At 47.8% G+C, this 142,929-nt stretch overlaps 3 protein-coding genes across 4 annotated transcripts; 2 read left to right on the forward strand and 1 right to left on the reverse strand.

Moving 5' to 3' along the window:
* Positions 1 to 415: 415 nt before the first annotated feature.
* On the forward strand, positions 416 to 76,964 carry PRR5L (proline rich 5 like). Of its 2 annotated transcripts, none has more exons than XM_070427806.1 (9): positions 416 to 550; positions 31,197 to 31,485; positions 32,902 to 32,982; positions 46,157 to 46,205; positions 57,524 to 57,581; positions 63,492 to 63,583; positions 66,841 to 66,981; positions 69,371 to 69,497; positions 75,154 to 76,964. In XM_070427806.1, the coding sequence occupies exons 2-9, from the start codon at positions 31,322 to 31,324 to the stop codon at positions 75,546 to 75,548; spliced, it is 1,107 nt and encodes a 368-aa protein (XP_070283907.1). In that variant the 5' UTR covers positions 416 to 550; positions 31,197 to 31,321; the 3' UTR covers positions 75,549 to 76,964. The 2 variants fall into 2 exon arrangements, with proteins under 2 accessions (XP_070283907.1, XP_070283906.1); XM_070427805.1 differs by lacking the exon at positions 416 to 550 and adding an exon at positions 10,023 to 10,199.
* A 16,537-nt stretch (positions 76,965 to 93,501) lies between these two features.
* On the reverse strand, positions 93,502 to 114,709 carry TRAF6 (TNF receptor associated factor 6). Its single transcript, XM_070427807.1, has 7 exons — positions 114,504 to 114,709; positions 107,401 to 107,718; positions 103,673 to 103,823; positions 102,438 to 102,596; positions 100,275 to 100,346; positions 98,250 to 98,327; positions 93,502 to 97,161 (listed from the first exon to the last, which is right to left on the reverse strand). The coding sequence occupies exons 2-7, from the start codon at positions 107,694 to 107,696 to the stop codon at positions 96,304 to 96,306; spliced, it is 1,614 nt and encodes a 537-aa protein (XP_070283908.1). The 5' UTR covers positions 107,697 to 107,718; positions 114,504 to 114,709; the 3' UTR covers positions 93,502 to 96,303.
* Positions 114,710 to 135,632: 20,923 nt separating this feature from the next.
* RAG1 (recombination activating 1) lies at positions 135,633 to 138,764 on the forward strand. Its single transcript, XM_070426481.1, has one exon. It carries the CDS (start codon positions 135,633 to 135,635, stop codon positions 138,762 to 138,764), a length of 3,132 nt encoding a protein of 1,043 aa, XP_070282582.1.
* Positions 138,765 to 142,929: the final 4,165 nt, after the last annotated feature.

Below are 142,929 nucleotides of genomic sequence, written 5' to 3' on the forward strand. Positions count from 1 at the left end.
CTTCCTGACCACATCCAAACTCACAGGGCTGGAGTAGTAATGAAAGGGTACAAAAGTTGAAGAGAGAGAGAGAGAGACAGACAGACAGACAGACAGACAGACACAGACTATTCTGCCAGCTCCTAAGCAGTGGGTAGACACCAGAGGTTCTGGTCTTGCCCAGAACGGGCACCAGCTGGAGCCTGGGGAGGGGAACTTTCTCCGAGTGACGCGTGTACGTGAGGGACAATGGGGTGGGCAGGGCAGGGCACAGTGGGAATGAAATGGCATGTTCTCATTCTCATGACTCTGACTCATTGAGATTGACATTTTTTAAAGCCACGGATCGCTCCCTTCCCTTTTAGGGGCCTCTTTCCTCTACTTCTAGCACCAAAGTGTTGACGTGCTTTCTCCCCACTTGCCCTTTGAAAGTCCATCTTGCGCGGGAATGCTGAGGTGTTTGCTGTTGATAGTTCAACGCATAACCCCTGGGAAAGAAACAAGGAGATCCTGGAGACCCTGTCTTTACTGCAAGGAACAGATCTCCCAAGGAGGAAATCTGAGACACTGGGTAAGCGAAGAAGGCATTTGGGTGGGTGGGTAGGAGCTTCCTAGAATTTTGCCAACTGTGCCTACTGTTCTAAAGGCGTAATTGATTATGCCTGACCTTCCTTCTCTGCATCTATCTTTCCCTCTCCGTCCCCACTTTTCCTCTTTTCTCCCATAAAATCTTTTACGGAGCCTCTGGTTATATCCCAGGCATTGCCTATATACCGTACTGGGGAGTCAGAGATCAATAACGCTGTGTTATTCATTTTGTAATTTGTGAGCGGAAACACAGGTGAGCTGATCACTGTGCCAGATGGAGGCAAAGAAAGGCTATAGGGGAAATGCAAGGGCGCCCCGCCTGGGATGGGGGGAAGGACACTCCTGGCCTCGTCCTGGAGGGGAAGCGGGTGTTTAGATGGGGAACGAGAGGACGAGGCGCTCCAGGCCCCAAGAGGGGAGGTCATGTGCCCAAGTCCATACCGGTGCGTTGCTGGACCAGCGCTGAAACCTGGTTCCATAGCCTATACCCTGGACCTAAACATAAACATAAACATAGCCTATACCCTGGCCCAGGGTGAGGAGGAAGAAAAGGAAGAGTGACCAGAATGAGTCAAACTTCACACAGCAGCAGCCCTGTCGTCACTCTGGTGAGCAGGTAGAGGGGCAGGCACGGATGGACCAGAGGCAAATAAAGCCCGCTTCTTGGAGGTGCTGGGAGCCTGTAGTCACATCACAAGCTGTCTGGCATCTATCCATTGAGCCCCTGCCCTGGGCCAGGACAGATATCACTCCCTCCCCTTCCGGGAGCTCTTGTCGTTCCCCAGTAGCTCCGGGCAGACACTGTGCTAAGCAGGACTCACTGTTCACGGCTCAACATCATTTCGGCAGATGCTGTGGTTGCCACTTCTCACCGCTTCCTCAGAAGACCTCCTGCCCCTCCTCCTAACAAAAACCCCCCCGACTCACGCCTTTTCTCTCTCCTTTCCTTCCTCCTGCTCCCCCGTCAGGGGTGCGGAAGAGTTGGGAGCTGACCCCAGGGCAGGTTTCCTGCGAAGAGGGGAGGCAGGGGCCCTGCGGAATAAGCCAGAGTTGGCCGATGCCCGCCAGCTCGCTTGATAACGCCATTTGGTCCCCTTTACCTGCCTGACGCCGGCTGAGAGCTTACTCTCCCAGAACCAGCGGGGCCCAGGGAGAATGGCCACCCCTCCCACAAGAATGCAAACAAACAATTGGCTCTTCATGTCAAGCAGCAAGGACAGGAACCCACCCAGCCAGGAAATCCAAATTGAAGAGGGATTAAGTCATTCAAGTCCCTGGCTGGGTTTAACCTCCAGGCTTCCAGGGCCGCAGATGGCTCCGCATTCCTCTTAGAGACGGTGGTTGTTTGTTTGTTTGTAGCCACAGGTCTTGGGAGAGGACTTCGCCTCTCAACGAGGGGCCTCCTTGTTCTTATCTGGCAGCTCTCTGGGTGGGCAAGCTTGAGGACAAGGGAGCCAGACTGCTTGGGCTTGAACCCTGCTCTGCCACTTGCTGTGGGACTTTGGGCAGATTCTTTAACTCCCCGTGCCTCAGTTTCCTCACCTGTGAAATGGAAATAATAATGCGGCCAGCCTCATACCGCTGTTTTGTGGTATGAGGAGAATGACATTAGTTGATATTGGTGATGTGTTTCGGACTATGTGAACGCTTTTAAGAGTTAAACTCACAAAATAAATACATGATGCAGCTGCGGGTGGTACTTACTAAGTCCTTCGCTCAGGATGTCAGTGATTGGACAGAAGGAGTGGATTTAGCAAAAAAGGCTTAAGGGCCAGGAACTTTGGGGTCAAACTGTCTCCATTTAAATCCTGACTCCACCACTTAATTAGCGGTTGTCAGAGAATCTCTCAGTTTCCTTGCCTATAAAATGGGGTTATGACTGTACCTATTTCTTAGGATGGTCATGGGGAATGAGCTGTGTCAAGTTCTCAGTAGAGTGCCTGGAAATAGGAAGCATGCACTAAGTTTTAGCTATTATTTTCAAGCATTCTGCAAAAAACAACAGTGCTGTATAAACACAGCAATTTTAATGGCATAAGTTACAATAAGGCCAAAGCTAACATACTGAGCACATGTGGCCAGAGCCCCAGCCAGCTCCTGGAAGCTGGCCGTGTGCAAGTTAATGAACAACTTGGCAGCTTGGCGAGGTGTGGACGAGCTCCACTGTCCTGCCTCTGACTCCTGGCTCTCCGGCTTGCTAGAGGCGCGATGTTGGGCAAGTTAACATCTCCAAACCTCAATGTGCTTCCTTCCGCCCACCCTTCCTTCCTTTAATAAAGATTTATTGAGTGTCGACTCAGTGGAGGCACCGTGCCAGGCCCTGGGTCTTCCCCTACGGGACAGGTCAGGGATGCAGCCCAGGCAGCTGTAAGGAGGAGAGGAGTCACTGTCTGCTGGGGGCCCAGCCTGGGACCGGGGATCCAGTGAGCCCTGCTCATGCGAAGCTCATGTCCTCAGCTCACATCTGTACTTGGGTTCATCATCCCTTCTCGTGGCTGGTTCTCCAGCCCCGACGAGGGGCTTGGACAGGTCAGGGGAAATCATTGTTCAAAGTTACTCGTTTTGTTTCTGTAGTGGCAAGTGAGCGGGGATAATTTTTCCCAGTAAATTTAGGATATTATTGGTAGATTAGTCATCCAAGAAATTAAAAAAGCAGAAAGCACAGGCTACCATTAGACTCAATTAAGATTTCCTCTTGATCTTATTTAGTCCTTGGCTCTTTTCAAAGCAAATTTGGCCAACATACAAGTCTTCTGTCTAGGACAGCATTTCCCTAATTATACTGTGGAACACTAGATCCTCAACTGTTAATAGTATTCCATGGGAAGAAATGAAATTATTGAATGTTTCTCCCCTGCAGACCACCACCAAGTTATTTTTTTGAAAAAATATTTTTATTTTTATTGATTTCAGAGAGGAAGGGAGAAGGAGAGAGAGATAGAAACATCCATGATGGGAGAGAATCATTGATCGGCTGCTTCCTACACACCCCACACTGGGGATTGAGCCTGAAACCTGGGCATGTGTCCTTGACCGGAATCGAATCTGAGACCCTTCAGTCCACAGGCCGACACTCTATCCACTGAACTAAACCAGCGAGGGCCAAGTTCTTAATATACTCATGCATATTACACTATTGTATGCAGTATTTCCAAACATTATTTGACTAAGGCAGCGGTTCTCAACCTGTGGGTTGCGACCCCTTTGGCGGTCGAATGACCCTTTCACAGGCGTCGCCTAAGACCATCCTGCCTATCAGATATTTACATTACGATTCATAACAGTAGCAACATTACAGTTATGAAGTAGCAACGAAAACAATTTTATGGTTGGGTCATAACATGAGGAACTGTATTTAAAGGGCCAGAAGGTTGAGAACCACTGGACTAAGGGATCTTTCTCCAGCAACACTGGGCACATCCTGTGGTATCACCCTTCCTCGGAGACCAATTTAAGAAATGTCCAGCTGGGAGACCTAAGACAGACTTCATTGACGAAAGCCAGGCCGAAACACCCAAACTCTGGTAACGTGAGTTTCATATTTATAAGGAGAAGTGAAACAGGTGTTGAGTGAGGGGCTGGTCTGTGTTCTTGTCAGGCCAGAACTGCCCCAGTTAATGCTGGAGAACGAACAGAGAGTCTTTGTGAGGGGCGGCCATCTACACGCTGGCTCGGCTTACCTTGACTGGGGCGGACACCAGGCCCTGCCAGGGACCGTTGTTCTAGCGGACAGGGCATCTTTGCCCCACCCACTTTCTACCACTGCAGAATCTTATTTCCCACATCCAGCAGGCAGGCAGCCTCCCGATAGTTGGTGGTTTGGATGAGAATATTTATCTTCCCCCAACAGCTCTGCAACTCCCTCTTCCTAAATTGGGAAAAAGTCGGGAAGAACTTACAATGGGAAAGAAAACCGTGTGCTTATGGTTATTTCTACCTCTGAAGAGCTGTGTGACCTTGGGAAAGGACTAAACCACTTATTTTAGTCTCAATTTCTTCATCTGTAAAATGGGGATAATAATAGCGTGCATGTCATAGTGTTGTCTGAAGAGAGAGAGTTGTAATGGTAACCACATTTGTGTGTGTGTGTGTGTGTGTGTGTGTGAGAAAGAGAGAGAGAGAGAGAGAGAGAGAGAGAGAGAGAGAGAGAGATTGTGTCTTTTCTCCTTTTAAAGGGGCCACTAATCCCATCATGAGGGCCCCATCTTCATGACCTCATCTAGCCCTCATAACGATGGAGAAACATCGATGTGAGGAAGACACATTGATTGGTTGCCTCCCACACGTGCACTGACTGGGGCTGGGGATCAATCCTGCAACCCTGGTACGTGCCCTTGATCGGGCTTGAACCCATGATCCTTTGGTGGGAGGGCCGATGCTCTGACCACTGACCTGCATGCTCTAACCTGGCATGCAGGCCAGGGCACAGGGGGGCAAGGGAAACAACTACTCTTTATCACAGTCCAGTGATACAGAGTGTTAGAGAGGAACCACCAAGAGAGAAGATTTTGGAGGGGAAGAGGGCCCTCCAGGGAAAGCCAGGGTTCAGTTAGAACAGTGATTCTCAAAGTGTGGTTTGGGAACCCAGGGAGTCTCTGAAAACTCTCAGAGGCTCACAAATCCAAAGCTGTTTTCATGGAGATACTAAGCGATTTTTTGCCGTTCATTCTCATTCTCTCAAAAATGTCCAGTGGAATTTTCCAGAGGCTACACGATGTGTGATAACACAACAGATTGCATGCAGAAGTGGTTGGGAACCCAGCTGTCTTCTATTATACCAGAAGTTAAAGAGATTCACAGAAATGTAAATCAGTGCCATTCTTCCCCTGACTTAGAGAAATACATAGTGATTTTTCATAAAATATGTGATAGTTTTATTACAGTTATCTTATAATAAATTAATTTTAATGTTTAATTTCAAATCCAGGAAGTATGGATAGATATAACCCACACAAACAAAAGCTCTTTGGGGTCCCCAATAATTTTTCAGAGTACCCTGAGACCGAAGGGTGTGAGAACCACTGAGTTAGGGCACCAAGGCTAACAAAATGTTTAGAAAAAAAGGTGAAGATATAGGAGATTCTGCTGATGATGGAATATGAGTTGCAGAACAATAATTAATCCCAATGGGTTAAATCTGAAAAGAAAACAACAACAATAGTATGCACACTGTTAAATGTGTAGACATTTTTTGGGGGGGAGGGCAACCTCTACAGTCAGAAGGAATTAAATACCAGCCCTTTAGAATGGATGACAGATATTTCCAAAGACAAAGAAGAGAGTAAAAAAACCAATATACCAGAAATACCCCATTGCTACCAAGAAAAGGAAGTGAAAACTGTTTTATTTGTATCATCCAAACTTCTTCCAAAAAAACAAACTTCAAGGCTCTCAGTTTTCTTCTGGAAGTTAAGGAGAGAGCAGAAGGAAGGAAAGCTATTCTTCATGTGCGCATTAAACTTTGCTGCTGGGCCAAAGGTCACTGATTTTACACCCTGGTGTTAGATCAGATGCTGAGCTTATTCTCCAATGGTCCCGTTTTTATGGGTGGTGCGATATTGCTGATGTATAGTGAGGGCTTATGCAAGTTCTATATCTAGATGAGTATTTCTCATGAGTAACTACATTAACTCATTTTATGACTGGAGCTCTGAGGACCTGAAAAACTGTGTATTTTAACACTGCCCAGGCCTGGGGGACCTACCTATACTCCTCACAAACTCTGTACTAGGCATCAGCAAAGGATCTTCCCGGGGCCTCCAATGTGTTCCATCTAAGTTATGGAAGGATATGAGGCTTTCCTTCACTGGCATAAATTTTTTGACATAGTATGAGGCGTTGAAGTATTATGGAAGGAAGTCCAACCTGGAGATCAGACCTTGAACACCTCAATTCAGGTTATTCCCTACCTGTTATAGATCAGATCCCAAGGCATTAAATGCCATGATTCTGTAAAAACGGAAGTGGGTTTCCCTAGTATTCTGGGATGGACGCCATCAGACCTGGAAGGAGTACAGTGTAGCTCAAGAGCACTGAATTGGGATCAGGGATCCCTGTCCTGTCCGTTCTTGTCTGTGTATAACTTTGGACGAACACCTAACCCCGAACTCAGTCTGGTAAGTCTTTGGGGATGGATGTGCGTCATGGGCATGGGGTGGGCAGGCACTGTTCTGGAAACAAAGGAAAAGTAGCAGAACAGGCCTCTGGATGAACAGGAAGTGGATGGTGCTTTTGATCCCAAGGCCCTAGGGGGGCCTCTGCTTCTTTGCCCTGTCTTGAGACGTGCCAGCTTCCCTTCTCTAGCTGCATTGCTGGCAGGGGAATGGGTGAGTAGGTTGGGAACAAGAGAAGGGGGGAGGGGGAGGAGGTGCCTGGGCTTGTGGCAAACTGGAAGCTGCATGCCCTGTCCAGGGGGAGTGGGGTGCCCCAGCTCTAGCTGACTGTGGCCGTGCGGGCCCGCAGCGTGGTCAACGCCAGGTCTTCCAGGGTGTTCAAGGCAAGCCGAAAAGCCGTATTTTTGCATGAAGTTTTCCGATTGTTACATGTGAGCAACTATTTTTTTAAATGTCGACACACTGGGGATCAAAAGATAAACACGGAATGTACATCTAACTGGTCCACGGGCAGCCCGTCTGCAGCTGCTAGAGGCTGGAGTTCAGATAGTCATGACCTCTTAGCTTTTGTTCTAGATTCCTGCTACAGTGCGTGTGCGCACACAGGTTCACATTCCAGTAAAGGAATCTGAAGGCTTCGTGCACCTTTTTCATGCCAGCGTTTGTCACAAAGTTTGGCTGCATTTGGGTCAAGAGCTTAAAAGGGGCTGCCTGAGGCCTACCTTGTCAGCAGGGACCTGGATTGGGCCAACTTTCATTTCAGAGGCTGGTGTGCCTAATAAAGATCTAGAATTTTCCTCTTCCATAAATGAGTGTTTAAATAGTGATCTGTATTGGTTTGTCCTAAAAAAAATTTTTTTTCTTTTTTTTTTTTTTTTTTAATAAGAAAAGGCAAGGTTCCAGTGACCTTTAGTTAGAATTTTGGTAAAAATTTGGGTGGTGACAAGTACAATATATTAATCATCCTTAGGGCAAAGTTATGGTTTACACCAAAATGTCAGCTACTTCTTATTTTAAGAAAATTCCGTTTACAGCCCAGCCAGTGTGGCTCCTTGGTTGAGCGTCGACCCATGAACCAAGAGGTCCTGGGTTCCATTCCCTGTCAGGGCACGTGCCTGGCTGCAGGCTCCATCCCCAGTAGTGGGTGTGCAGGAGGCGGCCGTTCTCATCCATGATTCTCTCTCTCCCTCTCCTTTCCTCTCTCTCTAAGAATCAATAAAAACATATTTTAAAAAATTAGCAACCTCTAGGATTAGAAGAGACTTTAACCTCTATAAATCTCCGTTCTAGTATCTGAATACTCTTTTATGGCATCTCCACAGAGCTGGCATCTCCTACATTGTGAATATTCCTCTTTACCAGGGAGTGTACTTCTCCCAGAGGGAGTTTCTTTTATCCTTGGCTGGGCCTGGTCAGTATGTTTTAGCTTTTTTGTTTTTTTAAAGTTAATTGCACAGTGCTCAACCCGCCATAAGCACTCAGTATAGAATAAATTTGCTAAATGAATCCACTTATCCCTTATCATCATTTACTGGGTGCAGGGGCTATGCCAGGCACTGTTCCAGAATTTGGGGCAATACCAGTGAACAGAACAAGCCCACGATCTTGTAGAGTTGAGTTGGCCTGCGAAGTAAGAGGTGGTGCAAGCCACTTTTTTTAAAGAACTAAATTATGTGATACGTTACAAGTCACAGATGCCATGGAAAAAGAAAAAATAGAGTTGAATGAAGGTGGGGGAGGGAGGGAGTTACCATTTTAAATAGACCCAGTAGGTTGGAGCTCATTGAACAAAGACTTCAAGGAGACGAGGGAGTTTGCAACATTTAATGAATGTTCCCGAGTCAGTCCTCCTGTAGCCTTGTAGAAATAGTTTCCTTTTCACCTCCCGGACCTGCGGGATAATTATAGTCCTAATAGCTTAATATCTGTTGCACCTCAGCAGAAACTCTAAGCACTTTCTCTGTATGAATTCACTGAATCCTCCTAACAACCCTAAGAGATAGCTACTCTGTTATACCCATTTTCCTGGTTGCAAACTGACACATAGCACAATTAAGTAACGTGGCTCGTACCCTGCAGCCAAGAGAAAGACGTCGCACACAAGCCTCCACCTTCCGGCTCCAGGCTTGGGCGCCTAAGCCCTTGGAACAGCTGCCTGGAAGACATAGCTCAAATTCCCTCCCAGCCCGCACTGCCCCCTCAAGCCTTTCTTTCTTTCTCAGGCACGTGGCTGGCGCCGCGTTCCTTTCACTGTGTGCGATTCTTGGGATAAGATTTAAAGCGCCTCCAACATGCCGGGGTTTGCACTGAGAATGCTTTAGCTTTCACTGATGTCACTGGACAAGTGGGGCACCCCCAGAGCTCCATCGGTTCCGCTCCCGGTTGGGCGCGCCCTGACCAGCCCCCGAGGTAGGCATTGTAAGGCCGCAGTGATAAAAATAAACACGATTCTCTCCCCTCCTCCCCCAGTTCTGACTTAAAAAGACATATCTTTTCTTCAGCAAATGTCACTGTGGTTTCAAAGCCTAAGTGTGATGTGTAAGTGGGCAGCATTTTTAAAGTATTTCCTGCTCAACCATAGGGTGAAATTATGCAAGGCAGTGAGTCCTGAAAAACAGCTGCATCTAATTCTTAACACCTGCAAAAGAAAAAAAAAGTTTTGAAAATAATTTTACGTTGTTTTTAATTTGGGGATTGGTTGGTTTTCTATTGTTTCAAGCTCCGAGGGAACCTTCCAATTCATGAAACGTTCAGCTGGAAAGAGACTTCGGGAGCTTTCAAAGAGATCTGCAGCTCTAAGGGCCAGGCTTCACTGAAAGGATACTTTCACAAATGCACCTCGAACAACTTCTGGAATGGGCCACGGGGCTGCTCCTTAAAACAACAGAAGCTCTAATTCTCTGGGGAGCCTTAGAATCACCCCTTGGCTTATCCGCACTGTTTCTAGTCCGGGGTGGGGGCTGGGGAGGGGTGATCCCGTCGTGGAGGGGGTGTGTGGTCTTGTGTGAGGGAAGCGCAGCACCGGCCTCCCAGACCTGTGGCATCCTCCCAGGCTTTTCAAGTTCAAGCGTTGGATTTCCTGAAATTGTTGAACTGGATGTAAGTGCAGGCGCCCCCTTCCCCCTTCGGCCCTCCTCCCCGGCAGCGCGGGAGTGGCTGCTGGGGAGGAGTGGGATGGAGGGAGGTGGGGACCCTCGGAGAAAAACTGAAGGGATGAACCCTGAACAGGAAAAGTGGGAGGAGGAGGGGGTGGAGAGGAGGAGGAGGAGGAGGAGGAGGAGGAGAAGGAGGAGGAGGAGGAGGCGGCGGCGGCGGCGGCTGTAAGATGAGAGAGGAGGGAAACGTGTCACCAGCCTGGCTGTGGGAGCTCCGCAGCCGCCTGGTTTGTTGACTCGCGCTGGAGAGGACTGGAGGCTGGACGGGACCCGGCGGAGGGCAGAGCTGGGAGGGGACGGAGGAAGGAGAGCTGGGCAGAGCGCGGCGGGGAGAGCCCCCCCCCAAATCCCTCATTTCTCTCGGGTGAGAAAACGTTCTCGGGAAGACAGGAAACTTTTTCCTAGGCGCGGCGCGCGGCGTCCGGGGAGGCGGCGAGCTGCGGGTGCGCGCGACTCGGAGTGACTCACTCCGGGGACCCCGAGAGCGTGCGTGGGGAAGTCTCCGGAGGGGCCGGAGTCCTCGGCTCGGCAGTGGCACGGGATTGAGAACAAAATTTCCGGGCACAATCGGGTGGGGCACGGGGAAAGGGGACTTGGGGAAAGCGTCACATTTGGGGTCAACCGGCTGGGGATCCTCCAATCAGACGCTGCCGGCGGGCGTAGAGGATCGGACTGGAGACCCCCCCACACCCCCACCTCGTGGGGCTGGGAGAAGGCGCGCCCCGCGTCCGCGATTGGGGTGGGCGAGGCACCCATGTGGGCGTGGGGTGGGGGATGCTGCCGATCGTGGGACCCGGGCTGAGCCCAGAGATCGAAAAAGAAAGTTCGCTGCTCTCTCTCACCCTCCGTAGGCCGGTGGGGCAGATCGCTGCCGTTCTCGGGCGCGGGCGACTCTGCGCCCCCAACAGCCCATCTTTTCCTGCCGCCCCCTTTTTCCGGAGGGAGGCGTGGGAGGGGAGGGCCGGGAGCGCCGCGCTTTGTCCCGCGCGCGGCTGGACCTGCGCGGACTGGGGGCCGGGCGCAGCCCGCGGGACGCCAGGCTGGGGCTGGCGGTTCTCGGCGCGGCGGGCGTCCCCTTTCGCTTCATCTTTCCCGCCCGCCCTCCATTCGGCTAGGCTTTCCCCTGCGCGCCTGCTGTGCGTGCGCCGTGTGCTCACTGCGCACAGGGGGCGCTCTGGAGCCCCCGCCCGAGCGCTCGGACCCTCCCTTCCCAGCCCTCTTCCCAGCCGCTGCTGCCCCGGATCCGATCCGGCTGTGTACTCGCCGACGGTGCTTCAGGAATCGGCTCTGGGGTGCCTCCCTGGTCGGCAGTAGGGTTTTCCCCTCTTCTACCCGGCCCCTGCCCTCGGTCACACGCCGCCGCCTCTGCCCCCGCGGTGGCGGGAACCCGCGTTCCGTGCGTCAGCAGAAAAGCGGTGTTTGTAGAGACCACGGCGGCCCCGCGGTGCGCACGGTTTCAATGACGGCGATGCACTCCGCTAGACCGACGGCTCGGCTCCCGCAGCACGTTGCTTGCAAGACCCGCACGGACAAAGCTCTAGGCCGGAGTCTCCAGGCGCCCTTGCTGGGGCGCAGTTCTGGGCCAGAGGAGACGGGCACATTCAGATGACCCGTGCAAAGGACCAAAGCAGTCAAGGACGCTAAAGGTCCAGTGACCTCCAACCTCTGCCCTCCACTCGCACCAAAGGTGCTCACTGATCAAGCTCGGGAGCCTGCCCCTTTTGCCCCCCGCCCCCCTTTGGTGACTCCGACCCCCCTGCTTTGCAGACTTGACATTTCATTGGCCTACATGCAGCAAAATGTCACCGTGCAGGGCTCTGGTACGCTGTTCTGGGCTGGGAAGCTCTGTTATTGACAACAGGCAGCGGCAAGTGAGTCAGGAGGGGAAACGGAGCTTGCAGAAACGAATTTAGCCACATTTTAAATTTAGCTCGCGGTGAGGTTCCTAGTGCGACGGAGAATGGGGCGGCTAGCCTGGCTGGCCTGCCTTCTCTGCTTGCAGGATTGAGCCCCAGAATCTGACCTGGGGTGCTGCGCAGAGCCTAGGAGGTATGCAGCAGATAAAGGAAACAATGTTTGGTCCATTCACAAGTTGTCGTCCGGTTTTCCAACCCCCACCACTGTCCTTTCAGTATTTCAGTGATGCTTCTAACAGCCAGAAGCATTAATGGTGTAAAAAAGAAAGGCATTCGAGAGAAGTTTGTCCAGTTGGCTTATTTCTCAAGGCCTCAGTTCAGACCAGCTTGTTTCTGAATGAGACCTCATTTCTTTCAGATCCAGAGGGTTATGGATGTATATCTCAATGGGTCAGATTTCGATAATAGTCTGTATTTAAACATTACAAAAATGTTCCCTATTTTAAAATGGTTCAATATCTCACACACACACACACACACACACACACACACGCGCACACACACGCACACACACATAAGGTGGAGTTGAGAATGGATTCGATTGGCTACTCCAGGCTTACAGTGCCAGCCTGTACTGGAGCTGTCTCTCCCCTCAGCTCCTCGGCTGTTGATTAGAGTATAGCTCCCTTTAGCTCCCTTTCTTCCTTCCCTCTTTCCCTCCCTCCCTCCCTCCCTCCCTCCCTCCCTCCCTCCCTCCCTCCCTCCCTCCCTCCCTCCCTCCCTTCCTTCCTTCCTTCCTTCCTTCCTTCCTTCCTTCCTTCCTTCCTTTCTGTCTCATAATACACAGAATGGGTCAATTATTGAAAGCAACAAAAATACACCCTGGTTGGTGTCCTCCCATGCCCTGAAAGGTTGCTGGTTTGATTTCTGGTCCGGGCACATGCCTGGGTTTCGGGGCTGGAGCCGTGGTGAGGGGTGTGCAGGAGGCACCTGGATGTTTTTCTCTCACATTGATGTTTCTCTCTCTCTCTCTCTCTCTCTCTCTCTCCCTCTCCCTCTCTCTCCCCCTCTCCCTCTCCCTTCCTCTCTCTAAAATCAATAAAAACATATTTAAAAAGAAAAAAAATCCTAATATTGTCTTTAGAACCCTGTTTCACTGCTATATGAAAACTCCATGCTGGCAATCCAGATCTATAGGTCATAATCTTTTTTGTTCATTGATGATATATATGCAATATTGAAACTATTTATCAATAGAAAGTTGAATTTAGTAAGGACGTAGTGGCTTTCTTAATTATTTCTCTACCCTAAGGGTTTGTATGCATGTATATATTTCCCTGTGTACTGCCCTTGTGCAAGGTAAAATGTACCAAAATCTTGATTGAGTTGCAGCCTTTTTTCTTTTAATCTTTTTGCAGAGCTAGATCAATACAGGATTGATTGGAGGAATAGAGTTCGAGTCCCTCTGAAAGTCCCCTACTGTGTTTAACATCCGTCATTAAAAGGTTGTTCCCTGCGTTGCCTCTACATGCAGAATGTAAATGCTTGTTAAAAGCAAAGCTTACAGAAACAACCAGTGTGAAGTAATATCTCAGTTGCTGAAATTTGGGAATCAAACATTTTGTGGGGTTTTATGGGGGGATGGGATTAGGAATTTGGCAACAGAGAGAATGGTGACCGGTTAAGCAGAAGGCACGGTTTTACAAGGGAAAATCCCACTTTGGTGCCTATAAGGAAGATGGGAGCATGGATGGTGCAAGGTGATGATGGGCCATTAGAGGCGAACTTGAGTCAATTTACGTGTTTGTTAAGGGCTGGGGATCTAAGGTTTGCTTTGATCCAGTTAAACGAGCTAACTTATGTATTGGGCAAATACTGTGAGCCAAGTACAGCCACGGTTATGTTATTTGAGCCACCCAACAACCTGAGCAGATAGATATTCTGTTCTCTGCGTTCAGAGGTGAAAACGGAGGTGTAAAGAGGTTCATAAGTTAATGTCACACAGCCGTTAACCTAAGCTCCTTGTTCTTCCCAGGACATTTTGACATCTAACCTGGACGGCCTTCCATGAAGAACCCAGGGTCCCAAGTACTCAGGAAGGGCCTAGTGGTTCACGTGGAAGTTTCTGGATCGGAAGTCAGGACCAGAGCAGTGCAGGAGCTCTGAAATGAGGGGACAGGAGGTGGGTGGACAGCGGGGGAACTGAAGGGACGGTCAGGATAATGCTGACAGTAGTTACTCCACGGAAGGAGAGAGGCCCTGTAGGAAGTGTGACTATGGAGTTACTAGCACTGATCTGGCAGGGGATGGCTGTCACGTTGCAGAGCAGGACCGGGCCACTGGCATGCCAGGCGAGGTGCCCAGAGGGGAAGACGGTGGTGGTGTGGGGGGAAGTCCCCTTGACCTCCTTTGGCATATAAATGAGGGAGCCCCATGAGACATGCTTTCATTTTCATTGGACTTGGCCCTTTAGCATTTGCCCAATCACTCTCTTTCAATATTCTTTTCTTATGCTTTGCGAGTTTATGGCCTTTGTAGGTCAATTCTTGCATTTTATTTAGAGGAGAGGGAGGGAGGGAGAGAGAGAGGGGAAAAAAGCAAAGATTACTGATTGCCAAAATTGGATTAAGTTCTGTCTGGCAGGGTTTAAAGAAATAGTGTTTACCCTCTAATTACCATCAACTAGGAATTTAAACGGTCTATTAAATTTGACTTATTTTTTTTAAAACTCTCGATTGTTCCAGCTCTAACGTGTTCTGGGATTTGGGAGGCTTTTGCTATTCTTCAAATGTATAGAGGAAATTCTCTGCCTCCCCCCCCCCCCCCCATACACACACACACCGCTTTTTAAACATATTATATATCTGTAGCAGGATAGCACATATTATATATACTGGCTTCATTAAAAAGCAGAAGCTTGCCCAGCCAGCATGGCTCAGTGGTGGAGCATCGACCTATGAACCAGGAGGTCACGGTTCAATTCCCGGTCAGGGCACATGCCCAGGTTGTGGCTTGATTCCCAGTGTGGGGTGTGCAGGAGGCAGCCGATCAATGATTCTCTCTCATCATTGATGTTTCTATCTCTCTCCCTTCCTCTCTGAAATCAATATGAATATATATTTTTTAAAAAGCAAGAAGCTCACAGCCAGGTGCAGCCGGCTCTGCCAGCCTCTGGAGAGCAAACTGTTCACCAAGTTCTTGGTCAGAAATTTAAGGACGCCTGAGTGATGCCTTTTGGATAGAGTGTGGCTTGTTCATCGCCCCCCCATCCTCCCCTCCCCCCGTAGTAAAAGGTTAGGCCTAGAATGAAAACCAACCACCTTTACTGTGTGTTTGAGCTTTGGAAAAAAGGTATGAGTATTCCTTATCAAAGTGGGTGGTGTGTGGGCATGGGACTTGGCTGAGGCAAGTTGAGGCATCAAGGGTGTAAGCCTGACCCTGTTCTCCAGGGCCTCATGTGCTCATGGGTCAACTGTGCCTTGAAGGGTTTGGGGAGCTACGAAACTCACCAAAAGATCTCTCTCCCTCTTTATTAAAGTAGGTTTTTATTGATTTTCAGAGAGAGAGGAAAGGAGATATGGAGTGAGAGAAACATCGATAAGAGAGAAACATCTATTGGCTGCCTCCTGTGCGCTCCCTGTTGAGCCCGAAACTGGGGTGTGTGCCCTGACCTGTAATTGGCAACCTCTTGGTGCATGGGATACACTCAACCAACTGAACCACAGCAGCCACGACTCTCTCTCCTGCTTTAAAAAAATGTGTTTATTGTCTTACTTATTTATGCGCTCACTGCTTGCTACTTGTGTGTGCCCTGACTGGGGAACAAACCCGCAACCTTGGTGTATCTGGACAACTATCTAACCAACTGAGCTCCCAGGACAGTTCTCTCTCTCTCTCTCTCTCTCTCTCTCTCTCTCTCTCTAACATGGCCTATGGGAAAACCTGGTCAACATCTACCCCGTTCCTGCCCAAACTGCCTAGCGTAATTATTTGTGCAGTTTATTTTGTGTAGAATCATAGGTTACATAAAAGCATCTGTTTACTTCTCCAGGCTTTCATCTCTTTCCCTCTCCTCAATTCTGAGGTGTAGATTTCTGTCTTGCACCCTCCAGCTTGTTGGTTCTTTTTGACACAGGTCGGGTTCTGTTATCCTTTTTTAATAGTTTATTTCTTTTTAGAGAGAGAAAAAGGGAAGAGGGAGAGAAAGAGAGAGAAAAACATCGATGTAAGAGTGTAGTGACATCCGTCAGCTGCCTTATGCATGCCCCCTACCAGGGATCGAGCCTGCAACCTGGGCATGTGCCCTGACTTGGAATCAATCCCACAACCTTTCAGTGCATGGGACTACACCCAACTGATGAGGTACACCGGCCAAGGCCAGATTCCGAGTTTTGTTGAAGGCCTCTGTGTCAGCAGTTCGATCTCAAGCAAAGACTAGGGTTAAGGGAGCACTTGGGCTCCCTGGCCATTCAGGAGCTAGACTAGGTATCCGCTTAAGCCGAGCCTGGGAGAATACCCGAGCGAACTTGTTTTTGTCTTTTTCCCAAGGACTGGGGCAGAAATCCAGCAAGGGCTGGGATGTGTGTCTGCATTATTCTGCACTAAGCTGCCTGCCACCCTGCCACAACCTGCTCATGACCTCAGCTGCGTAAATCCTCCGGGGAAAGCCTTTTACACTTGCTGCTTCATTCTGAACCCGGCTCTGGAACTGGTTTGGGACCGCTCCCCACTTGTTTCCGGGGGAGGCCACGTCAGCCGCTGCCGTCACTTTGGAGAACTCTGCTGCGGCCGGCCTGCTGGCCGCTGGCCGCTGGGGCCCACCGCCGTGGGAGCTGCGTGGCCACTTTCATTGTAAACGTCTGGGGTCAGAATTAGCGGGCAAACACGGTAATCCTTTGTGGTGTTCTGAGATAATGAAAAATATCATTGACTGACAGGACAAGCAGTTCCTTCTAAGTTTCCCAAAAGCTCTCAAACCCCCCAAATGTCCTTTCCAGTCCCCACGGGCCACACTCTCCCGCAGAACAGGGCGAGGCAATGGGGACCTCACCTTTTTCGGTTGACCTTGCCTTAGTTTTGCCTTGTAACTCGAGAAGAGGATGTCACCTTTCTGCCTCCGTCTTGTTTCAACTGCCCATCAATCACAGCCCTTGGTGTGTCCAGCCGCATGTATAACATGGCTTTGGAGTGTTTCCTGTGAGCCCCGGAGCCCCTGGGGCACGGGAGCCCATACTCCCTTCTCTTTTGCCCCAAACGGCTTCCTCTCCTCAGATCCTGGCACCCCATGGGCCTTCCATGCCTGGTGTTGAATGCACCGGAGTCGAACTCGTGACCTCCGGGCAACGATGGCTCTGAGAGCCCATTCGGCTTTTTGACCCGCCCCCCCCCCTCCATGTTCAAGGCTCTCAGGCCTGATGGTGTGACCCAGGAGAAGGTTCCTTCCCCTTCATCTCCTTGTCTTCTGAACAGGCGTTTCATCTGTCCGTGCGGCTGAGAGCGCTCAGCTAAGTCTTAATAAGTAGCACATGTCCGTCTAGAGCTCATTTCCCCGTCATTAAAACTCCCGCTGGCTGCCAGACAGTAGCGTTGGACTGCTCTGTCCCCCACCGAGGTTTTGTGTATGGTACGTGTCAGAAATGTAATTGCTCCCATAATGGCCAGTTAAGCTCCCACTGGCTGATGTCTAGACTTGGTTTATCATCTGCGCCAGGCACTGCAGAATCACCCTGGATGGCGTGTCCAGGCCACGCCCAAACGATTTGCACTCGGAGAAACGTGAGGTTTAGAGATGAGTAAATAAGATGTGTGGTTCTTCCCCACAGTTTTGCTTGACTGGTACCAAAGTGGGGGAGGGGGGTTTCTGGTGATTACACAGTGGCTTGCAGGCCAGGGGGATGGTGATGGGGGGATGAAATGATCATTGCTAGACGACGGGTCTCAGTTGTCAGTGCCCGGAGTCCTGTGGATGTTTAGCGAACGCTGTTAAGCAGACAGAGACACTCAAGCTTGCATCCTGTGTGCGCAGTGTTTACTGCCTCACACATTCGGACTTCCAGGCTCTTCTGTCTGCTCTTGGTTTCCAGTGAAGTGCTGAGAAACTTGTCTCATTCTTCCTGGGGAGCCTTTTCCGTAGTCCAAACGTGACCTTCACATTTTCTTCTTTGTAGAAGTGAGTGTCTGTCTCCGGCCGGCCTTTGTCTCCTAAGAGTTGGGAAGTTGGTCCTCGATCAAAACAAACAGGCTGCGCTATGCAGAAGGCGTGTGTCCTCTGCCAAGTTTGTATGCTCCACTAGCCAGCAAACAGACCCAGGGGCTACGTTCAATAATGCTTAGGTAGCCCACGTGGCTCAGTGGTTGAGCATCGACCTATGAACCAGGAGGTCCCGGTTCCATTCCCGGTCAGGGCACGTGCCCGGGTGGTGGGCTCGATCCCCAGTGGGGGGTGTACAGGAGGCAGCCGATCGATGATTCTCTCTCATCATTGATGTTTCTATCTCTCTCTCCCTCTCCCTCTCTGAAATCAATAAAATTATTTAAAACATAATAATGCTTAGGTGAACCTGAGTTCAGTCCATGGTGAAGGGGATGTTTCTGGTCCCTTGGAAATGGGAAGACTGTTCTCCCTGGTGGCTTGAAAGTCCACGTTTCATTCTGTCACTCAAGACTACTTACTGGGCACCTTTCCTGTGGCCAGCGCTGCGCTCACAGCAGGATGCTGCAGTGAACGAGCCGGGCAAGGGCTGTGACTTTGAGGAACTTGCATGCTCTCAGGGCTGGTCAGATGGTGAACAAGTAAACAAACACGGTGACTTCAGCTTGCTTCGCAAGTGCTGTGAAGAAACAGCCTCCCTCCTGTAAGGGCAGAGAGCGCGCGCTTGCTGCCTGGACAAGGTAAGAAGCTGTCGGCGACCTTTAAGAAGGAAGCCCTGGGTGGCGTTCAGCTCTCATCTCTTGCACTGGCAGACAGTGTTGCTTAACAGAGAGGGGTTAGGAGCTCAGGCCCTGGAGTCAGATAGCATTTGACTCCAGGTCCCTCTTACCAGTCTTCTGACCTTGGGCAACTGAATTCCCAAGTTTCTTCATTTACAAAATGAGAATATAAAACCTACCTCGCTGGTGTAGGGTGGAAATGAACTGAGATGTCAGATGCCAAGAGTCTTGGTGCCCTCTGACCATCATGACCAGCCTGTGATGGTAGAAACTATATTCTTATCAGCAGTAATTATAATACAATCGTCTATGATAGGCAATTGATTTGCAAAATGGTCTCACTGCTCTTGAAAACCTATTCTGATTTGGTTTCCATCCAGTGGGCAGGGCGTGGTGTGGAGTTCAGACCCAGTTTCTCAGGTTGGCTCGGTGGGTTCGCTGTGTGTTTCAGCCACAGCCCGGGTGCTGCTGGCTTGCCTGTTGGAACTGTGGATCTGTGGGTTCAACGCAAAGGGGAATTGGGGACTCGGTGGTGGGGTAAGAGTGAGATGAGACCAAGAGCTGGTCAGTTGAGAGGCTGGCCAACTAGATGCTGTGGTAGGTGGGAGTGAAGCCTCAGCAGAAGGTTCTGGGTTTGCGCTGTGCCACCTGCTCTCTCAGAAGTGACCAGGGCTCTCAGGCAGGGGCCGACTGTATACCTGGCGATGCTGAGAGATCATCATGGCCATTGATTAGGCTGAACTCTGAATTGATAAGTCAGAAGCCCCAGGGAAGGGAAGGGACTGGCCCAAGCCCACAGTGGCAGCGTAGGCCTTGGGTAAAAGGTGTGAGAAGGCTGGTGGCCATAGCTGGGATGGGATCAAATAAAGGTCACACACCTATAGGTCAGGCTCCTAAAGTGCCCGTCGGCTTGGTGAATTCATCGCCAACACGTACACAAAAATCGGGTGATTTTGCATTTCTAAAAATCTGGATTTCTTGAAAAAGTCAGACCTGGCAAAAATTGGGCTTCTATCCCGAGACGGTAAACACCCAGATTGGACCGAGTCGTGGCTGCCTCCCGTAAGCAGGTGGTGTTGGAGGAACTGAAGGCAGGCCAGGGAGCTGGCACGCTGTGGCGGGAGGGGAGGGTGTTGAGAGGACGGACTGTCAGAGCTGGCACGCTGTGGCGGGAGGGGAGGGTGTTGAGAGGACGGACTGTCATGGATAGAGCGCTGAGCTTGGGATCGGATCAGAAGCCAAGTTGGAAGCCTGACTCCCCCCGTGAGCTGAGCGACGTTGAACAAATCCTATAAGCTGTCCTTCTGTCTTTCTTTTTTAGGGGGGCAGGGCAGGGGGCCCATGGTTGTTCTCACTTACGTATTTGGGTAAGTCCTACATGTTCATGCTTCAAGATCCAAAGGCACAGGAAGGTTGATAGAGACAAGTCTTCCCCACTGTGTTCCTGCCACCCAGCTCCCTCCCCCGGGAAACCAGTGTTAGCGGTTTCCGGCGAGTCCTTTCAAAGGCGTCTTACTTACATTTGATGAACTATGTAAACGCTCTTCTCATCTTTCTTTTATGTCGATGGTGGTGTGATGTGTACACCCACGGTTCTGCGTTTAGCTTTTTAGCACCCTTGCATTCAGTGTGTCCCCTGGAGAGCAGATCAAGGCAGAGTTTTCACCCTTCCTTGAGCTGCATGAGGTTCCAGCGCAGGGGACACGCTGGGTCCCACAGCCAGCCCTCTGTTGGCCGGCATTGAGGTTCTTTCCCATCTGTTCCCGTCACAAAGAAGGCTGCAGTAAAATCCCTCGTTACGTGGGTCACTTGACACGCCTGGAGTAAAATTCCTGGAAGTAGAATTGCTGGGTCAGAGGCGGTAGCTTTTGTCATTTCGGTCGGTCTTGTCAAATTTCCCTCCATAGCAGCTGCCCCACACTGCTGCCCTAGCGGTGTGTGAGAGGGCCCGTTGCCCCAGACCCTGGCCCTGGGTCACCTTTTGGAGTCTGTGAGGGTTTAGTGGAAGAACACAGTGTTTTATAAAAATGTTAATGCTAGCTACAGTTTTTTGGGGACCCTGCCATGGGCCAGGCTACGATCTAAGCTGTCTTATTTAATCTTCACAACGTCGAGAGCAGTTTCACACTCATTTGACACACGAGGAAACAAGATTCAGAGTTTGAGTCATTTACCCCGGTCACGCAGCTCATACATTGTAGAGGCTGGATTTAAACCTAGAATGATCTAATTTCAAAACCAGGATATTTGCATCGGTAAAGCCCTAGTTTTGGGTGTTGGTGTTCTCAGGTGATACTTGCTTACAGTTCCTGTGTCCCTCCCAGCCACAGCTCGTCTCGCATGGCTGGTTCCTTTGCTCATTCATCAAATATCTGTGAATCTCTGCACTGCAGTAAGCCCTGGGGATGCATCTGAGAACAAGATAGACATAGTCCCTGCCCTTATGGACTGAACAAAAGCAATAAGAAATAGATCCATAGTCATTTATTGTGGTAGATTGTGACAGGACAAAAAAGGAGGTGAGGAGGGTGGTCTATGGGGTGATGTGATCTAATCAGGGGTAGAGGTGAAGAAGGGCCTCTGAACAGGTGATAAAATGTGTGCGGGTTTGAACCTGGAGAAGTGGGGGGAAAGTATTTCACACAGAGGGCACAGCATGTGCGAAGGTCCTGGGGTAGGGAAGAGCAGGTGGTGTTGGAGGAAATGAAGGAAGGCCAGTGAGCTGGCATGCAGTGGTGGGAGGTGAGGATAGGGTTTGGGGATTTATCCTGAGAGCTCGATGGAACCTTTGAAGGCATTGAAGCTGCAGGGCGATGTGAGTGTAGTGGGCTCTGGACTGTTGGGTCCTTGCCCCAGCACCTCCTGTCACAAGCCGTATGACCTTAGACAAGTTAATCACCTGGCACTTGCATTTCCTTCTCTGTAACATGGGGATGGTAATAGCATCCCGGAGGTTGTGAAGATCAGACGTGGGGGCTCTCACACATTTTGACTGCTACGTACAGTCTAAAGTATGTGATACATTCCCTGTGGGTTCACATGAGTACACATGTAACCTATATGTCTCCCCAACATGCGACTGATGCGCTCTGATGTTTTCGATTCTAACCTATTTCATTAACGATTGTTGGTCGAGACCCTCTCCATTCATTTTAAAAACACGGAAATGATACATGTGGAGTGCCTGTCCCACAGTTGGCCTCCTTAAAGGGTCCTGTTGCTCTCATCCTCGTCGTCATGATAAAGGTAATTCCAGCTGCAGTTCGAGTGGATGGGTCGAGGTCAATGACAGTATCTGAGTCCCGGTGGCTGAAGGACGCTGGTCTCCCTGCCCCTGTCCCGGGACGGGGAAGAGCCCCACGCTGGGCCTCCTGACTGCGGGAGCTCCCGAGGGGCGCCTGTGAAACGGGCTGGCTGGGTGGTTTTCTGGGAACTGGCTTTCCCTCCTTTTCAGGCCGCCACTTCAGGCTGTGCTGTTTTCTTTGACTTCTTTGTTACTTACGCGCAGAGTGGCTTTTTCCTGGAAGCCTCAGTCATTACAAGCCTCCCACTTCTTTATTTCAAGTTGTGCCATGATTCGACTTCCCTTTTCAGAGCCAAGGGTCGGTGCCTTAGTGGAATTCATTTGCATTTTCCACGAAGGGTGCCACCTTCTTCTGCCCGCTGGCCCTGCCTGCTGGCTGTGCCCGCTCCCTGTGCCCTACTCTAGGCAGCTGGGATGAGAAAGCAAGATCCCACCTTCTTTTTGTCCAGGAAACACATCCTGGATTCTGAGCGTGGAGGTTCTCAAGGTGAGCCTGGAGACCGAGGGGAGCGATCAGGCCCAGTCACCCCGTGACCGCCACAGTGTGTCACGAGCCCAGCACCCCAGCTTTCCAGGCAATGGAAGCGAACCCTTTAAGCACCAAAAACTTAACCTTGAAATCACTTTAGAAGCACATTTTCCTAAAAGTTAACCGCCTTGGTCCTTCAAAAGAGAACCCCTACCAAAAGACCGTGGTTTCTTTATTTTTATTTTTCCCCCAATATATTTTATTGATTTCAGAGAGGAAGGGAGAGAGAGAGAGATAGAAACATCAATGATGAGAGAGAACCATTGATCGGCTGCCTCCTGCACACCCTTTATTGGGAATCAAGTCTACAACCCGGGCATGTGCCCTTGACCAGAATTGAGCCTGGGACCTTTCAGTCCACAGGCTGACACTCTATCCACTGAGCCAAACCAGCTAGGGCAACACTTTGGTTTCTTTAACTCAGAGACATTAGATAAAGAACTTTTTGTGATGATGATGATGATGATGACGACGACGACGACGATGATGGTGGTAGTTGTGGTGGAATTGTGTTGTCCTAAAATTCCTATGTTGAAGAGCTAGCCTCCAGCACCGTAGAATGTGACTGCATTCGGAGATGGGGCCTTCAAAGGGGAGGGTAAGTTAAAATGAGGTCGTGAGAGTGGGCCCCCATCCAATCTCTCTGGTGTCCTCATAGGAAGAGATTTGGACACACAGGGAGACACGCCAGGGATGCTCACACACAGAGGAAAGGCCACGTGAGGACACAGTCAGATGGTGGCTGTTTGCAAGCCAAGGCGAGAGGCCCCAGAAGAAACCAAGCCGGCTGCCACCTTCATCCTGAGCGTCTAGCCTCCAGAACTGTGAGAAAATTAACATCTGCCGTTTAAGTCTCAGTCTGTGGTATTTGGTTACGGCAGCCCTAGATGGTGGTAACAAAAATAAACAATAGGTACCATTCACCAAGCACTTACCGCAGGCCAGGACTATTTTAAACCGTAGTTGAATCATCTCATCCAACCCCTTAGCAATCCCAGGTTACATGCCCGGGTCACACAGTAAGCCTGGCGCTGGCTGGCACCTTCGCTTGACCCTCCACTGCACCTGTGTCTTGCACCTGCATAGTTCCAGGATCCTGGCAGGCACTGCATAGGCAATCTTTCTCATCACCACAACGGCTCGCCAAGGTGGCTTCCTGCTCCCACGTTTCCAATGTACACACTGCAGTTCAGAGTGGTCCCACAGTGAGTGTGTCCCTTTCTTGTGGCTGCAGTAACAACTGTGGCTGCTTTAAACAATAGAAATTTATTCTCTCACAGTTCTGGAGGTCAAGAGACCAGAATCAGGGTGTCACAGGGCCATATTCCCTCAAGAGGCTCTAGGGGACAACACCCCCCCCCCCCACCCCTCCCCCGCCCAGCATATCATTTTCTAGCTGATACTAGGAAATCGGTTTCTTTTCTCTTCCAGCTTCCTTGGCTTGGGGCTGCATCCCTCCAGTCTCTGCCTCCATCTTCACATCACCTTCTCCTCTTTGTAACTCTGTGTTTTTGTTTTTGTTTTCCCTCTTCTGTTTCCAATGTCCTTCTGCATCCCTCTTACCAGGATACAGGTGATTATATTTATAGGCCCCCCTGGATAATCACATCTTGTGCCATCGAAGGTAATATTCAGAGGTTCTGGGGACTAAGAGGTGACTATACTTTGGGGTGCCAGCTTTTCTGCCCACCACAGTCAGTGAGTGGCAGAGTAATGGTTGATGCTGGGGGTTGTCTGATTCCAAAGCCTCTAGTGACTGCTCATGCTTTGGAGCTGCAGGCCTGGTGCCTCTCGGCTCCTTTCTGCAGGGGGCGGGTGTCGCTAGCTAAGAATTCCTGGGCGCTTTGACCCTGCAGTTCCACTTCTGGAATGCATCCACACAAAGGGTCATGCGGTTGCTAAGACTGGCAAAAATGCTCATTCTTGTGGTAACAAAAACTAGAAACTACTGAAAATCCACCTGTAGGGGACTGGTTAAATGAAATATGGTAACCCTTAAATGAAATAGTTAAGAAACTATATAATAAAAGGCTAGTATGCAAATCGACCGAACGGCGGAATGACGGGTCACTGTGATGCGCACTGACCACCAGGGGGCAGACGCTCAATGCAGGAGCTGCCCCCTGGTGGTCAGTACGCTCCCACAGGGGGGCACCACTCAGCCAGAAGCCAGGCTCACGACTGGCAAGCACAGTGGCGGTGTCGGGAGCCTCTCCCACCCCGCAGCAGCGCTAAGGATGTCATCAGTTGGACTTCTCCGAGGGCTCCCAGACTGTGAGAGGGCACAGGCTGGGCTGAGAGACCCCCCCTCCCCCGAGAGCATGAATTTCATGCACCAGGCCTCTAGTTAAAAATAATGAAGTAGGTAAATGTATAGCAAGTGATATGGGAAGACGTCCATGATGTATTATTAAAAGGAAAGAACAAATTACCCATTTTTATTAAAATATTATGTGTGCACTTGAGTATGGCTATCAAAAAGCAAATTAAAATTCAGTCCCTCAACCATGAAACCACATTTCAAGGGTTCAGTAGCCACATATGGCTCTTGGCTATCGGGTTAGACACACAGACGGAGAACGTTTCTGTCGTCTCAGGAAGTTCTGGCCAGAGCTTCCTACGTTATTACGTGGCCAGAGAGAGGCCTTTCTTTCTGTATGCGGTAGCCTTCTGTGAATGTTTACATTTTTTATAACAAATCAGCAGGTTTGCCATTATCAGAAAAATAGAAGTGCATTCTATTTCTAAGAAAACATTCTATTTCTTAAGTTGGTGGTAGTTTATTACCATTATTGGAGGTGTATGTGCTGGTGGGTGTATAACCCCCTTTTAAAGTATGTGTCATGAAAATATTTAAACATACACGGGGGGCGGGGGGGGGGGGGGGGAGAGGAGACTTGCCTGGTGGGGCACCAGTGGCAGGCCAGGCCTGAGGCTGGAGGACTTGCAGCCGAGTCTGGTTCCTGGACCCAGGACTTCCCAGCTTGGCCACGTCACTCAGCCAGTTTGAGCCTCAGTTTCCTAATTTGACAAAATTCTGCTCGACCTGCTTTATAGGGTTAGAGTAAATTTTAGAAGTGTGATGATCTGTGGAAAACTCCGAAACTGCTTGGCCTGCGTGGCTCAGTGGTTGAGCGTCTACCTATGAAGAACCAGGAGGTCACGGTTCGATTCCCTGTCAGGGCACATGCCCGGGTTGCAGGTTTGCAGGTTGATCCCCAGTAGGAGGCGTGAGGGAGGCAGCCAATCAGTGATTCTCTCTCATCCTTGATGTTTGTATTTCTCTCTCTCCCTCTCCCTCCCTCTCTGAAATCAATAAAAATATATTTTTTAAAAAACACACGAAAAGAAAAACTCTGAAACTGAGGAACATGCTACAGAGACTGGAGGAAGGGTCAGTAAACGACACGTGAGTTGCCAAAGGCCTGGGGAGGTGAGGTCCCAGTACAGCACTGTGACCACCACTGGGACCAGCGACCTTGCCTGCTCCCGGATATTTTCTAGGTCGCGCTGAGGTCGCCATGAGCAGGAGGAAGTGTTGCCATAGTCCCACTAATGACCTTGCTTAGAGATTTAGAAATAACCGTTTATTTTATTTATTGAAAAGCAGTGATGTGGCGTTTGCTGTTTGCCATGCACAGTTCTAGGTGTTTTACAAATACGTGCTCATTTTATCTGAATGCAACCCTGAGGTAGCCACTGTGAGCATGCTCATTTCATGCAGGAGGAAACAGAGGCTCAGAGAGGTCAAGTAACTTGCCCCAGGCCACACAGCTAGGGAGGAGTGGGTGTCCAACTTAGGCCGTCTCTGCTTTCTCCTTTCATCCTGCTCCTCTTGCCCCCATCAAATGTGGTCAGCGAGTCCCTTATGCCAGTTTCTCTATCTCAGGGGCATGAGGTTCAGATTTTGATATGAAATCTCGTGACTGAGTGTTCCTGACTAACTTGGTAGGCGCGATGCCAATGTTCTGGCTGAGCTTGGTAGCAGGTCTAGGTGGGAGTGGGCTGTAGCATTAGGCCAGTCTGGGCGCCGGTCCGTGATTTGCCACTCATTCGCTGTGTGACTCCTGGCAGGTTGCTTCACGTCTCTGATCTTCCAGGGGATTTTGTGAAGGTGACGTTTACCGACTGTGACAGTGCTCGTCGTCCTGTCCGGCAGGCGGTCGAGGCCTCCCTAGTCACTCTCCTTTCCTTCCTCCTTACCTGCAGCTGCAGTGTGCTTCAGAGATGAGGTCCCCATGCCTGTCTTCAAGGAGTTCACAGATGGCCTAGGTGGGGGCTGGGGAACCTTCGATATTGAGTCAGGGGACTTGCGTTGGTGCCGTTGGACAGGTTTCTCTGATTACCTGTAAGTGGGGGCCTGGTGGGCAGCACTCCAAGGCCCATCTCTCTTGCTGCTTTCTGATTTGTTTAGGCCAGGACAGGCCTGTGGGGGCCAGTGGCGGGTGGGCATGGGGTGCGTCACCTTTTCCCTTCAGGCCACTCTTGTCACCGCTGCCGCAGCTTCCTCTCCACAGAGCTCTGCAGAGCCTGCTGGCTCTGTCCAGAGTCGGAGTGGCGGGAACACAGGCAGCTTCGGGTGCCCTCCGCCCGCCAGGACCTGGGGGTGGCAGATTCTGCAGGTGCAGCATGAGTCAGACGCAGCTCCTCGTGTGTTCCTCTGCTGTGAGGTTGGGGGGGGGGGGGGGGCGGGGAGGCTGTCAGAGCCGCAGGCATCGCCCCTGTTGGCTGAAAATTATGGAAAAGGGTCATCTGTGTGGATGGGGCTGCCCATGGGTCTTGCTGGATATGCATGTGGCTTGGCGTGGGAGGCCTGGGGGACACCAGCTGGGAAGTGGAGGGGGACTCCTGGTGTCACGCAGCCTCCTGGAGAAGTGGCCGTCTTGGCAGGCAGCCGGAAGGTGAACACGTGGAGGAATCCATCCAGCTCACCTTTCTACCTCCCCGTACAGCTGCCACTGAAGGGGAGGCGGTCCCAGCACCCCAAGTTTAAGATTCTCGTAAAGGGCGTTAATATCCTGTGATGACACAGAGGAATCGCACTTAGCAGGCCCATTTAAAGAGGGGCCGGGAAATGGACCCTCTTTTAATAGCATGGCCTTTACTGGGCAAGTTAACTCCTCAAGCCAGCCAGTGTCAGGATCTGAGGGGGTTGTCTGTGGTTTTAGGGCTTCTTTGCCTCATTCATTGATTTGTATAGATCTTTCCAAATTCCGGTGGCACCTGTGGGGTTATGGAGAGCCTCTGAAATGTGAGCAGGCGTATGATGACTCCCCCAGCATTCACTGATAAATCTTCATCACTACTGACTCATTCTGAGAATGGGGTGGAGGGGCAGGAGACTGGAAAAGAAAATGGGGCATGACTCTGCTTTCCTCTAAATTTCACAGGTGGAGGACAAGCCATTCCCTCTTTGGCTCTTGGTCTCACAAGTTCATTGTCACTGGGCCCATTGCCTGTGGACAGCTGCAAGCCCCTCCTATGCTCTCTGGATGGCTGGCCTCAGCGCCTGCCTGACAGCCTCGTTCCTCTTCTGACCAGAGCAGCATTGAATTGGGAGGTGACACCTCCGTGTCTCCTTCTTCAAATGCAAAACCCTCTCCCGCTCTCAACCTGAGGATGGACATTTATGGCCAGAATGTCTCCTTTTCTTTCAGCGTTGGTTTTTGGGACCTAGCAGAGTTAGCCGGTGAGAGAGGTGGCCGTGGGAATACTTCTGGGCTAACCTGTAAACCCTGGAGAAAAAAAGTGACCATAACTCTGGTGATGTTTCCTTTTGTTCTTCACTCTGATGGGATCCAAAACTCACTCTACGCCACTGACTGAGACTTGAGGTTCACTAAAGAATGAGAGACTGACAGGACAGGTGTAGAGGTGCCAAGAAAGAATGCAATTGGTCTGACAAATTGGCAATTACGACGTAGTCATGGGGCGTAAAGTGCAGCATCGGGAATACAGTCAATAACATCGTAATAGCTGTGTAAGTGCCTGTGAGTACTGGAAATATCGAGGGGAACACTAGGTAGAGTATATGATTGTCTAACCACTAAGCTGAACACCTGAAACCCAGCTATATATATAAAAGCCTAAGCGACCATCTGATCATTTGACCATCCGACCCATAGCTATGATGTGCAATGACCACCAGGGGGCAGATGCTCAACACAGGAGCTGCTGAGCTGCAGTGACTTGGCAACTGGGGTTCTTGGGTGACACACCCAGAACCAGAGAGGAGGGAGCGCAGTTCCAGTGTGCATCACCTGAGAACTGCCCTCTTGTAATCCAGGACCCCTCGAGAGATGTTGGAGAGCTGGTTTCGGCCCGATCCCTGCAGACCAGGCCGAGGGACCCCACCAGTGCACAAATCTGTGCACCAGGCCTCTAGTACCAAATAAAATTGAAAGGTAAAAAAGAAAGGAAAGCTATGGGTCTGAATGGAAATAGACAATTCCTGTGGGTCTTGGGTCTGATGTCTGCTGGGTATGTCATTTCACATCTCGTCAGCCCTGTGATGTTGGCGGCTGACAGCTAAGGACTCTTAGACTCCGTGTGCCCACTTGGGAGTGGCCTCATTAAGACTCGAACCAAAGTTCACTCCAAAGTCATTGCCATTAACCAGGAAGCCATAAAGTCTCCCAGGAACTGCTCAGGGGACAGTATCCATGAACTCAGCCTGCAGGGTGAGTTAGATTTAGATACGCAGAGAGGAAAAGGAAGAGAGTTCTGGGCAAGAGGAGCAGTCAATACAATCAGAAAGCCTGAGAAAGGGAATAGAATGAGGACATGGAACAGTGCCTGCTGGTTGTAAGCTACAGAGGGCAGAGGTCGTGTTCTCCAGGGTCACTGTGAGGGCCTGCTGCATAGTAGGTGCTCAACAGATATTTAGTGCATGAATGAATACACTGACAGTTATCTTCTCCACAGGCCAGGAGCCTCTTGAGGGCAGGGACCAGGCCTTGGAAATCTTTGGATGCCCTACAGCTCCTGGTGGTGGTAAACACGTAATAAATCTGTGCTGATGGGATGAATGAATGAACGGCAGGTCAGGGATGGTGGGAGATGTGCCCCAGTGAAGAGACACTGAGCAATACTTTAGGAAATCCTGAGCACTGCACATGGGCTGGCACGGTGAGGGCATCCCTGGAAGGCTTTCAGTGCCAGGACAAGGAGCTGTTGTGTTCTACTCGAGGCATCTATTTAAGCTATCTTTTAATGCACCACACTGGGGGCTCTGCAGAAACCCATCCAGTGCCTAAACTTCGATGGCATTGCAAGGGAACTACAGTCAAGCACAGCTTAGAAATCACTTTTCTTTTTTCGCTTTCTTTCTTTAATATATTTTTACTAGTGACCCGGTGCACTGATTCGTGCAGATCAAAAGGAAATTAAAATTCCTGGGGCAACGTTGTGGCTCAAAGGGCGTGTTTGGAGTGAGGGGCGGGGGAGGAGAAAAAGAAAGAAAACTCACGCTCGGGTCTTCCGGCTCGCAGCACTGGCTCCGGTGCAGGGACTAATGCAGGCGGTCCCGGGTGGTGGCCAGCGGGGTGGGACTGGGCAAGATGGACAGGACATGCCCTGGAGCCAACCTCTCGTGGTCCCTCCCTGGCTGGCTGCACCTGGGGTGGCGCCACAGCTCAAGGGCATCTGTGGAGTGAGCGGGCTCCCTTTGGCAGGTGGGGTCCCTTGGCCTGGCCTGCAGGGGTCCGGCCGAAACCAGCTCTCCGACATCCCCTGAGGGGTCCCGGAGTGCAAGAGGGCACTCTGCAAAGTTGCTATCGTACAGGGTGTGGAACGCAAACACAAGTGTGCAGTAAACCAGATTTGGGGCTGACAGTGCCCAGCAACAACATAACTCACAGCCAAAGGTGGAATTGCATGGCTCTGCAAGGAATTGGGCTCTCTCCTCTCTGGTTCCGGGGTGTGTCACCTGAGAACCACCACTGCCAAGTCACTGCTCGGTAGCTCCTGCATTGAGCATCTGCCCCCTGGTGGTCAGTGCATGTCATAGGTACCAGACAGTTGGACGGTCACTTAGCCATATATATATATATAAATATATATATATTGATTTCAGACAGAGGAAGGGAGAGGGAGAGAGAGATAGAGACATCAATGATGAGAAAGAATCATTGATCAGCTGTCTCCTGCACATCCCCCACTGGGGATCAAGCCTGCAACCCCGGCATGTGCCCTGACCAAGAATCGAACCATGACCTCCTGGTTCATAGGTTGATGCTCAACCACTGACCCACACTAGCTGAACTAGAAATCACTTTTCTGTCTGGTTGGTCTCAAACTGACCCCCTTCACTCCCTTCCTACTGTGGGGTGACCACACTGTTTAAAACAGTGGTTCTCAACCTTCTGGCCCTTTAAATACAGTTCCTCATGTTGTGATCCAACCATGAAATTATTTTTGTTGCTACTTCATAACTGTAATGTTGCTACTGTTATGAATCATAATGTAAATATCTGATATGCAGGATGGTCTTAGGCGACCCCTGTGAAAGGGTCGTTCGACCACCAAAGGGGTCGCGACCCACAGGTTGAGAACCGCTGGTTTAAACCAAAACAGACCTGTTAAAACTTTTGGATGCGACCCCGCAGAGTAGAGATATTATTGAGGGGGCAGGGTCCTCGAGTTGCTTATAGATCGTTTGGCTCAAAAGTCCCAGCTGACTTCCTCCAAAACATGGTCTGCTCAGCCCAGGAGTTCTCAATAAACGCAGCCCTCTCTTTCCAGGTGTTGGCTAAATTTGTGGATTTAAGAAAACCCGAGCCTGAAGGCAGCCACCCTGGGAGAAGCCCTTTCCGTGGGCAGTCGGAACCTTCTGGACCAGAGGAGAAGCCGTCCCCTCACCTGGACTTATGACCCGTGGCTTCGCCCCCAGCCTGCCCGCCGAGGTCCACAAGATGGGCTCCTTCCGCAGGCCCAGACCGCGCTTCATGAGCTCCCCGGTGCTCAGCGACCTGCCCCGATTCCAAGCCACCCGCCAGGCCCTGCAGCTGAGTTCCAACTCGGCCTGGAACAGGTAGAGGAGGCGGCCAGGGGTGGGGTGGGGGCCGCCCGGGCCAGAGCAGGGCTGGGGCTGGGCTTGGCGTCTGCTGCTTCCAGGTCTCTGCGTCAGAAGGTCATGGTTACAGGGACAATTGACGAAGAGAGGAGACTTTCCTACAGGGACTGTATCTGAGCTGTCCATGTTTTAGCAGAGGCATTTTGGACCCCGGGAGCCTCCAGGCCAGCAGAGCCAGTTACCTAGCCCTGGGCAGTGGGGTGGGAACTGACAATGATTATTGATGCTCATTTGTCACATCCCTACTCAGAGGACCCACGGGTGGGACCATCTAAGTAAACTCAAGTCACCTTCCACCTATGTGTGAAGGTAAGACGCGTATCTGTGAAAAGCTAAGAGACCATCATGTGACGTGAGCCGCAGGTGGCTGGGAGAGGAGACACTGGGCTTTTTTGTTTTGTTTATTTTATTACTATGTCTACTCTATCTATAGTAGAAAGTCTAAACTCTAGAAAGAGAAAGTCCTTTGTGCTGTTAACCTTTCCAAGTAGGGTGATAAATAATTGCTACCCTTTTGCTGAGGTGGTTCGAGACACTGGGCTTCTTTGTAAGGTGTCTCGCCGACCTTTTGCACAAGCAGAGTAGAGCATCAATACTCTGTCTTGCGCTCCTGTGGCCACTATTTTTCAAATCTCTGCACTTACTCTCCGGATAAATTAAAGGCAGCATTCTCTGGAAGCATCACTGACTGCTTTGGGGTCAGAAGTTATGGATTTTCTTAGTGAACGTGGCTCTTATGATGGGGAAAGAGTGGAGGCTCTGAAATGTTTTGATGTTCACTGGATCCTTGTTCTTTCAAAAAGGCCTGGGACCCTTGGAATCAGCTCCTTGCGGAACTATTGGGGTCCCAGAGAAGGTGGAGTGGAGACTTGACTGTGGCCCTTTAAGAGATTAACTTGGGTGGGAGCGGAAGGGGCAGTGGGGCTGACCCCAGTGAGATTCCTCCAAGGAAAGTACTGTTAGAAAAAGTAAGACAAGGAATGGTCATTTCCCACGAGCCCCAGGCTGCCCTCTGAAGACAGGGCCTCCTGGGAGAAGGAACCCCAGGCCTAGGTCCCCGCTGCTTGCAGAAAGCACCATCGGGTTCCTCTAGGCCCAGCAGGGCTGCCAGTGAGGGAGGAGGAAGGCTGCCGGCCTGGAGAAAGTGGGGGGAGAGGGCTGCCCTGGGGTCCTCGTGACTTCAGTCTTCCTTCCTCTCCAAGGGCCCTGGTCAGAAAATGATGGGCTCCGGGGATGAAAATGTGGCCCTGTTTATGCCGAGTTTTTTTTGTGTTTTTTTTCCCCCTTCCAGCCCCCTTCACCCCTGAGCTGTTTGTTGATGTGGCTGTGGGCAGATCCTCTAACCAGGACTTGCTTCTGTTTCTTTCCCTGCAGCGTGCAGACCGCCGTGATCAATGTTTTCAAAGGCGGAGGCCTGCAGGGCAACGAGCTCTATGCACTGAATGAAAACATCAGGTACACGCAGGCCTGGCCAGAGGGCAGAGGGCCCACCGGGGGCCTTATCTTAAGCTTTGTTTTCTGCTTGATTCTTCTTGCTGCTTCTGCTGGCTGTTTGTGCCTCTTATGGCTGTTCAGTTCTGAGACCCTTATTGGTCTAGACCAGTGGTCGGCAAACTCATTAGTCAACAGAGCCAAATATCAACAGCACAACGATTGAAATTTCTTTTGAGAGCTAAGTTTTTTAAACTTAAACTATATAGGTAGGTACATTGTTATTAACTTAATTAGGGTACTCCTAAGGCTTAGGAAGAGCCACACTCAAGGGGCCAAAGAGCTGCATGTGGCTCGCGAGCCACAGTTTGCCGACCACTGGTAGACTTCTACTAGGGGCCCATCCATTTGTTCATGGATGTAGAGTGTGTGTGGGTGGGTGGCGGGGTGGTAGAGGGCTCATGGATGGTAGCTGTCTTCTGTTCTATAAACATTGACTGTGCTCTGCTTAACCTTCAGGCACCATGTTAGGCAAGATGCCAAGCAGTTGTAACCACTCTGCTGGGGATTTTATTGCGGTTCTTTTTACTAAGTGACTGATGGACTTTTTTGTGCCTCAGTTTCCTCGTATGTGAAACAGGGATAGAAAACGTGTCTACGTCCATTGGATTCTTGCGTAGATTTGAGTGAGTTGTTACACAGATTATCCATTAGAACACGGTTGGAACACACCAAGTACTTGGTCCTTGTTGCTCTTTCTGTTGTAGTTAAGGCGACATTTATTCTTTCTTGTTCTCCCCATGTGTGGACTCACTCCATAATTGTTACTATCAGAATACACGCTGCTGTAAGGAGCAAAAATCTGGCAAGTGGGACTTCAGCAAGTAAGGGATTTAATTGTCTCACTGTCTAGGGAGGCCAGTCCAGGGCTTGAGTGGCAGCTACACTTGTCCTTCAGCTCTGCCATCAGAATCTTGTGGCCTTTGTGCCTTGGGCACCTGTGGGCATCGCTTCTTCATTCAAAAAGAAATTAAAGGCCAAAATGCCATGCAAGTCCAGTTTTCCCAGAGCTCCTCAGGCAGGACTGGGGCCCTTAATTGCAAGGGAGTCATTTTTACTGGGCACATTACCCTCAACAAAAGGAGCGGAGTAAACACCTAAGCCATCTTCCTCCTGGGGGCTGATGCCATTGGCCTGTCACCACCCAAGTCTGGGTGTGTGAGTCCTTGTAGTTCTTAACATAGTTATCAGTTACTGTCATTCCTGGTAGGTTTTGGGGATACAAACCTCAATAAGACATGGTCCTTGAGGAGTTCATTGTCTTCCAGAATCTTCCCAGTGGAGTAGTGTCAGCATTCATTCATTCATTCATTCATCTACTCATTCTACATTCATCAAATACTTGAGTCCCAATAGAGTAGTGTCAGCTTTCATTCATTCATCTACCCATTCATACATTCATCAAATAATACTTGAGTGCCTCCCTACTGGCCAGGGACTAGGGAGACATCAATGAACAAAGACAGACATGGACCTTGCTCTCCTGGAATTTATAGTCTGTCAGGGAGATAATCATTAGTCACCGAGTCACGCTTGTAAAACGTAGAAGTGCAGCTGTGACAGCTGCTACCACAGAGCTGAGCGAGGAAAGCATATGTCCCCATAACCCGATCATGCCCAGGAGGCCAGGAATGGTGCTGGGATGCTTGTGCTGTGAGCTGAGGTATCAGTGGGAATTAACTAGGTGAAGAGGGCTCCAGGTGGTGGGAACTGCAGGAGAAAGGTCCCGTGGTGGCAGTGAGCAAGGAACTGGGTGAAGACCCATGTGCATGGAGCACCAGAGGTCGGGTGGTGGTGGGAAGTGAGGGCAGCCGGGCGGGCAGGACCTTGAACCCCAGGGCCTCCTGTGGGCAGGAGGTTAAATATCAGATCTTTTCATGCCCTGGTGTTCATTCCTCTCTGCTGTGTTAAGTACAGACATGAAGGCAGAAGATCCCACCCTGGTATGGGCAGAACAATAAACAAGACCATTATTCAGGTCCTGTTTACATTTAGTCAAGATCTGTGTTAAGGGTCAACGAGGTGTTTGAAGAGCCCTGCTTTCATGAAAACCTTTTCAGCTCAGAAGTAAACAGGGTTGTGTTACATTTCTACCCAGGTGCTTGAATTTCACATCATAATTACACAAATATGGGAAGAGTCCATAGATAGCATCTAGCGCAAGGCCTCCTCCCACAGAGGAGGAAGCCCAGGCCCCAAGACAGAGGCAAAGCTGGGTCAGCCAAGCCCAAGGTATGGGAGCTCAGTTTTCCTCTCAGAACGCAGGCCCTGGCCTCTCCTGGGGGTTCCTCAGCTCACAATCGAAGCATAAATAAAAACAGTGACTCAGGAATGTGCTAATTGTTCCTCACCTCGGGAGACCGATCCTGAAATTGTATTTAAAACCTTTGTCTGTGGGCAGCCAGGAAAAGTGGAGGCCTGGCCAGATTTCACCAGCTCAGGGCTGCTAACTTGGAAGCCTCCGGGTGCCAAGCACGTCTTCGACATGGGTGAGGCCGGCCTGGTGCAGGGAGGCGAGAGCTCACCCCCTGCGAAGGGGATTACCCCGGCAGAACACAGGTCCAGCGACTTGTCATCTTATTTCTCAAGAAGAACAGGAAATTGGGATTTTTATGTGAAATTTCCTGGCTTTTAAATGTTGATAACGAATCCACATTTCCTCAAACATTGACGCAGGCCAAACAAAACACATCTGTGGGCTGAATTTGACCAACAGGCTACCTGTTTATAAGATCAGCTGTGGCCTGCATGGGACAGGCATTGCTAACGGGGGTGCGGGGGCGTGGGGGGGTGTCGCATCCCAGAGTCTAGTCCCAAGGCCACTCGAGGGGGAAGAAGGGAGCCTGGAAAAGCCAGGCACCTTTCACATCCATCAATACATTTACTCTCCTCACTGCCCTGTGCTAGTCCATAGATAGCATCTAGCGCAAGGCCTCCTCCCAGTCATCAGTAGTTTATCCACAAAATTGTGGATAAGTAAAACCAAATACCTTGTCCAAGGTCATGCAGCCAGAAGGGTAGAATCAGGATTCGAACTCCCGTCTGACTTAGATGCCTGTATTAGTTTGTTCAGGCTGCTATAACAAATGCCATGGACTGGGTGGCTTAAACAATAGACATTTCTCACTCTTTTAGAAGTGGGAAGTACGAGATCAAGATGCTGGCATATTTGGTTCCCAGTGAGAGCTCACTTTCTGGCCAACATCTTGCTGTGTCCACATGGCTTCTTTCTTAAGTACACTAGGTGGGAGAGCATGCTTTCTGGTGTCCCTTCTTAGAAGGGCACTAATCCCACCATGGGGCCCCACCCTCATGGCCTCATCTAACCCCAATTACCTCCCAAAGAGCCCATCTCCAAATACCATCATGTTGGTGAGGGTGGGTGGAGGGCTTCGATATATGAATTTTCCAGGGGGGACACAATTCAGTTCATAGCAACACCTGTGCTCTTTGCACTCTATTGTAGTGTCAGAGAGGGGTTTTAGGTTGGAAGAAGGTTAAGGTGATGGTCTTGAACTTCCTGCCATCGTCCCTTTCATGAGCCTGTGAGCCCATCCCTCATCATGTGCTGTGATTCTCAACACCCTCTGAGGAGCATCACACACACACACCGCTGATGGGTTTGGGGGGCTGCTGGATGTTCCCCTCTCTGTTTTGAGTGATTTTCAGGCTGATGGGAAATACATATGGTCGGGGTTTGCTCCTATGTGAATTGAACCCAGAGTCAAAGCCGTTAAAAACCAGAGCTTCTGAACCGTCCATCTCCTGGCCCTTCTCTGGGAGGGTGGCTAGACTGGAGACAGGCTTTCACAGCACGGGAACAACTCAGAGTATAACTGAGAACGTGAAACACGCCCCAGGCCTCTATGTGAACTGGTCATCTAAGTTGAAGGAAGTGGGCTGACCGGCACTTGGCCCACATCTGTAAGTGCCTACACAGAAGTGAAATAATGCCCTTCTTTCAGCAATTAGAATGCCAAAAGAGACATGTTATTCTCTACGCAACGTTCACGTCGACAGTTGGGTTTTGCTTTTCCTTTTCTCTTCTTTTTCCTTTTGGAATACCTGTTGGCAGCCTACATCCAGAAATGCCACAGGTTGAGGCATGACCGGTGGTGGGGTGCGTGCATGGTGCATGGGGGTGGTGGGGGGGGGGGCATAGGATGGTAGGAACACAGGGAAGAAGATGTGGAAGGAGAGGAGAGAATGTAAGTTATTCTCAAGCCAATTTTCAATCCATTGTGACAGTTCTCTATGCAAGAAGACCTGGGCCAGGTTCGGCAGGATATTTTTCACTTGTTAAAAGAGTAGCTTTTGGATTCAAAGAGACAGGGGATCCAGATTGGACTAGCTGGGCCTTGGCCAGTGTGGCTTAGTTGGTTGGGCATCATCCTGTGCTCAGAAAGGTTGCCGATTTGATTGCCCGGGTTTGGGGCTTGATCCCCAGTGAGGGCGTGCAGGAGCCAACAGATCGATGTTTTTCTTTCACATTGATGTTCCTCTCCCTCTCTCTCCTCTTCCTGTCCCTCCCTTCCTCTCTCTCTCTAAATCAATCAGAAATCTTTTTTTTTTTTTTTTTTTTTTTTTTTTTTTTAAGATTAGACACGCTATAGAACCTTGGGCCCAGCACATCATTTTTCTACGATTCTTTTTTTCTTTTATGTAATGGGGGCAATGATGACGTCAATCTCAGGGTGGTTGGGGAGTGAGATAATGGTCAACATGTCACTGGTACAGTGTCCAGCGCATAATAAGCCTCAGCCATTATTATCCTGTTGCCATGGACACTTAGCCATACTAACGTGATAAATGATGGGCGCACCACGCGTGGGAGCACAGGGCAAGACATGTACCCTCCTCACTGCCCTGTGAGGCCACCACTGTCATCAGCAGTTTATCCACAAACTTGTGGATAAGGAAAGCCAAATACCTTGTCCAAGGTCATGAAGCCATAAAGGTAGAAGCAGGATTCGAGCTCCTGTCTGACTGAGATGCCTGTATGAGTTTGCTCAGGCTGCCACAACAAATGCCAGGGGGCAAGGCGATGTGTTTCTCCAGCAGCTGGATGAGGGGAGCCACTTTGAGTAGAGACATCCTGAGGGGCTCCTCCAAGGACGTGCTGGATTTGACATTTGGGTGAGGCTCAGTTCCTACACGGAGAGCCAGCTGTGTCTCCTTTGCAGAGGAAATGACCCTCTCAGTTCTCCATTCTACTCGGGCCAAATGGTAGTAAATCTTGGTGGATTGTACAAGCTCAGGGTCAAAGCCTCCATCCACCAGCTTCCCCGGGTCACCCCAGCCGGCCCGACCGTCTTTCTAACTGTGGAGTTTGCATATTCCCTGGGAAACCTAAGTTCCTTTAAATATAGGGACTCAGGTTTCCCAGGCAAAAGTAAGTTTGCAGTTGTTTGTGTGGCAAATAATACAACCATTAATACATAATAATGCGGGAACAGACTCTGTTTTGCGTATTGACAACTGTAAGCCTGCTTTTGCCCCACCCTGTGTTAGCCAATGGGAAGTTTTTACGTCATGGGGTCCTGAAGTGCAGTTGTTACATACAGCTGGTCCTTTCTTTTAAGACATGTCATCAGAAATGAACCCCAGGGTAGATTTTAGCAGGTAGACTTTGGGCCAGCTATGAGGGAGAACTTGGGACCGAAGATGGTCAAATTCTACAACACGTTGTTAGCTCAAGAGAAGGATGTGGAGACCCTATAAGAACAAATTCATTAGGAATGACCCCACTCAATAAAGTGGCAAATTTCCCCCAGATTAAAAGTCAGGGCACGTGCTCTGTTGGTGGGAAGAACATACTCTGAATACTTTCTATTGAAACTGCCTTAGGAAGCAGGGTGCACTCGTGTGATATTCCTCAAGGCAAGGAAAAAGTGACCTTTCAGAATAGATACACTCACCCTGGCTGGGTTTGCTCAGTGGATAGAGCATTGGCCTGCGGACTGAGGGGTCCCAGGTTCGATTCTGCCACATGCCCAGGTTGTGGGCTTGATCCCTGATAGGGGGCGTGCAGGAGGCAGCCCATCAATGATCCTTTCTCATCATTGATATCTCTCTCTCTCTCTCTCCTTCTCTCTCCCTCTCCCTTCCTCTCTGAAATAAACAAAAATGTATTTTTTTAAAAAAAGAATATATACAGTCTAGTCATCATGACCTACCCTCTGCCTGCCCTGAATTTCTGTTTGCCCTGGCTTGGGCAGGCCCTGCGTGTCTTCTTGGCTTAAGTTTTCTGTGGGACATCAATGTGGTTTCTCCCGCCTCCGGCCAGCGGTGGCTGCACTTTGGCAGTGGGGACGAGTCGGGTTAGAGCTGCGGGTTTCAGGGTTTCACGAGCTCTTCCAGGAAGAAGTGTGGCCGAGCTCTGCACTACCGGAGCACGCTCTCCCAAAACAGTCTTTTCAGCCAAACCATTCTACCTATTGTAGGTGACCACGCAGAACTGGAGACGTGTGAGCAAGCTGCGGTTCTCTGTCTGGTTTCCTATAAGAATCAGTGCAAATAGGTTCTTCAAAGTGCTTTCCCTTTTGGACTGGCTGGAGGTGGTGTGTAGAGAGGGAGGGTAATCAATTCTCTGACTCATGGCTTCTGTGGAGTGTCTGCCAGGTATGCGGCCAGGTTCTGGGGCAGCGTTGAGGTGTGCGGTTCTTGGAGAGCCGACCGCAGAGTGAGAGGGGGACTGAGCAGGCTGTTATCATACGATGTTCTAGGTGGGGTGATGGCCGAATGCAGAGGGCTGTGGGAGTGCGGAGGATGGGCGCATAATTAGATTTAGGAGAAAGTGATGCCCCAGTTAAAATCAAAAGGAGGAGCAGGTAGGAGTCCTGTGGAGACTGTCTTGCCGCCCTTCTCTCCCTGCCCTACCCCCCGCCCCCCGCCCCTTCCTTCCCTCTCACGGGATATTGTTTCTTTGCAGAAATAAAAATGCTCAGAGGTGAGGTTCCCGGAAACCAGAGATGAGTTATCTGCAGCTGGCCTGAGGCAGGAAACACACATTTCCCTCCTCTCTCCAACCACCCTGCTTCTGTCCGTGCGGGGAGGGGGTGTCAGGAAGGAAACCCCGGAGCTTTTCAAGGAAAGAGGAAGTTCCAAGAACTGTGCTCCATCGTCACCAGGTCGGAGTTGAAACGTCCTCCTTCAGCTCAGTTGGCGGCTGAGCCCCCGAAGGGACATCCACCTCCGATTTTTCCGTCCCCCCTGAGGGAGCCTCTGGGACCCACAGCTGGGGAAGGGCTGGGAGGAGATGGGAAGGCGGAGAGCCTGGGAGAGTAGGCAGCGAGGTGGTGGTCCGTGAGGGGATGGTAATCGCAGACATTTGTGTAGCGCAGTGATGGCGAACCTATGACACGCGTGTCAGAGGTGACACGCGAACTCATTTTTTTGGTTGATTTTTCTTTGTTAAATGGCATTTAAATACATAAAATAAATATCAAAAATATAAGTCTTTGTTTTACTATGGTTGCAAAGATCAAAAAATGTCTATATGTGACACGGCACCAGAGTTAAGTTAGGGTTTTTCAAAATGCTGACACGCCGAGCTCAAAAGGTTCGCCATCACTGGTGTAGCGTTTGGGAGGAGCCATGCTTTAGATATGCCACTGGTTTAAAAATCACCACATCCATATGGGACGGGTCCTATGTCCTTTGTCTTATAGAGGGGAAATCGAGGAACGGAGAGGTGGATTGAGCTGCCCAGAGTTGCATAGCTAGTTAGTAGTGGAGCTGGGATTTGAACCTGAGCCTCCTGCGTTCTTAAAAACACAGGAAGCCTTGACCGGTTTGGTTCAGTGGATAGAGCATTGGCCTGCGGACTGAAAGATCCCAGGTTCGATTCTGGTCAAGGGCATGTACCTTAGTTGTGGGCACATCCCCAGTAGGAGGTGTGCAGGAGGCAGCTGATCAATGTTTCTCTCTCATCGATGTTTCTAACTCTCTATCCCTTTCCCTTCCTCTCTGTAAAAAATCAATAAAATATATATATTTAAAAACACTAGTTATAATTATTAAAAACAAAACACAGGAAGTAGGCCGCAAGAAGTACACAGAGCTGGCATTGTCCAGGTTTCGGCCTGACGTGCTGGGACATAGATGCGTTCATAGAGTAGAATTGGGGAGGCCACCAGCCTGGACCCTACTTTGGGAGGGCGTAAGTAAGGTCTTCTCTCATTTTGGCCCAGGTGACTGCCTGTGTGTTGACACCTTTTGTTTGCTCTGGTTCAGAAACAGACTTGACTTTGGGCGCGGGATGAATAGTTAGAGGGAAGTGGTACATCTGAAACCTCCAGGGCTGGCTTGTATGCTGTTTGGCCTGCACAGTGTTTAGAAAAAGACATCTCCCCTAAAAACCCAGGCCTCTCTGGGACGTTCATATAGGGCAATGCCGTACCCACAGCCTGGCCTGGTACCCAGCAGCGGGAGCCGGAGCCTGGCTGCTGGCTATAGAGGCATTGGCTGCAGCCCCACTGTTTGTGCCCAGGCACCTGCCCCTGTGGGCACGGGAGGTGCCACTGGCCGGCGTTCAGGCTGCCTTAGTTCGAGTTGGGATCTTCCCGTGTAGGCTCTGGACAGGGCTTGAGCATTGCTCCCCTCACCTGCACAGCGAGGATGCATTCCTCCCTGAGAGGCTGTGGGAGAACTCGGGATGCCGAGTGCCAGCAGCCCAGCATCTCCTAGCAACACAACCCGGAGCTCGGGAAATGCTCTTTGTTGGTTTTCTCCATCTTGTCCACTGTCCCCACTGCCACCCACTGGGGTGCAGAAACAGGGGTGGGGGTACTAGCATTTCACCCGCCTCCGATGGGCCCCACAGTGGACCGAGGAGGGAAGGGGTGTTTCCATGTGCTACGGCTCAAAACATTTCCTGCTGCAGAAGCGAGGTGGGTCATTTGGGGGGGTGGGGGGTAGCGACCAGTTTGGGTAGGTACTGACCTGCTACAGGCCAGGCCCAGGTTCCCGGGGCCCCTGCTGGTCCATGAGGAGGCCGCGCAGGATCCCACCAAGGGGTCAGGGCGGAGGGTCTGGCCACTTGGGGGTGGCCCCTAATTGCCGAATGGCGTGGAGATATTGAGCAACTGATAGGTGTCCTGACTCGTGCTGACGGACCTACCTCCGAGCTGCCTCGTCCTCCTTTGTGGTGTCGCTGCCTTGGGTCTTTCTGGGTGCACACAGGAGATGGTGGCTTGCATCAAAGGGATTTCTCTACCTCATTTCTGCCGCTCCCCACTCTCCTGCCATCCGGCCACCCCTGTGCCTCTCACCCAGCTGGACCCCAGCTCCGGTTACGCCTCCCTTACCTTCAGGCCCCAGAAGTTGGAAGCTGAGTTGACAAGGGCATGAGGGGCAAGACGGCGGGCCGTGTAACAACAGGAAACCCTGTCCTCCGCGGTGGTGTCTCACCGGGTCAGCCTGGGAGGGACCGGGGATGAGATAATGCAGACAGTGAGCGGTTCCCCATTTTTCGTTTGTTTATTGTGGTCCTGTTGGCTTCTGCCCGAACTTCATGCTCCGCTTCCCTTTGGGGCTGGGTCCCACAGAAGCGTTCCTTTCCCACCGTGTCAGGCCCCCACTTCCTTCTCCTTGCAGCTGGTGGGTGGCAGCAGGATCCTGTTTTCAAATGCAACCTGGAAGTCAATGTGTGAAAGAGATGAATGGGAGCTGCGTAAGCTGGGATGTTGCTTCCACCACAATCTTCCCCCGAGCTCTGCCCCCATCGTCTTCATTCCACCTTCTATTGGGTGGTCTGGCCCCTACGCTGCGGCCCCTTCGTGAGCTTCACCTGGGTCCTTAACGCCAGGTTAATCGCTAGTCTGGCGATACTCTTAAGTTGCCAGGAGAATGGAGCTGTTAGAGGAGTATGGGCTTGGGGGTCAGACGACCTGGGTCAAACCCTCCCAGCTAACGCTCACTGCTGTGTGCTAGGAACTCCTGGTCTAGGGTTAATTCCTTCAGCCCCTGCAGCATCCTATGGAGTCCATCTCTCTCTATCCCCAAGTTCCCACTGAGGAAACAGCCACAAGGGACTCCCCTGTGACGTGCACCTGCACAGGTTATCGCTCAGGCTACATCCCCCGGCACTGCCTCCAGGTTCTTGCCGTCGGCGAGGCTCCTCTCCGGGATGGGCTTGCTGCCCGCGCTCCCCGCTCACCTCCGAGGGTCCCTTTCCTTGGGTGTGGAAAGTGGAGATGTTACTGCTACTGATGTTACTGATGTCGAGTTTTGTTTTAGCCTTAAATGAGGAAGCACATGGACCTTGTTGACAACCGTGCCCGCTACTTAGTAAGCGCTCAGTAAACTTGAACTGGGGGGAAAAGCCAGGCCTCATCCTAGCAGCAATTTGGTTTTTATCCCTTATTCATTTATCTGCCCGTCTGTCTGTCTGTCTGTCTGTCATCTATTTTTGCTCCAAGAAGTCATTCCTTTCCTGTTTCCCGGGGAAGGGTGGGAAGGGTGGAAGGAGGCTGCGGGATGCCAGGCCGCTGTAACGGGGGAAGCACACATCCTGGCATGGGGGTTTTCGTCTCTTCACATCCAGGCAACCACAAACCACAGGCTCCTTCACTCTGTTGTTTTCCTCCGGCCTCTCTTCCTCCTGGTGCTCTCCACGCTGAACTGGCTCACTTATTGGGGCAGGGGGTGGGGCGAGTTGTCCCTCTGCGATTTTAGGTCTGGGACTCCCAAGTTTTGGAGAAGGAGGCGCTAGGAAGAAATCGTGTCCGAGCTCCGGGTTTGTCCTCTCCTTCCGGCTCCTAGCACCATGTCTAACACAGCGCAGGCTTTCGGTAAAGGCTAGGAATTCCCAGCCTCCCTATTCTCCATCAGTCGCCCCGTTGGGGGATGCCACTGCCCCGTTCCCCCTGGAGGCGGTGCTTCGAGTCAGAGGGGTGGAAAATCCCTCTTTCTCTAGAGTTTTCCGAAGCATCCTTTTCTTATAAACCAAGCCCGAGCAGAATAAACACAGAGTATAGAAATAGAAGGTGGATTTTGCATATGACTCAGCCCTGGTCTGTTCCCTGGCAGCTGGGCCAGCTCCGCCCTCTCCTCACCCTCCCTCGCTCTGGGTTAGGCTTGCTGGTTACCAGCCTGAGGGGCTGTGGGATTCTCTGAGGGCCTAAGACAGCCTGCTTCCTGCTACTGTGCCCTTGATGGGAACTCCCTGCCACCACTTCTTCTGGGCTTCAAGCCATCCAGGTCACCTTTGTGGCGGTGATTGTTAATAAAAAGATGGTTTTAAAAAAAAAAAACAAAAACATATATATTTTTATTGATTTCAGAGAGGAAGGGAGAGAGAGAGATAGAATGATGAGAGAGAATCATTGGTCAGCTGCCTCCTGCACGCCCTACACTGGGGATCGAGCCCACAACCCAGGCATGTGCCCTGACCAGGAATCGAACCTCAACCTCTTGGTTCATAGGTCAATGCTCAACCATTGAGCCACGCAGGCTGGGCAAAGCCCAGTGCATTTATACATAATATTTAAAATGTACGTGTGTTGTGCATGTTTAAAAATCAAGGTGCTAATTTCAGCACCGAGGGCCTCCTGGGAAGCAACTCACGTAGCCATTCCAGAGTAAGCAAGTGGGAGCAGTTTTGACAGATGAATTGGTTGACATTGTGTAAATTAAAATGTGTATTGTTCCCTTTTTCACAAGGGAGCGTGTTACCCACACGGTTCCGCATCCTGCGTTTTTCTCTTTCCTTCACGTAACTTAGAGCTTTTCATAGCATTGCTCAGCGCACTTCTGCATCCCCTCTGCTTTCTCACAGTTGCGTGGAATCCCGTTGTCTGAAGGGAGCACACTTTTTCTGAGAGCACCTCCGTGATGCCCATTCAGGTTGATTCCTGTGTTTTGCTGCAGGGAACACTGTGCACACACAGGCAGAGACCCTGTCTAGCCTGTAACGTGCTCGGGCAGGAATAAGACGGGGTTTCGTAAGGGACAGAGGAGCTTACTGACTTGCCCACCCAGGACAAGAGAGGGAGGGCTTGAATGATCAGAGAGGGCCGACACTGTTCAGATAGATAATTCTATGTGACGATACCCGATGGGGAAGGTCTTGAACTCAGGAAGCCTGTCCCAGGGAACTCCCTGGACCTGGAAGCCGGTTAGTCTTGGTTGTAGCTCCCTCACCTGGTTTGGATCCAATTAAGGGAAGAGCAATAGGGAGAGTCCCGTGATCTGTCACAAGGAGAAGGAGAGCGGGTGCCCACAGCCCTATTTTTCATTTTTTTTTCTTAGCACTGGGACTCTTTGAACTTACCTTGTGAGGGTGTTGATTGACAAGCTATCTGTCTACTCTCCTCCCCCTGGAATAGAAGCTGCATGAGAGCGAGGCCTCCCCTGTCCCGTTCACTCCTGTGCGCCAGGGGCAGGAACAATGTCTGGCACATCACAGGCAGTAGCTGTTCGCTGCCTGGATGCATAAGCTCTGTCCTCCCCACTGCTGTCCCCTCCCCACTGCCACAGTCCCTCGGGGATGGGCGGTAGGACCACCCAAACCATGGCACCATGTTTCATGTCTCCCATGGATTTGGAGGAGAGATGGGGTGGGGTTATGGGAAGAGATGTTGAGTTTGCAGAAGGTCTGGGTTTGAATGTTAACTCGGCCACTGACTTGTGTAGGGGACCTCTCTGCGCCTCAATTTCTTTATCTATGTAGGAGGGGTAATCATTGCCCCTCCCTCTAACCAGACTTTATAATCCTTGGTTGAAGAATGCACGAAAAACGCATTTAGGCTGTAAAGTCTGCAAATGCGGGGGCTTGCACAATTGTGGTCTTTCTCTTTTTTGGTATTTTGTTTGTTGGTTTGTTGGTTGGTTGATTTCACAGGAAGCCAGGCGCCCTGCCTGCCTCCACCAGCTCCATTTCTGGGACCTCCAGTGACTGCCTTCCTGAGAAGGCTGTGTTTGTGAGCTAAGGAGCAGACCCGCTGTAGGATGTTCATCACCCCAGTTCCCTGAGAACATTGGCGGAGCGGTATCACCGGGGCCGGGGAAAGTTCACCCTCCGAGGCCTGGCCGGGCCCCTGTCATTGCCCAGCACCCGTCATTGTGTTGTGTCCGTGACCCGGACAGCGGGAGCTGTACCATCGAGGGCTGCTTGACGGTGTTTCTCTCTCCCCAGGCGGCTGCTGAAGAGTGAACTCGGAGCGTTCATTACAGACTATTTCCAGGTAAGTGTGTGGGTCTGAGCATCATCATTATTGTGCCTGTGCGGATGTATACCTAAGAGGATGGCCCGTACTCCTACTGTACACCTGGGTCTTCGTTCAGTGTCCCGAGTTCCTGCAGGGCACGGGGCGTGGGGCACGTGTGGTCCCGCTCTTACGGACGTCACCATCTCAGGCTGTGGTTCCTGGGGTCTTTGGTCTCAAGATCCCTTTATGCGCTTAAAATGTTATCTTACTGGATTAGCTCTACCTTCATTCACCATAGGAATTAAACCCAAGAAATGTTACCATGTGCCGTGATTCACTTAATCATAAGCCTAGTACACATTGGCATAAACAGCGCTTTTATGAAAAATAACTTTCAGCGTAAAAAGTAGAAGAGTGGCATTGTTTGGTATGTTTGCAAATCTCCGCCCCATCTGGCTTCCTAGAGGGGCGCTGGAACCTCGAATCTTCCCGCTCAGTCTGTGGCGATCCGTGGGGCGTGTCTCTGGAGAACCCCACAGGACACTCCGGGAGGACTCGAGGCAGATAGCAGCCCAGTGTCACTAAGGAAATAGTTTGGACCATGTGGAGAAAGTCTGACCGGTGCCCCAGGGAACCCCAAACCACACTTTGAAAACTGCTTCTCTAGTGACTTTCCCTCCCGCCCCTCTGTGTGGCAATCTAATTGGGTTAATTATATGTACCCTTTAGCCAAGTGATTTCTTGTGGGGAAGCGTCTTGGTCTGCTCTGTTGGAGATGGAATTGTATCAGATGATGTCATGTTTCTCCTGCCTAAACACGATTGTTATGGGGCAAACGAGTTCCAGGTTCCATTAAAGGCTGGTTTCTTTCTTTCTTTCTTTTTTAAAATACATTTTTATTGATTTCAGAGATAAAGGGAGAGGGAGAGAGAGAGATAGAAGCATCAACGATGAGAGAGAATCATTGATCAGCTGCTTCCTGCACGCCCTCCACTGGGTACCCAGCCCACAACCTGGGCATGTGCCCTGATTGGGAGTCGAACCGTGACCTTCTGGTTCATGGGTTGACACTCAACCACTGAGCCACAGCTTCTGGACAGAGAATGGTTTCTAATCACTGACACAGCTGCTTTCCTGACTCTACCCAAAGGGACACGAGGAAAGGCTATGGGGAGGTGTCCCATGGCACCTGAATGGAATCAGAGTGCCCACTGATTGGCTGAGTGGTCTTGGTCAAGCTGCTTTGCCTTTCTGTGCCTCTGTTTCTTCATCTGTAAAATGGGAATATAAGTATGATCTACCTTATAGCTCACTGTATGGTTTCTATGAAATAACACATGGGAAGCACTCAGCACTAGTGTATGGGGGACAATGGAGAGGGGTGGTCAAGAGCATGGCCCTCAGAGTCAGGCTTCCTGGGTCCAGCACCCATCATAGCCATTTACTAGCTGTGAGACCTTGAGCAAGTTGCTTTACCTCCCTGTGTTTAGTTTCCTGTTCTGTAAAAATAGGGGTCATAGGACCTAACCTTATAGTTGTTGTGAGGATTAAATACATTATTATTTGTAAAGTGCTTAGAACAGGACTAGCACAGAGTAAGAAGTACTACATATTCATTAAATTTTTATATATTCACCCAGGCTGGCATGGCTCAGTGGTGGAACGTTGACCTATGAACCAGAAGGTCACGGTTCAATTCCTGATCAGGGCACATGCCCAGGTTGTGGGCTCAATTCCCAGTAGGGGGCGTGCAGGAGGCAGCCCATCAATGGTTCTCTCTCATCATTGATGTTTCTCTCTCTCTCCCTCCCCTTCTCCCCCTCTCCCTTCCTCTCTGAAATCAATAAAAAAAATGTTAAAATTTTTTTATATATTCATATTTGTTATTCTAAAGTGTAATCCACCTCTTTTAATGGGAAAGTGACAGAAAAACAGATAACATCTTGGTTTCAGGTTGATGGTATTATTCTGTATCTGAGGAGAACGTACTTCTAAGGCAGTTTAAAGAGTTTTTAGGTTTTAAAAACAACACAGACATCCTTTTGTTTATTTTTTTTAATGATTCAGGAAGCATAAACTTTTATGTGCCCTTTAAAAGAATGACAGATGCCAGGCGTTCCGTGCGCGCACACAGTGGGAAACGGCCACTCTAAATGTGGACCAAGCAAGACCTTACAGATGCCTGGGATTCTACTGGGTCAGACGTCTCACTGCTGGAAAGAAAGCTCCTGCCCTGAGAGACGGACATAAAGATTAGGAAAGAGATAATTAGTCACAAATGTGAGTCGTTTCAGGTGCCCTTGGCGTTAAGGTCAGTGTTGGCCTCACTCCCTCCTCTTGCTGCCTCTAATGATTGATTTTTAAATCTCACTACAGAGAAGTGGGTTTACGGTGGGTCTTGGAGAAGCCTGCTGGCCCAGCTGCCTTCCCCGTTGACATTTAAAATAGACAGGGTTTGGTGTGGTTTCAACCAAGTTTTAAATGTCAGTCGCCTTTTGGCACGGGGGGCCACCCTCAGGACAGGTGGGGCAGGACATTTGGGGCGGGGGGGGAGGACTTGTTTATCTGAGGAGGCCCTGAGGTTTGCTGGGCGGTTAAGGCTGCTTGCGAAGCATGCCAGACACTTCGCAGCTAATAACCACATGGCGTTTTCTATTGCAAGCTCATCAGAGGGACTGCTGGGTGGATGCTGAGTCGCTGGGGGTGTGGGGTGGGACCAGGTTTTTGCAGTTTTGAATCTGGGGTTTTCCAGAACTTCAGGTGCTAGACTGGAGAGGAGGCTATCCTAGACACTTTATTTACATGTGGGTTTTATGTCTCATGTGGGTGCGGAGCCACTTTTTTATTTTTAAATAATATTTTTATTGGTTTCGGAGAGGAAGGGAGCGGGAGAGAGATAGAAACATCCATGATGAGAGAGAATCATTGATTGGCTGCCTCCTGCACGCCCCCTACTGGGGATCGGGCCCACAACCCAGGCATGTGCCCTTGTCTGGAATTGAACCTGGGACCCTCCATGGCTCGGCTTTTGGAGGTGAACACGTTGGAGTTGCAGCTTTAAAGAAAGAATCACAGGAAGAAAATCTTCAGCGGAGAATAATGAAAATGCCCCGAGGGGCGGGCAGGGGGAGCGCGCGTGGAAATGGTGCTTATCTCCCGACTGCACACAGAGAAGACGCCGTTTGATCCGTAGAGGCACAGAGAGATTTCCGTGAGACGCTGGCCGGCAGAATCCCTGGCGTTTCCAGTATTGATTTTCCTTTTCCCCCTGTCTGTTTTGAATGACGCCTGGAAGGGAAATTGGGGTTTCTAAGAGGAACTCTATATCCTAGCGACAGCTCTGAGAGATAGTTGGTTCCTTATAACTCCGGAAACTGATGCTATGAAACGCTCTGCATTTTTCTGTCACCTAATTAGCTACCGTGGTGGTTCAGGCCTCGGGATGGGAGGTTTGCACTTGCTGTCTGTCTGCATCTGCCGGCGGCATTGAGTTTGCTAAAAGCTTTTCCTGGAGCCCAGGAAGTTCAGCTCCTTGTGGTTGGAGCTAGTTTTGCTTGACACAGAAACTCAGTCTCTTGTCAATGGCTCTGCATAAGGCAGCACTTAGGAGAAGGAAAGATTAGTCACCACAATAGCTAATAGGTCACGGGCCTCGTAGTGTTTGGTATAAAGATTTCCATTTGTGACTCACGTCTGAGAAAACTGGCTTCCCCTTAGCTCATTATGACCAGAGAAGATGCATATGCTTCTGGCACATGCTGGAATGCCAGAGGAGACCCCACGTCCCGGCTTCCATGGAGTTTGAAACTGAAGACAGTGCAGCGATAGGGATGCATCCACACGGGTGACACACAGTAACACACAGCGTTGTGTTAACTGAGCACCCGAATGGGCAGTGAAGGCCCAGAAACAGGCCCAGAATGAATAACTTTTGCAGGGACAAAGATGGGACTTGGGGAGGATTCCACAGAAAGTTGGGGGGAGAGATGATAAAGGGTGGGGGGGGGGGGGATTTTTTTCGATGTTCAACCACTGAGTCACGCTGGCCGGGCCAGCTCTTCTTTAATCAGCCTGGGAAAGGTTTCCAAATTGAGTGGAATTTCCAAAATGGGAAAAGAGATGGAGGGCAGTAAGGGACAGCTCACCTGTACTCTGCGTTGGAGGTAAAGTCGGGGCCAGTGTACCAAAGGGCTCTGAACAGGAGCTGGGCTCCAGTGAGGGGACAAGAAAGGGAGAGGATGGTGGCTTTGGTGCAAAGGTCATTAGAGGTCGCATTTTGGATTTGGCCTGTACCTGGAGGAAAGACATGTGGAGCTTGTAAACATTGGGATGGCCATGGTGAGGGGAGGAGATGGGGTGGCGCCCCCTGAGGGCTGCGAAGAGGACCCCCGGATGTTTCAGGCCACTGTCCAGGGGGGCTGCCCGCCAGCCAGCGGTTACCTTCCAGCAGCTTATTCTACTTACCAGTACTCTCCCTGGCCGTTACAATGATCTGAATATTTTTATTATACTCTTCTCACGTTTTATGAGGATAAATAGAAAAATGAATCTTGAAATTGATCACCACAGGGCTCAATCTAATTGAGATAAAGGTGAAAATCAATGGGCATGCTGAAATGGCAAATCTTTAGCCTCATTGGACTTAGGTTATTGCCCATTTTTGACTGTGAAAGAAAGAACATGTGGGTACAAAATGCTGAGAATACATCACCCGGAGATGAGCTGCGAATACAAGGTTAATTAGGGATTTTATAGTCCTCTTCAGCTTTATGGGCACAGAACGCCTCCTTCTATCCGGTAAGCGTCTCCTTCCACATGAGCACTTGTTTTCAGGAACCCATTATGTATGAAATTGGGTGACTTCCTACGGACTAGGCAAGGAATCCAGGAGCCAGCTTTAGGGCACTCAGAGTGGGGGTGGGGGTAGGGGTGGGGTGGGAGGCAGGGATAGACACTGGAAACGGGGTGTTTAAATAAGGGGGGACGTTGAGCACCTCAGTAGCCGTGAGAAGTAAAGACTGAGCTAGAAGGCCTGAGGAATATTGGTCAGACAGGACAGCTTTCGCTGAGGCTAGGAGCTCCAAGGAAGGCACAAGTAATGATAGTCACCAGGGCTAACGCTTTCAAGACTTCTGTGCCAAGCATTGTTCTCAGCTGGCGGTTCTCCAAGCGTGGTCCCCGGACCAGCATCTTCGGCCTTGGCTGGGAGCCTGTCGGAGATGCAGATTCCCAGGCCCCGCTCTGAGGGACTCAGAAACGGTCATGATTCCGACGCGCACTCCAGTCGGAGCCCTTCTCCAAGCAGCTTGCCCGGGCTACGTCGTTCACGCCTCCTGACAGCCCGCGGGGAAGATGTTGTTCGTGCCCGTTTGCAGATACTGCAACTGCAGCTCAAGAAGGGGAGAAGGGAGGTGATCCAAGATTGTAAAACTAGTAAAAGGCAGAGCAAAGATCAAACCCAGCCACCTGGCTACGGATGAAAAGAATTTGGATTCTACTTTCAGTGTTGAAATGCCCTTAAGACAGCCCCTGAAAACTCCAGAGAAGAGAAATTTCAGTGTTTTTTTTTGCTGGGGGGCGGGGGGGGGGGGGGGGGCGGTCCTGCTTCTTTGTAAATTGCCTTTTTCAAAAAATCCCCATTCACCTTTTAATAACCACTGACCGGGTGCCGAATGAAGAATTGGCGTTTGTGCCAGGTTTTTCATCTTCTGCGTTCCCCACCTGGGCCTTTCTCTCTGGTCTCATCACTCGCACACACACCCCAGAACTGATTTATTAGAGACTCTCTGGGCCCGGCGGGGTGAGCTGTGTTTAGACGACTTTTCGTGGCTTATCTTGGAAGGATCAGGGTTCACAGGAAATGCAGGCATCCTTGGGGTGCTGGCTGCACTTTCAAAGTCACGAAGGGAAAAAGCAGAGGCGGCTGCGATTTCCATCACTGGCTGGGCGCCAACCACAGGAACTTGCGTAGACTCGGGTGTCCCTGCAAACAACAGCCTGGGTGGAATTGCTGGTTCCTACAGCTTCTCCGTAGGCAGAGTGACACACTGCTCGGCCCCTCTGGGGTCGGCAAGAACGCCACCTTTGGGAATAGACTCCGCCTGGGAGCCAGGTGGTCACCGTGTTAGACATCAGCTGTGGACGGTGGAGACCAAGGGCCTGGGAAAGACGTGGGCGAGGTGTAAGTTGGGAAGCTGGGAGCAGCAGGAATGACCCGGCTGGATGGAAGCTGTGGGCAGGTGGGGGAAACCCAGTTACCTGGCTGGAAATTGCCCAGCCAACTGCCCCCAGCATCTAGGAACCTGAAATGGGTCTCTTCTACTTCCCCCCGTGGGCAAGAACCTAAGAAAGTCCTCCATTTGACAGGGCAGGAGAGTGTGAGGCTAACAGCGCCAGCCCTTTTGCCAGGTAGGTCTGGATTCCAGTCCTTGCTAGAGCACGTATTGGCTGTGTGACTGCAGGGAAGTCACTGAACCTCTCTGGGCCTCCGTTTTCTTAGAAGTAATCTAGATGTAAACATGGTACTTACTTCAGAAGGTTGACGAGGCTAGTAGGTGAGATGCCATATGCAAAGTGCGTGGTACATAGAGAACAGTCAACAGAGGGAGGGTGGCTCTTCGTACCTTAGTGTTGTTTGTTATCATTGCTAAAGTATAAACCAGAGGAATATATTGGAGGGAAAACATGGGCATTGGCATCAGACCAACCAGGGTGCAGATTCTAGTCTCCCATGTGCTAGTTGCTTCCCAGAGTCTCAGTTCCTTCGTCTGCAAAAAAGGGAACAGGATTGTGGCAAAGGTGAGATATGCATGAATAGGGTCTACTACCGGGCTGACAGGAGTAAAAACCAGTACACAGCTCTGTCATTCTTCCTGTTACTGCCATCGCCACCGCTAAAGCATTAGACGAGAGGGAGGGCCCTTGCATTTACAGAACTCCTACCGTCTGGAAAGTTCTTTCTTCCAGAAAGATACAGGCAGTAGCATCACTCTCCCGCCCCCTAGCCTTGTTGGTTTCCCGGTGTCCTGAGTCCCTGTGGCCGGTTTGCGGAGGCGCCTGCTTGACCAGCCCCGCACTAGGGCCACCCACCCTCCCACCCTCCCCTCTCTGCTGCCCTCCCTGCCTCCTCCTGCCCACCCTGTGTGATTACCCAGAAGGAGCTGGGTCTCCCCAAGCCCCTTGTGGTGGGATGGTTTGGGGTGTCTTTCCCCAGACATCTTTGTTGTTTGCCTTCTTCCTAGCTGAACCTCATTTTCTTGTGTGTGGGCAGCCCATTTTTCGATGCCTTAGAAAATAGATGTCAGCTGCTTTTCGTTTCTGGGCTTGTCTGCCACTTCATTAAAGTGCTGTGTATTCCATGTCTAAGTTCAAGTAACAACGGCCCAGTTCCAAGTCCCCAGTCATTTCCTAGGTGGCTGCTACTTAATGCAACTGTTTCTTGGCTTGAAGCCTTTGGCTGGGGAAGGGGGGTGGCTGGTGCCTCGGGGCAGGGAATGGACGGAGAAAAGCGGGCTCTTCTGCAGCCCCGTTGCCATCCAGCCCCAGCCTTGCTGCCTGCGGCAAACATCACCCAGCCCCTCCAGAGTCCGGCATTTGTCAGGGGCTGGGAGCACTGGGAGGTGAGGCCCGGGGAGCACAGATGCTTAGAAAGACAAACACAGTGCAGATCGCGGCCCGAGTCAAGGCCGGGTTTCTTTCCTTCTTTCTTCCTTTCTTCAGGTCTCGCAGCCTTAAGCGCCCCAGACGTCCAGTTGGCGTGTCCTTGGGCGTCATCATTTGCAGGGCCCAGTGCAAAATGAAAATGTGGCTGCTTCTGATGGGCCCTGGACGGGTGACCCCCAAAAGTTTGTCACCGCTGCGCTCTGGGTACATAGATTAGGGGGGTCAAGAGGCCGCTGTGGAGTACATCCATCAGGCCATTGCCTGCTCAGGTCAGGGAGGGCTACACCAACCGGAACCTTTAGCCCCAGTGCCTGAGCCCCCCCCCCCCACACCCCCCCACCCCCCCCCCCGCGACACACACAACACTGTCACCATTTAGGGGCTAGGATGACAGTAATGGGGCAAGGTGGTGGCGACCCTCCTGGGCCAGGCTCCAGGAGGTGGGGAGCAGGAGCCTAAAAACCCTTCTGTGGAGGTGGTAGGAGGCAGGCCCATGAGTGAGCTGAGGCCCCAAACCCCCGTGCCTGCTCCATTGCCCCATCAGACGTCACTTATAAAGCACGTCAAAGGTAAAAATATTAGGATTGTAGGTGGTGCCCTCACAGGTATGGCTCAGTGGATAGAGTGTTGGCCTGTGGACTGAAGGGTCCCAGGTTTGATTCTGGTCAAGGGCATGTACCTTGGTTGCGGGCACATCCCCAGTAGGGAGTGTGCAGGAGGTAGCTGATCAATGTTTCTAACTCTCTATCCCACTCTCTTCCTCTCTGTAAAAAAAATCAATAAAATGTATTTTTTTTAAAAAAAAAAAAAAAGAAGTGTAGGTGGCAATGGCAGAGCATTGAGCCCCAAGCTCGCTCGGGCCCTTAGGCATGCAGGACCCATTGGGGTCAGGTGACTGCAGGTTCCCAGGAGAGAAGATGATTGGCTCAGTCTGAGACCAGGTGGGCAGGAACCAGGCCAGTCCACGAAGAGGGAAGATGGGGGTGCAGTCGAGGTGGTGAGCATGCATGAGGGGGCTGACTCCGTCCCGTGGACAGTGGGGCTGGCGAGGCCGACCCAAAAGCCTTCTCTAGTGGCCTGTGCTCCAGCCGTAGGAGATGGAGACCCTACACTTATTCAACTGAGAAATAACAGCATCTGCCAACTCCCAGGAATCAGACTTTTCAAATGCGTTTGGAAGGTGCTTGAGCTCCCTGGAAGGCGGGCCCACCCAACTGTCATCAAAACCGCATTGACCGTTGGATTTGACCACAGGACTGGGGAGGAGGAGCGGGGAGAAAGACTAGATGTCTTTGAGGGTCCTTTTAACCCCAGTTCCAGAAATCCCATCCTGTGTGTTATGAGGATTTTAAAAAGAATGTTTTCTATCTCTCTACAAGACACAAGCACCTTCTTTTCCTTAAAAAAAAAATCTCCCCCCCCCCCCCCGCGCCCCCCCTTCCCCGCCTCCACCCCCACCCGATGTCTTCTTGAAGGGGAAAGAACTGGAAAGAAAGGAAGGAGAACCCAGGCCGTTTGTTATAGTTTATTCCTTAGGCTACAATGTGATTTTTGTATCACGCGGAGGAAATGTCAACAGACTTGAGGACGGTTTTACTGTCTAAGTCTGGTGCTCAGGGCTCTTCTTGCTTTCTGACCCGGAAGCTGCTGGCTTGCCTTTGCTTGGCAGGAAGGTGGAGAACACAGTTAGGGTTTCACCTTAATGACCTGTCCATCCCATCATGTGGAGTTCTTTGTAAATCACTTTGATTTTAGGCTTTCATCTGCCATCTGGAAACTAGTGACCAGTTTTTAAAATTAGGCCGTTATCTTGTGAATGTTACGAGGACCTGTGAAATGTGGTTTATGTTACATTAGTCACAAATGTGACAGTACCTTTGAGAGAACATTTTAATGTTTCGGATGTAGGCCTGTTTATTGCAGACTCCCGTTACTTCCCACTCCTGGGATGAAGATAGGTGGGCTAAGAGCAATTCTGGTCATCACTACCCACCACTGATTACTAAGGACGGAAAATAGAGCGCGCACGTGTGTGTGTGTGTGTGTGTAATGATTATTATTATTATTTTAATATTTTTATTGATTTCAGAGAGGAAGAGAGTCTCATTAAAGTGCTGAAGCCTTCGGGCTGGGGAAGGGGTGGGGCTGGTGCCTTGGGAGAGAGAGACAGAAACATCATTGATGAGAGTGAATCATTGATCGGCTGCCTCCTGCATGCCCCACACAGAGGATCAAGCCTGCAACCTGGGCATGTGCCCTTGACTGGAATCGAACCCGGGACCCTTCAGTCCTCAGGCCGATGCTCTATCCACTGAGCAAACCCGGCTAGGGCATGATTATTCTTATCAGAACTTTATGATATTGCTGAGATGATGCCATTTTCCAGATGAGGAACTCAAGACTCAGGGAAATTAAGTCCAAGATCACAGAGCTTGAATGTGGCCGAGCTGGGACTTGAACCCTTGGCCTGATTCACAGTTCTTTCCTCTCTGCCATCCATGCCCTCATCATCTCTGTAACAGGGCTCTTTATAAAGGAGAGAACTAAGAAATGCATGAAGTTTTGTTATAGGATACTTGTCATCCTGGGCACACCACCGCATAGCGTAGGCCTTGCATAACCTGGTCATGAGGCGAGTGGAGAGGCAGCAGCTCACTCTTGCTCTCTGAGCTGCTGGGACTTGCAGAGAGGCTGCTCCGTGGCTTAGGGGACCAGCCATAGCTTTCATAGGGAGGGCAGAGGTCCGGGCGGGAAGCCTTGCTGGAGCGCAGCAAAGCAGAGTGGAGGGAACACAGCTCCTGGAGCCAGGCGGACCAGCGCCGTCTCCCGTGGGCAGGCCTCACTGTGCGCACCAGTAAGGTCAGGGGAATGGCACCGGCTGACAGGATGATCCGGAGGGTTCGAATTCGGTGAGATGGGGGGCCTGAGCCCTCTAACAGACACAGAACGTTTAACTGTGGTTAGTTGCAGTTGCAAAGGGACTAAATCTTTCTCTTCCCACAGCCTTCCCCTGCAGACACGTGACGGACACATCCTTCTGCTTATGGTTTTGTGTGTAGTCTTTCATGCCAGCGTGAGAAACCTAAATTTATCTTTTTTAAAAACCTATTCTTCCTGCTGAATTTCCCATTGCCTCCAGGTTCTCTTTTCTGAGTTTAGATGAAAGGCTGGAAGGAATTGGATATCAGTGTCCGTCTATAGCAGCCGTGGGCAAACTACGGCCCGCGGGCCGGATCCGGCCTGTATGAAATGAATAAAACTAAAAAAAAAAAAAAAAAAAAAAAAAGACCGTACCCTTTTATGTAATGATGTTTACTTTGAATTTATATTAGTTCACACAAACACTCCATCCATGCTTTTGTTCCGGCCCTCCGGTCCAGTTTAAGAACCCATTGTGGCCCTCGAGTCCAAAAGTTTGCCCACCCCTGGTCTATAGAATCCAACCAGGCTCGCCGCGGGCCGCCTCCGCAGTTGGAGGGATGGCCATGGCGGAGGTTGGGTTTGGCGCTTGTCCCACTCTGTTGCGACGGGCTGTCTTCTCCTGGAGCCTCGGCCTTCCCCTTCCGTGAGGACAAAAGGCTCCTTAACCTTGGAGGCCCGGCGAGCTCCCAGAGCCCAGGACGCTGGCAGGAGGAGAGGGCTGCCACCTGCGAAGGAGCTCAGCGCTCGTGTTCTTTGTTCTCTTTTGGCAGAACCAGCTTCTTGCGAAAGGACTGCTGTTTGTGGAGGAGAAGATTAAGCTGTGCGAAGGCAAGTATGAGGCTGCCCTCGCAGAGCGGGGTTCCCGGACTCGGGCTTTGATGTTTGGGCAGCCCAGGCGCTTCTGTCCAAATGTGGCCGGCCCCATGCGAGGGATTCACCCCGGCCGCTGCCTCTCCGGCCAGGCGGCAGCATTTCCACCTGAGTCAGCCTCTCGTGCCACGGCAGCTGCCACTGTGCTTCGAAAAGGGAAGTGGAACCGGGGGGAGGTCGCTTTGCAGACCTGGTGTAAGGGGGGTTTTCACGGGGTGTGTGCAGCGGTCCCCTGTGATGGGATGAGTTACACGGTAGGTTTGGTTATGCTGTTCTCTCTCGTCTGATCCAGGCTATTTCCTATTGGCCTCTGTCCTGTTTCTTGTCATAAGTGACCGGGGGCCTATCCACTAGGGCAGGGGTCCGCCAACTACGGCCCGCGGGCCACATGCAAATACAAATATTGTATTTGTTCCCGTTTTGTTTTTTTACTTCAAAATAAGATATGTGCTGTGTGCATAGGAATTTGTTCATAGTTTTTTTTTAAAATCTATAGTCCGGCCCTCCAACGGTCTGAGGGACAGTGAACTGGCCCCCTGTTTGAAAAGTTTGAGGACCCCTGCACTAGGGAAACATTAGGCTAAGCAGACAGTCACTTCAGGGGGTCTCGTTTGATAGGCAAAGGAACGTTTTCTGGCTGTAAAAGATGTTTAGAGCCCATCGGACAAGACAGGATGGGATTGGAAGGTGGGTCCAAAGGCAAGAATCGGCAACCCCTGGGACTAGCTCCACCTGGGACTACATCAGCTCCCACTGGCGTGGATCCTGATTTCAGCTGCCCCTGCGTTCGTGGGTGACTGTTCGGCAAGTTTCTAGTTTCTCTGAGCCTTGGTTTTTAGTGTCTTTAACATGATAAAATGGGGGTCGGGATGGTAGGGAGGATCAAGGGCATCACCGGCGCAGCACCATACCCAGCACACAGTAGGTACGCAAACTGGTTCCTCCTTCTTTTGTTTGTCCTGCTCTAGCCTGAGTCCTCAGGCTGTAGGACAGACTTACTTCTAGACCCAGACTTACCAGGCATTAGGTCACCCATTTTTCTCCTATTCCCTGGGAGAGAGACTGGCGTCCAGGGAAGTGTCTCCCAGTCAGGCAAGGCAGGAAGAGAAATGCAGAGCCGGCAGGGCAGAGGGCGTTGTCTGGCACACAGTGAGTGCTCACCAACCTGCGAAGATCAGAGATTAGACACTCGCCTCTCTCTCTCTCCCTCTCTCTCTTTCTCTCTCTCGGAGAGCTGCCTGAACCTGTGGCCTTGTTTCCCTTGCATCCATCTATGCTGAGACTCCTCACGCTTACAAATACCCACCAACCCGAGGCCTTGCTTACAGTGACTGGCTCTGATGAGCACGTAGTGGGCCTTTTGCATTTTGGTGGCAGGCTAGGACACGTGTGTGGAAGGTGGCAGGCTAGGACACGTGTGCGGAAGGTGGCAGGCTAGGACACGTGTGCAGAAGGTGGCAGGCTAGGACACGTGTGCGGAAGGTGGCAGGCTAGGACACGTGTGCAGAAGGTGGCAGGCTAGGACACGTGTGTGGAAGGTGGCAGGCTAGGACACGTGTGCGGAAGGTGGCAGGCTAGGACAGGTGTGTGGAAGGTGGCAGGCTAGGGAAGAAGGAAACAGAAGCATGGTCTCTGGGCACATTATTTGTCTGTAAGTCATTTGGGGAATTTTTGCAAGCTCTTGCAAATATGGACAAATACCAGCTCTATGAAAAGGACGCTGAGCAAAACCAGAGATCTGAGTGCCCTTAAAAAGGAAAGGGGATGCCAAAACCGGTTTGGCTCAGTGGATAGAGCGTCGGCCTGCAGACTGAAAGGTCCCAGGTTCGATTCCGGTCAAGGGCATGTACCTGGGTTGCAGGCACATCCCGGTGGGAGATGTGCAGGAGGCAGCTGATCGATGTTTCTAGCTCTCTATCTCTCTCCCTTCCTCTCTGTAAAAAATCAATAAAATATATATTTTTTTTAAAAAAAAAAAAAAGGAAAGGGGACCCTGGCCAGTGTGGCTCAGTGGATGGAGCCGCGGCCTGCGGACTGAAAAGGTCCCGGGTTCGATTATGGTCAAGGGCACATGCCCGGGTTGCGGGCTCGATCCCTAGTGAGGGGCGTGCAGGAGGCAGCCTATCAGTGCTTCTCTCTCATCATGGATGTTTCTATCTCCCTCTCCCTTCCTCTCTGAAAGCAATAAAAATATATTTTTTTAAAAAGGAAAGGGGAATGTCTCTTGCCCAAGTGATGCTCAACAGATGCATCCAGAGTGAAGCCTCAGAATGGAGCTAGACGGGTGAGCAGGTCATCCGGGCTTCTGGGCCGTGGCCCCAGCGTGGGCCGGCGAGTTTGGGGCCCGGGTGGTTTCTCTGTGGCCCCCTGGTCCAGGGTCTGGGTGCCAGGGTCCTCTCTGCACAGCGGAGGGGCCTGAGGGGAACCGTTAAGGGTTTCATCCCTTCAGCCAGAATGTCTCTGCTCTATGTTATGCATGACGGCTCCAAGCAAGATTTTGTTTGGGGAAGAGGACTCTCTTGCTCTGAAATAGAGTTTGGAAAAGACTGAGAGGACCCTTCCTGTCGCTGAACAAACGGCACTGTATTGACCTTTTTGCTAATATACGTCCACGCCGCCTCCTGGCCGCAGAAAGGGCAGAGGTAGCTCCTGTCCGCGGGGCGTTCTGTCGAGGGATGTGCCACGTGACTCGCAGCCGTCCCTTCTGAGCTTTAGTGACCTTGACTTGGAAGACGTTTCCCGTACCTATCCTCCAGACCTCTGGTGATCTAAACTCTCATGGTGCATTAGAGGAGAGTTTTCTAAGAGAGTCATCTAGAACCTTCCATCCAGGGAGGACTCTGCAGGGAGCTAGGTCCTTGACTTGGGAGCTGATTCTGGAGGTGACGCCACCTCCTTCCTTGAACTCTTGCTTCCCCGGGGCTACCGTGTGTCTGTCTGAGGTTGTTTTCTGAACACGTTCCAAAGCCTCCATTCCTCTCTGGAGTCTGCAGCCAGCAATTAGGCCCAGGCTCCCGGGACAGGCGCCTTCCGGCTGCGGGGCTGAGGGATGGCCTCACGTGCCCACGAGCATTCCGTTCCATCTGGGTGGGGAAGGGGAACAGACAGGCATCGGCAGGTCCTGCATCGACTGCAGGATCCACCTCCCTTCCTTCAGGGCAGGGGGGCCTCTGCTTGTCCGTGTACCGAAGGCTTAGCCTAAGGCAGTGATGGCGAACCTTTTGAGCTCGGCGTGTCAGCATTTTGAAAGACCCTAACTTAACTCTGGTGCCATGTCACATATAGAAATTTTTTGATATTTGCAAGCATAGTAAACAAAGACTTATATTTTTGATATTTATTTTATATATGTAAGTGCCATTTAACAAAGAAAAATCAACCAAAAAATGAGTTCGCGTGTCACCTCTGACACGCGTGTCATAGGTTCGCCATCACTGGCCTAAGGGCTGTCAGTGAGGAGCTGGAACAGCCTCTTCTCCTTGGAGGCACATTCATCTGGGTGTGGGGGTTCACCCTGGTTTTAGGTGCCGGGCTGACTCGTTCCTGCAGAGAACTAGCATAGCCTGCATTTGGAAAGAGGATGCTGATGGACTGAGTCAAACATGTATTGATTATCTTCTGTAGACCAGGTTCTCTCCTAGGTGCTGGGGACACAGGGGTGCACAAAACCATCCTAGGATTACAGGCCTTGTGGCACTCATGGCCTGGTAGTGGAGACAGATATTAATCCAATCATCACCAAATGTAAAACTGCAGCTAGGCTAAGGACTAAGAATATCGTGCCATCCATAGTAAGAGGATTTGACCACTTTCCCGTGGTCCAGGGCACATGCCTAGGTTGCGGGCTCGATCCCTAGTGAGGGGTGTGTGCAGGAGGCAGCCTATCAATGCTTCTCTCTCATCGTTGATGTTTCTATCTCCCTCTCCCTCCCTCTCTGAAATCAATAAAAAATATATGTTGGAGCTGAAACTACAAAGATAAACAGATGTAGGTTAGGCAGAGAGCGGAGGGAAAGAACAGTCTGGGCAAAGGGACTGGCCCCTGCAAAGGCCCTGAGCGCGAAGGGACCTGGTGAGTGGGAGGGGCTGAAATAAAACCCACAGAGTGAGGGCTAGAGGCTGAGGGGAATATAGAAGACGATGACGACACAGAGGGAAACAAACTCCCCCTGGCCAAGAGGCCCACATTATGGAGGTTTTCCTTAAGCAAAGGAGAGTGTTGGAGCTAATCATGAAGTCCTGTTCTATCCTGTCCCATATCTGGGTTAAATGGTAACCTCCCTCCACTCACCAGCCCTAGTGTTTGCAAAAACAACAAACCACAACCGCCTGGCTGGCATGGCTCGTGGTTGAGCATCGACCTATGAACCAGGAGGTCAGGGTTCGATTCCTGGTCAGGGCATCTGTCCAGGTTGCAGGCTTGATCCCCAGTAGGGGTGCATGCAGGAGGCAGCCGATCGATGATGTTTCTCTCTCACCGATGTTTCTATCTCTCCATCCCTCTCCCTTCCTCTCTCTCTGAAAAATCAATAAAAGCGTATAAAAACAACAACAAAAACAATCCCACAACCCTGTACACTTAACACTTGCCATTCATTCATTCATTCATTCCAAGATGTCTAGAAATTGATTTATCATGCTAAGCACTAGAAATATAATGGTGAGCAGGACAGAAAGAGCCCAGGCACTCACTCCCGTCCTGGTGGAGTCAGAGAAGTAAAACAAGCATAAGCGATCCCAACAAAGTGTAATTAGCACTGTGCGAGGGAAAGGGGAGTTTGCATTTTCCTCACGTACATCTCGCTCTGACCTTTCCAGATCTGCATGCCTTCGGCCCTGCTAGCCGCCAGTCATGCCCTTGCTCTGTTCTCTCCCAGCCACTGCTTTTATTGTCCATTAAACTAATAGGTGGAACGTACTACATGGAGCTCTGTATCAGTTCAGTGCAACTGGCGGTGTTGGGCCAAACGCAGCTCTCAGTGTCTAATCTTGGTTGACCCAGTTTCTCTGCCTCAGATGAGCACAGACAGTGCCCAATCAGCTCTGTTATCTGGGTCATTAAACAGCAGCCACCGTGCAGGCCCCTCTCAGTCGCGCCGCCCGCCTTTCCTGCAGGTGCAAAGTTCCTCACACAGCCTTCGGTGGCACTGGGTGACCTCTGTCATCTAGCCGGGAGGGTGGTGCATGGCCATGGCTCAGGCTCCCTGATCCCAGGGGTGAGAGTAGGCCCTGCCTCGGGATACGGGTCCTGTGTCCCACAAGTGACCGAAATGCTGAAAAGCCGTGGGTGGAGGTGACAGTTTCTCGGCCCTCTTTCCACCTCCCTCAACTGACAGCTCAAATCCAGAATAAAAAGCCATTGTCTTAGCAATCGAAAAACAACCAAAGCAATATATAAACGAGGACAGGGTTTGCCCAGTTTATGTTGCTCAAGAGCACGGTTCTGGAATCCCAACTCTGCCTTTTTGCTGTGTGACTTGGAGCCAGGTACTTGACCTCTCTGAGCCTGTATCATAGGGTAATAGAGTCTACTTATGAGATGTCTCATGGATGAGTATTTAGCACAGCGACTGATAATGTTGTAACCATTCTCGTGATAATAACAATTGTTATACGATTTTCAAAATTCAGCTCCCTTTTCTGGGTTGGGGCCAGAAGGCATAGTTGCATATTTCCAGTTGAGTCTTTCCATCCAACCCCGTGGTTACTGTAGTAACACCTTACAGATCAAATGTAGGTGAGGGGCCTTCGTCCCCTGCGCCCCCCTCTCCCCATGCTCTAATGGATGGAACTGTCTTCTGGCCTCTCCTGCAAGTAATGACAAGTTCTTTTCTTTCTTCCCCCTCCCGCCTTCTCGCCCCCATGTAGGTGAAAATCGCATTGAGGTTCTGGCTGAAGTCTGGGACCACTTCTTCACTGAGACCCTCCCCACCCTGCAGGCCATATTTTACCCCGTTCAGGTCAGTCTCGCTGGAACAGCCTCAGCTCGGCCTTTGCCACTTGCAGCCTCCTGGAGATGGGGGAGGACAGGAGGTCGGGAGCCTGAGTTGGCTAAGGACTGGGAGGTCTCTGCAGGGTGCTTGGTTCCATCCTTAGCATCTCACCTCCAGCAAAGAGGAGGCCCCGCAGAGGGAGCGATTCATAGGCCCACGTCGCCCTCTTGGTTTGGAGAATGTCCGAATATTCCTGGAGTGGCCTGCTTTTTACTCTTCCTTTTGTTTCCCTCCCCCACCCCTTTCTCTGAAGCCCGATTTTTAAGCAACTTCCCTGTTGCTCCCAGATTGTGGGAAAGGAGTGGTGTTCCTTGCCCTCCACAAAGAGTTCCTGAAGACCACGTGGCAGAAGGAACCCCGACTCGGGGTCTCGTGGGGTTTGGGCAAACCCATCTCACTTCTCAGAACGTAGCTCCATTTCGTCTCCTGCTAAGGTTGGAATTTAGGCAGAAAGAGCAGAGGTGCCTCCTTCTGTGACCTCAGCTCATTCTCCCACTTATTTCCCTCCACCCTGCTGCAGGGCTGGTCAGTGCCAGGTCAGCACGGACACCCCCTAAGGCGGGTGGACCCAGGAGTCACACCCCTGCGCTGCCATGCACGCTGCCCCACTCCTGCCCCCCGGGTTCAGGGTCCTGTCTCCTCGGGCTAATGGGCGCAGCCACCACCCCGCCGTTAGCCATGGTGGGAAATGCCTGGTGCCAGACGTAATGAGCCACGTGCTTTGTTAGCTCTGAGTGCTGTTTTAAAGGAACCTGGAATTCTTTGAACTATTTGTCAAATGTTTAAAAATTGGGAGGTTATGCCTGTTTAGTCCATCTCCCATTCTGGGCCTGCCCCTGACGATTGTGGTGGAAACCCCTAGCCTGCAGCCCACAGCTCTCCTCCCCCCATTCCCAGCTCATCCTGCTCCCCTGAGAGAGGACTGAGAGCATTGATGTGGACAGCTCAGTCCCCCTCCCCCACACACCGTGTTCAGAAGCGTCTCCCTTCCCTGCTGTGGTCACTCCTCGGCCAGCAGTGGGTCTTAAGAAGGCAGTCCTGTGAGATAGGGTGGGCAGATCTAGCCAATGAAAATACAGGATGCTGAGTTAAATCTGGAATTCAGATCAACATAAACAACGCAAGGTCTGAAACATAGACTAGAGAATTATTCACATATAACTTGGCCACCCCACTGCAGGGGGTTTGCCGTCCTGGGTCTCTCTTAGGACCATTTGGGCGTGAAAATCCCAGGTGAGGGTGGCCAGATGGGGTTAGGATGGGGCGTGTGGGATCTGGGTGGGCGTTGTCCTGACACAGGTGCCAGGGGGCCTAGAGGAGCCCAGTTGTGCAGGTCTGAGGCTGGTACCCCCCACTTGTCTTGAAAGATTGTAAGTTCTAGCAACAATTGGTTTTGCTCCTGTCCACTTCTCCCTAATTTCCAAGTGCTGCTGGTCCAGACGCCCCTGACTTAGGGGTGCTCCCTACCAGTAGTAACACCCCCTGAGGTGTCTGTGAGTCCAGCTGGATCCTTCTCACAACTCCTTGTGTGTTGAGGTGTCTCTGTGAGACCTACTTCTCATTGGACAGCTGTGTTTCTGAGCGCCTTCTGTGCCTTCGGTTTTCCCTTTTGTAAACTGAAAGGGCTCTAGGAGATAAAGTGAGGGCAGATACCTACCAGATAAGTGGTCAGTGCCAAGTGCTGGGGCATGATGCAAAACACAGAAACTACAGGACCTTGGAAAAGATTGGGGAGGGGGTGGACCACTGTCAGTGAGGCGGTCAGGGAAGGCAGTCCAGAGGGTGGTGGAACTGGGCCTGGAAGGCTTGGGTGGCGTTATGTGTGTGTATCTGTGTTGGGACTGGAGGGTAGAGATGCAGGGATGGCCACACCACTCTTGCCCATGTTTCTGTAAAACCTTCCTAAGGACTTATAAGAAATGCTAAACTTTCTCAAGCCTTGGTAGTCTTGAAGGGTGGGAACCCATGTGCTATTGGCAGGGGATACTTGAATGATATCTTTGTCTCTACTGGGAGCAATTGCTTTTTGGAGTGTTCTGTCTACATATGTGCAAAGGAGAGCCTGGAACATGGGCCCTTCTTTCCCTTTCTGTTTTGGCAAACTTCGGGAGCTCCAAAATCAAATAGTTTAGGTTTAGTCTGGCCGGCGTGGCTCAGTGGTTGAGCATCAACCTATGAATCAGGAAGTCACGGTTTGATTCCCGGTCAGGGCACATGCCCAGGTTGCAGGCTCCATCCCCATTGTGGGGTCGTGCAGGAGCCAGCCAATCGATGATTCTCTCTAATCATTGATGTTTCTATTTCTCTCTCCCTCTCCCTTCCTCTCTGAAATCAATAAAAATATATTTTTAAAGAAGTTTAGGTTTGCCATACAGCTGTACGGGGTTTAGGATTTTTCACCTTAAAGTGGGTTTTATAATAGTACCTCTCTCAAAGGGTGGTCACAGGCGTTCAATCTACATCAAGAATATCTAGAATCATGCCTAGCCATGGTCAGAGCTTAGTGTCAGTTCTTAGAATTGTTAGCTGTTATTTTCTTTCTCTGTCCCCACCCCATGTGGCTGAACAAGTCCCTTCCTCCTACTCCCCCAGTTCTTTTTCTTCCTGAGTTACTTGCATTTATATGAATCTAACACAGTTGTTCTCAACCTTCTGGCCCTTTAAATACAGTTCCTCATGTTGTGACCCAACCATAAAATTATTTTCGTTGCTACTTCATAACTGTAATGTTGCTACTGTTATGAATTGTAATGTAAATATCTATCTGATATGCAGGATGGTCTTAGGAGACCCCAGTGAAAGGGTCTTTCGACCGCCAAAGGGGTGGCGACCCACAGGTTGAGAACCGCTGATCTAACAGGTCCCATGCTTTCCTCCTTCGCCTGGCATGCGACTGGTGCTCAAATAGTTAATGGATGAAGTGGAGGAAGCAGCCTTGAATGTGGGAAGGAGGTGGTGATCTTTGCTTTTGTTTCTCCCATCTTCCCATCTGCCTCTCTCTTCCTTCTTTCTGACCCTCATGGGGCACCGGGACAGCATGGCCCCCAGGATATGCATCTTGTATCACCTGTGGGTTATTTAGGCGGGTCCAGCCGCACCTTATGTTAAGCAAAGCTTTTGTTCTGAAGGATGGCGGCCAAATCCTGCCTCTTTGACAACCCCCTGTGGCTGGTGGCAGGTCCAGGGATCTCTCCCCTCCTGACACTGCCCCTTCCCTCCCCCAGGGCCAGGAGCTGACCATCCGCCAGATCTCCCTGCTGGGCTTCCGTGACCTGGTCCTGCTGAAGGTGAAGCTGGGCGACCTGCTGCTGCTGGGCCCGTCCCAGCTGCCCCCATCCATCGTCCAGATGCTGCTCATCCTGCAGGTGAGGCCCCGGGGGAGATGCAACCCCAAGGCCGAGGGAAGAAAAGAAGGAAAGAGACTGTCGCTGTGGATAAGGGGGAAGGAAGGAACCGAATGACCAGAGCGCCTTAGCTTAGTGTAGTGTCCTTTAGTCGTTCATGTCCCTTAGCTCATTTTCCTTTTGCTGGACAACCCGCTGAGCATCTCCGAGGTCCGTGGCGCTGAGCTCTGTGCTGGGGTCCCGGTGGGAGGGAGACGCAGTCCGGTCATTCAGGCAGGGTGCACTCTCCCCTCCTCCCCTGTTCTGTCAGGGAGTCAGGGGTTACAAGTAGCAGCAAGAACCCACCGAGACCTAGCTCAAGCCAGACCAGGGCTCCTGGAAGGTTCCCGGGGCAGGTGGGCTCCCTAAAAAGACAGCAGCCAGAAGGGAGACCGTGTCAGGCCTCTGAGGGGCTTGGCTCTGCCCTTCAGGTCTAGGCTCAAGGCTCCCGGGCTAGGTTGGGCCCTTCGGGGCTAGGGTCACCTGTCAGGGACTAGCTTTACCTCCTCAGGCCTCGACGCCACCCCTTGGGGCTATGCTAGGCCCCTGGGGGCTGGTCTCTGCCCTTCAGGACTTGGCTCAGCCCTCTGGGACTAGGCTGCGCTCTTAGCACTAGGGTTGTCCCTTCGGGACTTGCTTCAGCCCTTAGGGCTCCGCTCGGCCCTTCGGGGCTGGGCTGGGCTGGCTCTCTGGGGTTAGCCCAGAAGACTGTTTTGCTTGTTTTTTAAATAGGTTTTTATTGATTTGAGAGCATTAACCCCTTGAGTGCGGGGGAGCGCGATCGGGCTCCTCCTGTCTTTCGCCAAAAGTCCCGGGAGCGCTATCAAAGCTTCGAAATGGCGTCCAGTTCTAAGTCTGCTTTTATTAGTGATGATGATATTGCTAAATATGTCAATGCAGTAAAGGGTTCATTAAGTTTTTGAGTATGTAACTTCATTTACTTGCGATTCATAATTTTTTTCCTAAACTGCTGTAAAATCAGCAAAAACGCCTTGGCAATTTTAGCACAGTTCCTAGGATATTGGTTGGCACTCAAAGGTTTAATTGGCTGCCTCCTGCACGCCCCACTGCTGGTGATCAAGCTCACAACCCAGACACATGCCCTGACTGGGACTGAAACCAGAGACCACCTGGTGCGTGGGAAGATGCTCAATCACGGAGCCACACCATCTGGGCACCATCTTGAAATTCTTAATTATTTTTGAACAAGGGACCCTGCGTTTTCATTTTGCACTGGGCTTTGCCGGGTGGGAGGGTGATTTAAAATCCAATCCACTTTGAGAATTTGACAGGACGGCCCGTGGGCTGAGCACGGCACCCATGGTCCTTGCCTCTCTGCTCCCCGGCAGCCCCTGGGCCCAGGGATCAGCTGGGTCCCCTAGGAGTCTGCTGGTTTTCTAGAAAACCTTGGTCACTTCTGGCTCCTTTCCGGATCTGGCGTCTGTGGTCATTGTTTCAGCTGGTGTTTGCTCTGGCCTGGGCTCTGAGGACGCCAGTCATGCTGGGCTTTTGGAACCGCCTCTTCATCTTGGGACTCAACACGCATCTCGTTCCACTGTGACTCCCTTTCTTCTCCTGCTCTGGACTTTTTCATATTCGGTCCCCCTTTCTTTTCTAGCCTGTTCACAAGTGGCAGGAAGATATACTCGGAGCCAGACAGCCTGGGTTCCATTCCTGTACTTTCTGTTTTTGTTTTATTGATGTCAGAGAGGAAGGGAGAGGGAGAGAGAGTTAGAAACATCAACGATGAGAGAGAATCATTGATCGCTGCCTCCTACACGCCCCCTACTGGGGATCGAGCCTGCAACCCAGGCATGTGCCCTTGACCGGAATCGAACTGGGACCCTTTAGTCCGCAGGCCCACGCTCTATCCACTGAGCCAAACCGGTAGGACCCATTCTTGGGTTTTTGCCATGGACCGGCTGTGTTCTCCTGGGCAACTTGCTTAAGCTCCCTGGGCCTTCATTTCCTCGTCTGTAGAGGGAGATGACGAGACTGTCACCTTCCTCTGGTTGGTGGGAGGCCTCTGTGCTTTGATGGTGTCAGCTGCTTCTAGAAAGAGCCCGCGTGCTGAGTGTGACCATGGGGGTGGGATTCCTTTGGTTGGGGCCAATCCTCAACCTCGGAGCCGGGGTGGGGACCGTCCGTCCAAGCTGCATTGGTGCGACCCGGGGGAGAGGCGCCATGGCACCTCCACACACCATTCTGATCACGGGGACCCGTGACACGTGGCTCGGGCTGCCGGCCTCGGTTCCCTAAGTTCCAGCCACAGGGACCTGCCTGCTGGGGTCACTGCCTTGGACGTGGCCAGAGGGCCCGCTGGCCTTGGCGACGCGACTGACCTTTGCCCCTCTTGGATGTTTGTTTCCAGAGTGTTCATGAGCCCACAGGCCCCAGCGAGGGGTGTTTGCAGCTGGAGGAGCTGGTGAAGCAAGTGGTCTCTCCTTTCCTGGGCGTCAGCGAGGACCGCGGCGTCTCGGGCCCCACGTACACGCTGGGTAAGGACCACCGATCTCGAGCTGCCCGGGGCCTTGATGATAACGCTACCGGCCACAGAGATGTGCCGGGACTGTTGCTTCGGATGCAGGCCTGTGCAAATGTGCGCACGTTCAACCTCACTCTTCCCCACTGGCCTGTGTCTTGGTAACCTGCTCCCCACTCTGGGATTCCCCCCGGGGGCCCCCTCTGTGCTTGTCTGGTCCGCATCTCTGATCCGTGGTTTTGATCTTTCCCTCGTGCCTGCCACGTTCATGTCTCCTGGATCTGCTACCAGAAGCGGCCTTATTGCACCCGCCGCCACTGAATGGAAAAACCGTCCGTGGTGGATTTCCCTCTGAAATCACCTGGAAACGTGAGGCCACTCTTTTGCACGTGTGGTCAGATTCGGGGGAGCTACTGCTCCGGGCTCCGTGTCTGTAGATACCGCCAGGGCCTGTGCACCAAGGAAAGGTTGGATTTGGGGACCAACCCTTTTGGGGCCGTTTTCTGGTGTCTGGAAAGTTAGCAGTAGTGAGCGTCAGGCTCGGTAAGAGGCCCCCTGGAGAAGCTAGAGTCGGATTCGTTCTTTCTCTCAGTGCGACCTCCGTCTAGATAGAAAAATAGCTCCATAATAAGGCATTTTTTATCGTGAAAGACGGTTCAGTTACTGTCTGAAACAAAAGTTCCCTAAAAGTAGGAACTTTTTGTTGGTTGTTCTATCTCCAGTAACTGGAATGGTGCCTGGTATACAGTAGGCACTCAAACATGTGTGTTAGATGGATGGCATCTGTACCCCGAGGCCAGGGCGACCAGCACCCACAGAGGGTGCAGGGCCGGGAAAGGATTCCCTGGATTGAGGACCTTTTGCCCCTCTCCTTGCTTGACTGGAGTTGGAGCTGCCCTCAGAGCACAAAGCAGAGGGGCAGCCTCCAGCGAGGTTCTGCCCCTTCCTGGGCCTCCCCTGCAGAGAGAGAGCGAGAGAGAGAGAAAAGAGAAGAGAAGAGAAGAGAAGAGAAGAGAAGAGAAGAGAAGAGAAGAGAAGAGAAGAGAAGAGAGAAAGAGAGAGAGAGGTTCTGCCCCTTCCCGGGCCTCCCCTGCAGAGAAAGAGAGAAAGAGAAAGAGAGAGAGAGAGAGAGAGAGAGAGAGAGGTCTTCCCCTTCCCGGGCCTCTTCTGCAGAGAGAGGCAGGGCTGCTGCAGTCTTCATCGCCCCTTCGTGTTTCTCTGGAGACATGAGCTTAACCACAGCCACCGCAGACACAGACGGGGTGCTGCCCCAGCCTGCTGCCTGCCAGGTCTCCCCCTCCCTGGCTCGCTCATCACTTACTCATTCCACCCAGGAGCTGGAAGGAGGCGGAGTAGAAATGACAGCTGAAGGAACCCTGCCCTCCCAGCGGTGCCTGGTCGCCCTGTGGCCGCACCCTTCCTGGAGCCCAGCTTCCTGCTCAGGTGGCCCACGGGCTCACCTCACGGGGCGGGGTGGGGGATCCAGGCCGAGGTCCAGGATGCCAGCAGGCTGGGCCGTGGCAGGGACTCCATCCTTCATCGCTGGGCCTAGAGCCAGGAACAAGGGTAGACCCAGAAGTTTGTTCAGTGCAGGGCTTACTCTAAGAGGCGTAGCTCCAGATTTCCAGCTAAAGTAATACAGTACATGCTTTTGTCAAATTAGAAAGCAGAGGCAGAAGGATTCATTCCTGAACCAAGGACCACCCTTGTCTCCCGGGTGTTGTCCCAGAGGGCGCCGAGAGGGGAGGAAATGACCCTCTTTGGATTGCTTTTGTGGTGTTACTCCAGCAAGGGCGTGCTGAGACCCTGTCCAGGCACCTTGCGAAGTGCTGCAGGTCTATCCCTGACCAAAGCTGACCCACCCCTGCCTTCTGGCGAGCACGGTCAGGTGAGGAAGTCACAATCAATAGCTGATGACTCATCTGTGTACAAGTGCTCCGAGTGGGGAAGTCCAAGGACGTTGGTTCCCCACCACCGGGGGGCTTTACCTGGACGGGGAAATCAGGGAAGGCTCCCTGGGGGAAGCAGTATCTGCTGGGACCTCTAGGATGCCTATGAGTTAGCTGAGTAAACAGGAAAGGCAGCCTGTCCCCAAAGCAAAGGGGAGGATCTTTGGGAGGGTTTTGGGGTGAGGGGTGGAGAGCAGGAGGGTGCAGCATTTGAGGAACTGAAATTGCTTCGGAGTTGCAAAGTGGCTGGTAGCAAGGGAAGGCTGGGTGGCTGGATACTGGGCCACAGCGGAGGCACCGTCGTTCCCATTTCACGGGTGAGGGAAACGAGGACTGAGGGCACTTGGCGAATGGAGCCAGGCTCCCAAGTCCCCAAGCTGGTGCACTGCCCAGCTTTCCCACACTTTCCACCTCCCCGCTCACCCCCTCACCCCTGGCCACTCCTAGGAGACAGCCGTGATTTCACTGCGGGGCAGCTGAGGAGTGGTCCTTCCCTCTCCTCCCTTAGTCCAAGACCCATCTGAGACCAGACATTTCCCCTCCAGCCTCTGGCTACTGTCAATCTAAGCTGGCCACAGCAGTGCCCTTCCTTACTGGGGACACTCCTTTCCAGACTGCGAGGACTCCCGGCCTCAGTCTTCCCCTCTGTGAAATGGAGACGATGACATTTATCCTGCCCCTGGGAGAGCAGTGTTGCGATGACCCTGATGTAGTAAGGACCCAGGAGAGGCGTTGGGCGTGAGGGAGCCTGTCCCCACAGGAGGGCTTTGCCATGGTCCTGGGGCCTGGCTAGGGGTGTGAGTGGTCAAGGGCAGCTGGATAATCATCTGAAAAGCCACCACTTACCAAATGCCTGGCACATTCCAGGTGCTTGACATATATTCCTTTCATCCTGGCACAACCCGCTGGGGGTGGGGACTGTGGTTACCCGGGTCTCAGAGTCATTAAGAAACTTCACACAAGAGGGGAGGTGACCAGGGCTGGGGAAGTGGTTTTTTTTACATGTTTGATCTGGGATTCTTGGGATCTCTCTCGCGCGCGCTCTCTCTCTCTCTCTGCCAGCCAGGACCATGGGCTTGAGGAATAAGCCTCATTCCCTGGATGTACAAGGCTCGCTTCAGAGAAAAGATGAGTCGGAGGCCGTGATGGGTTGTGTGTGTGTGTCTCCCCTCCAAAGCCGTCATTTTTTTGGGGCAATGAAATCTTAAATAGGCCGATTTGTCAGGACCCAGGCCCTCACCCTGCCTCTCTGTAGAATTCCCAAAGTTTCCAGGCCGCTGCCCCAGCTACTTCCAGGGCCCTCTGAGCAAACACAAAAGCCCTGGCCTCCCCCACCCCTCCCCCATTGTGTCTCCAGTTAGCTGGGGGAGGGGGCTTTGCCTCCAGATACCATAGTTCTCTTCCTGACAAGTAGGCATTCAGGGCTTCAGGTGCTGGGGCCTGGCGGGGACGCCCACAGTGGCCTGGTGTGCAGGGTCACAATGCCCGCATTATGGCCGCCCCTCCCGTGGGGCCCAGCCCGTGAGCCCTGCAGATCAAAGGCTGGGAACCGAGTCCCCAACAAAGGGCCAGGGAGCGCCTCACCGCTTTCTTCTCTCTGGGGTGTGAAAGGAGCTGCCATCACTGGCTCTGTGCAGAGGGAACCTATGCCAGAGCTCACGGGGAGGGGGTGGGGGCCTGGTGCGGGAGGAAGGGAAAGAGGCCTCCCCTCCCCCACCCTGTGTGACAGGCAGGAGGCGGCCCGGAGGTAGGTGCCAACGGAGGGGGCGGGACCCAGCCCCTCACCCTGCTCAGAGGGCCCCAGGCCCCCGGGGCACTGACAGCTTCATCTTTGCTACTTGGGAGGTTTTCTCCTCTGAGTGGCAGGGCCCGGCCTTCCCTGGTGTGAAGAAGACAAGTAAGAGAAAGCAAACAGCGACAGTGTGGGAGCGTTTGTCAGCTCCGGGCCTCCATCAGTTTTAAGGCCTCCCAAGCGGTCGGGGGGAGGCGCCTTTGGAGGCTGACCCCATTGGGGAGGCAGCTGACATTTGTCTTGGGGTTGCCTCTGGAGTCTGGTGGGAGTTTAGCGAGCAAACACTGTCTTCCCAGGGGACTTGACACAGCCCAGCAGCCCCTGTGGTCTGGGCTCTGCCCACACCCCGTCTTGAGAACCAAAACATTTTGCCCAGAAAGCAGAAGGAAGAGCGGTTGGCCTCTTGGGTGAGTCATCGCATGGAAGGCAGAGAGCAGCAGTAAGGAGAGAGGTGGGGCCAGCCGAGGAAGGAGAAGGGTCTTGGAAATGACAGGGCTGGCTTTAGCTGTGTGGCCTGGAGTCAGTTAATCAACCTCTCTGAGCTGAGCACCACGAAGAAAGAAGCTGCCCTGCCTTAGGGCAGGACCCAGGCAGAGCTGCCACCTGCCGGCATTATGGGCCCAGCTAGAGGCCGCCTGGCCCCAGGGACCAGTCCCAGTGTGCCTCCGCCTCCCTCTCCGGGACCCCAGGTCACATGCTGAGCCCTCTGCAGGACGTCTCTGAGTCCCCGGAGTGCCGGAGTGCCGTGTTGACCTGTGTTAATAGTATTTGAGTCGGGGCCTCCCAGTGGTCACAACAGGGGGCTCTGCTGGCGGCCTGGGCCTGAATGTAGATCTCGACCTTGGGCTCCTTTTCTACAAAATGGCCTCATTCATGTGGGTGAAGCACGCTCTTGTTTGATACAGGACCTAGCACGTAATAGGCGCTCAGTTAATGACTGCCCCTGAGACAGCTGCCCAACACACACACACACACGCACGCACGCACGCACGCACGCACGCACAAGCACTGGGCTCAAGCTGATGTGGCAGGCCCCACATCACATGTATGCTTCTCTTTCTCCTGCTGTGAGCGCAGCATTTCACATGTTAGGAAGTGTCTATTGTGGGAGTCATGGGGACCCCCTCCTCCAGGCTGCTCACCTCACTCTGGTTCCAGCTCTCAGCAGCAGCCCAGCAGGCCTCTCTTGTCAGTTTGCTGCCCGTTAACCTTCCCAGGGCCTTGGGCTGCTGGACTAACGGCGTCAGAGAGGTGGGCGACTTCCAGGCACCCAACCGCGCAAGACACCTTTCCTGGCTCATTCTACCAGGTTGGGGCCCCTGGATATCATCCAATGAACTCCCATTTCTTCCAGAGATACTGCCTGGGTCCGCCCGGCACATCTGTCCCCTGTCCCCGCAAATCCCCTGTGTCCTGGGCCCAGCTTCTGTTCTAGCTCTTTCCTCTTCCTGGGCCTGCACGTAGGGAATGCTCAGCGGACAGCCCAGCCCCACCTCCAGCCTGGCTGCTTGTAGAGTTGGGGCCACAACACGGGGTCTTTCAATGGCCAATCTCAGGTGCTTGCTTTTGGCAGCAGTGGGAGAGACATGAATTGTGTTCAAGGGCGTTTTTAAAGGCTGGTTCTTTAACGGGGTTGCTGCTGCTTTGAACTCCCTGCTGCTTCTGTTTTATAGGTATCGACTTTTGTGATCATAAAAGTAATGCATGGCGATTGTAAAAAATGTGGGAACATTACAGAAACGGAGCCTCCAGCCTTCTGAGAGCGCCTCTGCCACAGGCTGGCATAGATCCTTCGGTCTTGGTGGCCCCTTGGCACGTTGCCCCCTAGTCATTCTTCCTCACTGACTAGGAGTTTTTGACACCCCCTCGGGCTCCCCCGCCCCACGCTATTTCCTCCTCCATGACAGCCTCTGTTGCTTTCTCTCTTGCAGCCAGGCGCCACTCCCGGGTCCGGCCCAAGGTCACGGTCCTGAACTATGCCTCCCCGATGGCCACCGGCGCCCGGCCCCTGAATGAGATGGCCCTGACCCCTCTGACGGAGCAGGAGGGGGAGGCCTACCTGGAGAAGTGTGGCAGCGTCCGGCGGCACACGGTGGCCAACGCCCACTCGGACATCCAGCTGCTGGCCATGGCCACCATGATGCACTCGGGCCTAGGCGAGGAGCCCGGGGCCGAGGACCAGTGCCTGCTCCTGCCGCCCCGCTTCTCGCCGCCCCACCGCCAGTGCTCCAGCGAGCCCAGCATCACCGACGGCCCCGAGGAGCTGGAGGAGGTGGCCGGGGGCTGCCCGGAGGACTCGGAGCCCAACTGTGCCTCCCTCAGCTGACTGCCCACCGGGGGACCTCCCAGCTCTGCCCAGCAGCCAGCATGAGGACAGCCCCATCCTGTGACTCACCATAGGCTCTTCCTTGGGGCAAGGCTGCCTCGTGTCTTCTTGGGGACAAGCCTAGTCTGAGTGTCTGGGGGGGATCCCTGTTGTCAACTCGTTTTTGTGCCTGTGACCACCTGTTCGCAGCCACACAGACCCAGCGGCCTGATGTCCACTTTCTGATTTCCAGCCTGGCCTGCCTGACCCGGGTTTCATCTCTGGGCTTCCCCCCTCAGATCCTGGACTGCCCAGTGCCCCCCAGGACACAGCCCGGTGCCCTTGGCGTTGCTGTGGCAGGAGGCTGTCTGGGCCACGCCTAGAGCCCAGAAGGATGTGCGGGAGTTCCCCTCTGGGTCTGGTGATGCAGGGGCGTGTGGGTGAAAAGGTACCTCTCCTTCCCTGTCTGTGGGGAGTGGATGGAGATGCAGCCCCGACCAAGCAGGGCCCTAGGAAAGCGCCTTCCTCCTTTTAGTTTCAGGATTACAGGGAAAGAGTTGCCCCCTGGTGCTGAGGGTCCCCTACGTCACATCCCGGAAGCCACCAGGTTGGATGAAGCCTCTCTGCATTTCCCCCCAGGCTTCCTCCCACGCTCACAGAGCCAGCCTCCCTGGGGGCGTTGCTGGTGCCTTCATCCCTCTCTGACGTCAGAAACTGACCCTGACCGTTCTCCTGTTGTGGGTGAAGGGCCGAAGGGCCAGCTGATACCAACCAGTCTTGTTCCTGGATTTGACTTGAATTTTTAAAATGTGCGTCGTTTCAAAACCCATTGTTTGCAAATATTTGCACGGAGGGTCTTGCACTGCTCCTTCCCAATGGAGTGTGTCTTCAGCTCCCTCCGGGAAAGGGGACGGAGCGTTTGGGGGGTGAAAGGGATCCGCCGTGGGCAGGGCTCACGGGCTGCAGAACTCCGGAAGCAGCTGGGCTGGGATCCAGAATGGCCTGTGTTTGTGAGTGTCATGGTTTGTAGGAGGAGCCACATTGAGGTAGGGAGACAGCTGCCTCCTGAGCAGAGGCTGTAGCAATGGAATGTCTCGGTGCTTTACCGTGGGGGGCGGGGGTGGGGTGGGGTAGTAAGGTGAGAGTATGTAGGACCTTTTGGAGAGATGTTCATTCCCTGTGAATACAGGGAATTCAAATGCCTGGAATTTCTAACCCCTGAGGCCTCCAAATGCCTTTCCTAGAGTGCTGTCTCCTTACCGCTGCTGCCAGGGCTGGGTTTCTGTCCACCAGGAACCTCTGTTCTCTTTGTCTTTGCCTATTGGCCCCACTCGGAACAGCTCCAGAAGGGAAGGGAAGGCTCCCTGGGACCCTTCTGGCACCTTCTGGGTATCCTGTTAGGCTTGGAAAGTTTGTTAATAAAAATCTCAGAGGCGAGACCCAGCTTGGCTTGGAATGAGGCGGGAGGAGGCCACGGGGGGATGAGGGCAGGTTCGCCACCAGCAGGGAAGGGCCTTCTGAGCGCCTCTGAGCCTGGACAGCATTCCGCTCCCGGGCGGAGATCCAAACCATGACCAGAGCTGTGCTCTGGGCGGCTGCTAATTTGGAGCTTGTGTTTTAACAAGTTGTGTCATGTTCATCCTTCCACGAGAGTGACGGGAGATCTGAGAACGTCAAACAAACACAACCAAAATCTCGGTGGGTGTGCGGGATAAAATCCACACGTTGGCAGATGTGCGTTAGCAGACGGAGCATCAGTAGGTAACAGCACGGGATGTGCTTAATGGATGGCTGCGGTCCGTTAGCACACGGAGCACTTGGGACTGGGCTGTATTGATCCAGGCAAAGTAATTAGTCATGCTTGGGTTTGTTTGTGGGCTTTTGGTTTGTTTGTTTTTTCGTTTACAACGTTAGCACTGCATACGTGTTTCAATGCCTTTTCCATATAGTAAGTGGCCCCGATGCAGATAGCGGTCAACGAAACACGTGCGCTCCCAGGTGAAGGGGAGGGTCAGTCCAGATCCAGGGAACTTGGCTTTGCTGAGTGCTGTTAAGCCAGTTTCACCTCTAATGTCCACACCGGATGTTTGCACAGTAAACACTTCAGACTGTACCTGTCCACACGTTATTGATGTTCATGGGCATTCCAGCCATCAGAGGGGGCGCAGGAGGGGTAGCTGGCGTGTTTTAACACTTTCTCCCGTTCACAACATGAAGATTCCTTTTCATCATTGATCTTCCTGTGGCTGAGGTTCAAGGACAGGAAGCGGTCACTCTAGACTCCCAGTGAGCTCACAAATCCAAAAACTTTTCATGCTGCCTGTTTCTGAAATGGATCCAATAAACGTTTCGTCCACGCCACCTTCCCTGCTCCCTGGGGTGGCGCCTGGACTGGATCTGCCAGCTCAGCACAACATCGGGCATCCTGTCCTCACTCTCTGTCCCCGCTTTTTCTGCCTCCACGTCCCTTTTCCTGTTGCCTCCCCTCGGGGTTGGGCAGCGGCCTTGCCCAGCTGGCCTCCCGGGGTTTTGTTTGCCGCCCTTGTCTGGATGGGCAAGTCATTTCCTGGAGCAACAGCCTGTCTACGGAGCCTGGAAAACACCACACAGAGTCTGGGAAGGCGTTAGAACCTCTGCCCAAAGGCGGCCTGGTCTCTTCCCATACAGGTAACTCAGGATAATCTTCATGCCAAGGCTTCTGTGTAGGCACTGCCTTTGCCGCTCCCTCTGCGGACATCTTTCTCAGTAGGAAACAGGCCAGCCACATGGTGTGCTAGGGACCCTTGGAGAATGAGACTGCATCGGGCCGGTGGGTGGGTCTCAGTGTCCAGGGCGCACTGGCTGGCCTGGCCCACAGGCCTTGGAGCCCAGCCTCTACCCATCAATGCCTGGACTCCCCCATTGACCATGATTCTTGCTCAAATCTGTTACTTCTCAGCTCATATGCCTGTCAGGCCCTCATCACCCCCATCTGGACCTCTACGACTTGGTACCAGTTTGTCTGCAGATTTCATCTCTCCTGTGGACATCCCCAACTGATTTTTCTAAAACTCAATCCTTACTAAAACGTCTCCCTGCCTTCCAATTAAAGCCACACACCTGAACTTGTCTTACACCGTTGCCCAGTTCTTCACTCTGCCTTCAGAAGTATGCCTTGTCACCAAGTCACTCATTCAATTGGTTTTTCATTTTTTTGGCCTTTTGGCCTACATTTGAGGGCCTTTGAGAAGAATCCTAAGCAATGTGAATATCTTGAATCTTAATAGTCTCTTGAATTCTTTTGTACTCTCAGGACCACATAACTTTCAAGAAATACCTAAACTTCTGTCTTACATCAGTTAAATATCTCATAGTTTTGTCTGGGGGTCCAACTTATGAGGTCATTCCATTCTCTGCAGACTGATCTAGGATCAAGTCAATTGCCTGTCAACAAAAATGCTGGCTGCCCATGCTAAGGTAGGTTGGAGAAGGGCTCAATAAATAGAAACAGCATAAGGCTTCTGGTTCTGGCTATAGGGGAAGGGCTTGTCTCAGATTAATCTTCCTGCCAAAATAATTATAAAAGTTGGACGAAATATATAAAGCATCTGTGTGAAGGAACTGGAGAACACCCAGGACAGAGGGGATCTGAGAGGCTATGACCTCTAAGAGAAGGGAAATGTCTTGGGCAATCTTCACATTCACCCTGGTTTTTCCTGAAGGCATTTTGCCAAATCACTGGTGCCGGTGGGTGGAGGGGAAGAATGGTGATAGCAGAAGCAGCAGTCCTACGGGGCTGAGATCAGAATTGAAGGCTGCCAGAGTAGCTGGGACTCGAAGGGAGAATGACGGAGAGGACTTCATGAGACAGCTACTTTTCAAGCTGTTGGCTGACTTCTCAGATGGAGCATACAGTGAGAACTCCAGGAAACCCAGCAGGAAACAGCAGCTGGGAAGCTTAAGAGCTGAACAGATTTGAGCTGTTGCACAATGGTGAGGAGACAGAGGTTCAAGTCCCACTGAGGTAGAGGGGCTTTGACAGACATCCTGGGCTTTTGCTTAAGACCCCAGAAGGGCCACGCTCTAGGAGTAAAAGTCATGCTCAATAGGAAGGTGGTGGACTAAAACACAACTATATCAGTAATTACATTCAACATAAATAGACTAAACATTCCAATGAAAAGACAGAGACAATCAAACCAGATTAAAAAGATAACAATATGCTGTTTATAAGAGACACTTTAAATGCTGAGACACAGAAAGAGTGAAGACAAAAAGATGAAAATATATATACCATGTAAACACTAGCAAAAGAAATTTGGTGTTGCTAATTTAGTTATGCAAATTTCATAATGATAAAGATTCAAAAGAACGATATAAATTATAATACATTAATTATCATTTATTGGTCATCAATTAGTAGTATATGCTAAACATCACCCAAAGTATTTCACATTCATTGTTTTGTGTAATCCTCCGAGCAATTTTATGAAGTAAATGTTATCTCCATTAGATGAAGAAATTGAAGCTCCGAGAGACTGAGCAATTTGCCTCAGGTCACACAGCTGGAAAATAATAGAGACAAGATTCAAACCTAGTTCTTTCTGACCTCTTGCCAAAGAGCTTTTAACTATTGCTCTGCTTTCTCAGCACCGTACTGCCATTTGGAGAGGACCGCTGAGGGCACAGGAGAGGACGTTCTGTGGGACTCCTGGGTCTCTGCCCGGGAAACCCTTTAAGAACGAAGGTTATCTAGCTGACTCTTGTGCATGTGTGCACATCACACACACACACACACACACACACACACACACACGTAAATGCTCTGCTCTTGCATATACATGATCCCCCAAAGGTACAGAGACCTTCAAGTTGATGGACTACTGACCTCTTTGCATTTCTTAGTACAGATTCTCAAGAATCAGGTCTGGTTAAAGAATCATGTATTTGTCCCTGATGCAGTCAATCACCAAATCCACAGAGAAACCAGGGGACGCTGTTTATAATTTAATCTTTCTCCTCAGACACTCTGCTGCCACTGTGGTCAGTCAGACCCTTTTCCATGTCCAGGGACTGGGTGACCTTTGAAACGTTACTTAACTTCTCTTTTATTTTTCTGCAAAATGCAGTTAATTATACCTACTTTGCAGAGGAAAACATACACACACACACACACACACACACACACACACTGGAAACAACTTAAACATCCATCAATGGATGAATGGGCAGACAAAACGAGGTATGTCCACACAGTGAAGTTCCATCTGGCAATAATAAAGGAGCAGCTTACATACGACATGCTACGTCATGGACAGACTTCAAAGACGTTATGCTGAGTGAAAGGAACCAGACAGAGGAGACCACATGGTGCATAATTCCATTCATGTGAAATGCCTGGCAAAGGAAATTTATTGACGCGGAAGATAGTGTAGTGCTTGTCTGGGGGGTGGGAGTGGGAATTAACTATACATGGGCCTCAGGGTTCTTATTGGGGGGATGGAAATGTTTGTTCTAAAATTGATTTATGACTTAGTAACTCGTAAAGTTACTAAAAGTCTTTGACCTATACACCTAAAATTGCTTTTGCTTTTTTTAACCTGTGGTAAGAAATACATAACAAAATGTGCCATTTTAATCACTGTTAGGCGTGTGGTTCTGCAGCATCAAGCACATTCACATCGAACCCTCATTGCTATTCACCTTCAGAACGTTCTCATTTTCCCCAACAAAAGCTCTGTCCCATTAAATAACTCCCGACAACCCCTCCCCCAACCCCTGGCAAGCACCATTCTACATTCTCTTCTATAGTTTGACTATTCTAAGTACCTCATGTAAGTGGAATCATACAATATTTGTCCTTTTGTGACTGCCTTATTTTGCTTAGAATAGTGTCTTCAAGATTCATCTGTATTGTAGCATATGTCAAAATTTTCTCTTTTTTTAAGGCCAAGTAATATCCCACTGTAGGTATATAACACATTTTGTTTATCCATTCATCCATTGATGAACATTTGTGTTGTTTCCACTTTTTTTACTATCATGAATAAGACTGCTATGAATATGGGTATATGAATATCTTCAAATTGGTGGATTTTATAATATGTAAAACATATCACAATAAAGTTATTATAAAATAAAAAACAAAATATTTTTTCTAAATCCAAAGAGCTAATAAATGGTAGATGCTGTTATCAATAACTTAAAAATTGGTAAATTTGATCAACAAAGTGAGTTTTTAAAAATTAAGTTAATTTAATAAAAAAGATATGTTCATGATTAAGAAAAAGGAAAAATACAGAAAAGCATAAAGAAGTATCTGTAATCTCACTTAGAGATAAACACTGAAAGGTTACTACACAAAAGCTACTAGATTTTAATTTTACTTTAACGGCGTAGAAGAAACTGAACTGAAATGAAGAAGTTGCTGAACTCAGGTTCTCCATTTACAACAAAGCTATTCATTCCTAAACTACCTCTCCAGGGGCAACATAAGTTTTAAAAAATATTGAGTTTGTTTTTCTATGTAAATACATGTTTCTTGAGGGTCAGAGTTTAATTCCCCCACATGGACAATTGTTTCATAAAAATCAGAGGACATTTCTGATGTTTAAACAAATAAAGTTGTCTGAGTTTTTAGATGAAAAACAAAAGAACAAAGTTGAAAATCTTAGCAAGCTTTTAGATAAACTTCAAAGAGAAATTACTAGGAATGACTAGTTTGCAAGCCAAATAACTACAAAGATGACAGATCACTGATTTAAAAAGCAGGAAGAGCCCTGGCGAGTTTGGCTCAGTGGATAGAGCAGTGGCCTGAAGATTGAAGGGTTCTGGGTTCGATTCCGGTCAGGGGCACATGCCCAGTTAAAGGCTCGGTCCCCAGTAGGGGGTGTGCAGCAGGCAGCTGATCAGTGATTCTCAACATTGATGTTTCTAGCTCTCCCTCTCCCTTCCTCTCTGAATTCAATAAAAATATGTATTTTTTTAAAAAGCAGGAAGGAGTGATTGTAACTGATGTCTAAAATAAATCCCAGGAGGCTGTACATGAATTCTGAATGTCAGTCCATTTTCTTCTCCCTCTGAATTGATTGGTTCTTGGTTTTGAATGTGTCTGCTCCAGCCTGAATGTTCTCACTCAGAGGTGGAGAGTAAACACATTCCACATTCAGCCTTCACTCACTGCAGAAAAGGATTACTTAAAACTTGGAAATAAGGCAAAAAGTTAGGCTGCATGTCCTTTCGAAGTCATAGTTCAGGCTTACCTCATTTGCAAGGAGAATGTGTCCATGTTTTATTTTGCTATTTATGATAATAAAAGGGTAATATGCTAATTAGACAAAGTCTTCTGGACATCATTCCGGATGCTCTTCCTGATGAAACTGGAGCTGGAGGGAAGTCAGCCTGAGTCCTGGGTGCCGAAGGGAAGCTGGTACCGGCAGCCGGGGGAAGGAAGGCCTACTCTTGCACGAATTTTCATGCATCGGGCCCTTATTTCATGATAGCCCAGATACTGTGAAGTTACATGTTAATCTGTATTTTTTTTCAATCTGGTAGGAAGGGAAACTCCAAAGGTTATAATTTTAGTAGCCTGAGGGACATGAACAGTTTCTTCTGTAATCTACCAATCTTATTCTAACACTAGAGGCCCGGTGCACAAAATTCATGCGGGGGGGAGGGGGGGGCTGGGGTGGGGGGCCCCTCAGCCGGCCTGCATCCTCTTGTAATCCGGGACCTTTCAGGGGATGTTGACTACCGGTTTAGGCCCTATCCCACCAACATCTCTCTCACAATTCGGGACTGCTGGCTCCTAACCACTGGCCTACCTGCCTGATTTCGCCCCTAAAACTCAAGCTTCTTCTTTTTTTATTTGTAATATTTATATTTCTTCTTTACCAGGTGTACCAGTTAATAATGCAGTTTTTTTCAATAGATAGAGTTACACATATGTTGATGTATATGCGATCTGATATGTATGCTATTTTGTTGTATTGACAGCAAGCTTCAAAACTTCATATGTCAAATTTGCTGAGGTGTTAACATCATAGATATTTTTACACTTAAAAATGTTGAATTTCATGCCAAAAAAAGAGCATTTGTGGGAAGTTTTAATTCATTACTTTATTTTGAAGAAAAAGTTATCATATACTTTGGGAAGCTTATGGTGAACATGCTCCATCTCAAGATACTTGTGAACACTGGTTTAAATGCTTTAAAAGTGATGATTTCGATGTGAAAGACAAAGAATGTCCAGGTCAACCGAAAAAGTTTGAAGACCAACAATTACAAGCATTATTGGATGAAGATGCGTGTCAAACTCAAAAACAACTTGCAGAAAGATTAAACGTTGCTCAGCAAACAATTTCTGATCGTTTACAAGCAATGGGAAAGATTTTAAAGGAAGGAAAACGGGTGCCACATCAACTGAATGAAAGACAAATGGGAAACGGAAGAGTCATCAGTAAATGTTGCTTCAATGGCACGAAAGAAAGTATTTTTTTGCATTGAATTGTGACTGGTTATGAAAAGTGGATTTATTTTGAGAATCCCAAATGCACAAAATGGGTTGATCCAGTTCAACCATCAACATCGACTGCAAGGCCAAATCGCTTGGGAAAGAAGACAATGCTCTGCATTTGGTGGCATCAGGAAGGTGTGGTGCATTATGAGCTTCTAAAACCAGGTGAAACCGTTAATACTTATTGCTAATGACAACAAATAATAAATTTGAACCATGTTTTGATTGCAAAATGACCAAAATGGGCCAGAAGACACGGCAAAGTAATTTTGCTCTGTGATAACGCACTATCACACACTTCAAAACCAGTTAAAGACAAGTTAAAAGATTTTGCCTGGGAAGTATTAACCCACCCTCTGTATTCACCAGACCTTGCTCCTTCAGATTACCACTTGTTCCAATCGATGGCACACACACTTTCTGAGCAGCACTTCAAAACATAAGAAGAAGTGGAAAATTGGGTCTCTGAATGGTTTGCCTCAAAACAAGAAACATTCTTTTGGGACGGTATCCACAAATTACCTGAAAGATGGTGGAAATGTGTAGCTAGTGATGGACATTACTTTGAATAAAGCACTTTTGATGTTTCTCTTGAAATTACCATGTTTTCTTTGATCACAAAATCTGCATTAACTGGACACCTAGGATTTTTAATTTTAAAATTCAAGTTTCTTGAGCACATGAGGCGTTTAACATTATTCCATATTCCGTACAGAGAGCTAAGCATGGTTAACACAGCAAATACTTAATACGTATGGGCTTCTATACAAACACCTTCCAGCCAGGAATGTTTGACAGGCCGTCTCCAAGCACGTGAACTGGAAAACTTAAAAGCAGAGTGCTCAGATTTCAGGCATCAGGTGCTATTAGCAGGATCTCTATCCCAATTAAACTCTAATTCTGAGCTCTCAACAGTCTGGACACACTGCCCTTCACTATCCCCGAAGTTTCTTATTTGTCACTATCCTATTTTCCTCTGCTTCAAACCAAGGTAACGAACAAAACCTTTCATTTTGATCTTTCTGGCCGCAAACCTCAATCGAAATAATTTCCCACCAGAAGTCACACTGCAAGGCTGAGGACTATAGGGCTAACCATGTACCTGGTACATGCTAATAACAGGCTCACATTCTAGCGGTAGGCGCCCAGGTGTCCTCCACAATCCCACAATCCTCTAGGCGCCTAGGTGTCCTCCACAATCCTACAATCCTCTAGGCGCCCAGGTGTCCTTCACAATTCCACAATCCTCTAGGCGCCCAGGTGTCCTTCACAATCCCACAATCCTCTAGGCTCCCAGGTGTCCTCCACAATCCTACAATCCTCTAGGCACCCAGGTGTCCTCCACAATCCCAGAATCCCACAATCCTCTAGGCGCCCAGGTGTCCTCCACAATCCTACAATCCTCTAGGCGCCCAGGCATCCTCCACAGTCCCACAATCCCACAATCCTCTAGGCGCCCAGGTGTCCTTCACAATCCCACAATCCTCTAGGCGCCCAGGCGTCCTCCACAATCCTCTGGTCGCATACTTCCGGCTCTTCTAGCTCCTCCTTAAGTGGTGTTTCCTTCAGTCATCTTGCGAGTCCAGGGCCTCTAGTTGGAGAGGATTTTTCTGTTCTTTGGCATTGATAGCTGTTTACTATTTGGAAACAGTTAAGTTTCGGGAGTCCTGCCGCTGCCATGAACATGTCAGTCCCAGGAGCACTCGTGAAACCACCGCCCATTCAGTCCTCCCGTCCTGGTTCCCAATGAGAAAGGTACTGTGCTGAGCCGTTTCCAATCGGATCTTCCTCTTCCTTCCCCAGCACACTCCCCACCTACTCCGGGCGACCACCCCAGCCCCGCAGACCCTTAAGACCTACCCCCCTATTTCTTTGACTTTCCCCCAGTCAAACTCGCACCCTATCGTGTTGCCTTAGGGGCGCCCCTACCCGCTCCCTGTGGGCGGGGCCAGCCTGGGGAGGGGCCGTCGTGTTCTGGTCTCTGCTATTCCAGTTGGGTCGGGGTTATGGTTGCTGGCCTTTTATATATATAGAAGATTCTTTTTTGTTTTGAAAATGCTTTTCCTGGTGGATTACATGCACTCTTTTTCCTTGGATGCTCTTGGAGTCAGCTTGGCTGTCTATTGGCTCCATCATAAGTGAATGAGCTGAACAAATCCTGTGACACGTGTCCATTCTCCATTGAATGAGAGTCATGATTTTACCGTTTTAACAAATATACTTAACGCAGTGGACAGACCTCAGATGATACTTAATCCTCCCATTTTCTGTGACTGTGTGTGTAGTATGCGCTGTTGGGTCGGTTCTGACTCTGGCAACTCTGTGAATGAGTTATATCCTCAAAGCCTTGTCCTCAACAGCCCTGCTCAGCTCCCGTAGACCATGCCTATGGCTTCTTTTATGGAGTCGGTCCATCTCATATTGGGTCTTCCTCTTTTCCTGCTGCCTTCTAGTTTCTGAACATGATTATCTTTTCCGAAGAACCCGGCCTTCTCATGAGTGCCAGGGTAGGACAGCTTCAGTCCTGCAATACTTACTCTATTTTGCAGAAGACTCAAAATAGATGCCAATTTAGTATGCAGATTCCCCAGTACCCCCACCCCCCGGAAGTCTAACTCAGGGAGTTTGGTGGGAGGTCTAATGATACGCATTTCAATAGGCACCCAGCAGACCCCAAGGCTTTAGTCCTCAGGCCAGACACCTTGAGCAAGCCCTGCCGTGAACTGCCTGGTGGCGGTGGTCCTAACGCCGACTTGGCTCTCACTGTTCAGCGTGGTCAGAGATGAACGGGGGTTAAACACTGGTGCCTTGGGATGGACTAGAGTCCAACAGTCCATATTCCTAAACCTCAATTTGGTAATAGCAGTTCATATCCGATGTTCATCTCTCATTGGCTGTATCAGAACAGGGGCAGGGTGACCAGGAATCTATATATATATATATATGTATATATATATATATATATAGGCTGAAATTGCTGATATTGACTCTTTCTGACCTTACAATAATGGTGGTTTTGTACGGGTGGACCTAATAATTCCTCAGGTGTTTCTCATTTGAAGCAAATTTGGCAACCAGCTTGTGAATGTGACAGTTGGGACATGGACTTTGCACTCTCTGGGGGAAGTGTTTTGGAAGTTTTGTCAGGCTTAAAGCAAAAACGAAAATAAAAATAAAGATGCTCTTCCCAGAAAAATGCACGAAGTACAACTTTCTGCATCCAATCTCGGGGAGATTGCTGGGCTCTAAGAGGCCAAGGACTCCTTACTTGTTAACCTTGTTTCACAGATTCCTTTCAGAAGGCTGCCTCCTCTGGGGGTGGAGCTTTGCTGCCCCCTACTGCCACCTGGGTCTCCAACTGGGTTGGCTCTCTGTTCAGGCCTGGGCTCGGGTTTGGAGTTTTGTAGGAGCTAGAACCAGCTGTCATCTCACACCAGCTGATTGACAGTAGTCCCATTCTGGGCAGGCGTGGGCACCACAGACACACGGTTCATAATTCACACATTACACTGAACAGTACTGTTGGTACAGGGCGTGGGGAAAGTTTGTGCTCTGACAGAACACCCATGCATCCCTTCAGGGTCATCAGATGCTGATTCTAGGGGAGCTGTTTTGTAGCTCTGTGCTGTAGATAACTGAGAGTGAGGCGAAGCCATTCTTGTTTCTAGACCTTTTGACTTCTCTCCCCTACTGAGAACAAAGTGAAGTCTTGTCTCCATGTGCACATTCATTTAGTAGTAGGTGTGTCTGTTCTTTGGATTCTCCTTTGACTGGGTTATAACATCTGCCTGGCCCCTTCGGTAAGAGTTAATAACATCTTTAACACGTGCTCATTTGATATCTGTCTAAGAGCCATCATTGGACTCTGTTCTGGAAAGCGATTCTTTAACAAAGGCCCGGGTCCTATTAGAGATCTCTGGTTGCCATCTGAGATATGGAAGAGCCCGCCCCTTCCTTGAAAATCTAATTAAGGAGACACCCAATGTTGCTAGCAACTCTTTGAGATTTAAAGAAAACCCCCTCCTCTCCCCATCCCAACTCCCCTTATCCAAACAGGTAGCCCACCATGGCATCGTTGCCTCAGGGGAGGTGCGCTGGCAAAAGCAAAACAAAGGAGTCTGCAAGTATGTCTGGATGTTGTTTCCCTAAAGCTGGAGAATTTAGAGGAGCTGGAGCAGACCCACATGTTGGAGAGAGAGGAGATGGGCCTTTCCTTTCCATAAAGCACTGAGGCTATTCCTCCTGCTGAGGGAAGGAGAGAGAGGCAGGAGCATCAGGACCAGAAAATACCAGGATGCAGCAGATGTAGTAAAAGCAAGTGTTTCATGAACTTTTCATTTCTGTTGAGATCAGTGTACATATTATTTCTTTCTTTCTATCTATCTATCTATCTATCTATCTATCATCTATCCATCCATCTATCTATCCATGTATGTAATTTACTGTAGACAGTGAGAAAATAAATTGCAAACACTGACCCTAAAGACATTAAAAAAAGCCAAATTTGGCTCTATCAGCCTAGTTGTATTCTTTCCTTTTCTTCTTTAACAATGTCTCCTAAGGACTATCAGATTAGGTTTGAGATACATTTTACTGTCAGGCTCCTAACTGTTCTAAAGGGAAGGGCAGCTACCTTCTCTAAGGACCTTTGGTGGGGCTTTGTCTACTTCACCAAGTTCAATGACCGCAGGGGGGAAGGCACCTGGGATTGAGACAAATTAAGACAAAGAGGCCAGAGCTCCTCAGTCAGGGTCTCTCTCTTTCCCTTTCCCTTTCCCTTTCCCTTTCCCTTTCCCTTTCCCTTTCCCTTTCCCTTTCCCTTTCTCTTTCCTTTTCCCTTTCCCTTCCCTTCCTCCCTCCTCCCCTCCCCCTCTCCTATGCCAGTCAGGATAGAGCAGAATAGGAAGCTAATTTTTCAGGATTTTTGGGATCTACTTTTCAATGTGGCTTTATTGTTAAGCTTTCAGGAGCATAAATTCTGTGAAGATCAGACTTGCTGACTCACATATATGTTAAGATGTACAAATCCCTACCCACCAAGCCAAAAACGTGTGCTTATGGATCATTCCCCAGCAAGGCTGCAATGATTACTTTATCAAGTAAACCCTGCTGCTGTTGGTCCCCATACCAAAGTTAATTTAAAAAATGTGACAAAATAAAAAGTGACAACAGTTTAACAGACATTCACAAGAATGAATCAGAAGTGTGAAGAAGTTACCCCAAAATAGAGGTGAAATGTTTTTTTTTTTAAAGTATGGTTAATTCTGAGATTAATACTAAGTAGTTCAATTTATGGAGCTTAAAGATTACGGTGGAGTTTTATAAAGCATTGACACGTCTCACCAGCTTTCACACCCCACTTAGGACAATTGAGTCTGTTTTAGAAGAGACAGGAAGAGCTTACTAGAAATGACTTTAACTGCCACAGTAGAGGCAGCCTCACTTACACTCACCCAGGGAGCTGGCCAGGGGGAGGATGCGGGCAGCAGGAGCCCTGGACCCCGGAGGACTGGGGCTCTCGTTCATTAGTTGGAAAGAAGTTTGTACTGTTATCTGTCCGGTTTCACACTTTCTATTTACCTGTTTAGGATCCTCTCTCCTAGGGCCTAATTTTGTTTCGCCCCACACCTGGGATGGAGCCCACAACCCAGGTGTGTGCCTGACAGGGAATAGAACTGTGACCTCCTGGTTCATGGGTCCACACTCAACCATTGAGCCACACCAGCTGGGCTCACTTGTGTTTTAATAGATACAATGATTTCATTTTGATTCAGAGAGTACTTTCTGGGTAAAGATATGAGTGCAATATTCAGGCTGATCAGAGAATATCAACAACAAACAGGAGGAATTAATCCTGTCAATCGAGCATTCATTTTCTTTTACCTAATCTATAATAATAAAAGCGTAACATGCTAATTAGACCGGACGTCCTTCTGGACATCCTTCCTTCCAGACAAAGCCGCAGTGGGCAGGGGCTGAGGCAGAAGTGGCAGTGGCGGGCGGGGGTCGGGGCCAAGGCCCTTGCATGAATTTTGGGCCTTAGTATTCAGTAAGGGGCCACTCAGGAAACACTGTTTTGGTCATATCCTTGCAACCTCAACTAAGATGTCATCTAGTCAACAATGCTTTGTGCCTTTGGGAGATCACTGTGATTCTTCATTCGTAATCTGGGCTTAGAAAGAACAGGTCATGCATCTACTCAGTGGAGCCCACTGACCCTGTTACCCCTCAGGCAACCCTCAACTCAGTGGTCGGGCCTGAGGGAGACCCTCTGAGGCTAAGCCACAGGCAGACAGGCCAGGGCTCATTTTTCACATTGTGCGCGGCGATGGAGTGGGAAGCCTAGGAGAGAGTGTGTTGCAGTAAATCTGAGTAATTTCTTTAAGCTCCTCCCCCTTCCATACAACCTGCTCTTCAATGGAACCCTGATTTTCAGTCTCTCTGTGATTAGTGTCCCTTTTCCTCCCAAATTTGTGTTCACTCCTTCTCACAAAACACATTAATGGCAGAGTCCAGATGGGTTAGGAAGACCCACTCACAAATTCTGCCGTGACAGTTAAGTTCTAAGAACAGCAGTGTGTGTATGTGTGTGTTTGTGTGTTTGTGTGTTTTAAGATGTTGTTTTCATTGATGTCAGAGAGAGGCAGGGAGAGATAGAAACATCAATGAGAGAGAATCATTGATTGGCTGTTTCCTGCACGCCCCCTCCTGGGGATCGAGCCTGCAACCTGGGCATGTGCCCTGACTGGGAATCGAACCTGTGACCTCTTGGTGCATGGGACTATGCTCAGTCTCTGAGCCACACCAGCTGGGCAACAGCAGGTTTTTTGATAGAACTATTGCACCGTGTGCTTCGATTTTTCAAGTCAGATTTCATCCCATGGCGTGTCATACAGCTATAAAATTTTAAAAAATTCATAGTGTCTTTCTTAATAGATCCATGCATTAATAAGTGTTAGCCATTAGATAACAATATCTAAATTCCAAATTCTGGTCCCCACTTTACAGGTATTTTATAATAATTCAAATTTTCAGGGAGGAGAAAGCTTTAAAGCATTAAAGGCTTAGGTGGCATTTAGCAAAACAACCCGGCATTGTCCGCTAACAGTGAAGGCTGTGATTCAAGGTTACAATCTGCAGACCCATCTCGCTGGATTTCACCAGATCATCTCTCTGGATACTGGGAATCTGGAGGTGCCAACCCCACTCTACAGATGCAACGGCAGCAACTGTGAAACTAACTACAAGTCATCATGCGAAACCTGGGAACTTAAAAGAAATGTTTTTCAGAAGAAAAATACAAATGACTCTTTATTTTCCCCTTTTCATTTCCCTAAAGCCGTGGTCGGCAAACTGTGGCTCGCGAGCCACATGCGGCTCTTTGGCCCCTTGAGTGTGGCTCTTCCACAAAATACCATGTGCGGTGCGCGTACAGTGCGATTGAAACTTCGTGGCCCATGCGCAGAAGTTGGTTTTCGGCCTGGGCGAGTCTATTTTGAAGAAGTACTGTTGACATTTGGCTCTGTTGACTAAAGAGTTTGCCGACCACTGCCCTAAAGGCATTGTACTGCCAAGGAGCCAGGCATCCCCCAAACACCTGATAGTATTTTTCTAGAAAACGATGAGTAGAATTTGAGGCAAGCCAAGAAAAGAGCAGCAGTAACTGAATGAAGGAAAAGTACTTCGAAGTCTTAAGTTAGAGAAACCTCTCAAATAATGAAAAACATCTGGTGATCAGAGACCGGAGATTCTCTGGAGGAATGACAAGCAAGGGCTCTCCCTGCAGAGAATGTGTCCTAATTGCATGCATAAGTCACAAATGCCCTCTTAGTTTATCCAAGACTTCCTGGCATGAGCAGTGGTGCAGGGACATTTTATAATCTCAAACCTGCCCCCAAACTACCCACCCAACATCTCTTCGCCTTTCGTTCTATTTCACTTTTTTCTCTTCTGTTTTTATTCCTCAAAATAAAAGTTGAATCATAGCCACAATTCTCAACCTGCGTCATCTCCTGGCACACATAAGCGAATGACTGAAATTCTGCAGCACCCCAAAAAAGGTATTTTTTGCCGATCTGGCCAAAAAATCGGTGTGATTTTTATTCATTCACACCAGTAGCTATTGTAGTGTTGGCCGTTGTCATTTTTTTTTTTTTTAATTTGACAATCTAAGGGAAAAGAGGTCAGTGCCCCTGACTAAATAGTCAGGTATTACATGTTTTAAAAATTCTTGTGGCACACGGTTGAACATCGTTGTATTATGATATAGCCAGAAAGTATCTTTGCTGCAACAGCCAAAGGGTAGTAAGAAACTACCCAACTACAAACCAACATCCCAACTTGTTTTCCAAGAGCAAAATGTATGTCTTGAAGCAAGTTTCCTCTAACATTGGGTCAGATATGTCTGGGAAACGAGGAAACAATTTATTTTCAATTTAGCAATGTCCAAGAATAATGTCAAGCGATAAATACGTTAAAAGTTGATAAAATATAAACACATGGCCCAAACACTTGTAGGCCAGCTGAGTGACACTAGCATGTCTCAGAGAGGGGGGCAAGAATTTGAAAAAAACACCTGCTTTTCAGAAAAGACTTGCTTCGGAGTTGAAGTCTTAACAACTGTGTCTATTTGGAACGACAGTTTGATCATTACTTTTAGTCTGTATTCACAATGAATGACTAGTCTAAAATAAGGACTGGTGTATTACAAAATGCCAAATGTTAGGGATTAAAAACTTTGCTTATTAAAATTACAGTGATACCCAGCGGACAGACCCAGTTGAAGTAGTCTGTCAGCAAAAAATAAGCTAAAACAATTTTCTACTGGCAAAACCCTTTTGTAAGTATTGTTGATATGCTGCTAGTTAGACCTAATGTCTTAAAGCAGAATTTTATGGCTGGAGTGGACCTTAGGAACATCTAACCCAGTGGTTCTCAACCTTGGCTGCACATTAGAATCACCTGGGAATCTTTTTAAAATCTTGATTTCTGGGCCTCATCCTCCGGAAATTGTTTGTTATGGGGTGGGGCCACAACATTAGTAACAAAGAAACAGAATTTCCAGAGGATGAGGCCCAGAAATCAGGATTTTAAAAAGACTCCCAGGTGATTCTAATGTGCAGCCAAGGTTGAGAACCACTGATCTAATCCAACTCCTCATTTTACAAATAGGAAACCTGGAGCTGGAAATAGAAGTTAGATTAAAAACACCCGTTATTATTTGGATTAAGATTCCTGAGTAGTAAAAAAAAAAAAGACCAAAAAAAAAAAAAAACCCACAAAAAACAAAGCAGGAAATGACTCCTCAGTACTTAGTGCACAGCCATGCTTTTAATAGAAATTTGACCAGACCAGGAAGCTTTTAAATATCATTTCCTTTTTTGGTGAGGTTCAATGTTTTGTGGCAACATTTAACTTTTTCTGGTGAAAGTACTTGTTTATTATAGAAAATGTAAAACATACAAGGAAGCACAAAGAAAATAAGCCATCAAAAATAGTTTATTATATTTCCTTCAGACATTTTTCTAGGCAACAAAAATAACAGCATTTACTTTGTAAATGGAACATGACGATTACTTTTCCTCTGACACACAATCACAGGGACAGCAGGGGTTCCGGGGGCCCTGCCGAGAGAGAGGGAGCCAGTTGGAAAGCGGGGTAGCTAAGGGACAGACTGCCACCTAGTCGATGATCAGGGGGTACTGACGATGCACTGGGGAACCGGGTCTCTGCATGACCTTGATTTTCATTTAATTATTATTTTTTGTTAATCCTCACTGGAGGATATTTTTCCATTGATTTTTAGACTGGAAGGAACGGGGGCGGGTGAGTGGGGGAGACACACAGAAACATCCATGTGAGAGAGAGATACATTGATTAGTTGATTCTCCCATAGGCCCTAGGGCCAGGATGGAGCCTGCAACTGAGGTACGTGCCCTTGACCAGAATCAAACCCGGGACCCTTCAGTCTGGGCCTGATGCTCTCTCCACTGAGCCAACCGGCTAGGCATGATTTTCATTTTAGAACATAAACCTACCAGAGCAGGAGCCTAAATGTGGGGTGGGGAGGGAGGGTAGAGAGGTAAGTAAAGGTAAAGGTCAAAGTGACTTTCCAGTCTGGCTCTGCCTGGAACCGAAAGCTTTCTTCTCCACAAAGTCTCTGTGCTTCCTCTTGAAATTGTGGCTGATCTTTTTTTAAAAAAACCATTAATTAAATTTATTGGGGTGACATTTGTTAGTAAGATTAGTATTCGAGTGTAGATTTCTCTGATACATGATCTGCATCGTGTGCCCAACACCCAAAGTCACATCATCTCCCATCACCACACTTTGGCCCCCTTTACACGTTACTGCTTCCCCACCCTTCCTTTTGGTAACCACCACAGGGTTGTCTGTGTCTCTGCGTTTCAGTTTTATATCCCACATGAGTGAAATCATACGGTTTTTAGCTTTTTCTGAGGCTGATCCTGAACCCTGGTCCGGGGGTCTGACATGGCTTCTCAGGAGAGGCAGTACAATCTCTCATGGCCACACAACTTTAAACAGCCTTGTGCCAACTGGATAGTGTATGGGTCCTCTTAGATTCCTTTTTTTTAAATTTTATTATGCACCACATAATACACTGCATGCTACATAATAACCTTCCAGCAGGGGTAGATTAGTATAGCTGAGTTATTTTTCATCAATCGGGAAAATGTTTCCTTAATCATTGTTCTCTAAACTCTTTGACATATAGTGACAATTAACTTCAGAGACACACCTTCTCTTTCCCACAAAATGCACTGACAGGAGTAATAGGCAACCCTTTTTCCCTTGCCCCCGTGAGTGAAGCTGTGGGTGTGCGCAGTGGCAGCTCTGGGGGTGGGTAAGTGCGCACGCATGGTGGCGATCCCGGGGAGAATCTCGAACCACTTCGTGGCAAGGTACAAAGGCCCTTAGATTCCTGAGAAGAGCCCATACTAGCTGGAGGACACCCTGAGAACTAGACGTCACCATGATACCTACAGGCCAGGGTTTAAACTAGTCCCTGAATATCCTTAGTGACACCCCGGAGGGAAACGGGGTGAATGAGAATTTAACAAACACAGAATGACACAGAAGTCATCTCTCCCTATTAGGAGCATTTGGCCACTTTAATGAATTCTACATGGTCCTCCCCAGGTATGGACTAAAGCAACTGCTCAAGCCAAGCCCTGATGTAACACTATGACTTCCAACCTTAGTTTGGTGACGGCTCAGGGAGCACCAATGATCTCCCAAGTATTAAGAAATTTTGCTCTTTGACAATCAATTTTGTTCCACTTAACTAAACCAGAGGGAGTGCAGAAAAGCTGAAAATGTCTGGTTCAAACAGCTTTTGTCACTACCACTGAGAAGGCGTATTAGCCGACTAGCCGAGCCATTTTAAATTGTTATGTTGGTAATTGTGTGTGCCTCTCCTTGTCTACAGCATTAAGCGTCAGAGAACATCTGCAGGGCTGTGGACCGCACTCTGTATTGACTAGACATCAAGGGGTTTACAGCACAACACTGAGCCGTTGGCATGCTAAACTCTGAAAATGCTACTTTGTAGTACTGAAGAAATAAGTGAGCAAGGAAGGATGAAAGGCTTTAACAAGAATTTTTCAACAGACATGTTCACACTAAAAAAGTGAGGTTAATAGTCAGGGTTTAAACTAGTCCCTGAATATCCTTAGTAACACCCCGGAGGGAAACGGGGTGAATGAGAACTTAAGTTTTCCAAGGATTGAAGTTCAAATCCTCTGAAGGCTACCGGTGGTCAAATAAAATGAGAACTCAGCTTTATAGTAGCAACTTCCCACTGGCACCAGCACAAGGTGGTAGTGATTCTCAAGTTTAATATATTACATACAATACTAGAAAAATAAGCTAAAGTTTTAAGGAGCATCCATGACTATTAAAAGGGTTGAGCTTTACTACTCCAACCCTGGGCTTTTGATAGAACTTTCTGGAAAAAGGCCCATGAAAGCACAACAGAGAGGTATACTAATGACAGGTAGCTGCTACCATGTGCCATAGTTGCTTCAGTAGTCAGTAGTAACAATCTTGAAAAAGCAGGGGACGTAGAGTCCCAGGGAAAAACTGCTTTAGGTATTTGTAACAGAAACAAGTACAAGTGACAAGAGCGACCTCCTTCACCACATTCACTGGTGGGGATCCCATTTTTCCCCACTGCTTTCATTGTTTACATATTATTATTGCGAACAGGGCAAGAAAAGGCCGTTTTCTCCAGGAGGCTTTCAGAAAAACAAACCAGGGATGCTATATCCCTGCGTCCGTGCTCCGTGGCTGGAAACCCTCCCTCCGAAGACTGCCCATGTCAAAGCGAGTAGAAACCTCACAGCGCACTAACAAAGTATCATCCTTAATGAAGGTTCTTTGTCTTAGGGCTTCCAGATGCATAAAAGTCACATAGCCAAAACCTTTTGGGTTCCGTGGGATTGTGGGTCTCTGGAAGGCAAGCAGCTCTGGTTTGGCATCCATGATCTCCTCATGGTTTTGCCTGATAGGTGCTTCGGACTGATCGAGAATTGTGAGGCGTATTGTACCCTGGAAGGGCCAAGGGAGGTGGCTGTCATACTCTCCTTGCATTGTGTGGACAAAGAGGGATATATAGTTTGCACAGCGCTGAGCAGTTGGTAACTGAAGGTGCAGGCGCATGCAGAGTTTGTATCCGGGTTTGCCTGTATAGAACCCAGGGCTGTGAATGACAACAGGTTTCTCCTCTTCTTGAGATTTCAAGTGCATCCCAAAGTTACCAATCTTCCAGATGTAAATCCCATTGCACTGCTGTGCTTCTATTTCAGCAACCTTGTCCTCAAGGGTTCGAATAGTTCGTTTGAGCTCACTGACATACATGCTCTGAGTTTCCATTTTCGCAGTCAGCTCCCGGATTTGATGGTCTTGTCTTACAAGGCGACCCTCTAACTGTTGAATGATTTCTTGAAAATTGTAGACCTCTGAGTTACACCCAGAGGGGACCCGAGCCAGAGATGCAGGCTCGTATCGTTGAGGCATGGGAGCTGCAGCCAGGTTTAAGCTCTGAACAGCCTGGGCCAACATTCTCATGTGTGACTGGGTGTTCTCTTGTAGGTGGCGTGCCAAGTGAATCCTTTGCATCTAAAAATTAAGCACAAGCCTTAGACTGGGAGTAGATACTGTGAGGATTAGGAAAGGGGCCTAGCCACGCCAAATAAAAGGTTTTAAGTAACATCACCATTTCTCTCAATCCCCTACAACCTTCTTTGTCTCCATCATCTCGATCCTATTGCTACTGGACAGGGCCTGGGCCCAGGATGGTCTGACCGTAGTGTGTGGGCTCCTGACTTTGTGTAGTAAAGACTTCACAACATGAGTCTGGGTGGCTTTTGAGAGTATGTTTACTCAAGCTGGGGCCAGTAAGGTAGGAGAAGCAATAGGAGAGAAAAAGTCAGAGAAAAGGGGTCTTGGAGATAGGTTCAGGAGGGTAGCCTGGGTAGAGCTGCCACTGTGTACTGTTCCCCTGGTTGCAAGTCCCATGGGGTCCCTTAAAGTTTAGGAGAAAAACAGCAAAGATACAAGGCGTGGGGAAGTAACATGAGAGAGTCTAGATGGGGCTGGTTTGGCTCTCTGAGAAATTAAAGTCACAGTGACAGTGAGCTCACTGGGCAGTCAGAGAAAATTGGGGCCCTAATGACAGGTTCAAGGGGTAAGCCTGGGACGAGCTGCCATTGCCAGCCGCTCGCCTGGTGCAAGTCTTGTGGGATTCCCTTTAAGTTTAGGAGATGCACGCCTGTGGAAGAAGCTGGGGAAGGGAAAGGTGTGGGTGTGCTCCTGGGAGGGAAAGCTTGCCATATCCTTTGTCTTGAAGCTTTTATTTAACCTCTCTTTGGCCAATGGAATCCTAGGGGAGGTCTTTGGGAAGGAGTGAACAGAATATTCATTAGCTCTTCAGATGTGTTCCTCAGTATGCTGATTCATCAAAATGTGTGTGTAAAGGGGCCAGGGTTATTTTCTGGTTATTTAGCTTTTTTGAGTGTATTGAAGAGGGACTGAGACCCTGCCCAGTCTAGAATGTGTACACCATTTGCTCCTAAGTGTCCTTGGTTATGAAAGATAAAACCTTGTCAGGTACCTCCATTCCCACTGGTATTCTCCACTGCACTAGATAAATGAATTTTCTTGATCTATATTCAAGAGTCAAAAGAAAAAAAAAAGAAACACCTTACCTTTTCATGGCAACCAAAAGAACTGAAAGTGCATGGAATTGGGGCTGTAGGACAGTCTAGCTCAAAATGATTAGGCATCTGAAAACCAAAGCAGAGGTTGAAAAATGTTTTTCCCTGCATATCATGTTCTAGTTAATGAGATTACACTTGAAATAAAGATTTACATTTCATATAAACAAAATCATGTATTATCTATGGCTGTCTCTATGTCACAATGGCAGAGTTGAATAGTTGCAACAGAAACCAGGTAGCCCACAAAGATTAAAATAATATTTACTTCCAAAAGTCACAGAGAAAAGGAAATACCAACATCACATACCATCCCCCAAATCACTCAAAATTCAATTCAAGAAAATGAATTTGTTCCTCTTGCTGGGAACTGGAACGCTATAGTGGCATTTTAAAGAAAAAGCACCTTCTGACGTCAGCCTCAACTGCAAACTTCACCAGGACTCTCACTGTGGCCCAGGCCATTTAACAGGGACCAGCCAACTGTGCACATTAAAGCCACGGACTGTACCCGGTACTTCCCTCATGACCACCTTTCACAAACCTTCTAACCTTTTGTTAGCCTGGGCATGTTTTGACTACAATGGGAGACTCAGCTGTTAGAAAGTATTTCATAAGCACATTAATAAAGGTTCTAAAGAATGTCTCAGCTTCTGACTCTTCAAGGTAAGATCCATTATGGAGGATCATATTTGAAACTGGTTACCAAATTCCCTTTAGAAATTTAGGTTAGCTATAGTCATAAATATTTCAAGCGGAAATATTAAAGACCATTTAACCCAATCTTTCAATTTTGCATAATCCAGAACAGCGGGCAGCAACATTTTTTAGAAAGGGTCAGATAGTAAGTATTTTCAGCTTTGTAGGCCCTAAGGTCGCTGTCCCAAGTATTCACCTCTGTCACTGTGGGAGAACACCAGGCACAGATGACGTGCGGACACATGGCATGGGTGTGCTCCAATACCACTTATTTATAAAAGCAGGCAGTGGGCCAGACTGGGACTGCAGGCAGCTTTGCTGATCCTTATCTAGAATTTCAACTTTCTTGCCAGAGATCAGCGGCAAGTCAGTGGCACAACCAGGGTCAAAACCTAAGTTTTCTGTTAACCGAGGATTTTTTCCTACATTAGGTTTTATTTTTGCTGGGTTTCAGATGCGTTGCATGGTTTCCTTTAAATATTACAGCAGAACAGAAAGAAAAACCAGGGAGGTGAGATTTCATTAGCAAAACAAAGTTTAACACCTTCACATAAAGACTGTTGGAAAAAAACTACAGGTCTCTGTTTAGACAAATGGAAAAGTTTAGTGGAGGGACAGGTTTTGCCTGCTTCTAGTTATTATTAAGGTAATCAATTATGATCTTTGGGTTTGCAGATTTCATGGGTGTATAAATAGTGACTAGTATTCAAATTGTGTGGGTAAATTCCCCAGATGTCAGAAGATAGCAATCAGATGGAATTTTCCTATCTTTATTAATAATGTAAATGCAGTTTTCTACTGTAACTGCTGCCGCTGGCCCATCAGTGGTCTATAGGACAACTGAACAGAGGGGTACAGATCCTGGGAGTCTCAGAATCTCTCAGTGTGTCCCAGGGGCCATGGGGACAAATAATGCTCTACCACTGAACAGACCTGCTGTCCTCTATTTCATTGGTCTTTTGGCTAGTCTCTGGATACCTATGACTCTTACTGCACAGTGTGTAAATACATATTTAAGGTGCGTTTTTTTCCCTTTAAATGGGAATTTTGATGATTTGTATCTTAAGAATTACCTGGTTTTGTACGGAACTTGTATAAATATACATAAACATGGAGATTATATTAATGACTTTAAGTACTTAGGGCTGAGTATTTGTTTTTCTGAAATATTCATATTTATTAATTTTATGAAAAATTTTCATAGTTCTAACACTTCTTCAACCTGTATTCATTTTGCCGTATTGACTTAATAAAAAACCGAACCCACTTCTTTAATCTATTATGGAAATATTCATTCATGAAAAGAAATCATTATACCTGTTCTCTGATGAGCATGGTACTGCAGTATTCACAGATGACATTTGCCAAAGGACAGCTCTGGTCATGGCTCTAAATTTTAATAGAAAAATATAAGAAAAACATGAGAAAAATCTGAAAAGCAAAAAAACCCTTACTTTTATAAAAGTAATTTTTCACCATAAACAAATTAAGGACTTTGATGTGTGTTAAATAAAAAAAGTGAGAATAATATGTAAAGGTTGTTTTCTCTCCCTCTGCCAGTATAGTAAGTAATGAGATACATCTTGCGTTTCAGCTCTTTCAAAGAATACAGTACACAAAAGAGAATCCTTGAAATCACTTCTTTTAACCGGAGGCAGGGCATCTGTGACTAGTTTGGACATCATTGACCAATACTATATCTAATTCAAGCTCTTAGGGGGTTAGAGAACAGAGCACTGTTAGGGCAGGAGGCTCTGGTGCTCAGATTCTCACAGGCCCTGGGAGGGTGAGCCTTGTTTTCTAAAGTACAATGAGTTTGAGAAATAACTAACCCTTCAGGTTACATCCATTTAATTTACTTAAGTTTAGGAAAACATCAATTTGTTCTAATTATGCCTCAGCCTTCTCCCCATTTTTTTAGCAAGTTAGCTGACTTTTTTGAACATTTCATCAACTTAATGAGTATAATATGCTTGATTGCATAAGAAAGTAGGAAAAATTGCCAAGATAAACTTATAGTGGAACCTTGGTTCTCAAACTTAATTCCAGAAACAATTTGTTTGAAAACCGAATCATTTTTTCCCATAAGAAATAATGTAGATTGAATTAATCTTTTCCAGACACCCCAAATGATTCCGTTTTAACCTTTCTTACATCCAGTACATGTCTAATGTACTGTTTAATGTATAAATACACTTCTTTTCTTAAATGTATCGAACCACCCCCTAATTGCCTTAAAGGAATCACTTTTAGCATTGGGTCCAGGATGTCTTTCAGGTCAGCATGCAGTATCTTGGCTGGTTCAGTTTTTCTACCTCTTCAATTGACTGTGATTATTGCTTCTTTCATACCCTTTGCAACATTAGCACTCTTAATAAGGCCGCTTTATGTTTTAAAATTGTGCTAATTGTTCATTTCTGCCAGCAACAAAAGCATTCTCTCCTTTGTTGCCTGAAATACACTTTTTGTCATGCTGAGGTATCAGCATGAAAGTGTTGTCAGGTTGAAAGCCGTAGTCTGGTTCCACAACCCAAACATTTTTTCTGTGAACAACTTGGTCAAGGACCGAATTGTTTGAGATGGGAGATGATCAAGAAATAAGATTTGACTATATAAGAAATAAAGTTTAAGGAAGTATGTTAATAGTTATATGAAAAAACTGCTCTAGCATCATGATGCTGTCAGGTGCCATGAAGTTTCTTTTTAATGATAACATTTTAATTGAAGTGTAACATACTCCCAGAAAAGTGAATTCATTATATGGGCATAGCTCCGTGATTTATCACCAAAAAGCTCAGTGATTTATCACCAAAAAACACACGTTTGAGATTAAATTTAATTTATTCTCCATAAAAGTTTTAACATCCCATTCTCTTTTTCAAAGAGTAAAGCATAAGTCTTATACAGGCATCATTCTACTTGTTTGTCTCAAATCCAAGACTGGTCATTAAAATATCACATAGGAAAGCAAATCAGCACGTCTTTCTTGGAAGGTTTTGTTACTTGCAGATCTACTATGCTGGTAAGTAGTACAAACAATGTTTTCTAAGAAAGATATACAGCCTGACCAGGGAGGCTCAGTGGTTGAGCACTGACCTGTGAACCAGGAGGTCGTGGTTTGATTCCTGGTCAGGGCATATGCCCGGGTTGCGGGCTCATCCCCAGTGTGGGGCATGCAGGAGGCAGCCGGTCAATGATTCTCTCTCATCATTGATGTTTCTGTCTCTCTCCCTCTCACTTATTCTCTAAAATTAATAAAAATGTATTTTAAAAATGATTAAAAAGAAGATATACAAATATAAACCCTACATTTAGTCACTAAAATGGTTTACTGAACTTTCTTTCTTAAAAATCAATCTTCCCACAACTGATAATATAGACTCAGAAATGGAATAGCATCCTCATCTACTGTGAAGCCCTTAAATGTACATAAAAACAAATTAACAAGTAGTGAAATTAAGAAATCCAAGTAGTACATGCCTCTTTATCTTCAAATGCCATTGACAGAGCACAGTTCTTACAAGAAACCTGTCTTCTTGGACACTCCTGGAGAATGTGAGTATTAAGTTGGCACTTTTGTAATGGACGGTTGCATTGAAGACAATTCGTAAGAGCAAACTCACAATGTGCTTGATGATCCTATAATAAGAAAAAAAGAATTGATTAGCACCTGCTAATCTTTAAGAAATCTCTTAAATATAATCTCTTCTGACTATACACTGTTCTCTCTCAAAACAGCTACTCCTTCACAAGGACCTAAGGAAAAGGGACAAGTTGTAAATGTTTAAACACTTAATTTCGAATAAATCATAAACGATACTTAATTTCTCATAAAACCACCAAGCTAAAAATGAATTTAATTTAAAAGCAAATTCTTTTACCTGATTGCTTCAGTTCATCTCAAGTTATAGAAAAACTCCATTTAGTCAATAATAAAATGCACAATTTAGAAAAAAAGAGAAAAAAGTATGAGGGTACCAAGATGATGGCTATGAGACTTGTTGCTTATTTCAAAATGAGAAAAATAGCCCTGGCTGGGTGACTCAGTTGGTTAAAGCATCGTCCCATACATCAAAAGGTTGAGGGTTTGATTTCCTGGTCAGGGCAGATACCTAGGTTGCGGGTTCCATACCCTGTTGGGGCATGTACGGGAGCCAACCAATCAATGTTTCTCTCTCACATTGACCTGTGTGTGTGTGTGTGTGTGTGTGTGTGTGTCCTTCCTATCCTAGGGTGAGGATTAAAAACAAAAAGATAGAAATAAGTGAAGTTATGGGATTGAAATGTGACACTTGTATTTAAAATGCTCTTCAGTATTATAGTTAATAATGTTCACCCCAAAACTTAAAGAATACTGATTTCTTTATCATTTGGCAAGGCCCAAGAAGATGGAATTAGAAATTTCTGGTTTCTACTCATATCCAACTAGAGGCCCGATGCATGAAATTCGTGCAAGAGGCTTGGCCCTCACAGCCTCAGCATCTTGCCTCGGCCTTCACAGCCCTGTCTTCATCCAGAAGGATGCCCAGAAGGTCACTGGGCTGTCTGGTCTAATTAGCATATTATGCTTTTATTATTATAGATGATGAAAGGATTGGTACTTCACTAAGCAATTATATGCTAGGCGTCAGCAATACACTGATGGACACAGCAAAGTCTCTATTCTCTAGGAACTGCCTTGCCTATATGCTAAGGCTAAGAAATAACTTTAGTACCTCAAGATGCCGCAGTTCCATCTTGTGCATACACCCTTCATTTGGACACCTCACCATCAGAGAAAGAATCTCTCGTTTTGCAAAATTGTCAGGAAAGAGTTGAGTTTCCAACAGTATTTCATTATCAATAGGACATTTGTGACCGGCATCCCTAAAAGAAACAAATAAGATACATACATTTAGTAGACTTAAACAAATATTAACATTAAAAAATACAAACAACTTTTACACGTTTAAAAGAGTTATATATGTGTATAACTCACCACATATACATTCTCCATTTATTATTTCCTATGGAAAATAATTTAACACATTATATTTCATAATATTATCCTCCCCCGACCCAAATCAAGAAACCAACACCTGTCCTTTTATGGACAGTTCATGAACTGTTCCTTTATGCAATGAATACAACTAGTACCATACTGGTGACCTATAAAAAATTATGGGATTTAATTTTAATTTTTAAAAAATATTTTTTATTGATTTCAGAGAGAAAGGAAGAGGGGAAAAAGAGATAGAAATATCAATGATGAGAGAGAATCATTGATTGGCTGCCTCCTGCACACCCCCTACGGGGAACTAAGCCCACAACTCAGGCATGTGCCCTTGACCAGAAATGAATGTGAGATCCTTCAGTCCACAGGATGAAGCTCTACCCACTGAGCCAAACCAGCTAGGCCCCAAAAAACTATGGGATTTTAGACTGTGGGATAGATTTCAACAACAACAACAAAAAAAAAAAAAAAAAGAGAAAAATTAACTCAATAAAGTCCTATTGTGATTGTCCTTAAATGAAGTCAAGTTAAGGATGGGGATTTTGCAGTCTGGCAGGCCTCTGTTCTGTCAGCAGCTACACAACATGCTAGTGAGATAAACTACATATGCTGCTCGTAATACCAATAACACTTCACTAGCTCAAGGACAACCAAAGTTTTCCTTTATTTTTATGTCTAGGGGACAATTTAGTAGGGAATTAAAGGACCTCTATTTCCTCCTTCCCAGTAGTTTCCCAGTGGTTACTTAATCTTATGATGGGGAAAACCTTCCCCAGGAAGTTTGGTTATCTGTCACTTCCCTTTAACTTTTTGGGATGTCTGAATCTTCACTCACAAAATGTGGCGAGTCAGGTAGACCACTGAAGCATTAATCAATCACTCAAATCATTTGCTGAGCAACTCCTTTGTGTAAGCCACAGTGGAAATTGCCATGGTAGGTAAAAAACGGGTCTACTGTCAAATGCCTTAGAATAAAGGTGAGAGAAACAGCCAATCTTTAATGAGGCTTCTGTCAGAATAATGGTCTTAGTATAGTCAAATCTTTTATGAGAAGCATAGGACACTATAAACAAATTTATTGACATATATACCCAAGATCTAAGTTATGGATGTCAAAGAGGAAAAAAACAAACTTACAAAGTAAACTGGAAACCAATATCCACAGCAAATGGAACTGGATTAGCATGTATTTTGGTTTCCTGAATGATTATAATGGATGAGAAAGTCTGAAGGTATTCTTTTAAGAACGTTAGACTCAAAGTAAGCGGTCATTTCTAGCTGAGAGGGAGATAGAAAAAGAAAGCCTCAGACTTCCTTTTGTGGGTTTTACTTCCTTTTAAGACCACTGTCCATTACTTTCATGAATATCTTGCTATTAAAAAACTGCTGAAGATGATCTTCTTGGGCATATGACACTAATAAAATACATCTCTCTATCCACAAAAAGTCAGTGATCCATAATATGGTACATACGACCTATGAAGACTGAATCATGAAGAAACAGAAAATCTGAGCAGATTGCTAGTATACAGAGTAAATCAGTCATCACCTCCCAAAAAACCCACACCCCTCCCAACCAACAAAAGCCCAGGAGCAGATGGCTTCACTGGTGAATCCCACCAAACATTTAAAGAAAAATTAATACCTACCGTTCCTACACTCTTCCAAAAAATGGAAGAGGAAAGAACACTTCCAAACTCATTTTATTACCCTGATACCAAACCCAGACAAGGACGCCACGAGAAAAGAAAAGTCAATTTAAAAGTTGAAAGAAAAATCTGCCAGATAATAAGTAGCCAGCTTTACCTACTTACAAATGATTTCACCAACATAACTCGATGCTTATTTACTGAACAACATAAAATCCTCCCACTACTTCCTTAGTCACCTAAAATATTCCCATCTACTTTTGAATTAAGTAAAATGTATTTACTTCTTGGGAGATGAACTTGAATCATCAATGGACTCCCACATACCTTCATTCAGTTAAAGCAACCATGATACTGAGCACTACTTCCGGCACATAGGAAATATCCAGAAATAAAATAGCTCTCAACCCCTACTCTCAAGGAGCTTCTTTCTTTTTTTAAAAAAAATATATTTTGTTGATTTTTTACAGAAAGGAGGGGAGAGGGATAGAGAGTTAGAAACATTGATCAGCTGCCTCCTGCACACTCCCTACGGGGGATGTGCCCACAACTAAGGTACATGCCCTTGACCGGAATCGAACCTGGGACCCTTCAGTCCGCAGGCTGACGCTCTATCCACTGAGCCAAACCGGTTAGGGCTCAAGGAGCTTATTTCTAACTGGGTAAGAGAGGTTGGGAGTGTGGGGGGCGACAGAGGGGAACATGCTGTGGTATAACAGGGTAGCCAGGGCACCTATGAGAGGTGAGATCTGAGCCACACTGGAGGAGTGAAAGGTGTTAGTAGACAGTTAACTGAAGAAAGAATGTTCCACAGAGAGAACAGCAAAAGCCAATTCCCCAAGGCAGGAGCATGCTTGGCATGTTGAAGGAACAGCAAGGAGTGACTTGGTGGAAGGAGGGAATAGTGGACAGGAGGTCAGAAAACGGATTATGGATCTAAGAACAGGGCCTCACACGCAGATGACTTGCTGCAATGTTCTGAGCAGAGATGACCAGGTTCCCTCTGGCTGCTACCCTGAGAACAGTCTGGAAGGCAAGGGGAGAAGCAGGCCTGCGACTGAGCTGACGGGGATTCAGAATAGGGTGGTAGCAGTGGAGGCAGCGAGAAGGGATTGAATTTTGGATATATTGTAAAGGCAGAGGCATCGACTAATACTTTCTTTAAAAATACTGGTTATTTCACTTTTGTCCACAGATATCAGATAACAGACAGAATTTAATGTGGCTAAAACCATCACTGATCGATTATAGAGTCAGCATTCTTTGTATGGTTGAGCTGATCATGCTCTACTATCATTTAAGGTGTTATATTATTTTCTTAAAGCATAGAGAACCTATTTATCTGAGAATCAGAGGAAGGTAGAAGACAGACATTACCTTTCATACCACAGTAGGAACTAGCAGTGACGGCGATCCTTTTGAGCTCGGCATGTCAGCATTTTGAAAAACCCTAATTTAACTCTGGTGCCATGTGACATATAGAAATTTTTTGATATTTGCAACCATAGTAAAACAAAGACTTATATTTTTGATATTTATTTTATATATTTAAATGCCATTTGACAAAGAAAAATCAACCAACAAAATGAGTTCGCGTGTCACCTCTGACATGCGTGTCATAGGTTCGCCATCACTGAACTAGGGTAAGAATGTAGATGTCTCAAGTTTCTGCCCAGTGTTCTTTTTCCTTGAGTAGGTGTTTACATATAAGACTACTCTTGGGATGTCCCGTGTGCTGTGCAATATCGTTCTCCGTATTTGGTTCTGTTATAGGACACAGTTCTTTCTTATGCTCACGTACCTTATTGATTTGGTGATGCAGGCTTTGCAGAACCTGTGGCCGCATGGTGTCTGCACTGCTTCCCGTAACGCCATCAAGCAGATGGGGCATTCATACTTGCTCTCCAGGGGTGGGTCAAACTCGACATCGTATCCCTGGATCTCTTCCATGAAAGAGCTGGAGAGATTCCCTGTGCTGGCAGTGGCGCCCACGCTGTCGTCTTTTGCTGCAGCACTACAGGAGCTGGCCATGGCCGCGCAGCAGTCGCTCTCAGACTGGCTGGAGGCACAGCTGATTTCACAGTTTAGCAGACTCATAGTAACGAGCTTATCAATTACTCTGTAAAAATAGCAAGAGAAAAATGCCTTAACATGCATACACATACACCATAGCTTATCGAGGCAGGTCACCTCTTCGTTGATACAGAAAAGCTGCATTAATACTATTTATGGAAAACTTTACAAGTTTTTTGAGCTTTACTTCATGACTAGTCTTCTATAGTAGGTTAAGGAGTTCAAGATCTAGTAGGTAGATAGAATGTAAAGTTAAAAGAAGAAATGACCTCCATTGCAATACTGAGCTATCTCACAATTATGTTTAAATTCTGTTTCCTGTGACTGAAGTCAAGAATTTACTTTTCATATCCTTAGTACTCAGCACAAGATCTTTCACATAATAGGTGTTCATTAAGCATCTGCTGAAGACCTTATTACGCTGCTGAAGTTCCCTCAAGTATCCTGAGCTGAAGAGAACAGTAGGACCAGCAGGCAGTGCAAGGAAGAGCAATGTACAAGGGATTAGATCAGGGGTGGGGCCCGTGGGCCGTATAAGGCCCTTGAAATCATTTGGTCCAGCCCGGCCAAGGCAACCGCAGGCAGGACTCAAAATGCAATAAATCTAGGAGCTTCTTTCACAGCAACATAAAGTTACATGAAGTGAATTATATTAAGCAAATGGTGTTATAAATATCCAGATGGCCCTCAGCAGAAAACAGGTTCCCCACCCCTAGGTTAGATGATCATGTGCAAGTATTAGGCATGTGGTTTGGTGCCATTTAACCATTTGGATCTTGGTTTCTTCTTCTAGATCTGAAATTCCACGAGTACTTCCAAATGTTCAGTGTGGAGATTTCTATTATGTAGAAAGAACAGAATTTTGAAAAAGTATATTTGTATGTCCTTCTGCCTTCAGTCATGTCAAGTGACTCTATTTCATCATGTGACAGGAAAAACAAGTGAGGTTTCTGTTGTCTATGGAAAACTACTGGTTTCGTGGGTAGGTGGGACGCCTTCAAACTCTAAGTCATATGATATTATTGAGTGAGAGACTAATGTCTAAAGGCAATTCACGGCCTATTGACCAGGTCTCTGCAGTAGACTGTGGAGAATTCCCAATATGTGCCAGATATAGTTCTAGAAACAGAACGCAAGCTTCGGGTCAGAATGGTGAACAGTCTTCCCCCTGGGTTAAGAAAGCAACCCTCTAGCTTTGTTTTGGCCACCAGAGGCATCTTTTTCTTCTGCTCAAAAAGATTTTGCGTACAGTCTGATGAGCACCTACAAAGGCTGAGGCCCTGTTCTGGCTTGGAGGGGCAGGACAGCCAAGTGGTGAATGACAGAGAGGAATCAATGGGCTGGTATGTGAAAGCACTTAGAACTGTGCCTGGAAGTAAGAACGAGTCACTGTTCTGTGCAGCTCTCTCGAGTAATTTTATGCAGTAATTTCACTGCCCCCTCCCCTTTAGCAAAGTGGAAACCCTGGAACTTAAAAAGGTGAACTAGCCGAAACCGGTTTGGCTCAGTGGATAGAGCGTCGGCCTGCGGACTGAAGGGTCCCGGGTTCGATTCCGGTCAAGGGCATGTACCTTGGTTGCAGGCACATCCCCAGTGGGAGATGTGCAGGAGGCAGCTGATCGATGTTTCTCTCTCATCGATGTTTCTAACTCTCTATCTCTCTCCCTTCCTCTCTGTAAAAAATTAATAAAATATATTAAAAAAAAAAAAAAGGTGAACTAACTTGCCCAGGACTATTCGACTAATCAGTAACAGAGCAGGAATGAGAACCCAAGTCTACCTGGCCCCAGAGCCTGTGCACTTGGTACTACTACCATGTTTGCCTCTTCGAGTTGCGACAAATTTGTCTATAAAGCTGCATTTAAAATTTCTTTCCCTTTATTTTTATTACACTAGACCAGTGGTCGGCAAACTCATTAGTCAACAGAGCCAAATATCAACAGTATAACGATTGAAATTTCTTTTGAGAGCCCAATTTCTTAAACTTAAACTATATAGGTAGGTACACTGTTATTAACTTAATCAGGGTCCTCCTAAGCTGGCCTTTGCTAAAAATGTCCTCAGTCTGATTGAGGTACGTTCGCTGAGGTCGACCCCTTCCAACTCTCCCATCCACACTCGTCTTGTATACTTGTTTCAGATAGATGAGTGTGGATGGGAGAGTTGGAAGGAGTCGGCCTCAGCAAACGTACCTCAAAACAATGTACCTCCCCCGCGCAGCGTATCCCGCGCCCGCCTGGGCCCTGTCTCCTGTCTGAACAACACCCCCCACTTCTTCTAACACTACTTCTTCAAAATAGACTCGCCCAGGCCGAAAACCGACTTCTGTGCATGGGCCACGAAGTTTCAATCGCACGTGTGCACCCGCACATGGTATTTTGTGGAAGAGCCACACTCAAGGGGCCAAAGAGCCGGATGTGGCTCGCGAGCCGCGGTTTGCCAACCACTGCACTAGACTAAGGTGCTGACCCTCCAGCTTCTACAAAACACGACCTGTCTAGCATTGTCATTCTGGATTGATAGAATTTCAAAGAATCAATAGAGAAAAAAACGGCGTTTTATTTTACCTTTGACATATTATTTTTGAAAAGTTAAAAATAGCTCCCAGGCCCTGGCCGAAGTGGCTCAGTTGGTTGAAGTGTTGTCCTGTACCTACCAAAGGGTCGTGGGTTCGATTCCAGGTCAGGGCACATACCTAGGTTGTGAGTTTGGACTGGTTCCCGGTCTGGGAGAATACAGGAGGCAACCAATTGATGTCTCTCTCTCTCTTTCTCTCTTTCTCCCTTCCTCTCTCTAAATATTAATAAACATATTCTCGAGTGGGGATTAAAACAAAAAATAAAAGCTTCCAAAGCCTTGTTATAGCTAATTCGGATTCCTAGGGAAGACTTGGTACAAGCTGAGAGGCAGCAAGGGATGGCAAGATAGTGGCAAACAGAACTAGTCAGGTACCTGTGGTCCAGGATGGGGCAGACGGCCCTGATTAGACCCTCCAAACCTGAGGACATATGGCACTATTATACTACACTTAGGGCTTATAGCCTTTGTTATTTTTCTCCCCATACACATTTTTGTGCCCAGTTACTTAGGTAAATCTCCTAGAAGTAGAATTATTAGGTGAAAGGGTATGTAACTTTCGAAGGCAACCCATTGATGTCTGGTTATCTAATATGTATCAAAGGCTTTTTAATTCCCACTCCCCAAAAAGTTTGAGAGAGACCATTTTACTACATACCTTTGACAATTCTAGGTATTTTTATCTTTTGGATCTTCAACCACTTATTTTTTTAAAAAATAAAATCACTTTGAGAAATTAGTATTTGTTGCTTTGTTGTACAGAATCTATCAAAGTCAGAAGAAAAAAAGCAACTTACTGAGCAAAGTCTACTTTTTCTGCCCAACTGTTCAGTTAAATTCAGTTTACTGGGTAGTCTATATACTGCCCTCTTGCAGTCTAGTTTGAAAGAGTTGAAGGTATTTTGATTTAAAGAGACCTTTTATAGCGAATGTGTTGTTAAGAAAACCTGTCTCATCAGGCACAATTCCTTAAAATGAATTCCACTGTAGGAATGCAGTGTTAAGACATGGGAGTGAGCACTCTAAACATCTAGATCAGTGGTTCTCAACCTTCCTAATGCCGAGACCCTTTAATACAGTTCCTCATGTTGTGGTGACCCCCAATTTCATTGTTACAAATTGAACATAATTAAAGCATAGTGATTAATCACAAAAATAATATGTAATTATATATGTGTTTTCCGATGGTCTTAGGTGACCCCTGTGAAAGGGTCGTTCGACCCCCAAAGGGGTTTGCGACCCACAGGTTGAGAACCGCTGATCTAGATGTATTCGATTTTCACATCACTTTTCATGCTTTAAGAAGCAACACAGAAGCCGAACCGGTTTGGCTCAGTGGATAGAGCATTGGACTGCGGACTGAAGAGTCCCGGGTTCGATTCCGGTCAAGGGCATGTATCTTGGTTGCGGGCACATCCCCACTGGGAGGCGTGCAGGAGGCAACTGATCGATCTCTCTCATCGATGTTTCTAACTCTCTATCCCTCTCCCTTCTTCTCTGTAAAAAATCAATAAAATTATATATATGTGTGTGTGTATGTATGTATGTTTGTGTGTGTGTATATATATATATATATATATGTAACACAGAAGATCTATATCCTCCAAATAAATTTTTCAGATAGTCACGCTCTGTGCCTGCAGTATATAGACCCACGTAATTGTACTGCGAAGAAAAAGTTAAGCTAAAACAGTATTTTGAGTGCCATTCAGTATGTATGTTTACTCTTTCTTTCTAGCAAGTTAAAACATTTCCCCCTTTATTTTAGAGACTGGCATAACGACTTAAGTGAAAATCACTTTCCTAACTACAATCACGATGTTAAGTAGCACCGAGGGAAGAATAAAAAGTGCTTTGAGTCCACTGTAGACGTGAACAGAACATGATCTGACACCCAGGAGTCTTTTTACTTTATATGGTGCCACGGATGTCCACCTCATGAGCTGCTCCCAACGCAGGCTTTGCCTCTACAGAAGCTCTGAAAGATGACAGGGTGGGGCCGTATTATAATAGAGCCAGAGCAGTCATTTCAGGGGAACTGTCCTGCGTGTCTTGTGTTTCTTGATCTTCCAAACTTCATATTCCACCTATTTGTCTCTGGGAATGTATTATAATCCAGAGAGAATACTGTTAAATGCCTTGGGGGGTGGGGAGTAGGGTGCTGCACAAAAATTGTTTCCCTAAGATCAACAGGTGCTAATGAGAGAAATGTCTAAGCTAAAGAAATCAACAGGTCCTATCATGAATTGGTCCATTTTAAGTCAGCAGAAATTCATTCGTGGCCAAACAGGTGACTCACAAAGTAAAACCATGTAAAACAACAGGATCATGCATCATAGAAATGTACACTTGAAACCTACATAATCTTACTAACTGGTGTCATCCCAATACATTTCATTTACAATATTTTTTAAAAGAAAAAGAAGTTGCCTTTAGTTTGCTGCTAGCTTCAGGAATAGGTGGGAACTGTTTGCTGACTCCTTAACGTCTATTCTTAAAATGCAAAGAGACCTGCAGAGATGCAAATGCTGCCAAACAGTCAGCTGCCTTGATTTTGAATACAGAGTCAAGGGGCAGTCCCCTGCCTCGGCACTGGAGGTTCACACGATTTCTTTCAAAATCCACGGACCCCCAAACCGATCGGCATCGTTCTCAAACAAAAGACCCTCAGGTTGCAATCCTGCAACACCGCGAAGGGCGCGCACAGCGTGTGCGGGTGGAAACCCGGATCATCGTGTGCCAACCTCTCCCTGGAGCTGCGGAGAGCGCCCCCCCCCCCCGCCCCCCACGCCGAGGGCAGAAAAGCCCCTCCGCCTTCCCCGGAGTCGCCGGGGAGCGGGCCCGCCCGGGGCCAGGTGCGCGGGCCGGCACGAGCCCTTAGCGAGTCTTTCTGGTTCCGGTGGCTTTGGAGCGAGACGGTGGGTGACGTGCAGTTCCCGAGAAGCAGAGGAAACGCGGGCACGGCAGGCTCGGCCGCCGGCGCTGTCGGTGCTTTCTGCCCGCGCCCTCCCGCCTCCCGCCTCCCGCCTCCCGGCCGAGTTCCGCTAAAGCCGGTGCCGGGAAGGGCCCCGCGCCCGCCGCTGGAGCCTGGCCCGCGCCGCGCGGGGCGGGGAGGAAGACTCGTGTCATCGAACCTTTTTTTTTTTTAAACTTGCTGCCTGGAACCTCAAACGAGTTCACCGGGGAACCCAAAAATAGCTCTCCCATGACAGCGACCGAGGGACTCGCTGGGAACTGAAAGGGATTTTTTTCTTTTTTCTTTTAAAGCCGGTGTCGGCTCGGAGGGACGGGAAAATCCAGGCGGCAACGGCCTTTGCCGGGAAGGGGCTGAGCTGGTGGGCGCGGGGCCCCCGCCCGGGAGTGGGGGGAGCTGCGAAGGAGGACCCCGCGGGCCTGGGGAGCAGAGGGGAGGGTCCCCAACCTGTGGGAGCGGAGGGACAGGGGGAGGCGTCCCCGACCTCGGGGGAGAGAAGGGACAGGGGGAGGCGTCCCCGACCTGTGGGAGCGAGGGGACAGGGGGAGGCGTCCCGACCTCGGGGGAGCGAGGGGGCAGGGGAGGGTCCCCAACCGGTGGGAGCGGAGGGACAGGGGGAGGCGTCCCCGACCTCGGGGGAGAGAAGGGACAGGGGGAGGCGTCCCCGACCTGTGGGAGCGAGGGGACAGGGGGAGGCGTCCCCGACCTCGGGGGAGCGAAGGGTCCCTAACCTGTGGGAGCGAGGGGACAGGGGAGGATCCCCAACCTGTGGGAGCGAGGGGACAGGGGAGGATCCCCAACCTGTGGGAGCGAGGGGACAGGGGAGGGTCCCCAAACTGTGGGAGCGAAGGGACGGGAGGGTCCCCAAACTGTGGGAGCGAGGACAGGGGGAGGCGTCCCCGACCTCGAGGGAGCGAGGGGTCTCCAAACTGTGGGAGCGAGGGGACAGGGGAGGATCCCCAACCTGTGGGAGCGAGGGGACAGGGGGAGGCGTCCCCGACCTGTGGGAGCGAAGGGACGGGAGGGTCCCCAACCTGTGGAAGCGGAGGGACAGGGGGAGGGTCCCCAACCTGTGGGAGCGAGGGGACAGGGGGAGGGTCCCCAACCTGTGGGAGCGAAGGGACGGGAGGGTCCCCAACCTGTGGAAGCGGAGGGACAGGGGGAGGGTCCCCAAACCCTGGGAAGCGAGAGGAGACGGGAGGGGGCGGCGTCCGCCACCAGCGGGAAGCGAGAGGAGAGGGGAGGCCGCGGCTGCCGGGGGCCGTCGGAAGGGGACTCACCGCTTTCGTCCTCTGGCCGCCGCCTCCTCCGCCCGCACGACGCCGCTCAGCCAAGGCAGCAGGAGAGAACGGAGACTGCGCTCCGAGCCGAGGCGGCCCGGACGCCGATCTTTCGGCCCGCAGGCCGCCGCTCCCGCGTCCCCGGGCCTCCGGGAGCCCCAACTCCAGCCGCGGAGGCCCCTACTTCCGCCTTCCCGGCCCGCCCGGGCGCTGGGGCGGGGAGGGGGCGGGGAGGAGCGGCCGGGCCGCGGCGGCCCCTGGCGGCGGTCCTCCGCCTCTGCATGCTGCGTGCTGCGGCGCATGCGTAGGCTGGCCCAGCTGTCAACCCGGAGCTGGGGCTGGGCTTCTCTCCCACAACTAGGGCGATGAGGTCTGGCCCAGGAACGGTGAGCGATCTGGTGAGCAGCCGCCACAACAGTAGCAATCAAAACGACCTGTATAGCTTCCCTAGGAGAAACCCCTAACTGGGTTAGATCACTGGACCATCCAGAATTCTTAAATACCTCCCAGACTCCACCTCCCTTGCCAAGAAAGTTTTCACGATTGGTAGAATCCTCTGTTACCACCTGGTCCTTCCCCTTCGACCAGTCCAAGCAAGCAAGCCCATATATGAAATATTTTCCCCCTCCCCTGAAACTGCTGCCAACGATACCACCCCTTTTCCTGTAATGTCACCAGAAAGCTATTTTGAATTCCTTGTTTAACTGATGCAAAACTCTAAGGAATGTAACAGGCGCTTTGCAGGGAAGGCACACAGGATTTCCAGCCACCACTGCAAACTTGCCTCTTGAGAGAGGCATCACAGGGGGCTGGTTTTTACGTACACATATTCTAAAACCAGAGTGCTTCATTTAAATCTAGCGTTCCCCCCTTTATAAATTATAATCTACTTCAATTTTTTTCATTTCATATTAAAATGAGGCTGATAATAGTACCTACCTCACAGGTTTGTTGGAAAGGTGAGATTAGCTAGCTAGTAATGTAAATACACTATTTATAACTATCTAGGTAAGCAATTTTCAACCAGTGTGCCTCTAGAATTTTTAAAACATGCGATACCTGATTATTTAGCCTGGGGCACTGACCTCTTTTTCCTTTAGATTGTCAAAAAAAAAAAAAAAATGACAACAGCCAACACGACATAGACATCCGGTGTGAATGAATCAAAATTACACCTTTTTTTTTTTTTTTGGTCAGATGGGCAAAAAATGTAATCTGTTTTTTTGGTGTGCCGTAGAATATTAGTAATTAGTTTATGTGTGCTGTGAGGTGAAAAAGGTTGAAAAGCGCTGGTCTATGATATAATATGTGCTAACAATACTGTATTTCCTGCTTTCTAGTTGCCAATGTTCATAGCAAATGCTTATGTTTTTAAGATAGGAACCTGTCACTGGTTCTCAGACTCCATCTGCCCCCCCCTTTCTTAAAAACATATTTTGAAATATTTAAGACATAAAAAGAAGTATACACACACACACACACACACACACACACATACACATCTGTGTGCTTGCCACCCAGCTCAAGAAATAAAACATTGTCAGTAGACTTGCCAGCCCCTATGGGTCCCCCACCCACTGCTTTCTAAAACTAAATCACTTATGGATGACAAAGAGAATATTATATGAAACTGAGAGATGGAGAAAAGGAAGAGCAAGGGAGTTAGACTCCCCCCTCTGGTTAGTATGAACTCTGGAGCAAGTTATTTAACCCTCACGGGCTTCTGCTTCCTAAACCATAAACGCAGGGATAACATTTACCTTCCAGGCTGTACAGTCACAATGCCCAGTTTCTGAAATGCTGCTAATTTAAAATATTTTGCTCAGCTGTCCTTCTATAAGTACCTCAAAGTGTACAAAAAATCACCACATTCCAGGATTGATTTTTTTTATGTTTTACTCGAGAAATGAAATAAGATACACCTTGCAGACTATTGCAGGTGAGGGTGGGCAGGTGAGAGATTCTTTCACCAACATTTGGCAATAAGGCAGATGTTTAATTATAAATAAGAGTTAAATTATAAAATTAAAACACAATTCATTCGTTCCGAACACTTACTGAACAACCGTGATGTGCGTGTGGCAGACAGCCTCGGAGATGTGTTTATGCCCTGTGTGATCCCCTTCTACAGTGAAGAGGGTGTAACCAATAAGATGTGAAAATGACAGAGTGTGACTTCCTAGGCCAGGTTGACTCCAGGGTTCCCAAGGAGCCTCGTCAGGAATTCGCAGCTGCTAAGGGAGGATTTCTTGGACAGCCAGGAGAGATTCAGGAAGAAATATTCTAAGTGACTGCATCTTATTTCATTCAGAAAACAAACTCAAGGCAAACCAGTTTTCTTTTTCTTAAAAAAAATATTTTTATTGATTTCAGAGGAGAAGGGAGAAGGAGAGAGAGATAGAAACATCAATGCTTCCTGCATGCCACCCACGGAGGATCCAGCCCGCAGCCCTCAACCAGCCCGCAGCCCACAGCCCACAGCCCGCATCCAACCCTCAGCCAACCCGCAACCCGGGCTTGTGACCTTTCCAGAATCAAACCTGGGGCCCTTCAGTCTGCAGGCTGACGCTCTCTTCACTGAGCCAAACTGGGTAGGGCAAGACAAACCAGTTTTCTATCTTTCCTTCCATCAAACGAACACACACTCTTTCTTTCTCTCTGTCTCTCTCATTCTTCCTTTCATCTGAACATCCATCCATTTGTTTATCCACTCATCTATCATATTATGTTTATTTCAGAGTTAAAGTTCACAAATAAGATGGTTTTCCTGATGCATGCTATTAGATTGATTTTTGACTGAAAACTGATGGAAAGTGAATCTGATTGGTTGAATTGGTTTGTCAATGAGGACTGGCTTGGTTAATTAGATTATATAGTAGATTTCCCTTCGTAAATTGAATGAAAATTGAATGATCTATCTGTGCAGCTCTAAACTTTTGTCAAAAATATGTAAAGCACATGTAAAATATACACCATGGTAGAGTTACACTCTTTGCAATTATTTGAACTTATAAAATATTTTCACATGCCAACCTAAAAGTATGCACTGGAATATGTCATCTTACAAGAGCACCTTATAGTCAGAATCTTTCTCACACCAGACACAGGAAGAGCAGGAAAGTAACTATAATAACCCTTTGATCCAGTTACAGACCAGGAAAGACGCAGTTCATCAGAAGAGGCATTAGTGATGACGGAGCCTAGAAAAAGGTCAGAGCGATTCAATGTGGCATTTCCAACCTGCATTCTGCAGGGAGGAGAAGTGCCCTGCCTTGCAATGTCCCCTTTGTTGTCCAGGAGTTTTGGAGATGACCTGATGCTTTGAACCTTTGACTTGCGAAAGCAGTTACCTATTGAAGGAATGCACGTGCGATAACAGTGGCCAAATGGAGCCAAAGGAGCACATGAAGGGATGTTATCCAAGAGAGGATTCTGGCCTTAGAACAGGTTTCAAGTACAATAAGTTCCAAGGTAGCCTCCACCATTTCTCCCTCCCTCTTTCCACCCCATTCTACCAAAAATAAGGGAAAGATCTCAGAGAGCAGAGGAGTGAGAAGGGATGACCAGTGAAGTGTGTGTGGGGGGGTAGGGGTGGCAAAGAGGGAAGGTGAGTGAGTTGTGTAGTCTTGTGGGTATGTAAGGTAAGGCTCCTGGTGGATTTCAGACAGTAATAACAGGCTTGGGTGGTGTGCCCTGGGTTCAGTCCACTAGGCTGAGAGCTGACAGCCACTAGGAGGCAGAAGCTTAGTTTTGGAAGCCGCCTTGGGATCTGCGGAAGTTCCCAGTGTTGTCCTTGGCAATCGGTAAAGCCTGTCTACTAGCAAGGGGTAAAAGTACTTGGCCTTCACTCTTCACCTTCTTCCCAAGTCCCAATCAAGAACCCAAATGTTTTGTGGCACAGTCATTTTTCCTGCTCTTAGAGAAAGGAGGGGAATTTTTTCTTCTTCTCCATTTGGAAAAATGGGGAGGGCAGACAAATTTCCACTGCCTTTGGACCAGTTTTTTCAGTTTCACCACTGCTCATCAAGCAATGTTGAGATGATAAGTTGACCCAATTTATTGCTTTCCTTGAGGGAAAGAATGTACCAGCCATAGGATGCAGGTATCTGATCTATTTGTGAGCTACATTTTTTATATAAATGACTTGCTTTTGTCTGGGATTGTTGACTCACTCACCTTCCCTCTTTGCCACCCCTACACGCGCCCCCCCCCCCCCCCACACACACACTTCACTGGTCATCCCTACTCCTTCCTCTGCTCTCTGATATCTTGCTTGCTGACCACTTTCTAAGGCACACCTGGTAGATAAAATCAGTTTTTGGACTGACAGAGCCAAGGTATATAATCCCTTATGACTTCTCTTTGTACATTCTTTTCTGGATACCTTACAAACAATTACTATTAAAAAATCATCCAAAACATGAAATATAGCTGGAAGAAGACTACTGTCCTTTAGTGTCATTGTTTAATGTGTTCACCTAATAATTATTTATAGATGACTGAGAATTCACCCAAGTTTGACTTTGCTATTTACTATTTGACTAGAGACCAGACACTGAGATTACACATTAACTTAGATATTTTTGTCCAGTAAAAAGCCAAACCCCAGAGGTTAATGCGTTAGAAGATATTAACTGGTTTCATATCTATTTAGCTGGGAAACTAATTTCAGCATTCCTTTGACTGACTATATAAAATCTCTATTTTTCCAAGTTCCCTTTGAACTAGCTTTATCCTCTTGCTGATTCATTAATTAATGGATGGAATAAAATCTTTGACGTGTTCATTCTATATGTTAATTCTATATTTGTTTAGCAGTTGTGTTTAGTTTTTTGAAAATTATTGTGACATTACAACATCCCTGCTTGAGTCTGCTTCTTTCCAATTTTTGTGTATCGAATAAATTGCTCAGTCAGATTTTCGCATGTTTGACCTCTTGAATGGGAAATGTTGAATCTTTCTGGACATTGGGATCCTTATTAAGAAAACACACAAAACAAACAAAGAAAACTTTAGCCCAGCGGAGTGGCTCAGTGGTTGAGCGTCTACCTATGAACCATGAGGTCATGGATGAGGTCATGGTTCCATTCCAGGTCAGCCTGGGTTGTGGGCTTGATCCCCAGTAGGGGGTGAGCAGGAGGCAGCCGATCAATAATTCTCTCTCATCATTAATGTTTCTATCTCTCTCTCCCTCTTCCTTCCTCTCTGAAATCAATAACAAAAACAAAAAAACTTTAATCATGACATTGTAGCACAAAACCAAAAATGTAGGTTTAAACTTCTGGCTTATGCATATTCTGGAACAACTAGAGGCTAATAGTTTAGGAAGGTTCTGAGTTCAAAAGCCTCATTTGTGTGTGTTCCTACTGGTTGACGGTGTGGAGACTCACAGGAGCAGCAGGAGAATCTGAGGCAGGTCAAGAGGAAGTGTCCTGACTGTGGCTTGAGCAGCGTGGTGGGAAGAACAGGAGACAGATTTTCAGTGTTCTTGATTCTAATTTACATACTATGTAATTTCCCCAAAAGGCAATTAAATGAATAATATTAGTTTCCTTGAATTGCCCAAAATGTAGTTGAAATAATGTCTCTGATGCAACAGTATTATTTTCAGTAATTGTGTCTCTTCATTGCAATATGAATCGAAGTCTTTTGCAGGGCAGACTTGGAAACTAGTCTCAATGTATAACACTGTTTTTGTAGAAAATATGTATTTTGTTTGGAACAACTAAATAAAAATGCTTTGGGGAGAATATACAATTATTTTATAGATTGGGAACAGCCAACCATGAGACAGTGAAGTTCATTACAATGACAAATTAATTAAAATCTGCTTCATTATAAGAAGGAATGGAAAGGGTGTGTGTGTGTGTGTGTGTGTGTGTGTGTGTGTGTTAATGCTATTACACCTTTTAGAGTTTTGTTTTGTTTTTAATCATATAGAGTAGGTCACATTCCAAGTTCCTCTGAAGCCTTTGCCCAAATTTGCATTTTTCCTATGGTGTAAATACATTGTTATTTTTAAGAACAAATTAATTTTCAATTTCAGTATTTTATCCACCCAAAATATCATACTTTCATCCCAATTTTTGCCAGAATGGAACATATTTCTTTCTAGATTTTCTAAGTAGAACATTGCTTGAATGAATAACACGAAATTGACCACTTCCTTATAACAAAGTAAATTTCTGTTCTGAGTGGTAGTTTGTATTCGACCACTTTCCTGAAGGAGATTCTGTAGGGCATACAACATACAGTAATGTTAAGTTAATAATGATCTTTGGAGATTTGACGCATGCACATTGGAAGATTTATAAAATGATTTTCTGAGGATGGTGGTGATGGTGTTTTCTTCTTACAGAATCTATTAAAAGCCATTTATAGTTTTTGTTTTCTCTACCAGCGAACTAGAGATAGAAGAGTCAATGCCAGAAATCTATGAGCAAGAGATCATTTTAGCCTTGATCAGAGGGGCAGGATTTCTGATAGGAAATCCCTTCAAACTAAATTGGAAAGAGCCGAACATCATATTCCGGAGAGGAAATAAAGTATTAGAAATTGGAACACAATTGGAAACTGGAATGATTCATCAACCTTAGTTCCCTTGCTCTTAAAATAGTTTATATTTCATTTCTTAGGTCAAGCATTTCCTATGTGATTGAAATGCCTCAAAGTAATGCTAAAGAATGTACAGTTTCCTATTTATATGACTATGTCTATGGTAACTAAACTCTTCCTCTAAAGTTATTTTTACTATTTTTTCTTTTATAATGTGTCAATGAACTTTTGTGCGTGAATCTTTTCCCTCCATTTAAAACGATCACTTTAAGATGGATTCCTTCGATGGAAATTGGTAGGTCAAAGGCTGTAGATATTTATGGCTTGTGTTACCAAGGACTTCCCAGAAAGACGGTCATTTTTGTTTTCCATCTGTTTCTCGGCGTGTATTTTACTCATTCTCCCTAGAATTCTAGGGTTGAGCATTATTTAAAAAAAATAAACACACACCAATAATTTAAAAAAGAAATTATAATTCACACACCACATAAAATAGTCACGTTACAGAAGGCTGAAAAACAAAAGGAAAAAGTTCTCTCCTTATATGTTTGAAACTCAGTGCTACTTTCCCGAAGCAACCACTGTGAAGGAAAAAAAAAATATGAGCAACTTAAAATGTAAAATGCAGGCCTTGCTATTTATATAACTACATTGAGAGTGAAGGACATGCTTCCCTGCTGGGGCTTGGGTGTTGGAGCTGCCAGGGTTCAGGAAGTCCCACTTCGGGCATCATTTATTGTTGGTGCTCTTGCCCCAGCATCACAAAGGGTTCAGGAATCTGGAAAAGGAGCTTCACGTAGATGACATAGGAATCCAGAGACTAATAAAGAATCCCGAGATGAGATATAATTTTGAAAGGCATTGGAGGTCAGCGGAGCTTCAGCTAAAAGAACTGAAGACTCCATCCTTGTCTAGGACCCTTGCTTTTATTAACACAATTTGTCCTAAGGCAAGGTGGAGATAATACACTTCAAAGGGTAAGGTTTCAAAGGGTACAGAAGCATTGTCAGTTTGGGGAATTAGCCTACGGCTGTTCAGGTGTTTGGCCAGTAGGAGGCAAAACATGTAGATTAAGATGCCCTTTAACTGGCAGCCACAATCAGTTTCCTATTCAGGTTTGGGGAAATGCCTTTAGCCATTCCCAACAGGTGACTACATGTGTGACTCAACCCTGTTGAGTCTCCAAGTTTCATCAACCTTTTGATGAAACTCTTGAAATTATGACCTGCTGGAATTGGTCTACGGCACTTGGGGACCACTCCTGCACAACCCATGCATTCATCAACGTCACAACACAACAACAGGAGCACAACCTGAAGCCAATCTAGGAACTGCCTTGCCGTTTGCTGACAGTCCAGCGGGGAAGATAGTCCTCAGGATGTTCAGTCAGGAGGGGAAGGGGACTTTGAAGCCATAGGCTGGCCAACTTGAAAAGGCTGTTTAGAGATCCTGCTCAGATGCTTTTGAAAAAGGGTGACATGACAATATTTAGTCAGCAGAACACTTAAGATTTCTAAGAAGCTGACAGCATTTACCTCAGAGAGTGGAAAAGGAGCCCTTGTGCTTGCTAGGGAAGGAAGACATTAACCATTCCGATTACAGGACAAAGTTCGTAACTATTGGTTATGGAGGCTGTTTGCCTCCCCACCACTCCTGAGTGTCTTGCCTATTTGCTTATCTTCCAGAAATATTCCATGTTCTCCCGCCCTGCCTCCTCTCCTCCCTCATTCCCTACCCCCTCTAAATTATTTGGGAAGTTTTTATTTTTTAAAAAATTTCTGAATTACTTGAGAGTTAGGTGCAGATGTTGTTATACATTTTCCCTAAATTCAGTATACTAAGCATAAGTGCAGTTATATAGTCTCTGAAATAACTGCAACACCATTATCACACTCAGAAATTTAACTTATACAATAAATATTTTATTAAGTTTACCAGGGTGACATTGGTTAATAAGAGTATATAAATTTCCAGTGTATAATCCTATCCTATATAATAAAAGGCTAATATGCAAATGGAACAAACAGCAGAATGACAAGTCACTGTGACATGCAATGACCACCAGGGGGCAGATGCTCAATGCAGGAACTGCCCCCTGGTAGTCAGTGCGCTCCCAAAGGGGGAGCACCGCTCAGCCAGAAGCCAGGCTGATGGCTGGTGAGCGCAGCAGCAGTGGCAGGAGCCTCTCCCACCTCCAGCAGCACTAAGGATGTCTGACTACTGGCTTAGGCCCACTCCCCATGGATATCCCCTCAGGGCTCCAGGACTGCAAAAGGGTGCAGGCTGGGCTGAAGACCCCCCCCCCCCACCCCAGTGCATAAATGTTGTGCACTGGGCCTCTAGTATTATTATAATACATCATCTGTATATTGCATTGTGTGACCATCAACCAAAGTTTAGTCTCCTGTCGCCATTTATTTGATCTCCTTTACACTTTACTAACTGCCCCCTGCCTTTCTCTTCTCCTCTGGTATTCACCATACTATTGTCTGTGTCAATAATTTTTGTTTGTTTGTTTTGTTCATCCATTCATTGTTTTCTGTCTTATGTCCACATGTAAGTGAAATCATATGGTTCCTGTCCTTTTCCACATGACTTATTTTGTTCAGCATGATACTCTCAAGATCTATCCATGTTGTCACAACTAACAGTATTTCATCTTTTCTTATGGCTGAGTAGGATTCCATTGTATATACGTGCCACATCTTCTTCTTTAAAAAAAATATATTTTATTGATTTTTTACAGAGAGGAATAGAGTTAGAAACATCGATCAACTGCCTCTTGCACACCTCCCACTGGGGATGTGCCCGCAACCCAGGTACATGCCCTTGACCGGAATCAAACCTGGGACCTTTCAGTTTGCAGGCCGACACTGAGCCAAACCGGTCAGGGCATGCCACATCTTCTTTATCTAATCATCCATTGAAGGACACTTGGGTTGTTTCCATGTCTTGGTTACTGTGAATCATGCTGCAATGAACGTAGGGGTTCTATAATAAATATTATCTAATATATACCCAATTAAATTCCTCCAGTTGTACCCCAAATAATCTGTTAGGGCTGTTAATTTGGTTAGGTTTTCTATCCAGGATTCAGTTCAAGTTTGCAATTGCTTGTAATTAATAAAAATTCAATTTTAATTTTGAGATAATTGCAGATTCACATGCAATTATAAGAAGGGTGGTGGGTTTGATTCTGGTCAAGGGCATGTATCTGGGTTGCATGTTCAATCTCTGTCCCCGGTCAGGTCCTGTGGGGAGGTAACCAATCAATGTATCTCTCTCACATTGATGTTTTCTTTCTCTCTCTCCCCTCTCCCTCCCATGTTAAGTTCTAGTTTTGAGAGAAAAATCAGGTTAGAGTAACAAGCTGGGTTTAACATATACTAAGATTAATATGGGTAGTTTTATGTAAGTATAGCATCTTCATTTTCCATTACACACTGGCCTTCCCTTTGTCTCCTTTGAAACTTTACATTTCTCCTGAGTTTTAGCATGTAATTTAGCAGTTATGTCCTATCTTCCATCCATGAATAGCAACAGCTTTCATATCATCTACCCAGTTAACCGGAAGCTGGCAAGAGCAGGTTAAATGATGCGATCCCTGTCTAGCACAATACGCATGCTTTTAAAAACGTGGGAGTGTTGGTTGATTGATTAGAACCTCAAATTGGACCCAAGGCCCAGGGATCTTCTCCATCCCTTATGTTTCCTAGGTGTAGACGGTGAGTTGAGAGTCCTGAGGAGTGAAGGCAGGGGGATGGGCCATCTCCCACCAAACGGTAATATTTTGGAGCCCCAGGCTGTTTTCCGCATGAAGTGATATGCTCGCCTGTTGTTTTCCTCTGGGACCAGAGGAAGATGCAGACAAACAGCAGGTGAGGCCACAAGAGCTGTAAACAAAGGGGCTATATTAAGAAAGTGCATCTGCAGTGCTTGCTCCTCTCAATCCCGCCACCCACTGGGCATGTTCCTGAATTGACTTTCTGCAGCCAGCCAATCAGCGACAGGTATGGAGTGATTGGCAGTGCACACAAGTGGCAGCATTTTAGAGTTGGAAGGTTTCTTAGACATCACACGCTGACGTTTTACAAAGTCTCATTGTGGTACATGGAATATTGTAGGTAGGTATAGCACACGAGAGGATTTTAGACGGGGACACATTAACATTGGGTGCACATTAACACTGAATGGCTTTTCCAAATTTTATCAATCCTTTTGATTAGGGGAAAGGGAGAATATCTGTTTGGGGCTGGTAGATTTTGATGCTCTCTAACCTTCCTACCTTAAGTAAGCAGGGCGACTTCCTTTAAAGACAAATATTAAACAAGTGATAGCACAGGTGATATTTGGATAAAACACAATGCAGCCGATACAGAGTGAAATGACAGAGGTACTGGATAAGATGCCTCCCCCTTTTGCTTCTACAAATAAACTGAGCTCCCCTTTGCAATGTTTCACTGAGAGGTTGACTTGGAGTAGTCGGGCTAATTGACTAGTGGCCTCTGTTATGACCAATAGATGTCCGAGAAGAAGGAGAGGCTGCCCCAGAAGTGGTCAGAGTTGGGCGTCTGCATGGACCTTTCCAATGGCAAGGCCTGACACACACAGAGGTCTCTGACCAGCCACCCTCCCACTGGTCACCAGAAGGCAAAGAGAAGGACAGTGCGAGGAGAAAGGACATGATGTCCATGGAAGTGTGGTCTCTGAGGCATTAAGAGGCATGGGAAACATTGAGATGGTAGTGCAGACACTCCTCTATCTCTCGCCTAGTTTCCTCTATGACATTGATATGACTCATTTGCCACAATTAGTGAACCGGTAGGCCTCCTTTGGCAACTTTTTAAAGGTAGATACAATAGGCTAAATAAATAATGGCCCTCAGAGATGCCAGGTTTTAATCCTTGCAAGCTCTAAATGCTATCTTCCGCGAGAAGATTTTGCACATGCGATTAAATTAAGGCTTTTGAGATGGGCTGATTATCCAAATGGGTCCTAAATGGGACCACAAGGGTCCGTATAGGAGGGAAGCAGAGGGATGTTTGGCACAGTGAGCAGAGAAGGCAGTGTGTTACTGAGGTTGGAGTAACAGAGCCACTCCAATGGAAGGCAGGGATGCAGCTCCGGAGGCAGGAAGAAGAAGGAACGAATTCTGCCATAGAACCTTCCAAATCAAAAGGTACTAGAGGCAGCTGGATGTTTCTGTCCAGGAGTTCCCCTTCCTGAAGGAAACCGGTGTCACTAGATTCTTGTGTGTCTTTCCAGAAACAATAGATGCATATATAAGCTAAATAGGTATTTACATGCATATTTTCCTCACTTTTTATCTTTGTGAGCCTGAGCATTGTTCTGTACCCCACTTTCCTCCTGCTTTTTTCCTAACAGTAACTCTTGAAGATTATTCCATATAAATGCATAGTATCCTTGTTACAGTCCTTGTAAGAAGAGAAAGAGACCCTAGGAGGTCACACACATAAAGAAGAAGATAAACTGATGAACAAAACAGGTCCACAGATATAGAACCATGAACAGGCTGATGATATACAGAGGGAAGGTGGGGTGGGGTGTGTATGTGGGGCAGGGGGTGGGGGGAGAGATTAACCAGGGAATTTATATGCATATATGCTCAGTCCATGGACACAGACAATAGTGTGGCAAAGGCTTGGGAGGGGCGGGTGCAGGGAGGACGGGATCAATGGGAAAAACAACAACAACAAAACAAAGGGGATATCTGTAATACTTTGAACAATAAAAGTCAATTAAAAAAAAAAAAGGCCAAGTGAGGACGCAGTGAGAAGGCAGCATCTGCAAGTCAAGGAAAAGGACTCATTGGAAACCAACCCTGGGTCTTGAACTGCAGGAAACTAAATTTCTGTTGTTTCTGGGGTTAGTTAGCTGTGGGGCCTATGACTGCCTAAGCTTTGGGGGCTGTTTCTTAATCAATAGGGATTATGGGGGATTTCCAAGAGGCAGGAAATAGTGGAGGGGTAGGGAGGGAAGATAGCAGTTGGGATAAGGAGAGGAGAGAAGAAAACCAAACATATGATTCCTTCCAAGCCAGTTCACAGTTTCAGTTAATTTTGGAGACTTTTCCCGATAGCTCAGTGATAATAGACCCTTTTGCCCACATGATGGCACTAGCTGTTTAGAAAACAGCCTCGCCAACCTCAGAAAGTCCGCTGCGGCACTCCCGAATTTGTGGGGAATGAGCTGCAGCTGACGTCTAGGGCAATTAATAATACATTAGGAAATGTACTAACAGGGATAATCAACGTGGAGTTAATTAGAAAGCAATTGCAAGACTGGGGAAGCGAGGGAGAAATGAGCGTGTGGGGACGCTGGCTCTCACCATCAGGACCAGGGCAAGTTTGGGGATCACCGAAGGCGCTCATCTAGCAATGAGCTGTTCTGGTTCTGCTGCACTGCCAGCTCCAGTTCCTTCCCTGGCTGAAGAAACAAACAAGGTGGCATGGAGAGAGGGATGGTCCTGGGACCCAGAAGGCCGGGTTCGTAATGCTCTTTCTGCAACTAACTCCCTCCCGTGACAATGAACAGGGCGCTTTGTCCGCTGGGGAGACTGTTTCTCACCTAGAAAATGCTTCCATTGGGTCAGAGAACCTCTAAGCCAGTGGTTCTCAACCTTTTGGCCCTTTAAATACAGTTCCTCATGGTGTGACCCAATCATAACATCATTTTCGTTGCTACTTCATAACTGTAATGTTGCTACTGTTATGAATCGTAATGTAAATATCTGATATGCAGGATGGTCTTAGGCGACCCCTGTGAAAGGGTCGTTCGACCGCCAAAGGGGTCGCGACCCACAGGTTGAGAACCGCTGCAATAAGCCCTAGCATTCAATTTGATGTTAGAAGACAAGAGTTTTGCTAGCTGGGCATATATAGATACATGCTTATATCTGTAATCATAATGTCAGTAAGCAGCATCTGCTGGATTATGATAAGAGCACAAAATGCTGTGTTCACACACTCAGACCACAGCTGCGGGAGTAGATCTTGATTGATATCAGCAACCAGAGCTGGCTGTCTGGGAAGAAATTGAATTTGAAAAGGTCTCTTTGGAGGGCCTACAGGGAGCCAGGGGGAGTGTGTGTGGGCAGCTTGCTAAGGAGGGATTGGGGTCTGGATGGAGAAGTGGGTGCCAGGAGGAACAGTGGGGTGTAGGCGCCCAGTGGGAGCCCGTGTAGGGCCTGCTGGCACTTCTAGGATTAACCACAGCTAATCACTCAGCGGGAGGGCTGCGCTGGAGGCTGGAATCTGGCATTGAGTCTTTCAAACTCTAGTTTGCCCTTTTCCACTTGCTAAATTGGCCGAGATCTGTCAACAGTGTTTTTATTTTTAATTTGCTTGGAACAACGTAGAATCTCAGGTAGCTCTGACTTTGCTGTTTCATGATGGAAGTCAAAGTTTGCTTCAGGTGGAATTTGTTGTGTGGAAAAGATTCCAAACAAGAACAGGTGGGTGGCATTTTAGTGGCCAGGCAAAGGGAGAAGGGCCCCTCACTCGAGTTGTTTTTCTTGGTGATCCAGTGGAGGACCCATTTCACAGCTGAGGATAGGTGATAACAACAGGGTTTCAACATGAATTGGAGAAAGAGCCCCCAGGTGTAATGGAGAACAAGAAAATATTGGAAATCCTGCCCTTGAAGAATCTGACACATACAAATCCAGACTCTTATGAAACAAAACAATGAGAAGAGTTTCTCTTCTTAGGCACTCAACATTTTTGTCTTCTTTTAAATTCATTATCAACACTTGTGTTTATTTATAAATCTTGTGTTTTTTTCTATTTATAAAAGCAATACATGACTGATAAACATGAAACAATACAAAAATCAATGGTTAAATATGATTAAAAAAAAGAGAACGCTCTCCCATTATCTGGTCTGACCCTCATGCCCTGTGCCCCATGGACTGAATAATGTTCTTTGTTGGGTCTCTTTGAACACTGACTTCCCCAAGAAAAATTGAAAAAGATCTCCTTTATGAATTTTTGAGCTCAGAACTTTCTTAATTCTGGTTTGGAGCTAAATGGTGACCAGCTGACCCAATTTGCCTTGGACTTTCAGGGTTAAATCCAGGAAGGCCCTGGGCACATTGGGTCGGCTGGTCACCCTGGTGTCACTAAACTTCTAAGGCAGTCTATGGACTAAGCCTGATCCTTGGAAGCTGGCACCTGCTACTTTTCCCCAATTATTTAAGATTTTATTTTCCCTGTTTCCTTTGAAGTAAAGCTAGAAAATCTGGCCCTTTCCTTCTCTTTCTGTGAGTTCAGTGGAGATGGAGGGTTCTGGAGCATGGAGGATGGACACAAAGGGCATCTTCTCTCATGTCAGCCACCTGTGACTCCTCTGTACTTGACCCCATTGTTCAAAGAGGACATCAAGGCACATCCTGGAGGCCCTGCTTCCTGCTGACTTGAACATGTGCACTGTCAGTCAGGAAATACTCTGTTCCCACCTGCCCAGCCTCACAATGTCATGTGAACCTCAGGTGAAGGTTCTATCCCCTTGGGCATAAAAACACCAAAGCTCCTAGAGGTCACAGGCCAGTTCCCCTCCCTCTCAATATTATTGCAATGGCTTCTGCCCTGTCTTGAGTTTACTTACTGAGCAGACACTGTGTCCTCAGGACTGTTGTGTGGCTGGATAGGCCCAAGTGCAAACTCGTGGGGATATAAGAGGAACATCTAATAAGGGCTGAAGAGCATGGAGAGATCCTTGCACCTGCCTCTTCGACAGTTCCTGCTGAGGAACCAGTGAGAACAAGGCCATCCCTCACATCTTAGCTGAACACAGTGGTACTTTGGGGATAAAGCTGGTCTGAGAATTATAAAGGGGATTTGAAATACAGATTGCACTAGGTATACTGATGTTCACTTTTCAGTCATCCTCACACCATTGCTACAAGTGGCCTTCAATATTCTCCATTTACAATAGAGTGGCGTGCTGAAGAATGCAGACTTTTTGCCCAGCTGGTGTGGCTCAGTGGTTGGGTTTCGACCTATGCACCAAGAGGTCGTAGGTTCAGTTCCCATCAGGGCACATGCCCCGGTTGTGGGCTCAATCCCCAGTGGGGAGGCATGCAAGAGGCAGCTGATAGATGGTTCTCACTCATCATGGATGTTTCTCTCCCTCTCTCTAAAATCAATAAAAACATACTAAAAGAAAAAGAACACAGGCTTTGGAAGCCTACCCCACCTTCACTATGTAGTGGCTATGTGACCACGGGCATGCTGTTCATTGCTCTAGACTTCTGTTGCTTCTCTTTAGAGATAAGAACATCAAATGTGTAGGATTGTTGTGGCAAATGATATTCAAGCACGTAGAAGCAATAAGCACTCACTTATTGCTCTCAATAATTAGGAGCTAATGTTATCAATCTTAGGTTAGATGAAGAAATTGAGACATCAAAGTTTGTTGACTTCAAAACTCTATTAGTGTTTAAAGTTAGTGTTGTTACAAGGAATCCAACATCCCTGGACTGAGAATTGACCAGGTAGGAGCAATTCTGGGATGGTTTGGAGACCATTTCAAAATCATAATAAAAAATTATTGTATAGTTAATATTTGATGGGTATCTACCAAGGGCAGACACTGTCCTAAGCACTTCACTATTAACTCTCCCTATATAACCTCACTGACTCTTTGAAGTATATACTCTTAGTATTTCCATCTTGCAGATGTGGAAACAGAGGCACAGAGCTATAGAATCTTGGCAGAAGCCAGAGCTTATATTGACAAGATCATCTCCAGCCAAACAGGGGAGTGAACTAGCAGCTATGGCAATGCTGCAACCCTCCCACTCCCCGCCCCGTCCCCCCCGACCCCCCCCACTCCCGCCACCAATGCAGGGTTCTACACTCAGTCCCCCAACAAAACTTCCTGAAGAGCCAGGTGCCAGCTGGAGCTGGGGGCTCCTGGGCTGTGATTGGCTGCCATTATTGTGGTTAGCCCTCCGTGGTGGGGGAGGCTGGGAAGGGCAGTGGAAGCTGATAAATAATGCAGCAGTCTGTTCTGAGGGACAAGAGAGCCAGGAGGGAGAGGAGAACACACTTGGCTTTCTTGTTGGTATCCAATAATATCAACCGAACTGCAGACATCCCAACACTTTGCCCAGGCAGCCTGCTGAGCAAGGTAACACTCAGACTTTTCCTGCCTTGAGTTACATATTTATTTATTTTTTTTTTTATGTTTCTAATCAGAAGCACTTGGGCTTTCTTTTCCTTGCAGGGGATGAAGGGAGGGAGAGGGATGCTGACATCAATTTGATTTAGCTCTCCAGTGTATGACAATAGAAAGGAACAAGATACCAAGTTTAGGAAGACACAGAAGATTCATAGAGAAGATTCAGACTATCTGAGTGACTTTAAATGAATGTTGCAGGCAGAGGAAGGGTTTAAGGTGTGCTTCTTGAATGAATGCGTCAACAAAGCAGCAGAAGGAAAGATGTGAGTCTCGAGGGTGGGGGTGGGGAAATACTGTGCTAGTCCAGGCAGGAAAGATGATCAGGAGCAAACAAATTGCAGGGTGGGAGGAAATGTGTACTTTCCCAGCTATTGCCAAGCATTGCCGGGATGTGTTTGAATCAGATTGGACTAAGGAGGAGACCAGTATTTTTCAAAGGGTGACCTGTGGGCCACTCACAGCAGGATCACTAGAATGTGTGTTAAACAATACAATTTCTGGACTCCATCCCTTGTAAATGGAATCTGACTCTCTGGGAGCTGATGATGTGTGTGTGTGTGTGTGTGTGTGTGTGTGTGTGTGTGTGTGTTTCTTTTTTAAACACAAGCTCCCTAAGGATTGTGATACCTAATAATTTTGAGACCACTGTAGAAACCCTGCTTTCACATTATGGCCTTGAGCCAGGATTCCTGACCAGGGCTTATAACAATACACTTCTCTTTCTGAAGTGGTTCAAGCAATGCGTTGCCTGGAGGAAACTTGGGGTTAATTTGTTGCTGCCTGAGACTTAGAAAAAGGCTTTAGGTGCTGCCAGCTTTTGGCTGATGGTGCCGGGCAAATTGTAGACAATAGTATGTATGGAGTGAATGCATGAATGAGTGGAACAGATGCCGCAATGAGGGGGTCATACATTAGTCACTTAGAAATTGTGTGTAGACCAAGTTGAATAGGTTAAGAGGGGAAACTGAGGACCAAGTACTAGGATGTACATGTGTGTAGGGTGGAAAGCTGGGCTAAGGTGGGGGCGGCTGCTGCTGCGGTGGCCCAACCTCCTGAAGGAAGTAATGATAGTGGTCACCACCAGTGACAGCTCTGCCCCGTCCAAGCCACACAAGACGGGTGTGTACAGATGTCTCTGTGCCTTTTTAGAATCTGATGCTGGTCTACCGCAGAGACCTTTTGTTAGAAGCGAGGAGATCAAGCATTTGCAAGATTCCCCAGTATGAAAAAAATATGACTACAAGAGAACTCTTTTCTAATTTCATGCTGTCTACCGGTTTATATTTTAGTCCCCTCTCTACATGCTTCCCAGAAAAGAAAGATAAACTAAGGATGGTGGTCAGATTTTAGATTTAGCCAGGTCTGAAACTTCCCTACGGGCAAATTTAGAAAGAAATATGAAAAAGTGACTATGGTTATACATGTAAATCTAGTCTTTAAAACATTTTCCCCTAAATTGAATTGATGACAAAAATTTTAAAAATAATGTTCGTTGTGAAAAATTCAAATGATATAAAATGAATAAAATAGAAAATGAAGAGACCTTCTTACCAGCACCAATTCTATTTTCTAAGGAGTGGACAAGGTTAAGACTTTAGTGCATGTCCTTTAGAATCTCTGTATTTTCAGGTACACTCAAACATGAACAAATTTGCATAAAGGAGCTATATGCTATTGCTATATGCTATTGTTGCTCTGTTCTCTAATTGTCATGTGGGCATCTTGCTGTAATGTTGATGCATATTGAAATTGCACGTATACATCAATACCTATAGAAATGTTAAATTTCTGTCTTGTATTCCATTCTATACTGGACCGTAGTTTAATAATGATCTATTGGTGATTATTTGTACTGTTTCCTATTTTTAAAGTAACAACTTTTAAAAACAAATCTTTCTTTCTATCTCCACGTATGTGGGAATAACCCGTGGAATGTTTATTTCCACAAGAATAACACGTGAGAATGTTTCTATAGCATAACTTTCTAAAAGCAGATATATTGCACCAAAGACAATACGTATTTAAGCTTTTTATAGGCATTGCTAAGTTTTCCGCTGGAGATATTGCACCAATGTACGTGCCTCCCTAAAATGTATGAAGATGTTTTCATTTCCCCATGCCTTAATTAAAGCTGAGTAATATCAATATTTTTAATCTTTGCTAATTATATAGATAAAAATATCTCATTAGCTCTTAAAAGTTCTATCTTCTTTTAAAAGTAATACATGGTAATTTTAGGAAAAGTAAAAAATCATAGGTGAGGATAAAAAAAACCAAAATATCTATAGCTTCCACAGACCACTACTATTAGCATTTTGGTGAATATTTCCTAAAAACAAGAATAACAGCTCCCCTCCCCCCACCTTCTTGCTTCTAGTTTGAATAAACTTTTAGAAGTTGAGTTGAAAAACAACCTAATAAATACATTTGCTTTGGACGTCAAGCACTGATAGCTGCTTGTTGATGGCACTCTTTCTATGGGGGTATTTAGATAAACGTATTTTGGTAGACTCTGGTATATCTTGACAGGCCAGTGGGAGTCAGCAGAGGAGCAGGGAGGGAGGGAAGATAGTTCCAGAGACCCTTCCAACATGCCTGGTGCTTGACTAACTCAACTGTGATTAGCTCCAGAGAGGGTCATTATTATCTTGGAATTCCAGACAACGAGTGCATTCAACAAAGACTGGGAAGGGAAAGGCTAAAGGAATGAAAAGGCACGTGGGAATGTGGTCAAACCAACAGGACAGGGTGACCTGACTCAGGATAGAATTTAGGAACATCGATGAAGCATAAACCAATTTGAGGTATTTGTTGGGTTGCTGCTGAAATATTTTTGAGGTTAACGAGACCTTGGAAATAGTTTGGAATTTGTTTAGTTCTCACACAATTCTGCATATGGAACAATTTAACAGGATTTTCCCTTTAACCAAGTCTTGGAAATTGGCATTTAGCTTTTATGTAAAAATCAATCTCTGATGCATAATGCTTGCAAGATGAGATGAACTTCCATAGTTTAAAGGATGACCTAAAAAGAAACTTTGTTGGCTGCAGTCAGGATTAACCCTTGCGCTCCCCTCTCCCATGCCACCCGTGGCCAAAGTGTGTTCACCTGAGGAGTAGCTTCCATGACCACATCACTTTGGTTAGTTAATTAATTGAGTGGGAGAAGTGTTGCCTGATATAATTGATGGGTTGAGAGTATTCACCCAGGCAAATCTGGGAGAGAAAGATTGCTGTTTTTCCAATTAGCGGCACTAAAGAATTTTGCGAGTATTGGGCTGATTGGGTCTAGAAAGGATCCAAATGGCATTTTCAGACTTTTTTCCTACAGCACTATTGATGTCTGCACCACAACCCAGATTTGTAGGCTTTCCTGGCATATGAAATGGCCAATGTTTTTTGTTTTTGTTATTACCAGAAGATAAATATTACTCCTACCTCTTGCTACAAGCTATAGAGCTAATGACCATTGCCCAGTAATGACTTTCAGGATGGCAGCCCAATAAACACCTCAAAGTTGCTTATGGTTATATCTGGAACGACTTGAATTTTTCATCTTAAAAGTCCTGTGGAATCTTGGTATGTGCCCACTGTGGTTTATTGCAGGTTTGGAGAATAATATGGTTTTTGGTTCGAATATAGACACAGCCTTATAATTTGCAGCAGTGTTCACTAATTAAAACTGTAAGCAAAATTACTATCCATGATTCTTCTTATTAGTTTGCATTCATAAACCTCAAAATTCACTTCATCCTTCAAGTAGTGAGTAATTACTTTCTTTGGTTTAGTAGCTTTATCATCCCTTTATGACCCATTTGGAAGAAATAAACTACCAACCTCTTGGGAGTCTGCTTTAAAAAGCTGGAAATATATTGTCCAGCGAGTGCAATGAGGCTAATGCAATGTGAAAAATATGACTTTTCTCTGGTTTTAGTAGCCAGTTTTTCCTTGCATGTATTCAGCAAATAACTATTGAGCACTAAGATATACTAGAAAACTTGGGGAGACAGAGATGAATCATTCAAAGATTCTGTCCTCAAAGAACCTACGATTTGGGTGGGAAGCAAATATGATGGTACATGTGTAAATATGACGAACCATGGGTGGTGCGTGCACTTTGGTACACTGTATGGATACCAGAAGCAGTGTCAGAACAGGGGAGGACTCTGTGCTCTGCTGTATGATCAGCATCTAAAGTAGGATAAAGTAGGATATCTAAAGTAGGAGGCTTAATAAGTCACTTTTTGAATGAATTAATGAGTGAATATTTGAATGTATTAATTTGTATGCCTGACAAGATACATCCATGGGATATGGACATTTTTTTCCTAACCTGATTTGTTTTCATTGTTCCCAGGCACCTCAGCCAGCATGGCTGTCTCTTTGCCACCCACTCTGGGACTCAGTTCGGCCCCAGATGAAATCCAGCACCCACATATTAAATTTTCCGAGTGGAAATTTAAGCTGTTCAGGGTGAGATCCTTAGAAAAGGCACCAGAAGAAGCTCACACGGAAAAGAAAGAGTCCTCTGAGGGGAAACTCCCTCTAGAGCAGTCTCCTGCAGCCCTGGACAAGGCTGGTGGTGAGAAGCCGGCCTTGACGCAACCAGCATTGAAGCCTCACCCTAAGTTTTTGAGGAAATTCCGTGACGATGGGAAGGCAAGAGACAAAGCCATCCACCAAGCCAACCTTCGGCATCTCTGCCGCATCTGTGGGAATTCTTTTAAGAGTGGTGAACCCAGTAGGAGATATCCAGTCCACGGGCCCGTGGATGGTAAAACCCAAGTCCTTTTACGAAAGAAGGAAAAGAGAGCCACTTCCTGGCCAGACCTCATTGCCAAGGTTTTCCGGATCGATGTGAAGGCAGATGTTGACTCCATCCACCCCACTGAGTTCTGCCATAACTGCTGGAGCGTCATGTACAGGAAGTTCAGCAGCGCCCCATGCGAGGCCTACTTCCCGAGAAATGCAACCATGGAGTGGCACCCCCACACACCATCCTGTGACATCTGCCACACTCCCCGTCGGGGACTCAAGAGGAAGGGTCGTGAGCCAAACGTGCAGCTCAGCAAAAAACTCAAAACGGTGCTTGACCGAGCAAGACAAGCACGTCAGCGCAAGAAGAGAGCCCAGGCAAGGACCAGTAGCAAGGAAGTGATGAAGCAGATCGCCAACTGCAGTAAGATACATCTTAGTACCAAGCTCCTTGCAGTGGACTTCCCGGCCCACTTTGTGAAATCTATTTCCTGCCAGATTTGTGAACACATTCTGGCCGACCCCGTGGAGACCAACTGTAAGCACGTATTTTGCAGGATCTGCATTCTCAGATGCCTCAAAGTCATGGGCAGCTATTGTCCCTCTTGCAGATACCCCTGCTTCCCAACTGACCTGGAGAGTCCAGTCAAGTCCTTTCTGAGCATCTTGAATTCCCTGATGGTGAAATGTCCAGCACAAGAGTGCAATGAGGAGGTCAGCTTGGAAAAATATAATCACCATGTAGCAAGCCACAAGGACTCCAAAGAGACTTTTGTGCATATTAATAAAGGAGGCCGGCCCCGCCAGCATCTCCTGTCCCTGACCCGGAGGGCTCAGAAGCACCGTCTCAGGGAGCTCAAGCTACAAGTCAAGGCCTTTGCTGACAAAGAAGAAGGCGGAGATGTCAAGTCCGTGTGCCTGACCTTGTTCCTGCTGGCGCTGAGGGCTAGAAATGAGCACAGACAAGCCGATGAGCTGGAGGCCATCATGCAGGGACGTGGCTCTGGCCTGCAGCCAGCTGTTTGCTTGGCCATCCGCATCAACACCTTCCTCAGCTGTAGTCAGTACCACAAGATGTACAGGACAGTGAAAGCCATCACGGGGAGGCAGATTTTTCAGCCTTTGCACGCCCTTCGCAACGCTGAGAAGGTCCTTCTGCCGGGCTACCACCCCTTTGAGTGGCAGCCACCTCTGAAGAACGTGTCTTCCAGCACCGACGTGGGCATTATTGATGGGCTGTCTGGACTGTCTTCCTCTGTGGATGATTACCCCGTGGACACCATTGCAAAGCGGTTTCGCTATGATTCAGCGTTGGTGTCTGCTCTGATGGACATGGAAGAAGACATCTTGGAAGGCATGAAAGCCCAAGACCTCGACGACTACCTGAATGGCCCCTTCACCGTGGTGGTGAAGGAGTCTTGTGATGGAATGGGAGATGTGAGCGAGAAGCATGGGAGCGGGCCAGCGGTCCCCGAAAAGGCGGTTCGGTTCTCCTTCACAGTCATGAAGATTACCGTAGCCCATGGCTCACAGGATGTGAAGGTGTTTGAGGAAGCCAAGCCTAACTCTGAACTGTGTTGCAAGCCCTTGTGCCTTATGCTGGCAGATGAGTCTGACCACGAGACCCTGACGGCCATCCTGAGCCCTCTCATTGCCGAGAGGGAGGCCATGAAGAGCAGCGAATTAATGTTGGAGATGGGAGGCATCCTCCGGACTTTCAAGTTCATCTTCAGGGGCACCGGATATGATGAGAAACTTGTCCGCGAAGTGGAAGGCCTGGAGGCTTCTGGCTCCGTCTACATCTGTACCCTTTGTGATGCCACCCGCCTGGAGGCTTCTCAAAATCTTGTCTTCCACTCCATCACCAGAAGCCATGCCGAAAACCTGGAGCGCTATGAGGTCTGGCGATCCAACCCCTACCACGAGTCTGTGGAAGAACTCCGGGATCGGGTGAAAGGGGTCTCGGCCAAGCCCTTCATCGAGACAGTCCCTTCCATAGATGCACTCCACTGTGACATTGGCAATGCGGCCGAGTTCTACAAGATCTTCCAGCTAGAGATCGGGGAGGTGTATAGGAATCCCAACGCCTCCAAGGAGGAGAGGAAAAGGTGGCAGGCCACGCTGGACAAGCATCTCCGGAAGAAGATGAACCTCAAACCCATCATGAGGATGAATGGCAACTTTGCCAGGAAGCTCATGACCAAAGAGACTGTTGAGGCCGTTTGTGAGTTAATCCCCTCCGAGGAGAGACACGAAGCTCTGAGGGAGCTGATGGACCTTTATCTGAAGATGAAACCTGTGTGGCGATCGTCATGCCCGGCTAAAGAGTGCCCAGAATCCCTCTGCCAGTATAGTTTCAATTCCCAGCGTTTTGCTGAGCTCCTCTCGACCAAGTTCAAGTATAGATATGAGGGCAAGATCACCAATTATTTTCACAAAACCCTGGCACACGTCCCTGAAATTATTGAGAGGGATGGCTCCATCGGGGCCTGGGCAAGTGAGGGCAATGAGTCTGGCAACAAACTGTTCAGGCGCTTCCGGAAAATGAATGCCAGGCAGTCGAAGTGCTATGAAATGGAAGATGTCTTGAAACATCACTGGCTGTATACCTCCAAGTACCTCCAGAAGTTTATGAATGCTCATAATGCCTTAAAAAACTCCGGGTTTACCATAAACTCGCAGGAAAGTTTAGAGGACCCATTAGGCCTAGAGGACTCTCTGGAAACTCAAGATTCAATGGAATTTTAAGCAGGGCAGCCGCTTATGAGTTGGTTTTGCAAATGAGTTTTCCTTTGGGTTGCACTGAGGTCTTCTCCTAGCACCCTCCGGTCTCGTGTGCGGGGCTTCACCACTCAAGAGTGGTAGGTTGGAGAGGCCACCGGGGCTGAAACTATGTCAGGAATGGTAGCTGATAAGCCGATTGCTTGTGCTGTTTAGGGAGTTCAGAGAAGCAACAGGAGAAATCAGTTATTTGAAAAGCTCAATAACGCAGAACAGAAGTAACTGCAGGGGACCAGAGATTAACAAGATATGTGTGTGTGTGTGTACGCATGAGTGACGTGAAAATCAAAGCCAAGGTTGTCAAAGAAGAATGACCAGAGCAGCCAGGGAAGGAATTTGTCTTGTGGTTTCCATTTCACCCCTCATTTATTATAGGTTGTATTGAGATACAAGTGTTTTCTATATCAATTTTGTAGAATTCTTTATTTTGTAATGTTCACATATCCTGGCTTATTTTACAGGATATGAAAGAGCTTTTCAGATTTCTCTAATAATAATAATAACAACAATATCTTACATTGGTATGGGACAATGACCCTTACAAAGTGTATTCAATGTGTTTTCTCACTTGGGATATATAGAAATACCTTATATCCGGAAAAATGTTTGGAAAATTAAACTTTTCCTAGGTTTAAATGATGTCTCTATTGGAACCTTAAAAGGTTAGGACGTCATCTACTGCCAAGCATTTTTAAATAATGAAGTTTGAAGAATACAACTGTTAGCTCCAGTTAGTTATTGAGTCTTTTGGTAATACATGCCTACTTAGCTATCAGGAACCAGGTGTGATTTTTATTTTTACTTTTTAATTTTGACTAATTTAGTCTCCAAATGTTTTGTTCTATAATCTCAGAGCCACAGAGGCTTCTAAAACCTGGGTTTGCTCACTCTGTAAAAACAGATTTAATAACTTGGTGAACATGCCCGCCATATTTTCTATATATGATACCTGGGTCAATTTTACGAAATCCAGGTTTCCCGGGATCTTTCTCTCTGCAATATGTTACTCTTTCTTTTTAAAAAAATTAATTTTAGTGAACTTCTGTATGTTTTTTAAAAAAAAATAATTTTGATTTCAGAGAGGAAGGGAGAGGGAGAGAGAGAGAGATAGAAACATCAATAATGAGAGAGAATCATTGATTGGCTGCCTCCTGCACACTCCCTACTGGGATCGAACCTGCAACTTGGGCATGTGTCTCCAGGCCGGCGCTCTATCCACTGAGCCAAACCAGCTAGGCCATGTGTTACTCTTTCTATCATGATAAGCGTATTGAGATTTTTGTAGCTGGATACCTTTGGACTTCTCCCACTTGCTAAGTTTAGGTACAGGCTGCTCACAGTACAGTGGAAGAGTTAACATTTGGAGAGTGTTTTTATTTTATGGCACTTTTGGAATATTTTTACATTTATTTTGCCTGATTTTTCTGTGGGGTAGACATAGACATTGCTATTATCCCTATCTGATGGAGGGTTAAATGATTTGTCCGAAGTCATAAGGGGAATAGATACCTGATCTGGAATTTGAACTCAGGCCTTTTGTCTCCAAATGCCATGTTCTTTCTACCACAACGATTCACTATTTTTTTTTTATAAGGCAGGATCGGACTTGCTTAGGACCCACTATTAATCCCTACAATTCATAATTCTGGGATTATGTTTCTTGGAGGCAGGGATGGGTGGGTTTTAAGCTATTGGTGTGCTTTAGGACTTTGGCTAGAAAGTGATGCTAAAGCTCCCAAGAGCCTCCAGACTTCTGGTGGTTTCAGTTATTTGGAAACTATTGTCTGCATTCCTTAGGAATTTGGGGACTTGCCAATTGCTGGCAATTTAGAGCAGGCATGGGATTTTATGTGTAGTGAGTCAAAACGATATGTTAGTGTTAATTAGTTTTCCCTTCTTTTGATTTTATTGGCTGTAAGTGTCACGCTTCATACACAGTATATCAAGGAGCTTTGTAATTTAGTTGTCAAACATGCATCAGTGACATTTTCCTAAATGATATGCATTTGGTGTTTTTAATGGGGATTGAACCCAGTATTTTGTCATTTAATAAATACAGCAGTTTTTTTCTTGCTTTTTATATATAGAATATATGTAAATCACAATGACATTTGTAATTTAGTCATCAAAACCATATACATATTTCAGTTTTCTTTTTTTCTTGAAAAATGAAAGTTTTGCATTTTATAAATGAATAGACTTCTAAGCCACCCATTTTTTTTTCCATCCTGTTGAATGCTTACAGCTTGTCCCTATGCTAATAAACAGCGGAATTCATGCCATCAGCCTACTCCCCAAAGCATGCTGGCACTGGTTTGTGGATTTCCCCCCATTTCCACTCTGTTACTCAATTGGTGGCGCTATAAATACTTTCCAGCATTAAATTCCCTTTTTCTAGCCTTGTAGGAACAATTTTGAATGCATGTGACTAACAGCGTGATTTCCAGCACAACCATCCCTATGATCCCTCAATCAGATCACATTTCGATAAACCCCAGGAACATCTGGCCACGGGAATTTCAATATGTAGAAATGCTGCCTGTGGTTGTTTTTGCCCTCCTTGTTGAGACCACAATATTGCAGACCCTGGTTTTATGCTCCACTTTGACTTTTGACAATGCGCATTGTAAATGCAATCACATACTCCAGGGAAATGCAGCACAGTGAATGGAGCATTTCTTTGAAGTATAGGTGGGAGCTTCACAAAGTGCAATGCCTTTTCCTCTCACGAAACCGATTCTACAAGTTTTCCTTCCAGCCCACCGAGGGGCACTGCAGGGACCAGCGATAATAGTTGATGAAAATGGATGAATGGTCTGTGTGAAGTCAAAAAGCACTTTGGGATGAATAAACGCGCTCCGAGAAGCAAGAGCAGGAGGAAAAGATGTCTTTTCCTTCCATGTGAACTGGAACTTAGTTTTGCCTCAATTTGTTTTCACAAAATATAGATGAAGATAAAGATTTTGGGTGAGCGTGTGAGTCTTGCATTACATCAAACAGAATTCAAATTCCACACAGCTGGGAGCTAGGATCTGTAAGCACCAGTGGTGGTTTGGAGGAACAAATCACCCCTCGGATGCAATGGTTTTTGATTGCAGATTTGCACGTGTATCTTCAGTTATTGTATGAGAGAGGGTCTATCCTTTCAATGCTGAGAGATTTTAAATGAGTGGCTATTTTGTCCCTATTTTTTTTCTTTAACTACAGTAATTTACCTCAGATCATTTTTGGTGAGATTTTTTTTTTCTTTTTGTGGCATTGTAGTTCACTTTATTTTCTTACAAATAATCACTGTTTGTTTCATGAACTTTGTTTTAGGGAAAGTTCAGGTACCAGGATGAAATGGATTTATTTGATGTGGTGGGACCTATATTTCCATGTCAAATGTTTTCAAATCCAATGAAGCATGTGTTTCAATACTTATTTTAATATTTTAATATTTCTACTCCTCATTAATATTATGGTTACTATTAACAATGTTATGTTTAAGTATTTGAAATAAAAGTTTAAAATTTGGAAATAATGGGTATTGTGATTTATTTTCAAATAATAATATTGAGTCCAACATTTGAAAAATGAAGTTACACCATTTTTCTTCAGGGGAACACAAAATAAACTTGTTGATCTGTAGAATAAAGGACAATAGAATTGTGATAATGAGTATCATTTATCTTAATGCAGAATGAGACAATTTGGTCCTGGATACTTGAGGTGAATAGCTAGCCTTTGAAAATTGTAGGATTTGCAAATCAGTGGGTTTTAACTCCTTTCAGAATCTGATAAAAATATGGATCTGTTCCCTAGCAAATTCACATATTCATAAACTCAACATTTTGGTCGGAGAGGATGACTTGTCCAGGGCTATGCAGACATTGGCAGAACTGAGCTGAAACCCAGGTTCTTTCATCCAGTGCTTTTCCTAGTGATAATAATAATAGCAACAACAATGGCTACCACTTAGCAAACAGTGTGGCAAGCACTCTACTTATGGAGTTCTCACTGAATCCTTTTGGAGTTGGTACTACTCTTCTCTCCATGCTACACTGAAGGTCATGGAAGCTTATTTCAGATAGAAAATGGCCAAGTCACCTCTACACAATTTCCCCTCTGCTTCTGTCCTCCTCCCCTTAGC

The sequence above is a fragment of the Myotis yumanensis genome, unplaced genomic scaffold, assembly GCF_028538775.1.
Source record: "Myotis yumanensis isolate MYYU_CA2020_CCGP unplaced genomic scaffold, mMyoYum1.0.hap1 SCAF_10, whole genome shotgun sequence".
Lineage (NCBI taxonomy): Eukaryota > Metazoa > Chordata > Mammalia > Chiroptera > Vespertilionidae > Myotis > Myotis yumanensis.

Bases quoted from the DNA above. Each gene is read 5' to 3' on its own strand.
- PRR5L (XM_070427806.1), top strand. From the start codon at position 31,322: ATGACCCGTGGCTTCGCCCCCAGCCTGCCCGCCGAGGTCCACAAGATG. The intron at 32,983-46,156 runs GTACACGCAGGC...CTCTCTCCCCAG, and splicing joins GCACTGAATGAAAACATCAG to GCGGCTGCTGAAGAGTGAAC. The intron at 57,582-63,491 runs GCAAGTATGAGG...GCCCCCATGTAG, and splicing joins GAAGATTAAGCTGTGCGAAG to GTGAAAATCGCATTGAGGTT.
- TRAF6 (XM_070427807.1), bottom strand. From the start codon at position 107,696: ATGAGTCTGCTAAACTGTGAAATCAGCTGTGCCTCCAGCCAGTCTGAG. The intron at 100,347-102,437 runs GCATGTACTACT...ATTAAAATTTAG, and splicing joins TGGCATTTGAAGATAAAGAG to AGCCATGACCAGAGCTGTCC. The intron at 97,162-98,249 runs GTAAGGTGTTTC...CTTAATTTTTAG, and splicing joins CTTTTGGTTGCCATGAAAAG to ATGCAAAGGATTCACTTGGC.
- RAG1 (XM_070426481.1), top strand. From the start codon at position 135,633: ATGGCTGTCTCTTTGCCACCCACTCTGGGACTCAGTTCGGCCCCAGAT.